At 39.6% G+C, this 144179-nt stretch overlaps 1 protein-coding gene across 2 annotated transcripts; it reads left to right on the top strand.

The window, feature by feature from the left end:
- Positions 1-27375: 27375 nt before the first annotated feature.
- Positions 27376-122618, top strand: FSHR (follicle stimulating hormone receptor). Of its 2 annotated transcripts, XM_081943390.1 has the most exons (10): positions 27376-27628; positions 69237-69308; positions 87395-87469; positions 88378-88452; positions 94730-94801; positions 96987-97064; positions 104359-104427; positions 105117-105191; positions 114565-114750; positions 119419-122618. In XM_081943390.1, exons 1-10 carry the CDS (start codon positions 27453-27455, stop codon positions 120584-120586), a joined length of 2046 nt encoding a protein of 681 aa, XP_081799516.1. In that variant the 5' UTR covers positions 27376-27452; the 3' UTR covers positions 120587-122618. The 2 variants fall into 2 exon arrangements, with proteins under 2 accessions (XP_081799516.1, XP_081799517.1); XM_081943391.1 differs by lacking the exon at positions 96987-97064.
- Positions 122619-144179: the final 21561 nt, after the last annotated feature.

The raw sequence follows: 144179 nt of genomic DNA, 5'->3' as shown, positions 1-144179 counted from the left end.
GTGTGTGTGTGTGTGTGTGTGTTTGAGAGAGGGGGAGGAAGGGAGAGAGGGAGGAAGGAGGGGAAGGAGAAGAAAAAGAAAAAGAAAGAAGGAGCAAAGGAGAAAAACAAATGCTGTCGCTTTAAATTGGAACTGAGCATGCCTGGCTGTGGAATTCTGGGAGTTGAAGTCCACAAGTCTAAAAATATTTGAAACTTAGCACTGTGTCAGTGCCTCACCAGTCATAAACCTCACCGCACGTCACTGTCCAACAGTAACCAACACCTGAGCATTCATTGCCCAAACTCGTCACTGCTATGACTGCTTACTGCTTACAGCTTGAGAAATCCTGCTAAAACCACATTGTTTCGTGTCATCATATGACTGTTTGGGCACAGCAAAGGTTGTCCATTGGAGAGGGTGTCAAACAAAACTGAAGATGACAACCATGATGGTGCAATAACTGCATTGTCTGCCTAGTCTTTGTCTGAACACACCCAGTGAGGGAGAACAACCATCTCTCTGAGTTGTTATTTCATTGCAGCACTGTTTTTCCTATAAAGAAGTTATTTCTCTAACATACACTTGTGACATAGGAGATCTCTTGTGCACTAAACAAAATATATATCTTCATATATAATTAAGTTATTAAGTCACATTACTTAATGCTAGGAAAAAAAACAGAAAATTAAACAGAAATACCACCCAAATTTCCACATAAACTTTGGGTGCAAAGTAAAATATGAGTTTTTCAGATCATGTTCAACTTAAGGGGTTGGTGTTTTTCTTTAATTTGCTTTCCTTTCATTTTCTGGGTCACACAATCCTGTAAAAAGGCTTTGCTTTTTTGCATACAATACATGCCAAAATGTTCTTTCATTGAATGTCATGCTTTCTGATTCTCTCAAAACCTTTAATATTTTAAATAATGTAATACACAACAGAAATTCAGAGGGTGGGCAAATTAGAAGCATAGAGAACAAAATAACATATTTGGTCTCCTAGATAGAGAGTGTTTTAGCCTGTTTTTTTAACATGTTTATTGCTGATTGAAATTTAAAACAATTGTGACTGTTTAGTTAGTCCAATAGTCTAGTTAGTAAAATTTGTTCCTCTTCCGTGATCTCACTTGCATTCCTGTAGTATTCAATATCTTAAGTCCCCATGTCTAGCTTGATTGGGAATGTTTCTTTGGCTTATGGTACTATATCAATAATAAACAGGACTCTTTGGAAGGAAGTAATGAATAAGATATTTCAAGCCTATTTGGCAGGTAAACTGTTTCTAGTCATGGATTTAAGGGAATGGCTCTTCTGCTTATGCAGCTGATTTATATAAAGTTATTTAACTTTTTACTGAATCTTGTTAATTATTTTCTGAAACCTAACAGATTCTCCCCAGAAGAGATGCAGGAACATCACAAAAGCCAGCAAAAACCTCAGGGCTGAAAGAAGAAAACAAATCAAGAAATATTTGTTTACAAAACTTACAAGATTATTAGCAGAAAGATAACCCTCTAAAAGTAAATTAAATCGAGGATCTGGTTTCTTAAAAAAAACTAAAAGCATGGCATGAAGAGGAAAGGGAGACTTTTCTTGATGAAATGTAAATTTTTATTTGCAGTGAGTCACAAATAAAATGCTTTTAATAAACTTTTCTCCCCTTAAGGGAAAAACGAGGGGGGAAGGATTTGAACACCATATGCTGAGCTGACAAAACAGAGGAGGAGAGAATCCCAGTTGATAAACTGCTTGCTTACAAGGACACAGAACGCATGCCAAATGAAAGATTTTTATGTGTGCGTACTACTACTACACACACACACCTCTGTTGTGGTAGACATATTTCATGAATTACGAAGGCCATTTCTTAAAAAACATCAGTTCAGATGCAATCCTCAGGGTCATTTCTTAGCTCACTGCAGCTCCTCCTGGCTACTCATTAATAGCCAAGAGGAAAACAAAATTGGAAGAATAACAAAGCATTTGCAACCACAATTTGCAAAGTGGGACAAACATCTATCACAGGGATGTCAAACTTGCAGCCCACGGGCCAGATGTGTCATGTGCTGGCCACGCCCATGCTTGCTTTAACGAAGGGGGGGGAAGTAATATGTCACATGACAAGGCCATGACAATGCGAGTTTGACACCCCTGATCTAACAGGAGTGTAGGGTAGGTGACGAAACAGGCTAATACAGATCATACCTGACTTGACCTCCATTGCTCCCCATTTTATGCACTGATTTCCTTTCAGGTCTAAGATGAAGATTATAGAATTGTAGAGTTGAAAGGGATTATAAAGGACTTCCAGTCTCACCCTCTACAAGTGGGTGCTATCTACAAGTGAGTGCTATCCCCACCGTGGGGAGGCGGAACCAGATTGCCCAAGATGGTTCCGCCCCAGGCGCCTGATGGAACCTGAGAGGTTCCAGATGGAGCTCGGGCCATTTCCTGTAGCCCTGACCCACACCCGATCGGAGGACCTAGTGGCTGCATGGAATAGTGCGGCCGCGGGGGCCTTGGACCGGGTGGTGCCTTTGCGGCTTCTCTTGCGGCAGCGAACCACCCAGGCCCCTTGGTTCACCGAGGGGCTGAGGGTGATGAAGCGCCACAAGAGACGCCTAGAGAGCAGATGGAGATCATCACGCTCTGAATCTGACCGAACTCAGGTGAGAGCCCATTTACGGACTTACCTTGTGGCATTAAGAGTGGCCAAGCGTCAGTATTGTGCCACTCTTATTGTGTCCGCAGATAACCGCCCTGCCGCCCTGTTTGGGGTGACCCGCTCCCTCCTCCAACAGAGGCCGCGGGAAGCTCCTCTGCAGGGCAGAGCAGAGGAATTTGGGGAGTATCTGCAGGACAAAATCGCTCAGATTCGAAGCGAGTTGGTCCCTACTAGTGGTCTGGAAGGGACGTCAGAGGCGGGTCGTGAGGTCCCATTCTGGGAGGAGTTTGACTCTGTTACTTCCGAAGATATGGACAGGTTGCGTAGGTGACTGCGAGCCACCACATGTTTATTGGACCCGTGTCCCTCCTGGCTTGTACTGGCATCCTGGGAGGTCACACGAGGCTGGCTCCAGGAGTTAGTCAACGGTTCCTTGAGTGAGGGGTTTCTGCCGGCCGCCCTGAAAGAGGCGGTGGTGAGGCCCCTCCTCAAGAAACCTTCCCTGGACCCAGCTCTGTTAGCCAACTACCGTCCCATCTCCAACCTTTGCTTTCTGGCGAAGGTTGTAGGGAGTGTGGTGGCACAACAGTTTCCGCGCCACTTGGAGGAAAATGATTATCTGGACCCGCACCAGTCCGGTTTCCGGCCCGGCCACAGCACGGAGACGGCATTGGTCGCGTTGGTGGATGATCTCTGGAGGGCCAGAGATGGGGGTTGTTCCTCCATCCTGGTCCTATTAGACCTCTCGGCGGCTTTCAATACCATCGACCATGGTATCCTATTGCATCGATTAGAGGGGTTGGGGGTGAAGGGCACCGTTTTGCTGTGGTTCTCCTCCTACCTCTCTGGCCGAGTGCAATTTGTATTGGCAGGGGGGCAGAGGTCGACCTCGAGGCCGCTCTCTTGTGGGGTGCCACAAGGGTCGGTCCTCTCGCCTCTCCTGTTCAATACATATATGAAGCCGCTGGCCGAGATCATTCGTGGGTTTGGAGTAGATTACCATCTGTACGCGGATGATACCCAGCTGTACATCTCTACCCCAAACCACCCCAACGATGCTATCGAAGTGATGTCCCGGTGTCTGGAAGCCGTACGGATCTGGATGGGAAGTAACAGACTCAAGCTCAACCCGTCCAAGACTGAGTGGGTGTGGCTACCGGCGCCCCGGTTCAACCAGCTTACTCCACCACTGGCCAATGGGGGCGAATGTCTAGCCCCCTTGGATCGGGTACGCAATTTGGGCGTCCTTCTGGATACCCGGCTGTCCATGGATGACCATGTGACAGCCGTGGCCAGGGGGGCGTTCCACCAGGTTCACCTGGTGCGCCAATTGCATCCCCTATTGGACCGGAGCGCCCTTCGCACAGTCACTCATGTGCTTGTGACGTCCCGGCTAGACTACTGTAACGCTCTCTACATGGGGCTCCCCTTGAGATGCACCCGAAGGCTGCAGCTGGTTCAGAATGTGGCCGCGGGGGCAGTCTCGGGAGTATCTAGCTACTCCCACGTAACACCTCTCCTGCGCGGGCTACACTGGCTGCCTGTGGCTTTTCGGGTGCGTTTCAAGGTGTTGACCATCATTTTTAAGGTGCTCCATGGCACAGGACCTAGTTATTTGCGGGATCGTATCCTGCCCCATACATCCCTCCGGCCGATTCACTCACACAGAGAGGGACTCCTCCGGGTGCCATCCACTAGGCTGTGCCAGCGGGCGACGCCTAGGGGAAGGGCCTTCTCTGTGATGGGCCCAACCCTCTGGAATGACCTTCCCCCCGACATTAGAATGACTACGGATCTCCGCTCCTTCCGTCAGAAACTTAAAACCCACCTAATCCAGCTAGCCGGCTTCCCCTAATTCCATCTTTCCCATCTCAGTTTTATTTCTAAATTTTTAGGATTGGTTTTAGGGTCTGTTTTTAATGTTTTTAATTTTTATAAATTCGTACAGGGGTTGTTTAATTTGATTTTTAGCTATGTATATGATTGTTTGTATGTTTTTAAATTTATTCCTGTACACCGCCCCGAGTCCCTCCGGGGAGACGGGGCGGTCTAGAAATTTAATAAATAATAATAATAATAATAATAATAATAATAATAATAATAATAATAATAATAATTATTATTATTATTATTATTATTATTATTATTATTATTATTATTATTATTATTATCTGCCACTTTGGAATCCCCTTTTCATGGGTATCCAGTTTCAGTTTGAATAGGTAGCCTATTAGTTTCCCCAAAATTTTATCCTTATCTCTCATTTGTCTTCAGATTTTCTACACCTGATTCCTCAGCAGTTCCACCAATGATTCATTGTCCAGGACCCAAAGTACCTGATCTGTCCTTCCCTGCATACAGTCAAGTTTGTCAGAGACAAATAGCACAAGCTTAGCCGAAAAAACTCAGCGCTGCCTAGACTTAGCCAATTAACTTGTGCACATCATAGTGGTATGCTTGCTCCTATTTGTATTTTCTCATTCATCTAGTCTGCTGAGGGAATTGGTTTCTTCTGTTTATTGTTTCTTCCCATCCATACCATATGTTCACTTCCCCTTTTCTATGTGAAGTTTTGGGGGGGAAATCCATTTAAAATGGTAACCAAAAAAGTGACTTTTAGCACTGATAGTAAAATGGAATAAACAGGCTGATCTTCATAACACTCATGGTCTTCACTACATCTGAGGCAAGATAAGATCCATAAATTGTATATAGATGTGATGGCGAACCTATGGCACGCGTGCCAGAAGTGGCACACAGAGCCATCTCTCCAGGCATGCGAGTTGTCGCCCGTTGCTCTTCCGGGTTCCAGCGCCAACTGATCTTCACACACGTGGGAGCACCAGAAACTGGAAGAGAAGCCACCCAGGAAAATGATCTTCCAGTTTCTGGTGTAGACATGCGCACTGGCCAGCTGGTCTTTGTGTGCTGATGCACATTAGAAACTGGAAGACCAGGTGGCTGGTGCACATGTGCATGCCGGAAACTAGAAGATCATCCTCCTGGCGTCCGCAGGGGCACCGGACAGCTGCTCTTCTGATTTCCAGCATGTGCATGCTCCAGTTTCGGCACTTGGTGTCGAAAAGGTTCACCAACACTGATCTCTGGGGTTTAAAAGGCACTTTCTCTGATCCATCTTCATTGTCTTGCCAAATACTTTTATTCAGTGACTGTGACCAGTTTGCTCTTCAGCCAACCTTTTTCCTTGAGAACTTTGTACTGAATTTACAGAACTAAGCATGTACTTTAATCATTAGCAAGCCGGCCTGGCCTGTTAATTTTAACTCATTTTTTAAATGTATTGTCCTATAAATTGGGTTTGTTTTTTTTGGATATGTATTTAATTTCTTTTTAACTTTCGGGATGTGTGTTTTTTAATGTTGTACACTGCCCTGAGTCCTTTGGGAGAAGGGCGGCATATAAATCCAATAAAACAAACAAAACAAACAATTAGGACTCAATAGCCATGTTTATGAATATATAGTTTTCCTGACTGTTTCTGTACAAAATGATATAGATACAATAGCAGAGTTGGAAGGGACCTTGGAGGTCTTCTAGTCCAACCCCCTGCCTAGGCAGGAAACCCTATACCATTTCAGACAATTGGCTATCCAACATCTTAAAGGCTTCCAGTGTTGGGGCATTCACAACTTCTGGAGGCAAGCTGTTCCACTGATTAATTGTTCTAACTGACAGGAAATTTCTCCTCAGTTCTAAGTTGCTTCTCTCCTTGATTAGTTTCCACCCATTGCTTCTTGTTCTACTCTCAGGTGCCTTGGAGAATAGTTTGACTCCCTCTCTTTGTGACAACCCCTGAGATATTGGAACACTGCCCTAGTCCTTCTTTCTCTTAAGCTAAACATACCCAGTTCCTGCAACCGTTCTTCATATGTTTTAGTCTCCAATCATCTTTGTTGCTCTTTTCTACACTCTTTCTAGAGTCTCCACATCTTTTCTACATCGTGGCAACCAAAACTGTATGCAGTATTCCAAGTGTGGTCTTACCAACACATTATAAAGTGGTATTAACACTTCACATGATCTTGAGTCTATCCCTCTGCTTATGTAGCCTAGAACTGTGTTGGCTTTTTTGGCAGCTGCTGCACACTGCTGGGTCATATTTAAATAGTTGGCCACTAGGACTCCAAGATCCCTTTCACAGTTACTACTATTGAGCAAGGTACCACCTATACTGTACCTGTGCATTTTGTTTTTCTTGCCTAAATGTAGAATCTTACTCTTTTCACCATTGAATTTCATTTTATTAGATAGTGCCCAATGTTCAAATTTGTCAAGATCCTTCCGTATCTTAAGCCTATCTTCTGTCATGTTGGCTATTCCTGCCAGTTTAGTGTCATCTGCAAATTTGATGAGTTCGTAACTTATTCCCTCATCCAAATCATTGATGAAGATGTTGAAGAATACTGGGACTAAAATAGAGCCTTGAGGTACTCCTCTGCATACTTCCCTCCATGTAGATGCAGTTCCATTGACAAGGACTACACGTTGAGTGCAGTTGATCAGCCAGTTACTAATCCATCTGGTGATGATGCTACCTAACCCACATTCTTCTAATTTATCTAGTAGTAGGCTATGATCTACCTTATGAAATGCCTTACTGAAGTCCAAGTAAACTATATCGACGGCATTCCTCTGGTCCACTAATTTTGTCACTTTGTCAAAGAATGCAATAAGATTAGTCTGGCATGATCTGTTTTTGACAAACCCATGTTGGATTTTGGCTATTACTTTGTTTACTTCTAGCTGTTCTCTCATTCGTTGCTTGATTATCTTTTCTGGTATTGAGGTCAGGCTGTTGGTCTGTATTTTCCTGGATCTATTTTTTTCCCTTTTTAAAAAGATCTTAAAGACAGTCTTATACTGTCTTCAAATATATTTTAAGCTATTATAGTGTCAAAGGTTTTGTTTAATAAGTCCCATCCCTACTGCTTATAGTTCAGTATCTTTATTCCAATCATGTTTTACCATTAGTCAAGGAGTAAAGAAAAATTATTCCTTTAAAAATATAATGTTATTGAATTTTTTAAATATATAATTGATGGGGACTAATTCAACCCTTTTAAGTTTGTAAGATTTTATACATAAAAAGCAATTGCGCTGTGGTTTTCTGTAAAATAAAAAGGCTTTGTAGCTAAATGTAATTTAAGTAATTAAATTTTATCAAGAAACTGACTACAATCAAGAACATGTAAACCTCACTTAATAGTTGTCCTGATTACCAACCCTTCAAATCTACAACAGCACTGAAAAACTAACTTGCAACCAGTCCTTGCACTTATGACCATTGCAGAATCCCACAATCACATGATTTCCACTTGTGTGCTTGACAACCACCTTCCAACAAAAGCAGAGTCAGTGAAGAAGCCAGCAGTAAAATCACAAGTCATGGTGATGTGATGTTTCATAGAACGACCTATGGTGATTTGCTAAACAAACAAATGGGAAGTGATCTAAGATCATGATGATCAAGTGATGTGTCACCTAGTGGCCACATCACTTTAACGATGGAGTTGCCAGTCCCAACTGTGGTTGTTAAGTGAGGACTCTCTGTATATCAAACCCTTTACTGCAACAACAAGGCAGGATAGATGGTACTATTACCAGATGCATTCGTAGCCAATAATGGACCCATATCTATGTAAAGGAAAATTTGCAATGTGGGTATCCTAGGGATCTGTCCTTGACTTCATGCTACTTAATATTTTCATAAATGACTTGACTGAGGGGATAGACTGAGGGGAGTTGTTCATCATTTATATATTTATTTTTTTATCACAACTTTATTATTTTTAGAAATAACTGAAGGAAGGAAGTCTATGGAGGTTCTCGGTCATCCAGGTCATGGTTGTGCCAAAGGTGCTTTTTTCAAGAGGCAACTAGACTTTCTGGTTTTTCTTTGAAGATGTTTTGCTTCTCATCCAAGAAGCTTCTTCAGCTCAGAGCTGAAGGAAGGAAGCACACCTAATATGCCTTCTTCCTCCTATTTTTCTAACAACAGCAACCCTGAGATGTTTTGGAGAGAGAGGGGGGAGGGAGGGAGAAGGAGAGAGAGAGAGACTGACTGACTTTCATGCCTAAAGCTGGACAGGAAGAAGAACTCTCCTGCCTTCTAGCCTGGTGCCTTAATCACTAGATCAAACTTTCTCATTAAATCTGCAGACCAGTGACGTGCGGTGAGGTTTATGGCTGGTGAGGCAGCAATTCTTTTGGACTTGTGGACGTCAACTCCCAGAATTCCACAGCCTGGAAAAGATGCCCGCCTGAGGAAAGAGCCTTTCACGTCTCTGAAAGTCTGGGGTAGGATCCCTACAGGATGGGCGCAAGTTCGGCTTCCAGAGCGGGCTCCTCCGAGCTCCCGCCTTCCCAAAGCGAGTCCCTGTTTTTGCGGAAAGCAAAAGAATGGGGAAGAAATGGGAAGCTTCGGGTGTGAAATGAGGCCACGTTCACCAGCAAAGGGCAAAACTCTCTTCCACAGCCTCATTTCATTCCCGAAGCTTCCCCGTTTCTTCTCCATTCTTTTGCTTTCCGCAAAAACAGGGACTTGCTTTGGGAAGGCGGGAGCTCGGAGGAGCCCGCTCTGGAAGCCATTCTTCAGGAATTTTTAGGCTTTTAACCCTTGCTTAATTTAAGGGTTAAAAACCTAAAAATTCCTGATGTAGGAGTGGCACGCAGTTTTCCTGCCCCATAGCAGACGGCGTTTTTAGAGGCTTTTTTAAACAGTTAAGCAGTCATCCATGGTGAGGCAGGCTCAGGCAGCAACTAGCTCAGTCTGAACTCAGCTCTCGCCTTTTTCCCTTTAAATTTTTTTTCTTTCCATGATGACAGTGGTGAGGCTGTGCCTCCCCTGCCTCCCCTGACTGCACGTCACTGCTGCAGACAACACAAATCTGGTGATGGGAATTGATCACACCTCAGGAAACAGATTTAAAGCATCACGATAAGCTTGAACATTGGTCCTTATCTGACAATATGCAGTCCAGTGGAGAGAAATGTAAGACTCTGTATTTAGATAAATTTTGGTAAAACCAGACATGCAGGCATAAAATAAGTGGCACCTAGCTTGACAGTAATACTTGCGAGTAAAATCTAGGCATCCTGGTAGACTACAGGTAAAGCATGAGCTACAGGGTAGCAGTTAACAAGAGTCAATGCAATCTTGAGCTGCATCTAGAGAGGTGTAACATAGAAATCATGGAAAATAATAGTTTCACTCCATCCTGGACAGATCACATTGTGACTACTATGCCCAGTTTTGGTTGCCACAAAAAAAGAATGCCGTGGAACTAGAAAGAAAGCAGAGAATAATGAGAAATGTGGAGAAGGGCTTGGAAGCTAGATGTAATACTTGAAGGTCCATCGCAGGAGAAAGAGGAAATCATATGAATTAACTCTCCATAGCATGCAATGGTAGGACAAGAACCAATAGATGAAAGCTTTACAGAAGAAAATAAGAGATTTTCTGATCAATGGAACAGCCTGCATCTTGAGTATGAGCCATGGTGGCATAGTGGTTAGAATGCTGTGTTGAAGGCTAACACTGCTCTCATTGCCAGGAGTTTGATTCCTTCAATTCTAACTGGCTCAAGGTTGGCTCAGTCTTCCATCCTTCTGAGGTGGGTAAAATGAGGACCCAGATTGTTGGGGGCAATAGGCTGACTCTATAAGCAGCTTAGAGAGGGCTATGAAGTGGTATATAAGCCTAAGTGCTATTGCTATCTGGCAGCTATGAATGCTTCATCACTGGAGGTTTTCAATGCAAAATTGTTCAACTGTTTCTCTGCATAATATAGTTATTCTTATACGGAGAAGGGGTAGGACTAGAAGACTTCTAAAGTCCCTTCCAACTTTATAATACTACAAACTTATTGCAGAGTAATGCAGTGAAATATCAAAGAAAAGCATAATCTAATTGCAAATGCAGCATTTCTTTTCTCTCAGATTAAATTATTCACTTAGGCCTTGGTGAATTCCATTTAACATCTTTAACCATCTTTAAAGCGCTCCATGGCATAGGACCTAGTTATCTGCAGGATCGCATCCTACCACACACGTCCCTGCGACCTATCCGCTCACACAGGGAGGGACTCCTCCTGGTGCCGTCCGCTAGGCAATGCCAGCGGGTGACACCTAGGAGTAGGTCCTTCTCTGTGATGGGCCCAACCCTCTGGAATGACCTCCCCCCCCCCGACATTCGAACTACCACCGACCTCCGTTCCTTCCGTCAAAAATTAAAGACTCACCTATTTCAATCAGCAGGCCTGGCACTCTCTTAGTTTTATCTCCCGGGGATTTATTTTAATTGGGTTTGGGTTTTAATTGGGGATGTTTTTTAGGGTTTTAGAATATATTTATTTCTTGTACAGCCTATCTCCTCCATCCAAATGTATTTAATTGTTTTATGATTGTATTTTTTATCTGCATTGACTGTACACCGCCCCGAGTCCCTTTTCGGGAGAGGGGGCGGTCTAGAAATCCAAGAAATAAATAAATAAATAAACAGTTGTTGTTAAAGCTTATCCCTTATCCAAATCAAAAGATCAGCGGCGAAGGTATGATGGCAAAAATGTGAGCATTTCCCTTCACATGAAATTATCCCCATAGGAGGTTATCTCTGATTAAATAATTGCTTAAATTCTTGCTCTGATACAATTAAAAGGAGGAGAGATGACAGTTAATTGAGGAAAATTGGATGTGAACACTTGAGATAAGCTACTTCAGAAGAGGTTCAGATTATTACCTGCCTCGGGCCCTCTCCCACCCCCACGTTTACACCAAAACCACTTGCACTGATAACAGCAGAATTTAATACAAAGCAAGAATGGTTTAGGCCAGGGGTGTCCAAACTTGGAAACTTTAAGACTTGTGGACTTCAACTCCCAGAATTCCCCAGCCAGAGCTACCAACTGTCCCCATATCTCTGATTAGGCATTTACCAGAGACTCGCTTGTCCTGTGCCCTTACCAACTGCCATAAAGCCAATAGCTAGAAACAAATGCTCTTACAGGTGGCCTTGAATACCTCTCCAGAGGTGACCTGGTACCTGTGTCCTGGCCTTTGCAGCAGCAAAGGTCAGTTTCTTATTTCTTTTACAACACCTTCCTGTTTCTGGTTTTATACTGTTCTTAATAATATATTTTCCACTTTTATATGCTGTGTGCATTTATATTTTATGGAAACGAACTGCATTGTAAGTGGTTCAACTTGTTATGAGTGATACAAAACTTCAGAAAATAAAAACAAATATAAAGGAGCATTAAGAAAATATAAACAAACATGTAAAGGAGCATTATTGAATATGAAAGTGTATGAAAGCCACTAAGACTTCAGGCATTTCCTCTTATTTTTCTCCTGCTTGTTTCCTGCCTCCCTGTTCTTTAATTCTTTTTCTATAATCACTTTAATAGAATATCCCTCCTTTTTGTTGGCCCTGTAAACGTGAGGGGAGATTAGGAATTTTGGGGAACTACTTTCCCTGACAAATTAATCTTTCCATGGACATATAAATGATAATATCAGCTGTTCAATCTCCCGCCTTTGTTTAATCACTACAGTAACACACAATTTCTCTTGAAAATTGATGTCACGCAACAGGCTTGATTGTTCATGCTAATACAGTGACTTCTAATATCAGAAAACTGATGACTTTACTGGAACTAGAAACTGGAATCAGACACAAATTGTTCAGACACTTAAATTTGTAATTGTTATCTAGTCAGTTTTCCCCTCTGTGTGTAGGTATGTAGGATTGAGTTCCAAGAATCCCCTGCCAGCATTGTCATTGAGAATTGTGGGAAACAATGTGGAGGATACCAGATTACAGAAGGCTGGTCTATTCACTTGCAACATCATCATATTATCATTTTGTCAGCAGAAATAGTCTGTCCAATCATTGTTTAATGGTCAGTTATATCTCATTGCCTGGTTTTTGTTTTTTGTTGTTGTGTATTGCACATCAGGATGAATGAAGCTCATTGACTATGATCATAGCTAGCCTGGAGCTCCACAAATCTGCGAGTTTTCTTTCCTGGGTGGAAGGTTACTGTGTTTCTGACAGGGCAGAATATATGGCATCTGGATTATGTTCAAATAAACAGCTGCACTCAGCAAAATGTGTCCTCCTCCCATCCAGCACCCTAGTTTCCTGGTTTATTTGCAGGTGGAAAATGAAGATGGGTTATTGATTTGGACATTAAATTACCCTGGGAGCTTACCAATAACAAAAATGAAAACAGCAGCCTCCCAACCTACCTTAGCGTTTATTTGTTTTCAAATCTCTGCAGTTCCTTTTATATTTGAATGGTAATCCTAAATGTATGTCTCACAAATTAACATGTAATCCAGGGTACATCTCTTCTGAAATAAACCTCCTTCTGTTCACTGGGTTTTATTCCCCGGATAAATGAGTACAAGACAAAAGCTGCGAATGGTAATCCTATACCTATGTACCTGAGCGTCAATCCTATTAAGTTCAATGGAGCTTCCTTCTGAGAAGAGATTTATGGGATTCTACTGCTCTGCTGATTTAAGTGGCTTATTGTTTTGTGTGCCTCAAGGATAACATACTGCTTCAGTATTGTAGAAGTTCCATTTATTTATTGCATCTAGCATTAACAGATCCATCTTAAAGGGATATAAATAAATCCCATGGGAGAGTAGCATAGATGTATCTAGGAAGGCACTACCAATCAGTGTAAATGGAATTATAGTCCAGAATCAAGTAAAGCAACTCTTGCCTTCTTCAATCGAATCTTCTCTATTTTCAAAAGTTCCGGGCTGCCCAGCCTTTATAAACTATGCTCTTACATTGACTATTCTTGCTTTGAAAAAGATATATACATGTCTCCTAAGAATGTGCTTCAGAATGCTGTCTTAAATGTCCCTAGGTGGGATAAGAACTGAGATACCTTTGCAAGTGATATTGCTTTTCTACTCTAGTTTCTCTTTTTTCTAATTATTATTATTCACGAACAATAATTTAAGATAAAACAAGATGCTCAAAAACAATAGATTTCCTCTCCCTTCATACCTATCACCAACTCTAAAACTCGTCAGTTGTGTTAATTGGAACTTTTAGTTAATTTGGAGAGGTGCGGCTGGAGGGGAGGGGGATTTCCCCCCCCTTGGACAAGCGGCTAGAAACGAACGTGCTCGTAGCCCCAAGGGAAGGAGGAGGGGGAGAGCCAAACCAAAGCGGTCACACTCCAACTAAATGGATCTTCAGATTTAAACCTTTAGGTCTTAAGACAATGCGATCTGGAAGCCTTGGAAACTTTGAATTTTGAAAACTTTATTTGTTGCCTCAGTACCCGAAGTTGGCAGGGCAAGATGGCATACTTCCGTTGTCTTCATGAAAGGTGAACTTGACTCCACCTCTTAGCTTCAGGCTTCCAGTCTTTGTCTCCGTGTTATTTGGATAATTCTCTTGTGGATTGCTTGTTTTTGAACTTTCTGGAGTGAAAAACGTCTGTTCCCTGCCAGGGTGATTAGAGAGTTCCCTTGTGCCTGGTCTCTCTACCCCCCCGGACTCCCTTGGCTGCTCTACCACTCTGACTGATTCTTCTCTATACTGACTGGACTCTTTATTACTAACAATGACATCTAAAAGACCACCTCCTGGAAAGTCTGGCTTTGCTGCCTCTGCCCCGACATCTGCAACCTGAAGTCCGAGCACACAATCAACATTGACAGCCTTTAAACAAGCTAAAACTACGGACTTGGAGTTTCATCAAATGTTTCAGCAAATTCTACAGGGACAAGAGGAAATAAAGACGCAACTGAAGGAGATGAAAGAAGAAATTAGAGGGAACCAGGAAAAAATCAATAAGAACTCACAGAGACTGGATCTCTTGGAGCAGGGGGCGGCTGAGATGAGGGGGGGGGGGGGTGGAGTGCGTGCAGAAGGGAAACAAAGAGCTTGACACCCAACAAATGAAAATAGAGTTTGAGAGAATGTCCTTTTATCTTAGGTTTCAGAATGTGATGGAGACAGATGATGAAAACATAAGGGACATCATGACAACTATCTTGGCTGAGTATACCCAGAAAGAAAAACAACAGATGGGGTGGGAAATAGACCTGGTTTATAGAGTGAACTCCGCATATGCTAGAACACACAATGTCCCCAGGGAGGTACATATTAAATTTCTTAGGAAAAGCACAAGAGATGAAATTCTGAATACACAAAGGGGACAAGCCCTGACATACAAAGATAAGGAGATAACCATACTGAAACAGATCCCCAAGAAAGTGAGGGAGAAAAGAAAATATTATTCGCAATTGGCGAATAAATTATACCAGAAGGGGGTGTGGTTTCGTTGGTTGCTGCCTGAAGGTATGTTAATATTCTGGGAGGAGACAAGAGTCAGAATTAATACACCCATGGAGGCGCAGGCCTTTATGGAAAAAAATAAATTACTCCTAGAAAAACCAGAAAACATCCCAGTAGATGCACAAGACATGGGAGGGGCCGGAGCACTGCCAACGGGGAGAGATGGGGCGACATCAAGAAAGCTCAGATCACACAAATAAGTAAGAAAATCCACATGACATAAATTGATTGAAATTATTAATGAATTTACCACACTGACTATATGTTATTATGTAATATTTGAATGCTATGCAAATGTACACTATGAGTCTGGAGGGGGGGTATACCTACCACAGTTTGCGGCTGCCACAATTTGTAACTTTCCCCATACCTTTTCCTTTTGTAAAACACCAAAAAACCAATAAAACTTTGTTTAAAAAAAAAACAAAAAAACCCAATAGATTTCCTGAATTTTCACCTTTGTATTCTGTAAAATATTTTCCCATTCAACAGGAATAGAAGGTCAAATAGTCCACTAGTTGTAGACTTAATAGAGAAAGGAGAAACATTTGCCATTATAAATAGAAGTGCACAACTGACTGGTAGCTATTCAATCAGTGGAGTAAGCTGGCTTTTGGATTTTTCCCCCATTATGGAAAATTGTTCATTGCATGGCTGTTGGTGAGGAGGACAAATTCAATACCTTTGAGTCATTGTTGACTCCTGGAGACTGCCATGATAGTCCCTGCAGTTTTCTTGCCAAGGTTTTTCAGAAGTGCTTTGCCATTGTCTGCTACATAGGGCTAAGAAAGACTGACTGGTCCAAGGTCTCCCAAGTGGGACTAGAACTCACAGCGTCCCAGTTTCTAGCTTGATGCCTGAACCTCTACACCAAACTGGATCTCATTATATGTATCTGATATCAGATAATAATGATGAATTATATCAGGGGCCATCTGAGTTCATATCTGTACATTCTGTATGGATAGATAGGAAGGGCCTATTAAAAGTCTGCTTCCAGCAAGAGGAAAAAAAGACATCGACCTTCTGTATGATGATTCCCACTTTTACAGAATATGAGGCTCCCTGAAGGGCTCAGGGGCTCTAGATTGACATTCGACGTGATTTTAAAAAATTGCCTTTATACAGCAATTAATGCCTAGCAATGACGTTGGGGAGACCGTAATGTTTTCAATTTTTTTATTATTATTTGCTTTTACAATTCAGAGAAACAATTTAACTCTAATAGGCTATATAAAAATCTTGCTAATAAAACAACAGAAACAATTATTTCGGTCTTCTTTCCTTCAGGACATCTAACCATAGAGATATTTAAGCTGGGAAACATGACAGGGATAATCACAGTAGATGAATACATTCTAGCCCATACATTAGGCCAAGAAGGGTAGATGAAGCCAATTCATATTGGGATTCATGAAGATTGATTTCTCAAGAGCTCTAAGACTAATTGGACTTTTCTCTCATTTTGAATTCTGTGTAAAATATTCTAGAAAAGAAATGTTGGACGTAATACCTAATCTGATTAGCAAAACTGTGATTTTTTTTTAAAGAAATAAAGATAGACCATATTTAGAGTTTCCAGTGAAACCATGTAATGTTATGGAAAACAAGAAAGTAAAAATCAATCAATACCACTTCCATTCTTTTTCTTTTTACCTCCAGTCATGTAAGCAAGACCCCATTATATCCAGACTAATTAAAAGGTCATTTGAAGAAGCCAAGCTGTAGTAAGAAATAGTTTCCTCTATAATCTGAATTATGTTTTGCATCAGGTAAATTAAACCACAAATCCAAACCAAATGTCAGTTCAAGAAGATTCCTGTGCTTGTTGGAAAATTACGATGGGTAATTTCCAGTTGAGTTTGCACCTAGTACGCTCCCAGCCAATCTCTGTATCCAGAATAGAGAAATCTACCACACTACTCAATTAAGCCAGCAAAAATGTATAGCTTGAGGTTTATCAATTAAACATCAACAAACATCAAAAATAAATAGTTGGCAAAAATGAGATAAAAGGCACCCAAAAGCAGAGGAAGTGAGAGAGATTCTATAGGCAAAAGTCTACATTATCTACATGCCTATAAATTTATAGACCAAAAGGCAAAGAACTTTCCAGAGCCACGTGAAACAATTTTCTGGATAATTAGCATGGGAAGTCCCGAAGGGAGTGGCCTTTGGTTATTCCAGCCTCAACTTTTTAATTCTGCTGCTGTTATGCAGCAGAATAGAGATGGAAAGTGAGACACGGGGTGATCTCTTCTCTATTCTGTACCATGAAAGAGACAATCGAGAGGATCGGGAGAATGTATCCAATAAACTTGCCAACACTTTTGGGGGATAACAGTAACAATAGAAACATGGACAAGAAAACAAAACTGAAACTGAAAAACAGTAAGCAAAAGCAAGTAACAGATCAAGTCCCTAGATGGCAGCAGTTCATGGCACAAAAGCTCTTTGGAAAAGCCAATTCTCCAATGTCTTTCTAATATGGACACTCCCAGAGGGGATGATCCTGATCTCAGCTGAGAGGCTGCTCCAAAGAGTAGACACTGCCAATGAAAAGAAAAGACTTTGTACCCCAGTAGTCCTCATTCTGTGAATCTGGACTACCAACAACAGCTACTAGTGGCATGTTCAAGTCATCTAGATTGATTCTGGGAATATAGCCTGGAGTTATCTAGTCCCAAACCATAAAAGACTAAATAAACCAAAAACAACACTTTGAATTGCACTCAGATACAGTATCCACTGGAAACCTAGGTGGAGTCTGCAACATAGGTGATATGAACTATTTAATAAGTGAGCCACTGAAATTTGAACAACCTGCAACTTCTTGATGGTCTTCAGAGGCATTTGTATTGCAGTAATCCAAACAGATGGTGATGACAGGATGAATTACTGTGACTGAATTATTTTGCTTCTTTTAGGACCAGAAGTGGTACACACCCATTGTTCAGCATAGGCACTCCTAGACTCAGCCTTCATTCACTCAGCTAATAGTAGCCATGGGTTTAGGACAACCCATAAGTTGTAGACCTACTGCTTCAAAGGATAGTGCTACCCTGTCTAGACACAACACTCAACAAACAGCAAGCCTGTTTTATAAAAAATGGACAGGCAAAAATAGCATATAAAAGCACCAATGAGTACTATGTTTTGTCTAATCCAGAACACTGGATTAGAGCCATTTTTTAAAAGATTAGCCTTATTTATTTCAGTGGCTCTATTTTCATTTACAGTAAGTCTGATTCCAACCCATCACTTTAAGTTTCAGATATTCAATGACTCTAGGACCACCGTTTGGGTGATCAAACTGGAAGAGGAAATAACAATGCCTCAACTCCACCCAAACTTGAGAGCATGCCTGGGCTCTGTGAATGTAAAAAAAAATGGATCTTGGATCATGTTCTTCCTGGTGCATCTCTCTCTCTCCCTGAAAAATAAGATCGATTACCTAAATAATCTCAGTTTACTCTCCTCAAAACAGTGCTGGAACTTTGTATTCTGTTTGGAGACTTGGATAGATGTTATATTTCTTTCCCATTTCCCCTTTTATGTTTTCTGTTATAATGAACCATCCAGATTGGCCGCATTTCCCAGAAGGATTCTCTGAATATTTTATGTCTTGGTTCATTTGGAGCAGTTCTTTTTCATATGCAGATCTGGCTTGTCTGAAACCATGCAAGGTCAAGTACAAAGGAGCTGTATGTTGTTTTTAGACATTACAGAGTGCATGGCATGTGAATGTAGGGAGCACAAACATACAACAAGGCATCAGAAGAAAATATGTGTTTCTTCCTGCCTACCTCCTTTGCATGATGCAATAGAAGGGACTGGATTTATTGCTTTATTCCTTCTAATCATATCCCCTCACAATGTTCTGTGAGTACTCCAGAGCAAGACACTGAGGAACAAAAGAATCCAGATGGTCTGAGGTTGCATTGAAGAAACATTGTTGTTTTGCTGCAATGTTAAATTCTCTTAACGGTTGCTCGTGTTAAAAGCAATGGCAGGATCAATATCCATTCCACAGGGTCTTTGTTTAAGGAAGGCATGTTGAAGTTATCAAAATAATAACAGACCCAGATCAGAATGCTACAGATTGCAACCCCAATACATCTACATCTAGAGAGCCTCCCAGGGACAGACGTCATAAGTGTATTTACTCATTGTGACAGCTCCCAAAAGAAACCAGCATGGCTGCATAAAGAACTATCTGACAAACTGAAAGACAAAAAAGGTAAGTATAAAAAGTGGAAGGAGGGGGACATAACTAAGGTAGAATATCAGCAAATAGCCCGAGCCTGTAAAGATGAAGTGAGGAAAGCTAAGGCTCACAATGAAGAAAGGCTTGCCACAAAAGTAAAAATTAACAAAAAGAGCTTCTTCCAACATGTTAAAAACAAGAAAAAAGTTAAGGAAACAATTGGTCCATTGCTAGGAGAAAGTGGCAAAAAGGTGACAAGCAACAGGGAGAAAGCAGAACTATTTAACTCATGTTTTGCATCTGTCTTTACACAAAAGGATAAAACAGTCCAACGTATCAAAAGCAGCACCACAAAAATCAGATTAGGAACACAAATTGAAATAGGGAAGAAAATGGTAAGTGAGCACCTGTCTACCCTAGACGAGTTCAAATCACCAGGACCGGATGGATTACACCCCAGGGTTCTGAAGGAACTAGCAGACGAGATCTCAGAACCACTGAATTATATCTTTCAGAGATCCTGGAACACCGGGGAACAACCAGAGGACTGGAAAAGAGCTGATGTGGTTCCCATCTTCAAAAAAGGGAAAAAATTAGATCCAGGAAACTACAGACCTATCAGCCTGACCTCAATACCAGGAAAGATTCTGGAAAAAATATTCAAGCAACGAATTTGCGAACACCTAGAAGCAAACAAAGTAATAGCCAAAAGCCAACATGGATTTGTCAAAAACAGATCATGCCAGACTAATCTTATTGCATTCTTTGATAATGTGACAAAATTAGTGGACCAGAAGAATGCCGTTGATATAGTTTACTTGGACTTCAGTAAGGCTTTTGATAAGGTAGACCATAACCTACTGCTAGATAAAATAGAAGAATGTGGGTTAGACAGCATCACCACCAGATGGATTCCTAACTGGCTGACCAACCACACTCAATGTGTAGTTCTCAATGGAACTGCATCTACATGGAGGGAAGTATGCAGTGGAGTACCCCAAGGCTCTGTTTTAGGCCCAGTACTCTTCAACATCTTCATCAATGATTTGGATTAGGGAATAAATGGGAATAAACTCATCAAATTTGCAGATGACACCAAGCTGGCAGGAATAGCCAACACTCCAGAAGATAGGCTTAAGATACAGAAGGATCTTGACAAACTTGAACATTGGGCACTATCTAATAAAATAAAATTCAATGGTGAAAAGAGTAAGGTTCTACATTTAGGCAACAAAAACGGAATGCACAGGTACAATATAGGTGATACCTTGCTCAGTAGTAGTAACTGTGAAAGGGATCTTGGAGTCCTAGTGGACAACCATTTAAATATGAGCCAGCAGTGTGCAGCAGCTGCCAAAAAAGCCAACACAGTCCTAGGCTGCATCAACAGAGGGATAGAATCAAGATCACGTGAAGTGTTAATACCACTTTATAATGCCTTGGTAAGGCCACACTTGGAATACTGCATTCAGTTCTGGTCGCCACGATGTAAAAAAGATGTGGAGACTCTAGAAAGAGTGCAGAGAAGAGCAACAAAGATGATTAGGGGACTGGAGACTAAAACATATGAAGAACGGTTGCAGGAACTGGCTATGTTTAGCTTAAGAGAAAGAAGGACTAGGGGAGACATGATAGCAGTGTTCCAATATCTCAGAGGTTGCCACAAAGAAGAGGGAGTCAAACTATTCTCCAAGGCACCTGAGGGTAGAAGAAGAAGCAATGGGTGGAAACTAATCAAGGAGAGAAGCAACTTAGAACTGAGGAGAAATTTCCTGACAGTTAGAACAATTAATCAGTGGAACAGCTTGCCTCCAGAAGTTGTGAATGCCCCAACACTGGAAGTCTTTAAGAAGATGTTGGATAGCCATTTGTCTGAAACGGTATAGGGTTTCCTGCCTAGGCAGGGGGTTGGACTAGAAGACCTCCAAGGTCCCTTCCAACTCTACTATTGTATTGTATTGTATTGATGTATCATAGAATGAAATGTAACAAAGCACAATGAGGATCAAACATGGGAGAACCACTATCACTTTGTAACTACACAAAGTCTAAATAAGAAAATTCAATTTGTTTAGGTTTGCTTAGTTCAGTTTTGAAAACTATAAGTGAGGTTTTAAAAAATGGCTAGAAATGGTCAATACTCACTTAAATTTGCCAGATTGTTTCTCTGTGGAATTTCCCACCATGGTTCTCCTACAGAGTCAAATGATTTCCTTCTAATCTGAGGTTTTGTGGACAATTGAACCTTGCTTATAGATAAATCACTTTGTAAAGTAGATTTACTTCTTCACAGAAAAATAGTTTCATCAGTTAAAATATCCTCCTTAGCTGATAAGCTACCCCTTAGCTAGGCTTTGTTGATCTTGGAAAGGCTAAGCATGATCAGAATTGGTTAGTACTTGTATGGAAGACCAGCACAAATCTTGAGACTATAGAATAATTTGAAAAGGTATGGAAAGAAACATCGGCAATTGCAAACTACTTCCAAATTTTTGCCAAGGAAATTGCACAGATAAATTTAACTCCAGGAAGTCTTTCTCTTTAAATCATATCTGCTAGACCAGAGTCTATACTTTTTATCTCTTTAGGGTTTGATCTCAACCTGATCCCCAAACTTCTTCCTAATTGTGTTTTGACTTCAGGTCTTTCTCTGATTTTTGCTTCTTCTTCCTGTCATGTTGCCTATTTATTTGTCTCTACCAGTATCATTACTTTGAAGTAGACTAGGTTAGGAAAGAGACCTCACTACAACTTTTTGAATTCTATTTTATTGTTGTAGGGCAGTGGTGGCTAACCTTTTCTGGAGTGAGTGTCCACCCCCCATGCATGCACACACAGCCCCTCTGCACATGCCCCACTCCCCATGCTTCCATGCATGTGTGCGCCAGAGACCCGATAACCAGTTGGTCAGCAGGAAGTGCATGTGCATGCATGGTGGAGCTGAACTAGGGCGCTGCATGCCAGATGTTGCACACGGGCCATAGGTTCACCATCACGGTTATTGGGTATAATAACAATAACAGAAAATCTCATCTTCTCATTTCTACCAAAGTGATTCAAAGTGGAGCAATCTTGAATTTCTTTGTCATGCACCCCTTCTCCGTTTAGATGTCAGCATTTTAAGATATCTCAGATATGAAACATATAGGAAACAGTATTATGAAAGCTAAACTTATTTTTGTCATACAGACTCTTGCAAGTCCGAATGCACTTACCCCTCCCCACCTCCTCATCTTCATGATATCTAGGAAGGGTCATGTCAGCAACACTTTTCAAATTATATTTATGGGTAGGAAGCAGATTTATTTTGTCTGACTGTTGTTTTGGTAGCAGTTCTTCCTCCTGTTCTTCAAGGTTATTCCTACTGTCCATTACACAGCAAACATCAGGCTAAGCTCATGTTTGCATAATGACTCTCGCATTCCTCCTTCAAGGCCATTTCAAGTAGTCTAAGCCCCCCCAGTGGCTGTTCTTGTTTGAATTTTCTTATCAAGCTAATTATAAGATGATTGGTGGCACAAGCTTGAAGCTCCACTACTAAATTTAAAAGATACCTACACAGATACCTTGGCTCTTAAACTGTCCAAGAAATAATACTAACTTAATTTTCTAGGACATCACTTTATTGCCTAAAAACACTAGGTTATCAATTACATGATGTTAGTAGTTTGCAGTCAATGCAGTCTTTCTCCCTGGATTAGTCTATGGACCAATCCAGTCCAGCATTTTCCATTATACAGTGGGCAACTGGATAACTTGGGAAATTCAAAAGCGTGCACAGGAGGATGAATATTTTCTTATCACATTTAATTCAAGACTTATCTTACTCATCTGACATTTTCTCTCACAGATGTTTAGAAAAAAAATAATGCAATGCCAATCTTAAGTTTATAAATACTGAAAACAAGAACAAAAAACCCCCAATAACATAGCCTACATCTTAATGACCATCAACTGATATTTCCATTTTTCCATTAAGCTTCCAGATCTACTCATAAGCCAAATATTTTATCTCAATGGGTAGCAGCTGATTGTGGCTCTGAGTTTTGTTGTTGTTTTATTTCCCATTTCAGCCAACAATGAAGCTTGCTACTTCAATTGCCTTCAATAACATCTTCCCATACTTGCCAAGTAATTATGCTTCTTTCACTGCCTTCTGTCAATAGAAATAGTCTTCAATAATGCCGCAACACTTTCATTGTTCTTTTTCAGCAACCAGCAACTGGGATTCCTAATTTACATAGTTTTGAGGAGAATGTAACAAATTTCAATTTGCCATTTCTTTTATGAAGCTTCAAAGTAAGATATAATTGAGGGAAACCTGCTTGGGTCTCCTTCAATCTCAGACTTTCCCTGTCTTTAATAAACAGTATATATTTAATGTTCAAAATATGATACAAACTGGAGAAAGATCAGTTATGGCAAAGAATTTTACAAGTCATACAAGTCACAAGAGGTAGGTGGGTTGAATTTGTTTCTGCAGCTAAGGTGAATAATTAGCCTGATTTTTCCCCTCCCCATAAGCAGGTAGAGATGGCATGTTTTGATCATATCACATTCAGAAAAGCCCTATTAGATCAAACCAAAAGCCTAACTACTAAAACATCATTGATTCCTCAATAAACAGCTAGACACCTCAAAGAACTACACATGAGAGAAATAATCTTCCATGTTCTTGATCCATGTCAGAAACAGGCATTCTATGATTGTAGGACAGCAAGTGTCCCTTACTAAAGATTACAAAGATTCATTCTTTCCAAGAAAGAAAATATGTAGCATTATCAAATAAAATAACAATACACTTAGAATACATGAGGTAACTGGTGTATGTTGGGGTAGCAGAAGGGGGTAGGTTGCTTATACTAACACTGGATTCTTTGAGAACAAGAAGCTATTTGAATGGTCATGAAGCTATATGAATGGTTATGTAGTATCTCAGGAAGTTCTCAGGAAGAAAATCTCTAACCTTTTTTTAATATGTTTTTATTAGGCTATAAAGTATTATAAAATACAAAAGCAAATAAGAGGACAGGGAGAGGGACGTGGAAAGGGGAAAGAAAAGTGAAGAAGGGTAGGGAAAGAAAAAAGAAGCATTGACTTCTGATTCTATCTGTTATAGTAGAATAAGGCATTAACAACAAATTACAACTTTTTGTTTTACCATAATAGTTTGAAGCAGTCATTTGTATAAGGTCTATCAATCTAACCTCTAAAACCCAGAATCAAAGTTTCATTCTTTTCCATCTCAAGCATGAAGTTTAGAAGAATTTTCTATGTGGAAACAAAAGTATTTATGTTCTTATCTTTGAAGAGAGTAGTCAATTTTGCCATTTCAGCCAACTCCATCAGCTTCTGCAACCATTCTTCTATGGTAGTGTCCTTTCATTTTTGTGCATACAATGTGCACAAAATGTGCATGCTGCTGTCATCATATATATTAACAAAGTTCCAAACTTATTCTCCAATTCCTTTTCCAATAGAACCAAGAGGAAAAGTTCTGTTCTCATATTTATCTCCATTTTCAGGATTTTCTGTATTAAGATATGGATCATAATCCAATTATTTTTGCTTTATCACATGTCCACCATAGATGGAAAAGGTCCCTTCTTTGTTTTCACACTTCCAACATACATTTGACATACTTTTATACATCTTAGATAACTTATCTGGTGTTAAATACCAATGGTGTTAAATCTCTAAACTTGAAGGAGTCCTTTGTCAAACTTTTTAACAATTAGACAGTGATAGAGGAAACAAATTTGTTAGGCTGGATGGAGTCCCACTTTGTCCTGTATTGCATTTTTATTGTGTCTTATACTGTGACCTATCAATTCAGTCTGGAGGCAGGGGGCACCTAAACTGAATGAAATAATTAAAATAAATAAGCATATATTTTAAAAGTAAATGCAACTTTCATCTACCCACCGCCACATACACAATTTGACCTCATAAACTTTTCACAGCTTTTAATTTAAACATTGGAATTAATATTTGGTTGTTTGGTTGTTTAAATTATATCCCACCCATGACTCTTAATTATGAATCAATGGCTCAAAAACCTGTTTATGATTTTTAAAAGAGTGTACCTTCCCTGTTCCATTACTCCAGCTTCTAATACATGCCTATAGCCTGTCTGTTCGTTCAATCTCCAAGTGGTTTAACTAGAAACATTGCAGAATCTAAATTGCTCCCTGTCTGAATAAAAAATGAGAATCCCAAAGGTCCAGGATGACCTTCAAACCTATGGCCCACAATTGCATTTCAACCCTGAAAAAATATTTCCTGATTTAATATCTGTTAGTCACAGTTACATCATAACCTCCCTCCCTCCCTCCCTCCCTCCCTCCCCCCCCCCCCTCTCTCTCTCTCTCTCTCTCTCTCTCTCTCTCTCTCTCTCTCTCTCTCCCTCTCTCTCTTCAGCCTCAAATTTCTTTGAATACCACTATGGATTAAATCTTAACTAAACAATCCTTCTTAGCATTTAAGCAACATGAAAGTACTTTTACCAAGAGTGTACTTTCTTTGTCTAAAAGCAACTAGACAACTTTAGGTCAGAGAGAAAGAAGGTGTTTATTATGTGCCTACAAATTGTTTGTTTATACACATTATCAAAATACTTGGCAAACTTTGAAACGAATGGCAAACCACATTGTGTCAAAGAATATTTATGGACCATTTTTCGGTAAGTATGATCTGAAAGCTTGTAATCCTCAACAGGGGACTTCCCACAAATGAAGTATGAGATGATAAACCAGTATGAGTTTGGACCGAATGAATTAAATATAAGGGCAGATGATCACAAGATGCTTCACATATTTCAGTATTAATTTATCACACTTTAAAAAAAAATAGAGTAGATTCCAAGGGGATGAGTTTGAACCTAGTCCTCTCCTTAACACACTAATTTTCTACTCAAGTGAAGGTTTATTTAATTTCCTTGCTTGGTTCAGAAAAAAAAAATCATTCAGTCACAACCGCTCCAAAGTGGAACAATCACCAACTAATTCCCTTATTTTAGCATGTTTATCAGAGGTCCAAAAAAACAAGGCCCTCTGGCTTAGATACTTACAGAGACAAAATAACAGAATTGGAAGGGACCTTGGAGGTCTTTTCATCCAATGTCCTGGCCAAGCCAGTGACCACATACCATTCTGCACAAATGGATGTCCAATCTCTTAAAAACTTCCAGGAATGGAGCATTCTCAACTTCTGAAGGCAAGCTGTTCCTTGGTTGTAAAAAAAAAATATTGAAAATAAAATATTGAAATAAATCAGCCTTCCTCAACCTTCCAGAACAATTGGATTACAACTCACAGGATTCCTGGTTGGATAGGACTAAATACGTATGTGTAAGGGAGCTTAATACATTTCCATGAAAAGTGGTTCTTCTTTATTATTTTCCTTCCTCTTTGGTTTTGCTTTGCTTTCTCTTTCACTGTGCTTCTGAGTCTATCGTCTGTGTTATCATGTCCATAAATTTTTTTTAGGCTCCTTTTTATTTTCTCTCCTGACATTCATTTTCTTTTGTAGATTCTAAAAACACGAGAAAAACAGAGCAGCTTCCATATTCCTTTACAGGACAGTAATCTAACAGCTCACAATAACCTAGTCAGGAAATATGGTGCTCCCATAAAGCAGAGGAGTTCATCCTGGGATCCTAGGGCAACATGTGGCCCCCATGATGGCTTAGATGCTCCAAGCTATGAGCATCATCAAAGGTTCCTAATGAATTTTAATTGGTAATATGACAGCAGGATTCTATATTTAACTCTGTGGGGAATAATCAAATGCACTGCAATTAATTAAGTGTGGATTTAAATTTAATCAAATTTAATTTTTAGTAAGTCCCTACCCACCTTGGAGAGTGTACTTGTGGCAATTCACTTGACTTAAAAATTGTTTCCTAGTCCTGCCTTAAAGAAAGTCAGTCTATACTGAATTACATGGAACAAGTGTAAATGAATGTCAGCAAATAAAATTACTTTGAATATTGCAGTGTGCTAAGTTCTCTCACTGATGCCAAACACCCAAATCTAGAGTGTAAAAAGTATATGACGAGCACATGAAGCAGAGACAGTCCCATCGTAACTCCACCTTTCCTTAAACTCTGATAGGCTGAAAACCCTGATGCACAGAGATGTTCTTCCTTGGGCATCACATGACTCACCACAAATCTTGAAGGCGGATCCTCAGGGAAGAGAGTGATGGTGGGAGGCAGGAGGAGCTTATTTCCCAGTAGCTCAGGGAGGCATGGGCAACGTAGAAGCAAGCATGGCTCTGTTTCTCCTCAGCCTGTGGCTTCTCTTGGGGGCTTGCTTAGGGTGCCAGCATGCCCTCTGTCAGTGCTCGGACAGAATGGCATTCATCTGTCAGGAGAGTGAGGTGACCTCTGTACCACGGGACATCCCCAGGAATTCCACTGAACTGTGAGTAAAAAAAGAGAAGCAGACAAAAAAAAAGCCAAGTCAACAACAGCTTTTGTTCTTGTCTCTCTGGGTCAGCTTCTCATTTGATAGGTCCGGTGAACATTTTCAATGTGTTTGTGTGGGGTGGAAGCTTTTGGGGATTGATGATTCTTTCAGAGCACTGCAGCCCTTGAAGTTCATTCCCATGGTATTTTGCAGCTGCAAAGATAAGCCACCTCAGACAGAAGTTTAAAACAAAGTTTCTTTTGAAAGCAGTGGATGCTTTCGAAGTAATTTATATCAAAACACCCAGTACTTCCTCTCTAAAGCTTGAATTTTAGCGCAGTTGAAACTGAACAGAGAACATCTGCTTGCTAAGAAGTTAGAAATCTGACAATGGTCACTTCTTCAGGAAGAAGGTATAGGTTTCTTGACATAAATTTGGTGGTTTGTGTTAGGATCACACAGTACTTTGCAGAGTTTTGTAAAGAGGCAGGGTGACTCTTACAAAAGTCAGTGGAGCAAATGGTCCTTGTGAAGAACAGCTAATGAGAATAAATGAGACAGTTTCTCCAGCGGAAGAGTTTCTTAAAGTTTTCATTCATTTTCTACAGACATGAAGCAATTTACAAATTGCTTCCACGCTCTCCTGGAGCACCAATGCTGTTACTACCTTAAAAATAATTGTATTTTTTCCATCTCAAAAACAGAACAGTTTCTCCATCTGCCTGCAGAGTACAAAAATGTGTCCATATCTGTGAAGGTACAAAAAGAGTTTATAGCCTTAAATCTTGTTTGATGCAGTTGAAGCCTTTAGATGTCTCAGAGTTCAGTGGAGCTTAATCCCAAGAAAGTGGGTCTAATGTGACCGTCCTAATGAACCTGATGACATAGCTGTAACTGCAGAAGAGCTGCCTTACATCAGTAAAGTTTTACAGGATTATTGGGATCTTTACAAAAAAGGGACCTTGTAAGTGAATTTGTAGTTGTTGTTGTTGTTGTTTTTCTGGGCAAAGATCAATGCAACTATGTACCAAAAGTGAGAATGTATAAAATTTAGACATGAAGATTTCTTCTCTAAATAAAGATGTAATTTTAAAAATATCATATTTTCATGCAAGTAATAGCAAAAAAGTAAATAGCCTGAGAGACAACTGAAAGTGAGATCATCTACTAGCAAATTTGTGTCTGGCTGCACCGCTTTAGTGTGCAGGTTAGAGTCACCCCTCAAAATGAAAATGTGTGTGTGTGTGTGTGTATTTCTTTCTTTTTCTTTCTTTTTCTTTCTTTTTCTTTCTTTTTCTTTCTTTCTTTCTTTCTTTCTTTCTTTCTTTCTTTCTTTCTTTCTTTCTTTCTTTCTATGTGGTGAAATAGCATTAATGGAGAAATATGATATTGAGCAGCTCAAATACACTTTCAGGACCTTTCCATGGCACATACATTGCCCAGCAACTTTTGTTTCTATTGCGATCTCATAATATTGCCTTTATCTTATCCCACTCTCCATTCTTCATAACTGACACAGCTTAGAGTCAAATATTTATTTCATTGTCAAATTTATATGGCTGCTCATCTCACACAAAAGTAACAAAGAATGAAACCACCAATTAAAATGTTCTACAAAAGCAGTTAGAAATCATAAACACAAATAAGTTCAGGTGAGGGAATGCATAATTGGGGACCCTCCATAATTAAGCACAGTCCAAAACAAGCCCATCAGGCAGCTAATTGGACAAGATCTCCTTTAAAGCAGCATTGACATTTGTGGGGACTGTGAAAAAAATAAAAGAAAGGGGGGGGAGTCTCCCTTTGGATTAGGTTGGTAATTGTTTTTCTTTGGAAAAGAGCAAGGAACACATCTCAACAGCCTCACACATCTCAACAGTCTACACCCCAAAATACAATTCACCATGGAAATGGAAGCTAACAACCAACTTCTCTTTTTGGACATCCTAATCTACAAAAAACCCAATGGCTCCCTAGGACACACCATCTACAGGAAAGAAAACACACACCAATCATTACTTAAACGCACAATCCCATCACCACCCTGCACATATCGACTCTGTAGCTAAGACCCTCATCTCCAGAACCAAACGCCTAGCCGACAAAGATCACTGAAAATTGAATTAGACACTCTCACAAACATATTAATCTCTAACGGATTCCAAAGAAAAACAATTACCAACCTAATCCAAAGGGAGACTCCCCCCAAAAACCAAGACATAGAACAGGACAACAGCATCGCCCTCCTCCCTTACATCAAAGGCACCACAGTTAAAATCAGCAAAATTCTCCACAAGCACAATATCAAGACAGCTTCAACACTGACCAAAAAATAGTCAACATCTTAAGAAACCCCAAAGACAAAATCCAGCTAGAAAACCAAGGAGTCTATGAAATATCATGCAAAATCTGCCCTGCAACATACATAGGACAAATGAACAGGAGAATAAATGCCCGCATCGCAGAACACAAGAATGCAGCAAGAAAAAAGAAAAAACTTCCTCCCTTTTCCAGCACCTTAAAGCTACAGGACATGAAATTAATTTTGAAGGAACCAGGTTAATCTCCAAAACAGAACAGTTCAACAAGAAAATAATTATGGAAGCTATCGAAATAGAGAAACACTCCACAACATGAAAAAATGTGATGATACCTCCTGCCTAGCAGACATCTGGAAACCAGCCCTAGTCAACAAACGAGCCCCACCCACCACCCATTACAACACAAAACAACAATAGACACACAGCCAGCACCAATCAGCACCAATCTACCAATCATGATACAACCACACAACCAATCATTCCACTTACTGAAACAAAGCCAGCACTCCACACACACACACCAAGATTTATAGAAAGACAGCAGCTCCGATCACACTTTAAGCTCAAAATCCAGCCTGAAGATGGCGAGTGAGACAGAAAATCTTAGTCATAGTGTAGAAATGAGCAAACCACCACCCCACATTTCTATCCTAGATAGAAATTATGCTATCAATTACATTTTAGTCTTCCTGAGTCTTTTTACCTGAGGAATAATCACAACTCTGCTTTAGATTTTGTTTGAGACTAAATTTCCACAGCAGTGTGCAGTCTGTCTCTTTGTAACATTTATTCTTCTCAGCTGTTCCTCTCAGCTGTTCTTATGCAAAAGTATTCACTCTACAATCCAAATTTGGTAGAAAAGTAGATGGATGAAAGGAAAAGATAAAAAGTGTCCATTAATCAAACGCTTAATAGGCATTGGACCAAATATTGATTCAAGTCTTATTTTGAGAGTTCAAGAACAGTGTGAAAAGTCATACCGGCAATGCCTGGAAGAGCATGTTAAGCCCTAAGGATTTAATAGAAAGATAGACCATATAAAATCAAGAGGTTCAAAAGAATTATTTAATGCAATCAAATTCAATCCCCACTCAATGCAGAAATAAAATAATCAGGCAGGGAGGTAGTAGGATTTCTTTTCCTCTTTTCTCCTGAATCACAGAAAATGTTCCCCATAACCTTTTTCTGGTTAGGCTCCTTAGCCTGTTGAGCTGAGTCAGATGGTCAGGATGGGCTACTGTAGTCCCCCTTTCTGTTTTCAATGACTGTTCCATTTATGCATAAATATCAATGAAAGCAATTCTTTCTCTGGATTTGTATGGTGTGATTAATTCTATCATGGAAAGATTTAGCTGGTCCTTTTGTACAACATACTAAACTTGGTTAGTTGCAATTGTGGTTGTGGTATTGTGGTACGTATCTGTGCTTTATAAAATGGGTTTATTTACTAAACAAGTGTATTCACCAAATAAAGCAGGTCCAATCATCATATACAGGCCTGCACAGATTTACCTTGGGAAAAATCCCACTGAAGGCAACACTTACATTAGAGTTCACATACTTACTCATCAAAGTGTTTAGGCATTCAGAGTATGATGTGGAAATGTAGCAAAAATCTCCAAACCACCACCCCCATTTTACTCTAATTATTAAATAAGACTACTTCTATTAAACATCAATATGAAGATATTGCTCAAAATATGCATTTCACAAATGCGATAAATAAAGCAGTTTGTGCAGTAACTTTCTGCAGAGAATAACAGAATAACAGAAAGGGGGAGTAGATTATTACAAAATGGTTAGATTAATTTATAGAATACTAACCCTCTCTTTTAGTGACTTGAGTTTATATATTTGCTTAAATGTGATATGGTCTGATTTTGGCTTACAGTTCTGCAATATTCAGATACATATATGCTCTGGTGTGCTTTTATAGATCTCATAACGTGGGTATTCAGATAAAGGAGTCATTTCTAATACAGAAACAAACTCATTTGAAATCATTGCCAGCTCACTGCTATCTAGCATGCTATAAAGTAAAATTTAGATGACCTAGCATTATTATTGCAAAGATATCGCTTGAGAATATCCACAAGTACAGTGTGCAGTAAATATGATAGTGTATGCATATAAGAGAGAGAATATAGTCAATATTATAGAGTAATATAATGATAGCATGCCAGATGTTGAATATTAGATATTCAGAAATGCCTTCTGAGCCAAAGAGCTCACTAGATAATCTAAACGAGGCACAATTCTTACTATAGTGAGGATAAAATGAAAAAGGAGATCAAAAGAATATGGGAATCTCTCAGGGTTTCTTTTCAAGAAAAAATGGGTGAAAAATAAGTAGTAAGAGAATATAAATAATTTATTAAATCTACCCAACAAAGTGTCCTACAAAGATCCAAGGCAATGCTTCTCAACGTTGGCAACTTTAAGATGTGTGGAATTACCCAGCCAGCAAAGTTTAGCCTTTCCTAGTCCCTAGAAATGTGTTGTACTTTTCTGACTGCTCCCCCACAACTCCAATATCATTAGCTTGTTTTTAACAAGTACATATGTTAGAACCTTGTTTTTTGGCCAACATTTACATGACAGCCTGAGCTAAGTACACTGTTTTCACACTAGAAACAACAACGATAGAGCTTATAGAAGTTTCCTGCCCTCACTAGTTTGAAATATTCCTATGAATTTCACAAGCAATCAAGGTTGCAGAAGATTGTTGGTGCTCTTTGTCTGCTAACTATAGAGTCTAGACAGGGATGATGAGAAGCCTAAGCAAAAAGTTGGAATATAGACATCCAATGCTGATTTGCTCGCTCAGTTTTACCTTTGAAAAACAATTCTTTTAAAAATTACTGTCCATCTGATGACACATCCTTTAAGTAGATTGCACACTGAAAGATCCGAATTTATCTGCCAGGAATTTTCAATCATTTCTGCTGTCTGATCTATGAAATATAAAAATAGGGATGAGGTATATTTAATGTAATTGCATTCATCAATAGACTTCTCTACCAACCAAAGGCTTGTAATGCATTGCAGACATCAATAGAAAAACCTTCAGATTAAACAAATGCATGTATTTTTGAACCTGGAGCATTCTATAAATAAATTTACTTAAGAGGTCAACTCCCTAGTCTGCTCCTTGAAATAGCAGTGTCTGGAAGTCAGTTATAAGGAGATTTATTACTGGGAAGTTGTACCAACTGTCTCTATTAAGTTTAAGTTGGGACATTTCCTTCCAAAAGACAGAACCTATGAGGAACCATAACTTTTTTGGTGAAAGGTAGAAAACTGTCTTGATTTCTGCTTCAAAAAAAAAATTTGTCCTGTTTTGATTTTTTTCCCGTCCACACTGGTGGCCATTGATAACTATGTTTGGTCTTACATCATCTGCATTGCACTATTTCTAAGATTCACCCTTTATCTTTACTTAATGGTACAGGATAATTTATGGAGAAAATTAGTTTCCTACTCATTTAGCACCTGCTTCCTATTATAGCAATAGCAGTTATACTTACATATCACTTCATAGTGTTTTTACAGCCCTCTCTAAGTGGTTTACAGAGTCAGCATATTGCCCCCAATAATCTGGGTCCTCATTTTACCGACCTCGGAAGGATGGAAGGCTGAGTCAACCTTGAGCCTGGTGAGATTCGAACTGCCAAATTGCAAGCAGCCGTCAGTCAGCAGAAGTAGCCTGCAATACTGCACTCTAACCACTGCGCCACCTCGACTCTCTCACCACCTCAGTCCCTATTATTTACTTCAAAACAGAGCAACATATCTGCTAAAATGTATTGCCTAAGCCAGGGGTGTCAAACTTGCATTGTCACGTCGTCACGTGATGTATCGTGACTTTTTTCCCCTTCGCTGAACCCGGGTGGGCATCGCCAGTGCTTGACACATCCGCTCGCAGGCCACAAGTTTGACACCCCTGGTCTAAGCCAACTGCCTCTCTGTCCACCTTCTTAATCAGGACTAGTCCATTAGCTCTAGGACAGCCATTCCAGACTACCAGGTATTTTTTTTATTATTGAATTTATAATCCACTTCTCTGTGTATTCCAACATCCAAGTGAGTTTGCAATAGTAACAAAACTGAAGTTTCTTTCTCACCTACCTAATAATCTAACTTCTAAGAGCCAAATCTTCAGAAAGATATTTTCTGTTGACTGACAGTGGACAGGCTCATAGCAGGTGAGGTAACCCTGCAGATTACCAGAGTCTAAGCCATTTCCGGCTTTAAAGGTCAACAACTTTAAACTGTGCAAGCCAGTGGTAGGATTCTTTTTTTTTTTTTACTACCGGTCCTGTGGGTGTGGCTTGGGGGCGTGGCTTGGTGGGCATGGCTTGGTGGGCATGGCAGGGGAAGGATGCTGCAAAATCCCCATTTCCTCCCAATCAGCTGGGAGTCAGGAAGCAGAGAATAGATGGGGTGGGGGCCAGTTTACTGGTTCTCTGAACTACTTCCACTACCAGTTCTCCAGAACTGGTCAGAATCTGCTGAATACCATCTCTGGTGCAAGCAGTTGTTATCACTTGGTGATTTCAGGCTTTTTCCTTAGTTAAAGATAGTGAAAATAAGGTGGAACTAACTGTTGGTAACTTTAGCCAGTACAGGTAGTCACTTTTGGCAGAATATTTTGCAAAAACAATGCAACTCAAACCTGAGCAAATTTCATCTCAGTCCCAAAATTTATTTTTTTCCCTAATTCATAGCACCTCTATTTATCTGTATTGAGTTTCAGCTTGTTCACCCTCTTCCAGCTCATTTCCAAGTAGGCAACATTCAAGTGTACTAAAAAGCTGGGTATCATCAGCATTCTGACTGTATTCAAAACCAAACTCCAAATTACTCCCACAGTGGTTTCGTGTATATGTTAAACAGCATAAGAAATAACACAGAGCTATGTGGAATGGCATGAAATCTTGAGTCATTCTGGACTGGATAGCCTCAGCATGGACTCTGAACTCCTGCAAAAAGTCTAAGACTTAATACTATGGCAAAGAAGAATAGTACACTACATAGTATTCCTATATTTCCCTTGTCACTCAAATGCAGCAGCATTCAAATTTCGCCAGTTTATGGGTGGCAATCCTGTATAGTTTTACGACCTCTCTAGGTTAAAGTTGCAGTTTAGACCCGATTTTAATTTCTGCTTTTTAACGCCACATCAGTTGCTTGTAATATTTCCATAGTTGTTGTTTTAACCATTCAGCCATGTCTGACTATTAGCTCCTTGTTAAGCACAGCTTCTTTCAGTTGTTGGATGTTCATCTTTGTATCAATTTTGATCTTATCGGTTCAGCATGTACTTTGCTTGCCCCTTCTTCTTGTTCCCCTAACCATTCCTAGCATCACTGACTTCTTCAATGAAGTTGCATGCATGACATGGCCAAAGTAAATCAGACGTAGCCTTGTGATTTTGGCTTCTAATGATGTGTCTGGTTTTATATGATTCAACATCTCTCTGTTGGCTGCTCTGGCAGTCCGTGGCATACCTAATAATTTACGCCAGCACCACAGTTCAAAAGCATCAATTCTTCTTCAATCAGCCATTCTTAGTGTCCAATTCTCATTCTCATACATCCTTATAGGGAAGACTATTCTCTAACTAACCTGCTTTTTATATTTATATCAATACCTCTGCTTTTCCAGACCTTATACGTGTTAACCATTGCAGTCGGCCTAAGGTTATTCTGCATTTGACTTCAGGAACAGAGGTATCATGGTGAACAACTTTTGATCCAAGGAAAATGAATTCTCTAACTAATTCCATTTCTTCTTTATTGATTTTAAACATTGCATGTCTATGTGCACCTGTTGTCATTATCTTTGTTTTCCTTATGTTAAAACTAAAACATTTAAATATTTAACATTTAAACATTCAAATATTTCTATTATCAAGCATTTAATCCTGAATGAAATTGCTAATCTAGTAAATATCACAGGGAGAGAAAGGACCAGCTTTTTCCAGTTCTTCTACCAGGATATTCTGTAATACAACAGGCTAGGGACTGACAATGAAGAAGTAGCCAAGTTGCAGCTTCCCATCATATTCCCACTTTGCCCTGCTATTTTAATTTTTGACCTTCAGCATTTAATATCCCTGCCCCTTGACTGCAATAAATATAATGATGTTTGTTTGTTCACTCAACTGCTTTTCCCACCATTTCCCTAATACATTTAATAATGCCAAACAAAAATCAAATAACAAAAAAAAGCAGTTCTTCCTGGGTTAGAATCTCAAAACACTCAATGTTTAGTTGTGTAGATGAACTTGTTGATTCCACTCAAGGAGCTCTCATCCCCTTTGATGATGACACCATCAGCAGGGAGTGAGGTCTTATTGAGCCTAAGAAGCAAGCTGACGAAATCTTTAGTCAGGAAAGCTCCTTATCGGGAGTTCTTCATCGCCATAATTCCACAAAGAAAACTGGAAGCAGGAAATAGCTGTTCCCTTCTGCAGAGATTCCCCCAGTGTGTGCTGGAGTGGGACTTCCCAAGGAAAGAAAGTGACCTGCTATTAGTGGTTCTTAACCTTGCTGCCTAAGGTAGCTTCTCACTACATTGGTCCTTTGGTAAATTAGTCCTTTGCTAAAGGTTGCCATGAGACCGATCTCAAAACATTTTTGTGGCTTGAAGATTATCAGAATGGTCAAAGGAAGAGAAGAGTTTAGGGGAAGAGGAGGATTTCAAGGGAAGTCCATAAAACCTGAGAAGACATTGAATGCAAGAATTTCACTGCAGTCACCCCACTCTCATTTTTCTCATCTCTCCTTATCATCTTTGTCATATGAGAGGCCAGAGAATGATTCAAAGTCTATTATTGAACATTAGAAATGAGATCTGGTTGCCAAGGCAGTTGTTATCACTGGGTAAAGCCATCAAAAAGGTTTTACTGCCAGCATATCCCTGAGGAATATAGAAGATTTACTGCTTATTCCTAGAGAAATTTGGTATGCTGTTTTTGCCAGGGAAGTAGCTTGCCAGAGAAATAATTTCAAGAGGGCATTTGTGCATAGCTTTAATAAACCTTATATAAGCTAGATGTCATTACCACTATGCAGATGATTTATTACTTATATACCATTCTCAGATAGGCTTGTACAGACAGTTAAGAGCTTTGGATAGCTGTTGCTCCTTAAATTATCTAACTGAATGCAGAAAAATCAAAGGGGTTCCTCTCCCCCCTCCCCCCCAAGGGTCTGGAAAAAAGGAAAATATAGAAATGGCGAATTGGGAAACATAAAAGTAGAGCAAGTATTATCTTGCATTAGCACTGTCCACGAGAGTTATTATCACTTGCATAAGTGGAAATCATAATACTTACACATTAAGGGGGAGATTTTTTTTTGTTTATTATGAGTCTATAATTTTACTTGTAAGGCAGGTTTAATGTGAAAGTGTATTCCAATACAGTGAATTATACTGTTCAACGTTAGCAACTCCTGAAATAGCACAATTCCATTCTACAATTGCTCTTATCACAATGAAACACAGGGCTTCTTGAGTTAGTGTCTCTCATGGGTAAGCAAACAAGGACTCTGTGTACTTCTTGAAATTCCTTGAAAGAAATACTTAAGACAAATCACAAAAAAAGTGGGAACAAACAGTTATTAAAACACAGATAAAAATGCCTCTACAAACAAAAGTCTGTTTCATTCTCAGGAATGAAGGGCTATGTTTATTTATTTACACAGTTAACATGAACATTGTTATTTAACATCTTCATTAAATAGTTAAAACCAATGATTTGGAGATTTGAAAATGTTTTGACGCTTGGCTGTTGTTTCAGTAAGTCAGCCGTGTTTTCCTTCATTATAAGCTGGACTATGCCTCTCATGTTATTTCCAGGACTCTCCCATAAAAACATTTCTTGGATTTCTCTACTGATTTTATTGATTTATTTAAAGCATTTTATGGCCACACAAATCAGACAATGTGGCAATGGATTTTAATAGGCAATAGGTTCTTTCAACTTCATTGATTCATTCTATGAATCAAGAACTTATGCACGCAAACGATAAGTGGCTCCCCCCTTTCTCTCTCTTTGTCTACTTTATGCATGTCACATGCCACTTAGCAACCTTTTTATATGATCAAAAATTGAGAGAGAGAGAGAGAGAGAGAGAGAGAGAGGGAGGGAGGGAGGGAGGGAGGGAGGGAGAGAGAGAGAGAGAGAGAGAGAGAGAGAGAGAGAGAGAGAGAGAGAGAGAGAGAGATTCTTCACCTCTGCCTCATCAACTCCCTGGACCATCTTTCTGGAATTGTTTGAGTCACCCTAGAACTTTTTTATTTTTCTATTTTCTATTCTATTTATTCTTCTCCATTTGTCAGTGCATAGGTGACATGGATGTTGCTTTTTTGGTGATTTAAATCCAGAGACTGAAGATCAGAAATAGAATGTAAAGAAAAGTTTAAATTTTATATCCCTTCAGAATGCTGTGAATCTCTACCTCTCATTCCATTTTGGGCTTAATTAGAAAAAAATCTGGAATTAGTTTCAGAATTAAAATTAATCCCATCCTGAATTTATTATGCTTCCACTGAAACATGAAAATGTTCACTTTTGAGTAGCCTGCATATGATTTTGCTGATCATTTGTAGCAGCTTTTAGAGCTTTCATTATGTATGCATGTATGCATGTACATATGTATGTATGTATAAGACGCAAGGTGAAGATTATGCAATGAGGCTTCAGAGGCACGTAGTGGCAAGGTGTAACACGCAGGGAGGAACAACAGGCACTGAAAGGCACAATAAAATAGATGACATTGTGTAACGGAACATCTGCACAGTATGTGACCTAGACCTTCCCAAGTGGGCGATCCCAGGAATGTTAGGGGGTATAAGAGGGCTAAAATACTGTGGGATTTTCAAATCTAGACAGGCTGGCAATTACTTGCCAAATGACCAGTTATTGTGGTCGTAGACAAGGACCAGAGGACAGCAGTGATGATAGACGTAGCAACATCAAGAAGGAGTATGAGAAGTTAGAGAAATACCAGAGCCAGAAGGAGAGGATGTGGAAAGTAAAGGCCAAAGTGGCCTTAGTGGTGTTAGGAGCACTTGGGACTGTGGCTCGAATAGATTCCAGAAACAACATCAGAGCTCTCTGTCCAAAAGAGTGCAGTGTTAGGAACAGCTAAGATACAGTGCATAACTCTCAAATTTGCAGGCCTTTAACAAAAGAACTGAGACTGAGAAAAACACACACCACCCATAGGGGTAAGAAGGGTTGTTGTTGTTGTTGTTGTTGTTGTTGTTGTTGTTGTTGTGTTGTTGTTGTTGTGCTGTTGTTGTTGTTGTTGTTGCAAAAAGCAATCTTCCTTCATATAAATACACTGAGTTTCTTCATATTATATGCATAATCACATCAAGATAATACAAGATAATGGTCATATACATTGGCAATGTTCCTGTATATTGACAAAGCATACCAAGACGTTCCTGGCATCTTGGTTTATAATTGATCATATCATCACTGCAATCTCATCCACTTACACAAAACCATATGCAGATCAATAAAACATAGGAGAAAGAAATCTTAATGAGGCATTCTATCTGATTTCATAAAATTGTGATCAAGAGGATCCTTTATGAAAAGGAAAATGCAAATGAGTGAAGAACTCTGCACATTTAGATATAAAAGAAAAAATAAGAGAGGATTTCTAATGCATTATGTGATTATTCTTCAAAAATAAAATCAAGTAATTTGGAACATAAAATGTGAATTATTAATTATAGGATAAGGACATTCATTGGGATAGTTTCAGCTTCCAGGAAAAAAAGGGAAAGCTATGTTATATTATTTTTTATTTCTTTAATACTAGAATCAGTGCACTGTTTAATTTCCTTCCCAGACCAAGCTCACATTAACATCAGCTAGATCAGAGGTAAGCAATGTTTGAAGAGGTGAGAGTTGCAACATAAACTTCTACCGTGTTTCCCCGAAAATAAGACAGGGTCTTATTTTATTTTGACCCAAGAAATATGGCCTTAGCCTTATTATTGGGGGGTGGGAGTGTCTTATTATTTTGGGGATGCAGGAGGCAGCAAGCATGGGACTGCATGTCCTGTCACCCCCCATCACCTCCCCTACCTGTTCTTTGCACCGGCCGAGTGGCTGGCCGGCACTGCTCTGACGTGTCCTGTCACCGCCCTGCATCGGGTTGGGCTTTCTTTGCGAGGGGGACAATCTGGGGAGTGAGAGATTTAGGAAGCCTGGGTTGGCGTGGGACAGTTTCTCCAGTGAAGTGTCTGATTCATTCCCAGGGGTGAGCGTTTTGGCTCCTCTCTGCCCCGGCTTGGAAGCTGCAGAGGAAGCCTACCATGCCCGGCGAGGGGGGGAGAGAAGAGACAACAAGAGAAGCCATGTCTCACTCCACACCTCTCACTTCTCCTCCACCCCACCTGCCACCCTTCTTGCTAAAGAGAAGGTGGGGAAGGGAAGTAGCCTGGATTCTGTTAGCATTGGGGTGGGGTGGGAGGAGTTGGGTTGCAAGACATGTGTTCTACCCAAGACTTGCAGCTCCATCATGTTTCTTGCTGTTTTGTCCAGGGAAGCACCCTGTAAAAAAAAAAATCTCATGAGTTCAACTTCCCTGGACGAAACAGTGAGGAACACGACTTCTCTCCCCCCCCCCCTCACCGGGCATGGCAGGCTTCCTCTGCAGCTTCCAAGCCAGGGCAGAGAGATGACAAAGGGTGAAACATTCACCCCTGGGGAAGAATCAGATGCTTCACTGGAGAAACAGACCCACGCCAGCCCAGGCTTCCTAAATCTCTTGCTTCCCAGATCGTCCACCTTGCAAAGAAAGCCCAACCTGATGCAAACGCCGCCTCCAGCCACTACGTTTCAAAATGATGATCTGCAGGAGGGAATTTCCTACACATTGGCAGCGGCATCTCCTCACAGGGCTTCTCCCGATGTCCCAGATGTGAAGCAATATCCCGTAAAGGAAGGCATGGAAATCCATACAACTGGGGATGTTGGAAGAAGCCTTGTGAGAAGACGCTGCTGCCAATGTGCAGGAAATCTCCCCCTCTCCACCTTCAGATAGTCTTGTGGGCTGGCCAGAGAAGTCTTCAATGAACTTCGTTCTGTCTGTGTCTGTGCAGGCAGCAGTGTCGGCAGCATCTCCTCACAGGGCTCATTCTTCCTTCTCTCTGGCTGATTCTCAAATATTTTCAAGCAAAACATTGCCAAGAGAGGGAAGTATCTCTTTTCCCTCCCTTGCCAAACTTTGTGTGTAGGTGTAACGTTTCACAAAGCTCCTTAATCCGCGGCTGCTGGGTCCCTCGCTTTGTGTTTTTTATACACATACCAACATACCCACCCTTCCTGGGAATGCTGTTTCCCACTCCCAAGATTCCATTTCCAAGGAAAGAAGAACACTGGGGCCACACTGGACATCCCCCCCTGCCCTGACTCCTGTCAGCCTCAACTTTGCTCCTGAAACCCTGCAGGCCACTTCTCTGCTTGAGCTTAGCCGAAGGGGGGGCTGAGGGCAAGGGTGAGATGAAGCTGATTGCTTCCCCTTTGCCTCCTCTCCCAAACGCAGTCTTGGGTGCAGCCACTTTTGCAGCAGGAGACTCAAGCCGGCCTTCCGAAGGGTACTGTAGCAACAGCTATCCACAATTTTTTTACCCTTATTTTGTTCCGATCCACGTGGCTCACTGGGCCAAGTGGGTCGGGGTGAAATAATGATAGGAAAATTGTGGATAACTGCTGCTACAGTACCCTTTGGAAGGCCGGTGCAAGGCGCATGGGGTGCATGACGACCTCCTGCTGCTTTTGTGGCCATAATCGATGGCAAAAGCAGCCACACTTGCTGGAGGCCATGGCCTAAGCAGCATCCACAAATCAGCTGTTTTTTGAATGGCAGCCAGATCGGCTCAACTGATCTGATTAAGGAGCCGAGAAGTGCTAAGGTGACCGGGGAAGGGAAGGGCTTCCTCCTGTACTTGCCACGGCACCCTTTCACTAGGGCTTATTTTCGGGGGAGGGTGTATATTTACACCCACCTCAAAAACCAGGCAAAAATCAGGCCTAGGCTTATTAGCAGGACATGTCGTATTTTCGGGGAAACCCAGTAATCTCAAAGGCTATAGGGCAGGGCTGTCAAACTCCTGGCCCATGGACCAGATGTGTCACGCGCTGACTATGCCCATGGCCGGTTTACCAAAGGGGGAAAAAGTCCCAATACGTCACATAACAAGACCATGATGATGTGTGTTTGACACCTCTGTTATAGAGCATCACCAGCAGTAACGTGAACTGTTGGGAGGGGAATGTTTTTGAAAAAAATTATTAGAAGAATTAAGAGTAGTTATAGAAATAGGAAGCCCAACAATATTAAATCATTTGCCTTCTCAACTATTCAGAGAACAGGAAGAAGCAACAATTCCAAAATCTGGCCATTTTCTACCAGATGTCAGTGGTATAATCTTGAGTTGCTAGGGATGCTGTTTACTTTCTATTATTTGATATCTTTGAGCTCCACCAACTGTAAATTAAATCCACAGTAGAAAAGAAAACAATATATGAGCAATTATATGTAAGAAAACTGCAGTTTGAAAGTATAATCATAGTTGGATAGAAATGAATAGCATCAAATTCCAACAAACAAAAGTCCCTCACTGAATTCATAATTTGCGAATTAAATTCTACTGCTGTGTGAAGGAATGATAGTCACTGGCTTAGAGGGCTTTAAAAAGAACTAAGAAATTAATGGAGGTCTAGAAAAGGCTATTAGTTAGCTAAATAAATGGTTCACCTCCTGAATGCAATTACATATTAATTGATGCAGGGCAAAGAGGCATTTGCTTGGTCACAATTAGGCCCAGGAATAAAGAATTAAATAAGGACAGGATTATATCCCATGGAGAGAAATTGCAAGACAGTGTATTTCAGATAATCTTTTGGGGAAACTTCTTAATGATAAGTGCTATACAGAATGGAAATAAGCCTTCTGGTGAAATGATGGTAATATTTCATTTATAAACCCTGTTTCCCTGAAAATAAGACCTAATTGGGCTTTTGAGCCCATGAGCTAAAATAATCCCCCCCCCTGAAAATAAACTCTCCCCAAAAATATTGCAATACAACAGTAGCCATGAGGTGACCACGCTCGCTGCCTCCCGCACCTCAAAAATAATAAGACCTCCACGAAAATAAGGCCAAGTGCTTATTTTGGGGGGTCAATAGAAAATAAGACCCTGTCTTATTTTCAGGGAAACACAGTATGAGTATAAACCCAACTTGTTATTTCCTTTTGGGATAAGCAATGTTGCACAAAATCAAAAGCACAAACAAATAAAAAATATAGTTAAATGCAGTTACAGCAACACCAGTCTTCATAACACTCCACATTTTTCTACTCTTTTTTAAATAACTTCTCACTTCTATCTTTTTTGAGGATCTCATTAACTTCATCTAATCTTGACTTTCTTCGGTACCCCCTTTTTCTGGAGCCATCCACCCTTCATACATTTATAACTATTAAATAATATTTGAATATTTTTGTTATGTGATCCTCATTCATAATCTCTCTGTAGGAGAAACCCAACTCAATGTGCTGACTTTTATATTGGCCATTTACTTTAATATGCAGTCCATATATATTCATTCAGCACTGAGTTATTCTTTATTTTAATGCTTTTTATTTTACCATACACACTTACTATTTCCTTCATTCAAGCTATTTTTATTTTATTCCTGAAATATCCACCTTTTGCTTCCATACAATAGAACAAAATGGGCAAAAGCTCTCTCTTATTCACAGCCATTTCTGCTTCTCTCAGCAAACATTCATTACTCCCAAAACAGTACATAACTTGCCAATACCACTCTACTGGTATTTGCATATCTTAAAATTTGTCCTTCCATTTCTCATCTTTAGTGAATATTATATGAATGTACACAAATATATCTATGTCTTCAGGTGTTTTTTTTTAACTATTTAACTTGCAACTGTTCATTTCATGTTCCTTGTCAAACACAGCTATTTTGGACTTTGGTACATTTCTTTTCAAATCTATACTTATTACATCACACATTCAATCTAACATTTCATTGCAAGTCAGTTGCATAGTCAGCCAACAATACAGAATTGACTCTATACCCTCCGGGGAGATGGGGCGGTCTAGAAATTTAATAAATTATTATTATTATTATTATTATTATTATTATTATTATTATTATTATTATTATTATACATACATACATACATACATACATATGTACGCACGCACGCACGCACACACGCGCACACACATGCTTTACTTTCATTATATATCATTATTATTGTTTTCATGGACTGTCAATTCCATATTCTGTATTATTTGGCTAATAAGTGTAAATACATAGACTTATTAGCCAAATCTGCCCCTATCCAGATAGTGCCAACTTTAATGTTTCCTGATTATATTATACAGTGACAAGAAATTCTGGACTCAGTCAATAAGCTTTAATCTCCATTATTTAACTTTTACCCTTTTAGCCCACATTGAAGTCTTTCCCCCATTTTCTATCCTTTAATCTAAATTATCTAGAACTTCTAATTTTCTGTTCTGTCCCTTTCTATATGTCTTTTGTCTACTAGCTCTTGTTGCTCTGTTAAGAGAATTTTCCCTCTGTACCACCAACAGCAAATTTAAAGATGGGTGAGGACATTTGTTTTTATTCGCTTGCTTTGGTTTTGTATATCTGAATTTGTGTTAAATTTACTAGAGTCTGTGGGGACTGCACAAACTGCACACTCATTTTAAACTCACAACAGCAGATGGGAAACGCTTCATGTACTAGTATTTCTTGTCCTCCCTTTGCTGTTTCAAAGCAAAATCAGTCTCTACAAATATATTTCCAGATTACAATCTCACAAAAGGGAGTGAACTGGAATTCTACAATGATTTGTATCAAGTGCTTTTGAAGAGTCTTCTCTGAAGAAATGTAATTAATTTCCTAAAGCCAGAAGCAAGATTTTCTTTTCCATAATGTTTCTAAGCTGCTGGAGAAGCTGGGGTGGTTTTTTTTTTATTATTCAATTGTTACTAACATTTCTGTGCCACTGTACTCCCAATGGCTAGAATAGTGCACTTAAAAAAAACCAGAGGATTAAAAGCAACAGGACAGTAATAAATAATATACATCCTACTGATGTTGACCATCATGGGAGAACATTGAACATTCCCCAAATCAGCTCACCCAGAGTCATGGGAGACTCTTTTTTTAAAGTTTTTTTTATTTTTATTTTTCAAGACAAACACAACATATCCACCTTTACATACTATAGAAAGTGTATCAGTTGGTTACAAAAAAGCTTACGTGCATCTCTTCCACAGTCAAGCATACTTCATATTTAACTCAAGTATTTTAGACTCAGATATTTATACATGTTACCATCATCATACCTCCATTTTCATTTGACTATAATTGTTTAAACGTCTTTCATCATAAAATATACCAAGATTTAATACATAACCACATACTGGCATTTCATTTACTGTTTCTAAAACCCTCCAATAAAACTGAATCTTTATATCCTATTCTAGCTAAACATCCGTAATATTCAATAACAAAATTTTCTAATCCTTCTTTCCAAATCATTATTTGCAATTTACATCCAATTTCCTTATGTTATACCCATACCTATATATACGTTATTATCATTATCCCTCCTTTATTTAACTATATCCTGTATCATAACATTTCCCCCTAATATTCAAAACTTAACTATGTCTAACATAGTTCTTTTTTTTTAATTAACCTTTATGTATAATCCCAAAGAATTTCTAATCTTCCTTTCATGGGTACCATTCAATATTCATATCCCATTATTGCTTATCATGACACTACACGTTGTATACATTATTATTATCAATTATAATAATAATAAATTTGGATTTATTAGCCGCTCCCTTTCCAGGCAGGACTATTATTTGTTTAACTATATCTATTATCACTAAATTTCACTAAGTTTAACTAGTTTTAAATTATACACTTCCATGTATCAACCTGTATCTTTCCAATAGCAAAACAGTCTCATATCTTCCGCTATTTCTGGTATCAGTCCTCTAATCATCTCTTTAATGAACTTTGTATGGACTCCTCTTAGCAACTCTTTGCTTACAAAGTCTCTCATGTAATTTCGATGCCCTTCTTCTGTTTCCTTAATCAGCTTACCTTTGATTGTCGGTGGTGTTATCAAAACTGTTGCTAATAAGATTTCTCTCTTTAAGTCCATAAATTCTTTTATTTTTTCTTCTTCTGTATCTTGCCATCTGAGGTACGTTTCCCCTCCATTTAATTCCTCTTTCAGTATTCCACTCTTTCCGTTTTCAGAGACAAACCAATCACCTCTTTTTATAGACATTCATTAGGAATAAAGTAGTCTTTATATATGGAAGCCATCTATTCTGTAAAAAGGATACCACCATTGAGCCAGCCCTGCTATGAAGTACCTATAGATGGAATTCTTTCAGAAGTGGACTCCCAACATGACCTCTCTCTCCCCACCCCCTCTCTCCCTCTCTCTCTCCCTCCCTCTCTCTCCCCCTCTCTCTTTTCTTATTGGATGGGGAGATTCACTTAAGAGTAGGCAGTCTTGGAGATAAATCTTATGGATGCTGAGCATCTTTTCTTTTCGGAAGGAGTATTTTGCCTCCCCTCCCCTTTTTTATTCTTCATTATATAGCATATATAGAAATATGGTGATTGCATGAGGGTCAGTGAATGAATTTTTGTCACTCTGCTGAGCTTTGCACCGTGGTCTCCTAGACACAAACCAAACATTCTAACTAATGCATCACATGGGTTTTCCCCTTCCTGGATCCACCACTGGCCCTGTGGAGGAAGAATTTCTTTCTCAATGCTGCTAATCAGTGGCTTAGGACAAGGTATAGATTGGATTTTGTTTTTGTGCTTTTCTCACTAAATTGCTAAGTTTGATGCTTTTCAGAGTGTCTCTGCAAAACAAGGGTACTTGAATTTGAATAAAAATATGCTTTCCGTTGATAACATTTTAAGAATAGTTTTGGATAATGAGACTGGAAGCTTATTATTTTTTTCTATTTTTATTTTAACACAAAGTATCGGTAAACAAAATTTACAGCAAAGAAATGATTTGCAAAGAGCTGGAGTTGTTGACTCATGTCTTTTGCCTGTAAAATCATATACTCTCACTTACAAATCTGGTTTCCCAACAAGAACTATATGAATGAAAGTGGTCTATTTTTCCTTCTTTGAAAAAAAAATGGAGCTTAAGGTTTTTTTAAAAAAAAAGGAAATGCTTTATGAACTTTACATGCTGTGTCTCCTTCCCTCCCTGCTTTTAAACACACACACACACACACACACACACACACACACACAAATTATATAGAATCTGAAATAAAATATATTTGCATCTGCTTTTCTTTGTGAAATATTCAGAGTATCTAAATGGAGAAAAATAAGAATGCCGAATTTAAAACAAACTTCTCCAAATAGGAAGCCTGATCTTTTTGTCCCTCTAAAACTTTGTGCAAACTCTTTGCAGGTGTAAACTCTGGCTTCATTCCTTATTTTTGCTGATAACCCAGGTGGCTGCATTCTTTCAGCCTGGAGGACATCAAGCCACCAAATCTCTCCCTCAAATGAAGGCTGAAGGAATAGCATCAGCCTGCAGCTGGAGAAAGAGGGATGGAAAGAAGTCAAGGGGAGAGAGCTCCCAAAACCTTGAACTAAGTCTGCAAAGAAACAACTATTCATTCAGAGATATAATTGATCCAATAATTTAAGAAAGAAGAGATTTGAAAGGCATGCTCTCCTCCCCTCATTTGGTTTCGCTGAACATTAAAAAAAACTGGCAGGCCTTGGGATCTGCCCTTGAATAAAGCTTGTATTTGCTATGCAGAGACAGGGCATTGCTAGTATAAACACCTTCGTTTGGGAATTCTCTACTTAACATAATTATGGTTGCACAAAGTCTTTTCTGTTGCTAGCATCAGGGCTTATCCTGGGTTTTGGTGGTGGTGCCTCTGCCCTGATTATTCTAGTGTTATCCAACATAAAAATAGGATAGAAATTTGAAAAATGTGTCCTTTTGAGAAAAAAATATTACTAACACTAAAGTAATCTAACCAGGGACAATTGGTTTGCATAATATGGAACATTACAGCTCTGTGTGACATTATATACAGCATTCATCAATCCACCTGTTTTAATATTTTTCTTTCTTTAGAAAGGTGTTGAATAATACTGCACCCCTTGAATGAAACAACCCACCCTCTGTGTAAAAGGGTGCAGTTTCCATCAAGATGGTTCAGTTCTTATCTACTATAATGATAGCCCTCTCTGTAAAATGCACATTTTCTTTAATAATGGCAGCTACTTGGTTTACATTTGTCTCCATTCAAAAAGTACCTGAAAAAGTTGGAAAGATTGGCAGTTCCATTTACTATTCTCCCCTTTTCCAGCACAAAGAATTCCCCTTTATTCCTGAAATAGAAGCCAACCCACCCCTTCCATTTCAGGTTTGTGGTGCTTGTAAAGGTAGACAAATTTGGGACTTTTAAATTATTTCTAAATCAGTACCTGTAAAAGCACATGGAAGATCAGAAACTGAAAATAATCTATTAATGTAATGCTGTCATTTTAAAAGCTACACCAGTTACTGATTGGTTGATTTGTTGACTATGATTTATGTCTATTGATTATGTGCCATCAAGTTGTTGTTGACTTTTAATGACCAGATAGATAGATTTGTTCCATGTTTTTTTGAGTGCAATTGGAAAAACAGTGCATACAAACCATGAGAAGCATTAGTTCTATTCTATTCTATGTTTGTCATGTTGCATTGTTTCCATTTCTAGTTGTCACATTTTAAAGATATTGACAAAAGTGCACACTTTTCTGAATTTTGTGGTATAGTTTGCAGCTCAAAACAAAAATGTGCACATTGACTATTTAATATGGAAGAGAATACACTAAGCAAACCTAAGCATTTCAACAGAGAGAGAGAGAAGAGAGGGGGGAGGGAGGGAGGGAGGGGGAGAGAAGAGAGAGAAGGAGAAGAAAGAAAGATCAGTGCTAATCATAATTCCTCATCTCAGGAAAAAATAATTTTCAACATTATTTCCATTGTGGCCCTCCATCCTCCACTGGCAACAGTTTAAACATTTGTAGCTAGGCTGGACTTGCTATGCATTTCAAACTCTTTACTATGATTATAACACTTTGGGGAAATTTTAAGAGCCTCTATCCGTTTAAGATTCTGTGATCTATTTTAATTTGTCCTGCTCTATTAATAAGGGTGGCATGTTTTGTAATCCAAGTCTTCATGTTGTTATGAACATTGTCCAAGTCAAGGGGCAAAAGCTTCACATACTGTTTTTAATCTTTTTTTTCAAAATCTTGCTTTGGAAGAAAACTGTCAAGATAAACTGCTGATATGCATTCCAACTAATTATCCTTTATTTGTTGCATTATATATAGTTCTCCAAATAATATGACATTTTAATATAACTTATATAATCACGTCGTATGTGGACATCTTGGTGCCCTCAAGATTTTTAGAATGTCTATTCATTTGTGTGGAATTCATATGAACTGGAACCAGAAATGTGAAGGAGCAGTTCATGTGCTAAAACATGGTCTGAAAAAAATGCTGCTTTGTCTAATTCTACCAAGGACATAAGGATGGGAGAGAATGTGGTACTCTTTGTAAAGGGAACTGACCTTCTAGATCAAAAATTGAATTAAATATATTTATCTTTTGGTCAATTCACTTTGAATTTTGTAGTGTAGTTTCCAAATAGTTTGCAATCATACACAAACATGTATAATTATGAAAACTGTGTGGAAAAGGCACATTTTAGGGGAATAAATGAAAATGAATGTATCTGCATGTTTGTTTGTTTGTTTGTTTGTTTGTTTGTGTGCATGTATACATGGGTGCATGCATGCATATGTGTACATCTTTCTGACTAGTGCAGAAATACATAGAATGAAATTGATCCATGTGTTCAGTTTAAATGAAATATACTTGGCTGCTACTGAGCAAATCAGCTCTTCTGGGCTGAAATTAAAGTCCCTTTTTATATTCTGCTTGAGAATTATTGAATTGACATTTTAAGTCAAGATACCGTATGAGATTTCTATCAAAGGAAACTGTTGCTTTTCTATTGATTGGGATACTAGTTTGCCTTAGAACATTACGGGACACACTCCAAAATCCATGGAGTGAACAAAATTTTGTGTTAGAGTAATTTCTATCTCTCAAAGGTTCAATGCTGTGTTCTTGAAATTAAGCACAGGGCAGGGAGGCAGGAGAGCAACGCTTGCTAGAAACAGAAAGATAAAGACAATCTGTTGAAATGAAGGCTGTTCTCTCCCCCTTACCTTGCCTGCTTATCTACATTTCAGCCACAACACTGATAATAACACTTGCGTACTGTAAGCAATGCAGGCCAGTAATTTCTAAGCTCTATTTGTCAAGCATTTACCAAGAGAAATTCATTGATTTAATAATAACTGGCTCCAGTGAGTCCAGTTTGTGTGTGTGTTTGTGTGTGTGTGTGTGTGTAGACTAAATGTCCCATACCAGCAGGATTTCTTATATAACCTGTCTCCAATATGCACTGGTCTAACCTATCTTAGACTAGAGTTGTTCAAACTTGGCAGCTTTATGTGTCTGGTCTCAGAATTCCCAGAATTCCCCAGCTATCATGCATTAAAAAAAATCAGGAAGTGGGCTTAGACCAGGTCTGTCAAACTCGCGCCCCATGGGCCGGATGTGTCATGTGCTGGCCATGCTCATGCCCTGTTTAGCAAAGGGGGAAAAGTCCCGATACATGATGTGACACCAACATGATGACGTGAGTTTGACACCCCAGGTTTAGATTATTCTGAAAGAAAAGCAAATTAATTGGTATTTGTTTTATTGCAATTAAATATTGCTGATAGATTTATATCAGCAAATATATATATATATACTTTTTCTTCATGGGGGAGAAACCCTGGCTTGATTTTCTCCTATCAGTTAACAAAAATAAAAGGGCCATTATTGATTACTATGTATTTGGATTTCAGGACTAATATAAATGGTCTACACCGGAGGTTCTTGACCCAATGTAATTTTCCAATGGCTTTAAGGACTATTCTGCTGAAATATGATTACATGATGTTTTGTGTGGCCTTCGAAATTTAAAGATGATTTATACAATTGACACAATCATTTCTAGAGGCTTCTTTTAGTTTATTGGAAAATATGTGGCCCTAAAGCAGTGGGAACATAGAGGTAATATCAGAGGAAGATTTGTTACAAAGTCAGCTAGTGGGAATTCTGGGAGTTGTAATTCAATACAATACAATACAATACAATACAATACAATACAATACAATACAATACAATACAATAGTAGAGTTGGAAGGGACCTTGGAGGTCTTCTAGTCCAACCCCCTGCCTAGGCAGGAAACCCTATACCGTTCCAGACAAATGGCTATCCAACATCTTCTTAAAGACTTCCAGTGTTGGGGCATTCACAACTTCTGGAGGCAAGCTGTTCCACTGATTAATTGTTCTAACTGTCAGGAAGTTCAGGAACTGTCAGGAACTGTCAGGAAATTCAACACACATAACTTGAGGAAACATAGTTGGGGATGGCAATTGTAGAGAGGAAGTTTCCCAATGAGGGCCAAAGTATTTAATTGAGTTTGGCCATTTGCTAATGTATGAGACTGATCAAGGGTTTTAACACAAGCTGATTAATCTTTAATAGCCTTCTTCTGGTGTTCTGTTTTCTTATAGCAGGATTGGTCAGTCCAGAAAAACTATAGTTCTGAGCATATATCACTATTGGTCATGATGGCTGGAGTTATTAGGAGTTGTAGAAAAGCAAGCAGGTTTCCCATTATTGCCCTAAAAGGGTGTTATAATGTGACAGAATTGTTCAGATTGTTTTTTTGGATTATGTGCCACCAAATAGTTTTCAACACCTAGTGACCACATAGATACATTTTCTCCATGGCAATTTATTTCTAACCTGTTTTCTCAGAAGTCCCAAAGGTGCACCCATCATCACTGTAACTCAGACCATCCATCTGGTGTTGATTATTTCTTTCCACCTGTCCCAACATTAGAGCTTTTTTCAGAGAGCTAGGTTTTTACATAATGTGTCCAAAGAAGAATCATTTGAGACTGGCCATGTGGGCCTTAAGTGAGAATTCTGGATGGATTTGTTCGATAATCCGTTGATTTGTGTGTGTCTGCTACAATATTTACACTAATCTTCTTTCCAACACCAAAGTTCAAAGGCATCAATACTGTTCTTATTTTGCATCTTCAATGTCCACCATTTGCTTCCATAGAGTGTCACATTGCCTGAATAATTCTTGGTTTTGTGGGTATAGATACACTACAGCATTTGACTATCTTTTCCAAGGCCTTCATTCACTGTTACTCTACCAAATGCAACACTATGTAGTATTTCCTGATTCCTTTGCTATCGATGGTTGATCCTAAAATGCAGAAACTGTCCACTATTTCAATACTTTTATTGTCAAATCTAAGGCTGGTACCTATTATCATTAGTTTGTTCTTTATATTTAATTTTAGTCCCATTTTTTTCACTGCGCTCCTTAACTTTTAGTACTAGATAGGAGTTCGGATTCTTTGAATTTTTTGGATCCCAGGGTAGTGTCATCAGCATAGCACAAATTATTGATATTTCTTCCTCCAATTTTAAAAACACATTCATCTTCTTCCAATCAGCTTTCCTTAAATATATTTAGCATATAGACTGAATAATAAGGAGAGAGGATACATACGCTTGTTGCATTACTTAATTTAGTCCAAAGCATCCTGAATTCAAGAGGACTGGTGAGTTAAAGGCCAACTGGTCATCAGTTCTGAAGGATACACAGGAAGGTAAAAGACTGATAATCTGCCTGAGAAGTAAGTGTGTCTAGCGAGGAATAGTTAACTTGAATATGAGGACATGATAGATGTAAAGCCATATGTATTCCTATTAAGTATGAGGACAGATCAGTACTAAAATTGGAAGATGGGAGAAAACTTAAACAGAAAGATTAAAAAAAGAACCTTATAAAACCAATAGTCCATCTAGTTTTCATTAAACTATAAGTTATACATTAATTTATCTGACATTTCATACAAAAATGAAATGGCCATATCTTACAAAGAATGTTGGGAAGATAACCTCCAGCTCAATGCTGGGGTTCTACTAACTGGAAAGATTAGGAACTATGATTTATCAATGATTGGAGGATCCCTGGTAAAACTATTAAAGAGTGATCAAACTGAAGAGATAATTTTTGAAGGATGTTAGATTGAAGGGAGGGTGAACAAAAGCCATTAACTTGCTGAAAATGTTTTTTTTTAGGGTAGATTTGCTCCCCCTGTTCTAATTGTGCTGTGTAGCATTTCCTGGCAATATTTTTTTGCTCCTCTATGTTAGAAAATAAGCCTCAATATTAAAAGCATATAATTAATCTCCAGTTCTAATTCTTAATATAATGAAGCTAAGCTCCCAGAAACATTTTATTTGAGGAGAAGCAGATTATTAACTTTTCCAGTAATCACCTGTCCTGAGGGGGTGTGTGCTAATATTCTACGTCTTTAATGGCAAAAAAGACAGAATTTAAGTATTTCATTGGGACAGGAAAAATCTGGTCTCAACTACAATGTACTTCCTCCCTGAATTTGAGAAAAGTGAAGATTTAGGATATCAACCACCAAAAAAGAAGGCTGCTGAGCTGGAAGTATTGATATTCTCATTAATGCTATTTTTCTTGATAGGATCAGCAAGGGACATTGAAAAGAAACTCAGTATAAAAATACCCACTGAAATAAAACCAAATCTAGCAGTAGTTTTTAGAACCTCCTTTTCTCAGCATGAAATGGATTCGTTTTTGTTATCTCATTACACAGCACTGGGATCATGGAGTGACAGCAGATGGATCTCAAGAAGATGAAAGATCACTTGCCAAAGTCAATTATCAAGAAAAAAATTCTAGCCTCAAACACCCTGAATCTCTAAAATACAGCCAAGAAGAAGATTTTATTGCTTGTTGCTTTATTAATAAAGAGGTGTATTGGATATCGGGTTTAATGTACCAATCAATGTATGGCTCTGAGTTTAGGAGCTCTGCCACAGGTGTGAGTACCTAGATGACCTTAGCATGTATTTAAAAACTAAGCAGGCTCAAATGTAGTTAATACTTGATAGATCACTAAAAAAAAAAACTACCTCTAAGCTAAATTAGACATTGAAAACAAAATCTTGCAAAAAGCAATGACAAGCATCAAGGAAACTAAATTAAACTACTCTGGAAAAAGCTGGGAATGTGTTGTCTTATCTGAGAGGATCTTGTGTGTGTGTTTGTGTTTGTGTATGTGCTGTTTGTTTATCAGATTTATATAACTGCCCCCATCTCACTAAAGCAATGCTTTGTTGTTGTTCTTGTTGCTGCTGCTGCTTTTGCGGTTGTTGTTGTCATTATCCTCAGCCTAAATAAATCCATTGCAGGATGAAGGCCTTTTCACTAGAAATTATGGACAGTAATCCACAGTGCTGGCCCAATGTAGGTTGGTAAAACTATGTGCCACAGTGGCTAGAATGCAGTACTGCAGGCTAACTCACTGCTCACTCCAGGAGTTCGATTTTGAACAGCTCAAGGTTGCCTCAGCCTTCCATCCTTCCGAGGTAGGTAAAATGAGGACCCAGATTGTTGGGGGTAATAGGCTGACTCTATAAAACACTTAGAGAGGACTGTAAAACACTGTGAAGTGGTATATAAGTCTAAGTGCTATGACTTTCCATCTTGTCTAGGTTTGAGAGAGCATGACTGTCCCAAAGTAACTCAACCAACTTCTAAGCATAAAGGAGCAGTAGAACCCAGAACCTCCAAGTAGACTGTGGCTCTGACCTGGGGGAGAAGGTGCTGTTCAGTTGTGAGATTCAAATTTTTTTTACTACCTGTTCTGTGAGTGTGGCTTGGTGGGCATGGCATGGTTTGGTGGGCGTCGCTTGGTGGGCATGGCAGGGGAAGGTTACTGCAAAATTTCCACTTCCTCCCAATCAGCTTGGACTCAGAAGGCAGAGAATGGATGGGGGCAGGGCCAGTCGGAGATGGTATTTCTGCTACCGGTTCTCCAGAACTGGTCAGAACCTGCTGAATACCACCTCTGGTGCTTTTGTATCCCTGATATTCATGTGGAGAAAGAGAAAGCATTACATTCTTGTTCTCCGGCAGTAGCAGTTTGCCTCTTCTAACTAGTATACCCTATCTGGAACCAAGCAATAGGCTTACCCTTCTCAAGGCTGGTCCCATCCTGGCTGTCACTATACAGTAGAGCAGGGCAACAAGACGTTCAGTGCTACTGTTGTTAAAGGACATTATGGTAAAGCTGGGAAAAGCTCAGTAGGTGCATTTTCAAGAGTTTCAAAGATAATTTTCCAGATTAGTCTATGCATTAGCCCTTAATTTTTTCCAGTCATCTTTCTTTTACTTGAGGGAGATTGAAAACAAATTATTTATTGCAGAAGTTAAATTGTGATTGTGGTGCATGAAAAAGTATTTTCATCTTCATTTTTAACGGCTTGCAATTGCAGCCTTGAGCACAGAGTTGCACAGATGAAATAGTTCTGCATGGTGAATGATTAAAACAAACATTGAATTCTTTGTCCCGATAACTCTTTTTAGGGTATCAGTGTTGAGACTGAGAGCATGATGTTTTCATGACTAAATCTATTTGCTGAAGGGCAAGTTTCTGAATTATTTTGTGACGTCCCAGATTTTAGCAGAAGTACCAATACAATACTATATTTTTATTTCAGTTCCTCTTTCTTTCACATTAATTAATTCTCTAACAAAGTTTCCCATTAAAGTATGAATAGAATGTATGAGGAAAGCAATTTTCTACATTAGATTGCATGTATGCTTTTGTGCAGGCAATCTGTACAGAAACTCTCTGTACTGTTCCTGTTCCCAAGAACCTTTTTTTAAATCATACTTGATAACCCAGAATAGATTTCTATACTCACTGCAAGAAGCGTTTTTCTTTTGCCATTCTTGTTTTTGAAGAAAAAGTTAAATGGGGCACTCGGGTAATATATTTTCTGTAGGCTAGGTAGATTCTTTTGGTGGAAGTCCTAACTGGTTCTATATATTTAATATAGGAATTGATTTCAAATCTTCCTACTTGTTCACCATTTATATGCCATTTGTTTCCATTGTGTGTGTAAAACTATAAAACTCTTAAACTCGTGAAGACTCTTTTCAGTAATGTCTCCCAAATACACACTGGAACATGTGTATGGGTGTGTGTGAAAATAAAAATCCCTTTCTTACCTCTATGTGAAGTATGCGTTTTCTTCAATCTCAAATCCTCTACCAGGGATGACTGGAAGTTTGAGGGTTCTGTGCACCATTTTAGCTGTTCCTAGCACTGCACTCTTACAGAGGACTCTGATGTTGTGTTTGGGAACTGTTGGAGGCATTCTCCCAACTTTGGAGTCACAGCCACATACCACAATGTCTGATTGATTGGCCAGTACCTGGCTATCCATCTGGATTTGGAAGTCCCATAGTATCTTAACCCTGTAATTCTCCATAATCTTCCCATCTGGACATAGGAGAATCTAGCCCCGTGATGGCAAACTTATGGCATGCATGCCAGACATGGTGTACTGAGCCCTCCCTGTGGGCCTGCGTGCCATCGCCCCAGGCCAGCTCCAATCACATTTCTCCACCGCATTTCACTCAAACAATTCCAACTTCTCACAAAAGAAAAAGATCTCACAAAGTTGGAATTGATTGAGTAAACTTTTTCACTTGAGTGCTTCACAATGGAGGGTGGGGTCCCATCCTCCTACTGGAACCCATTACGACGCAGAACCACAATGCGACCCATGCGGCTCTTTCACCCCTCTGCTGCAGTTCCCTATCACTTTTCGTGGCAGAGGGATGAAAGGGCTGTCACCCTGTCACAGCAATGGCGAATGGCAGAGCCTTAGTGTGGGAGCGAAGCACCCCTGCACTTGCCTTTGTGCAGCAAAAGGATTCTGCCTTCCTTGCGGTACATTTGCTGTTGCCACAGCAAAGAGGGCTGTGAAAGAACAGCGGGGGCAGATCTTGCAGGGTGGGTGCCATTCCCCAAGCATGGCCTTCATTCCCTCTCGTCAGCGAGGCCAAGAGAAAGAAGGGGGTGGTGTGTGGAAGTGCTCCTCTCCCCCGGCCGAGGGCTGAGCACAAAAGACCAGTGGGAGGGGGGAAGCTGGCTTGAGAGAAGCAGCCCTATTGGCGAATCGGATGGTGGAAAGGCCTGGCCTGGCTCTTGCAGTGGGACACTGTTTGGCACCTCCAGACATGAGCTGCCTCTTTTGAAATGCACCGCGCCTTTGAGGAAGCTGAACAGTGATGGCTGGGGGCATGGCAGGACAGCAGAGGTATCAGGGATGCCTCCTGCCTCCTCAGTAAGCCAGGCTGGAAGAGTGTGGAAAGTTGTGAGCCAAGCACTGGATAGTCAGGAGGCGCGCTCCCACATCACCCCAACACGTGTTTCCAGTGCATGCTCCTCTGTCCCGAAGTGGCATTGAGTGGGGGGGAAGGGGAAGGGGAAGGGAGCAGGGGGAAGGGTAGGGGGGCTTGTAAAATGACAATCCCATTTGGCTTTCCTTTTGGCATGGGGTGGGGGGAATACTGCATGAGGCCCTCCCAAGGTCTATTTTCTCTGGCAGAGGGTTGCAGGAGGCCATTGCATCTGAAATAGAGCTTGGGAGGCTGTTTTTGCTGGCAGAGTGTTTGGGCCATCACAGGCGCCCCCAAGACGAGTAATGTTCAGCTGGCCACGCCCACTCTGCCCATACCCGTCCCAGACCCTCAAGTTCAAACATAAGCCTGATGCGGCCCTCAATGAAATCGACACTCCTGTTCTAAACTGTATTCATGTATTGGTTCATATAGTCCTATAACCTGACAGCTACAATACCTGATAGGACTTTCCATGTTGTAAGGAGGCAGGTTATTGGCTGGTAGTTGAAAGTTGCTGTTCCCCTTGTGTGGGTCTTTCATGATTGGCACTGACCTTCTTTGTGCTATCCAGTCTGGGTGGGAGCCTGCTGCTAGCAACTGGTTCGTCTTTTCTGCTAGGAATTTGAGCACAGCATGTATATCTCAAGACACTGCATTCACGTGTTCAGATCCACCCTTAGCCCATGGAAATTCACTGGGAAATTTCTCCAGTCATTCTGTCTTTAACCAACCTACTTTCCTACATTCCAATATCTTTCTGACAATTTCCCTGACAGTTAGAACAATTAATCAGTGGAACAACATGTCTCCAGAAGGTGTAAATGCTCCAACACTGGAAGTTTTTAAGAAGAGATTGGATAACCATTTGTCTTAGGGTTTCTTACCTAAGCAGGGGGTTGGATTAGAAGACCTCCAAGGTCCCTTCCAACTCATTCTATTCTATTCCATTCTATTCCATTCCATTCCATTCCACTCCACTCCACTCTACTCTACACTATTCTATTCTATTCTATTCTACTCTACTCTACTCTGAGAACAAAGTGATGGAAAAATCTCATGGAAGCCACTGGGAGCTCCTAAAACTGCCCTCCTAGTAACAAATAAAAGTAGATTTCTCAGTGTGCACCAAGATATTTTAATAAGTATATGCATCATTTATGCATATCTATTCCCTGTTTTTTGGCAATGTGCACATGCTTTATCACTCACTCCTCTGAAATCCGTGCAACTAGCTAAAATGAAAAGTTATTTAAAGAATACTGGAAATTATTAAAAACAGAGCTATGGCTATCAGAAATGACTATTAGTTATTAAAAGATTGAAAAATATAATCAGTCTTAAAGATTTGACTTGAATTTTGATAAGTGAAAATGGTTTTAATCAAAATTCATTTCTCCTGTAGTAACCTGGATGAGAGAGAGTTCAGTATAAAAGGAAGCCTGCCTCCAGACTTCTCCAACTCTATTAGGAACAGGGGGGCAGAGGCCTTAGTGAATATAATGATAAATATTTATTATCAATTTATAAAATAGCCTTGCAGTTTAAATCATGCACTCTTTGTAATAAATAGGTGTAAATTAAGTAATAACATTTTTCAGTTTGTATAGCACTCTTGCTGTAAATTACCACAGATGTCATAAAAAGGAACCAGTAATATGAAATATTATTTCTTTCATGGGAAATGAATGCTGCATACATATTAAAAATGTGTTCGACACTCAAACATAGTTTGGGGAATCCCAGTCCTATCAAAAGGTTATAAATTTGGCAAAGGGGAAAAAGTTCAACCTAACCCTGATCAGAACCTTTCCCATACATGGATGGATATCTTTTTCTTGGATTAGACTGCTATCCAACATTTGCCACGATACCGAGCAGAACAGCTGGGAGGAAAGATGGGGAATGTGTCAGAAAGCACTAAGCAGTGGAAGGATTAACTATGCACCCCTTCTGCCTTTCTGGGCAAGTATTTCACTACACCATATCCTCGTGATAGTCAGCTCAGTGTTATTCTATTTATATAAATTAATCTTAGCTTTCTGTCCAAAGATTGTTCGTGATATTGCTGAATCTTTGATTTTAATAGACAAATTGACCTTTAATCACTACAGATTCAAAATTCAGAACTTTTTTCATTGACTTCAGAGGCAGTCTTCCCATGTTTTAATGAGTACTTGTATTTTTCAGACTATAAGATGCACATTTTTCCCCCCAAAAAGAGGATGAAAATTTGGGTGCGTCTTATACACTGAATACAGCATTTTTGGTCTCCCGAAATCCTGCACCCTTTGCAAAAACGGACCTGCATAGGCTTTGGGAGGCCTGCAAAGTGCTCCTGGGGGCTGGGTAAGGCAAAAATGAGCCAATTTTTCACTCATTTTTGCCCCCTCCAGCCCCTAGGAGCACTCTCCAAGCCTCCCAAAGCCTATGCATGCCCTGTTTTTTGCAAGAAAATGGCCCGTTTTTGCAAAAAAACAGGCCATTTTTGCCCCCCCACCCAGCCTCAGGAGCAATTTGCAGGCCTCTCAAACTCTCTGCATGCCCTGTTTTTCACAAAAAACGAGGCATTCAGGGGATTTGGGAGGCCTGCAGAGAGCAAAAACGTTTTTAAAAAATTTACCTCTTCAAAATCTTGGTGCGTCTTATACTCCGGTACGTCTTATACTCTGAAAAATACGGTATATTTTTGTGTAGTGTTGCCCCCATTTCATTTATATCATGCCAAGCTGAAGGTACTTTTATTTTGGATTGGCAGATAATGCTGGTGGGATGCAAAAGGACTGCATGACTAAGGGAATCTTAGATCTTTTAAAAAATCAATTATGTATTGGCAGGAATTGTATTTTAGCCCCTTGCTCTCAGAACACAGTTATTTCTCAGCACACTCCCTGATTGCTCTCTGTATTGGCGGAAAGCAGTAATATACTTCTTTGATCTCAGTGCAACCAATCTGCCTGAAATCACAGTTTGCTTGGAATCAGCCAAAGGTCCTGGGCTGCTAAGCACACAGAAACAGCTAAGTGACTGATTTTGCAAAACTAAGTGAGGTCAGACCTGGGAAGCAGTTGCACAGGAAACCTCCAGGGAAGATCAAGCTAAACTAAAATGAAAAAAGATCTTCCCTGAAAAAAGGAAGGGCCAACAGCATTTGTACTGCTGCCAGGGAAATTATGCAGAGATGTTAATGAAGTCTCCAGAAACGAAGATTGGATTAGGGTACTCTTTACCTAACTGGTGAAGGGATCATAATTTACCTTTCTCCTTGAGAGTCTGTTTTTGATTTTGTTCTTTTTGGTTTTGTTCTTTAGTGAGGAAATCTGTTCAAATCCCTGCAAAGAACCAAAGAAACTAGTTACCACTGAGTGACAATTTGGGGTTAAATTGTCCCACACATCAGGACTAAATCAAAATCCCATATTTTCCTGTTCATCCATACTGGGAAGAAAACTCCCGAGATGTCTGGCAAGTGTTGAACTTCGCATGCACAAGCCTGATTCTTAAAGGATCCCCCTCTTCCCCAAGGAAAAATATGAACTGATGTCTTAACTCCAGAAAGCACTGATACTAACAAATAATCTAATTTCTACCTATTCCTTTTTTATAGCAACTTGTTCTGTATAATTGTAGCTTATCAAACAGAGCTGTCAAACTCCCAGCCTGTGGGCCAGATGTGCCAGATGATGGCCATGCCCACGCCTGGTTTAGCGAAGGGGGGGAAGTCCCAATATGTCATGTGACACTGCTGTGACGACGTGAATTTGACACCCCTGCTAGAGATGAAAAAGTCTTCCAATTTCTATGTCTATTTAGCTCAGCAGGACATTGAGCACAAAATTGTTATCACACCACTCCATTTCCAAGTAGAAATGGGACTGGTGGATTTAGGACTGAAGCTCATACTTTTTAGTTAATGCCTTTAAAATTGTTTTAATTATCTGTGTTCTACATCAGCAGTATTTTGAATGGCTAACAATTGAAAAGACAGTGGAAAAAGTTAACGGCAAAGAGCTCCTTTTAAGCACTCGTATTCTTCCCAATATCCACTCTAGATGGATGTCAAACTGTTTCTCCTTATGTTTTCCATTCTTTGAGTAAAACAGTGAGAACCAAATATTCTAATGTTTTATTATCAACAAATGCTACCCAGCTGAAGGGGAATTCTTTATATGGAAGAATTTTACATTTCAAAATCATTGCATTTTGCAGCAGATCCAAATTAACTTTAGTTAAATTTGATTATTTAGAATAGATGCCTGCATTTATGATCCCATGGTGATAAGATGGGACATATTAAAATTTTAGAGTTACACGTCATTGCAAAGTTTGGGAACCCATTTTGTTGGCATTATTGGGACCTAGCTCCCCCAACTTTCTTTCGTCCATTTAGATGACACTGACACATATTCAGACATAGTGAAAAATGCCTTTATGTCTCATCTTCACTTAATTTTCAGATTTTGATATCCCTAATTCAGGGTTATCAAATACAACCCCTCCTAAACTAGAAGTACAGCTAGATAAATCTGGAGGTTCTTGTCCAGTGGCTTCTGTGTACTTGAGAAGGGAAATTAGCTTAGTAAAATCCATTCTTTGAGCTTCTCTCTCTTCCCTTTCTCCTTTAGAATTCTCCTGTCATGTCTTTTCTTTTCCTTAAGAGATGTGCATGCTTTAAAGATCCTATTCTGTTCACCACTTGTGAAGGTTCTTTACTTTCCAAGGACTGAACACACCACAGCATTGGAGATTTGTACACAATGCTTCATAGCCTTCCCCAACAACAGGCTATTGTTCTCCATCCTGCTAAGACTTGCAAAATGGTGTCCAAACAAACTCTGTAAAGTCTGTAAAGTGACGTAGAACCTTTGTCTCCTACCAAAAGTTCTTACTTGTTGGGATGAGATACTGCCTCAGTGTGGCTATTTCTTTCCTAATTGCTCCCAAGCTCTAAGCAGGAATCCCAACATAGCTTGTGGTCCTGGTAGTCCTCTTGTCAGCTTGTAATAGCTGCCAACCTCCAGACATTGCCTCTACTTCCCCTCTGCTTTTCCCCTCATACCTATATGCTCCATCTTAGCATTTGCTTTTGTAAGCTAAGGGTCTGGATGGGATGAAGCTACCTGGACTTTAGTGTCCTTCAAATGCAGCGTGTTGCTCAATTAGCCAGGCAGCTGGAAGGCTGGAGTGGATACTTATGAGTAAATTTGTGGGTGGGCAAGTGAGCGAATGAATGAATGCATGAGTCCATCTCTCAGGTTTCTGGCTTATACACTTTTACAGCCTATAAAACAAGAGCAGTGCTGGACTTTAAGAAAGTGGAGTGGAAACCATTTCTGCTGGCTGCAGCTGCTTTTCCCAAGCACAGAAAAAAGACATATTAGCACATGCTGAATATTTACTTCTTATTTTGAAGGGCTTTCTTATTTTGAAGGGCTTATATGACTAACTGTTACTGTGGGAATTAATTGTTATCTAATTTAGATAACTGCTCTGAAGTTACCTTGGCCATTTTTTGCTCAGATGGATCCACAAAATGTCCAAACAAAAGAGGCAATAGAAAAAGACTTACAGAGAGAAAAAAACAAAATGTACATGGGCTTGGTCACCTTCCACAGCTAAAATCCTTTCAAGCTCTTCTTACCAAGAGTGGAGTGTCTTGGATGTGAATGGACCTCATCTCCTGGTTCTGTTCATTGATGTCTTTGTAAACCTTCAATTCATCTCAGCTGTTGTTCATATTTATACATTTTTACCTATTTTTAACATTTAACATTTAACATTTTTAACATTTAATATTTCTAGCCACCCAGAGTCTTCTAGTCCAACCCACTGCTCAAGCACCAGTCTTTTCTCAAAAACTTCCAATGATGAAACACCCACAACTTCTGAAGGTAAAATGTTCCACTGGTTAATTGTCCTCACTGTTAGGAAGTTTCTCCTTAATTCCGCATTGCCTCTTTCCTTGATTAGTTTCCATTCATTGCTTCTTGTCCTGCCCTCTGGTGCTTTGGAAAATAAGTTGACCCCCCCTTCTTTGTGGCAGCCCCTCAAATATTGGAATATTGCTATCATGTCACCCCAAGTCCTTCTTTTCTCTGACTGGCCATACCCAATTCCTGCAATAGTTCTTCATATATTTTTGTCTCCAGATCTTTAATCATCTTAGTTGTTCTTCTTTGCACTTTTTCCAAAGTTTCAAGGTCTTTTTTATAGTATAAGGACCATCACTGGATGCAGTATTCCAGGTGTGGTCTTACTAAGGGTTTATAAAGCAGTATTCATGCTTCATACAGGGGTGAGATTCACTTGGTTCAGATCAGGGACGTGCGGTCAGGGGAGGCAGGGGAGGCAGAGCCTCACCGCTCTCATCATGAAAAGAAAAAAAAAGGGAAAAGGGAAAAGGCACACGTGGTCCGATTCCCTGCCTTCCTGAGTCAACATGAAGGGGACCGCGGAGTGTGCTCCTCTGGCTCGCGCTCCGTGGTCCCCTTCATGTTGACTCAGGAAGGCAGGGAATGGGACCACGTGTGCAGGAGGCTGAGGCAGCCTTCCTGATGACATCACCAGCCTCACCAGCCATAAACCTCACCACACGTCACTGGTTCAGATGGGTTCGGGTGAACCGGTAGTTACGGCCAGCAGCTGGGCCTACCCACCCATCTCGGCACTATCCCATCTTATACAATTGCCGTGTTTTTGACACAATGTGCATGTGAGCAAGGCATGCATGCGAGCGAAGCTATCCCCTACTATACAATTGCCATGTTTTTAATGCAGCATGCATGTGCTGCATCACATTTTCAATTCTGGGTGAACCGGTTGTTAAATGATGTGAAGCCCACCTCTCACTTCACATGATTTTGATTCCATGCTTCTGTTGATACAACCAAGGATCGTATTTGTTTTTTGGTGGCTGCTACACATTGTTGGCTCATGTTTAAGTGATTGCCCACTAGGATTCCAAGGTCCCTCTCATATTTACTATTTTTTAGTCAGATTTCACTTAATCTGTACTTGTACCTTTGTTTTTTCCTGCCTAGGTGTAAAACCTTGCTTTTCTCCACATTAAATTTCATTTTGTTGGATAGGGTCCATTGTTTAAATCTATCAAGATCTTTTTGGATCCTGAGCTTGCCTTCTGGGGTGTTGGCTATTCCTGCCAGCTTAAGTATCATCTGCAAATTTGATGAGTTCCCCTACTATTCCCTCATTTAAGTCATTTATAAAGATATTGAAGAGTAATGGGCCTAAGACAGAACCTTGTGGTACCCCACTGCTTACTTCCCTCCATGTAGATGTACCATCATTAAGGACAATTTGTTGAATACAGTTTGTCAGCTAGTTACAAATCCCTTGGTGGTAATGCTGTCTATCCCACATTTGTATAGTTTGCCAAGTAGGTTGTGGTCTACTTTGTTTAATGCCTTTGCTGAAGTCTAACTATACTATGTCCAATGCATTTTTCTGGTCTACTAATTTAGTCACTTGGTCAAACAATGAAATAAGATTGGTTTGGCATGATCTGTTTTTATCAAACCCATGTTATACTAGTTATAACTAGTTGTAAAAAATAGTTTCTATATGTTAACAGATCTGGTTTTTTTAAAAAAAAAATCTTCCAGTATCTTTTCAGGTATTGATATTAGGCTGATTGATCTGTAGTTTCCTGGATCTGTTTTTTCCCCTTTTTTGAAGATGGGAACCACATCAGCTCTTTTCCAATCTTCTGGTAGTTCCCCAGAGCTCCAGGAATTTTTAAACATATGGTACAATGGTTCTAGGATAACATCTGGCAGATCCTTCAGAACTCTGGGGAGTAATCCATTAGGTCCTGGTGATTTATATTCGAATTAGATTGTACATTGCAAAAAGAACTGGGAGATTTTGTGTCATCTTGCAGGCCTTGTTCCCCTCATCCCCTCACATACAATTGTCCCAACCTTGCAGATTTTTAGGTCAGTAAGATCTGTCTTGCTCTGCAGGCCTTAGGGTTAAGATGAGTAGAGTCCCCATTTTGAAAAGTTAGAATGTACTTTGCCCCCAATTAATTTTTTTTTTTGTTTAATAATTTTCAATGATATGTGCCATTTTTGTATTTGTTGCCTTCAGGGTTTTTTTTTTTTTCTTGTAACTTCCTTTTTTTATGTACCCAAAGTCACATTTTCTGAATTGTGCAGTCATTAAAATACTTTAAAAAGTTTAAAAAAAATACAGCACCTTGAATCGAGGTAGGGGAATGGTTTATGGGGCTCACTAAATAGCAAAATCTATTATTACAGAGCTCATTACAAGGAACTTCAAGCTTAAGAGAATAGCTTTCTCTTACTAATAAATATTCTTGGAGATATTATTTCATTTAATGTGGATTGTGAAAGCACCGGTATTTGACGTGCAGCTGTACAACCTCCCATCACCAGGACATGCTCCAGAAGAATATGCCACTGCTGCAGAGCTATGAATTTTGGCTCTGAGACTGCAGGCATGATCGGTAACATTATGCAGCAGATAGAATCAAGTCAAGAGTCACTCACCCTTTCCAGGGCTAAGTGAGAAATGGATGGAGTAGAAAAAGGGAAAAAAGATTTTAAAACAATATTGCAAAGAAAATTTGATTCACGGTTGCTATTAGAAAAGAAATGTGTGCTCTGAAGAGATAACAGTGAAGATGCATCTATCAAAGCAAGATTGCTGAGGCAAGAACTGCAGTAATTCAAGAAACAATTAGCTGTCACCCCTAAGGGGAAGCAGACTGTGAAAAGTAGTTAGCTGATGATATCATCTTTATATTATGAGTGGCTTCAGAGGAGAATTCTCACTTCTATGGACAAAAAATGATAGTGAAACCTGGAGAAGTGGTCTAATCACTGGCTATTCACAGTTGTCAGAATCAACTTGTTTTAATTTTAAACCCTGTCTGTTTCATTCAATCTGCCATAATCAATGGCTAGGTTCACTTATTATGTTAAGGCATTAGAATAACAGCCATGTTGGATCAGCGAAAGCCCATCCCCAGTTTGGCTTTTGGGTTGTAGAGTAACCATGTAGATGTCTCTCGGGTGCTTGTGTAGCAGGAAACAGAGACATATTTCTCACAAAGTTCTTTCCCTGCAATTATCTGGAGGCACACCACTCCCAACCCCAAGACAACAAACTACCAGCCCATAATAGACTTGTCCAGCATCAATTTATCCAATTCTTCTTTAAAGTCATCAAGGTGGTGTCCACATTTTGGACAGGTTAATTATGTGCTATGTGAAGAAGAGCTTGCTTGTGTCTGCACTAAATTTTCTTTCAATCAGTTTGACTGGATGACTGCTGGTCTTGATGTTTGAGAAAGGGGAGAAACTTCTTCCTATCTTTCTTCTCCATGTTGTGAATGATTTCATCCATCTCATTCATGTCCTTTCTCACACATCTTTTTTCCATGTTGAAGAATCACAAATATTGTAGCTAATTTTCAAACTCCCCTAATACTTTTGGTTTTTCTCAGCAGCACTTTTTCCACCTATTATTATTTTTTTTCCTTTTTCAAACATAGTGACCTGAAATATAGACATTTCTTCAGTTACAGACATAGTGTACTGTAGATTTGTATAAGGATATTACAGTGGTAGCATTTTCCATCCCTTTTAACTGAGATCTTTTGAATCAGTCACAATGTTCTGATTCATACATATTTGAGGCCTGTTCAAATAAACGTTATATAGGTCAGGGTCTCTTTATTTCAGGGCACCAAAATGAATTAAAGTATATTACTAATTTAGTGAAGCTAGCTGTTGCACCATTAGGTAGCAGTAAATGTTCCCCTCGCACATATGTCCTAGTCGTTCCTGACTCTTCGTTTCAAAGCTGCTCTCCGAAGACATCTCCATGGTCATGTGGCCAGCATGACTAAATGGCAAAGGTGCACGGAGCACTGTTACCTTCCCACCAAAGTGGTCCCTATTGTTCTACTTGCATTTTTACATGATTTCGAACTGCAGAAGCTGGGACAAGTAATGGGAGCTCACTTCGTTACACTGGGGGATTCGAACCACCAAACTGCCGACATTTCTGATCAACAAGCTCAGGGTCGTAGCCACTTAGCACCGTGTCCCTCTGTTTCACTATTAAACATCCTTAAAAACCATAGTGGTTGTGTTTAGATGTAACACTAAGTTAATGTAGGAACATGCCAGAGGAAGCCTTATGACACAATCTATGCTACCATTTATCCAGACTGAGAATACTTTTTGCATTAATTAATGCTTAATTAATCTCAGAACTATACATTTTTTTACTGTAATGGTTTCCCTGTTAAACTCTGGTTAATATTAAAACAACATTCTTGGCTTGAATGAAAAACTCTTGGACATTAAGTTGGGTGGCATATGAATTTAGTAAATAATAAATAGTTATTAATTGAAACAAAAGCTTTTGATTTTCCAGGGCAAAAAATTAGTAAATTTTTAACAAATTTAAAATTAACTAAAGGAAAAAGAAAATTGTAGAATCTAAGGTTTATGCAAATAAAACTAAACAGTTGTCCCATATTTTGAGATGGATAAGCTGAGTTTTAAAGCATTGCTTTGATCCATATTGGTATCAGTTTATGAATGAATTATTTTGATGAATCAGACAAAAATGTCATCGTATTCATCAGTCTATTTCAAGGAGTGAAATGAATTCCCACTGAGAATGGCTCTGGAAAGGCCATTTAATAGTGTTTCCCTACATCAAGCAATACAAATTTAATGTATTTAAAGGATTATTAATTATTATGGCTGGAATCATTAAAAATCCCATCTTCCATTTAGTTGCCTAAAACTGCTTTACAGTTGAATTAGGCTTTAGAATTTAAATTAACCTTGGATGTTTGTTACCTATTTTGGTTTTGGTTTTTTTGTTATTGTTCACTTGTTGTTTTATTTATAGAACACCCAAAATTTCTAAACTGAGCAATGTTCAAGGTCTCTAATTTGGCCTAGTAGATTTGCATGGAGACTAAACTCAAAACAAGCAACTGATATGCCTTTTTACAAATAAATGTAAGCAGCTGGCACAATGCCAATCAGATTTTTAACTTTTAGTTCTGCATGCTGCTGTTGAATTTTTGGGTACTGTAGATCCTGATTAACTCTTGCACATCCTTCAGATGATAAGTATATTCCAGCCTCTCTGCAATTTCTGCTTCTAAGCCATCACAAAAGCATCTAAAACAATACCCTGTGAATTTTGCTTGCTAATTACTGTATGCATTTTATACAAAATATTTTCTTTTGCTTATTTTTTTGTAAAGGACTCTCATAACATTGCTATATTATTAACTTGCTAAGTATTTCATTTTTATTGTGGTTTATTATTATTTTTATCCAGCCCATTCTCTCATCTTCATGGTTGAGCAGAGTCTTTTACTCATGTCTTTTCATTTCTTCTGAACTCTGCCTTCTGACAGGTACATCATACTGGAGCCATGGTCTACTAGCTATATTTCTTCTGCCTATGATTCATTTAACCCACTCTGTTTCTATTACCAAGGTAAAAAAAAGATGCATATTTTTCAGAATCTCACTATCAGATTTAGGAGAAAGCCCAAACTGAATAAGTTTTATAGCATCTCAATAACTTAGTATATTTTGGCATGTAATCCTAGTTGCTTTTTAGTCAAAATTAAATATTATGCAGTACTTAATAAAATATGCATCTTCTTGTGCTTTTGGGATATTTTATTATGCAGTACTTAATAAATAAAATATGCATCTTCTTGTGCTTTCAGGATATTTTTCCTCACCAAAATAAGAATCATCCCCAAAGGAGCTTTCTCAGGATTTGGAGAAGTGGAAAAAATGTATGTATTTTCAAATATACTCAGTATGTCTAGTTTATATATTTTCATGCCTTGGTCCCTTCTATGCCTTCTCTTCCCTGACTCACAGTGTTTTAATTGAACCAGCCTAGAGCAACTTCAGCCTTCTAGATATGCTCAACATCAGTTCCTATCATTCCCAGGCAATGTACAGAGCAGACAGTTATAAGAGTGACAATCCAATTATAAAAGCCATCAAATTGGTACAGATTGAATTAAACTGGAATGTTGATGTGGATTTAGTGAATGATCTGCAAAGAGCAAAACAGGAGTAGCCTTCCACAGCAGTGTTATCTAACACCTCGATAGAGAGATGATAGAGATGTGAGACAGAGATAGAGACAGAGACAGAGACAGAGATAGAGATAGAGATTGCATTGGCATCCATCAGTTTCAAAAGACTATGGTATCGTGCTCTGAAAAGAGGTAAAGCTGGAGTGTCCTCTCCAGAGCACGAGGCCTGGGTAGATTAATATGGCGTATAGACTGTTCTATAGCAAGCAGCAGATCCCCCATCTCCACTTGCTGAAATAGTCCAATGGAACAGCAGAGCCGATATGATTGGTTCCAGATGCATTGCAAGAGTTACCAAAATGTGGTTGTACACAGTCACAAACTGCTTCCTGGACTCCAGCTCTGGATTTTGCCTCAAGGTTGACTCCTGAAGCCTTTTCCAGTAGTGGATATATCCACAAGGCAGTGGAGATTTGTAATCAGAGTTTCTCTTCTCCTAGAACATGGTTCTGCTGCTTTATCTGTCGTTGGGGTGTAAAGCCTTGTTCCGCCTTCAAAACCATTGACCGTCTTCTCCTATAACCCTGGAAAGGGGCCCTTACAAGGTGCTACCAGCTGGGCTAACTGAACCAAGGTTTTTTAAGGAGGTGTTACTCCTCCATCACTCACCCTTTGTCCTGGCTTGTGACAGGCAGAACCCGGCTTCCCAAACTTTGGGCCCAGGATGGCGGGTTTAGATAGAGGTAGAGATAGATGGAGATGATAGAGATACACATACACACACATATGGGGGTTTATTATAACTCAGTTGAACACCAAAACCAATGACAGAATAGACATTTGCAATGTTAGTTCAAGACTAAGCAGCAGCATCCGTCAGGAGTCAGAATTCTATGTAAGGCTTGGGGGTAGCATCACTAGCCATCTTGCAGATTGGGACATCCCCATGGAGATACCCTTGCTCTTATTAGTTTGTTCAGAAAGAGCTTCTGAATTGAGCTTTGAATCTCTGCCCCAAAGTCCTGCACTGATAGCATCAGGAACAACAGCAATTGTTAAACTTCCTTCCCCTTTATAAAATATAAGTCATCAGTACCAAAAGTGCTTTTTCAAAAGGAAACTGGAGTTTCTTGCTTTTCTTTGAAGACATTTCCGTTCTCATTCAAGAAGCTTCTTCAGCTCTGACTGAATGGTGTGCCACTTGAATAGCCCTCTCTCAACAGAAGGGGAGGGATATAACATCATCTATTTCCAGTCTACAACAAAGTCCTTTCAGGAGTTCCAAAAAGGTTTCACACCCATTTGCACTACTCAGGTGACCCTGAGGATACAGCTAAACCTTCAAGTGGCCTCAAGGACTCTCTAAAAGAATACAAATGACTAGCTGTCTGCAAAGAATATAAATCTTTCCATTCCCCATCATCCAGTCAGAGTTGAAGAAACTTCTTGGATGAGAAGCAAGATGCCTTCAAAGAAAAATAAGAAAGTCTAATTGAAAGGGGAAAGGGGGGGGGAATAGATCCAGGAAACTACAGGCCTATCAGCCTGACCTCAATACCAGGAAAGATTCTGGAAAAGATAATCAAGCAATGAATTAGAGAACACCTAGAAATAAACAAAGTAATAGCCAAAAGCCAACATGGGTTTGTCAAAAACAGATCATGCCAGACTAATCTTATTGCATTCTTTGACAAAGTGACAAAATTAGTGGACCAGAGCAATGCCGTCGATACAGTTTACTTGGACTTCAGTAAGGCATTTGATAAGGTAGACCATAACCTACTACTAGATAAAGTAGAAGAATGTGGGTTAGACATCATCACCATCAGATGGATTTGTAACTGGCTGACCAACTGCACTCAACATGTAGTCCTCAATGGAACTGCATCTACATAGAGGGAAGTATGCAGTGGAGTACCCCAAGGCTCTGTTTTAGGCCCAGCACATCTTCATCAATGTTTTGGATGAGGGAATAAATGGGGAAGTCATCAAATTTGCAGATGACACCAAGCTGGCAGGAATAGCCAACACTCCAGAAGATAGGCTTAAGATACAGAAGGATCTTGACAAATGTGAACATTGGGCACTATTTAATAAAATAAATTCAATGGTGAAAAGAGTAAGGCTCTACATTTAGGCAAGAAAAACAAAATGCACAGGTACAGTATAGGTGGTACCTTGCTCAAGAGTAGTAACTGTGAGAGGGATCTTGGAGTCCTAGTGGACAACCATTTAAATATGATCCAGCAGTGTGCAGCAGCTGCCAAAAAAGCCAACACAGTTCTAGGCTACATAAACAGAGGGATAGAACCAAGATCATGTGTAGTGTTAATACGACTTTATAATGCCTTGGTAAGGCCACACTTGGAATACTGCATTCAGTTTTGGTCACCACGATGTAGAAAAGATGTGGAGACTCTGGAAAGAGTGCAGAGAAGAGCAACAAAGATGATTAGGGGACTGGAGACTAAAACATATGAAGAACGGTTGCAGGAACTGGGTATGTCTAGTTTAATAGAAAGAAGGACTAGGGGAGACATGATAGCAGTATTCCAATATCTCAGGGGTTGCCACAAAGAAGAGGGAGTCAAACTATTCTCCAAGGCACCTGAGGGTAGAACAAGAAGCAATGGGTGGAAACTAATCAAGGAGAGAAGTAACTTAGAACTGAGGAGAAACTTCCTGGCAGTTAGAACAATTAATCAGTGGAACAGTTTGTCTTCAGAAGTTGTGAATGCCCCAACACTGGAAGTCTTTAAGAAGATGTTGGATAGCCATTTGTCTGAAATGGTATAGGGTTTCCTGCCTAGGCAGGGAGTTGGACTAGAAGACCTCCAATGTCCCTTCCAACTCTACTATTGTATTGTAATTGCCGCTTGAAAAAGCACCTTTGGGACAACCATGATCTGAATGACTGAAAATCTCCATAGACATCCGTAGAGGAACTTTCTCAAGAAGGAAAGTGGGGTGGGCTTGGTTCCTTCACCGAAAACAAAATAATTATATACTTGAAGTCTTTATGTCTGTTTTTTGATTTTACCAATATGTTAAAGCAAAGCCAAACAAGGCAAATTACTTATCAGCCAATTCCTATTTATTCATAAATCATAATTAAGGATACCATGGTTTATCTCATCACAGCTTAGTGTACATATCCAGCTAAACAGAATAAATATACCACATGATAACACAAGAAATCTTCAACCAATAACCCCATTTAATGCAAAGAGAACTTCTTACAATTCAAAACATTCCTTTGGCCATCAATTGAAAGTTGCTTCTCAGTAGACAACATTAAATCCCGATTCCTGGAGCAACAGAACACATGGACAATATGTAAATTGCAATGTGAAGGTCATATCCATCAAGCAATTTGATAAGAGCCCATATTTATTATTTAATTCTGTAGCAGAGAAAGAAATACCCAGACTCTCTCATGATCCCAACTCCGCAAAGCTCAATCATCCATTTCAGAGAATACACTTAGTCAAGGACTTAATGCTTCTCCTTAATGCTCTTCTTTCCCAAATGCATTTTCACTGCCAGCAGAGACTTTGGAGGGATTGGCCTGAATCTAGTGTGAACTCATTTTCCTTGTGAAAGCTCGTCTTGCTGGCAAAATTTAGTACATTGAAATTTTCATTCCCATTTCCTACAGATAGGGCCTGAGAGAGCGAGCCTATTTGAAGCCTTCCTTTCCTCTGAAAGGATGGATGAATTTTTAATTCATGAAATCTCTGTGGGAAATATATATTTATTGTGAGATTTATTTATTTATTTAAGCAGATCGGCAGGTTGCTAGCATGCCATATATGTATTGAAGTATCTAATTTGTATACTGCAGACAAAATGAATTTTATCACATAGAAGCATTACATTATTAATAGTTGTTTCCATCAAACAGCATACTATTCATTTTAATATTAGTGCACATGTGCAACCATGATGTTATAGAGGGGGAGGAGGAAACTCACACAAGGAGTTTCTTGTTCTATGTGCAGATATATCACTTGATTATGTAGTTTGTGTCCAGCAATTATCATGACTACTGCCGATAAACGTTTTAAGGCTTATATGTTTGATTTGTCAGCTATTTCATATTTCATTGCTGCTTCTCATCTGCAGATGCTGCTAATGCTGATTCGTCTCATTTGCATATTCATTACATACCCCTGTTTTTAGAGCAGTTTCCCCACAGAGTTGCCATAGCACATTGGTGTATTTTCAAAAGAAAGTCACTCTTTAGCATTTAGAGTTTTGTCTTTCGATTAACAGTAATGTGTTCCTTGTATCACCTCCCCAATCAACACTCTTTCACATATTATACAAGGTGGGCAGCTCGTTTCCAAGTAATGAAAGATGATGTAAACATTTTACAGATAGATTCTTCAGTTGTCGCTACTCTCTAAGGAGTCTTGGTAATTTGCATAAACTGCCCACTCCAAGTAAGCACACATAGAGCCTGCCTCCTTTTCTGCCTTAGTTCCCCCTCAAGGCTCAGAAAAGTCACCAAGTGGGAGAACTGCAATCTCCCAAGAAATCATAATTTAGCCTACTGCAACACGCTCTTCACAGGGTTGCCTCTGAAGAACATTTGGAAATTTATTTGGTGCAGAACATGGCTGTGCCAGGTATATGGGGCATATGATACCACTTTTGTGTGACCTGCATTGGTTACCATAGGCTTCTGGGTGGAATTCATGGGGCTGGTTGTCCCCTTTAAAGCCCAGTTTACTTGAAGGATACCTTTTTCCAAATGTTTCTACCCATCTATCCATTCAACATGATTTAGCAGATCAGCCAAAGAATGTCAGTTGGCAGAGACTACAAAATTGGGTTTTTTTCTGCAGAGGCCCCTGGCGTATGGAACACTATCTCTTTGGAGATTACAATGGCCCCAACCCAATCATTTTTTCATAAGGCTCTATAAACATGGCTAGGTTTAGAAGCCTGGGATACTGAATGTGTCAAGGGCCCCATTTTCTGACTTTATTGGTGACTGTTCAGGTAACTCAGCTGCTATGACTATTTATTTTGGATGCTTTTATTGTTTTTTACTGTTTTAAAAAGTTTTAGCGTTTTAATTGTAATACACAGTATGTTTTAAACTGTAAGCCACCCAAAGTCATTGATTGAAATAAGCATCTATAGAAATTCAATACATAAACCAACACACACACACCTTGATTTTCCAAACTACAAAATACCACTTTATTGACTGTTTAAACTCAAAACATTTCAATAACACATGCACCCATAGCATAGAAATGTTGTTGTTGTTGTTAATTGTGAAGTCATGTCCGACCTATCACGATCCCATGGATAATGTTCTTCCAGGCCTTCCTGTCCTCTACCATCCTCTAGAGTCCATTTAAGCTCATGCCTACTGCTTCAGTGACTCCATCCAGTCACCTCATTCTCTGTCGTCCCATTCTTCTTTTGCCCTCAACCTTTCCCAGCATTAGGCTCTTCTTCAGTGAGTCCTTCCTTCTCATTGGGTGGACAAACATATTTGAGTTTCATCTTCAGGATCTAGCCTTCTAAAAAGCTGTCAGAGTTTATCTCCTCTAGGACTGACCAGTTTGATCACCTTGCAGTCCAAGGGACTTGCAGGAGTCTTTGCCAGCACCATACTTCAAAGGCCTCAATTCTTTGATGCTCAGCCTTTCTTATGGTCCAACTTTCACAGCCATACATTGCAACTGGGAAAACCATAGCCTTGATTATACACAGTTTTGTTGGCAGGGTGAAATATAGAAATGCACAACTCCAAAGAAATCTTTGGAAGGCTTCTTTATCTCACTGAACCTGAAGTTTTCCTTTATTGAAGGAGAACATCCCATCCCTCATCTTCCACACTATCTCCTTGAAGGTTCAGAAAAATTCTACCCTGTCTGAGAATAATGATGAACTTGGTCCATCCCATGCAACATTTGCCCTAGCAAGAATACTACTCCTCCAGTCAGCTTCTCAAATGAACCTGGATGAGACTGGACATCATCCAAGTCTAGCTTGCAAGTAAGGCAGAAAAGCCCATAGCCATTTCTTGCTCTTCATAACATTAAAAAAGAACAAGTTATGAAATAAATATAAGGTACTTGGTTGTCCTTTCATGATATCCAACATCAGTTGTCTAAAAGAGCTGCATCTCTGATACAAGTGCCAATCCACCTTTATTAAACTACTTAGCCCCTTGTTGGTCAAAGTATGAAAGAATGCACCTCCATACCCACCCATGATCCTGTATGGCTTTGCTTTTAGCCTTCTGAGCTGAAAAGCAGAGAGTATCATAATACTGCAGAAACAGTCCAGATGTTTCTATTTTCCAGAACCATTCATAGGCAGTGAATCTAAAAATACAGACATAGCGTTTGCAGCATAGGATTCTCTTAAATCTTACACATAATTGGAGAAAATGGGGAAATCACTTCAAGGACTCTGGCAATTAGGAGTTTTAGTTTTTTAATTTTATTTTAATATAAATATATTCACATTTAACAAAAAGTATCAATCCACAGCACTAGACTATCTGATTATTCCTTACAAATCCAAAATCAAATCTGGAGCTTACAGCTTGCAAATATATATACTGTGTGTGTGTGTGTGTGTGTGTGTGTGTGTGTGTGTGTGTGTGTAAATATCTTAATTACTCTATGAATAATAACAAAAATGAAACGGACCATAACTTAGAATAAGACAGGCTAGGGAAGCAAAGTCTTCATTTCATTCCAAAAGTGAAAGAGTGGGCATGTTATGCCAGAGCTACAAAACCCCTAAGCAAGTCAGCAGCTGGCTCCATGACATTAGGTGTTTGTCCAGAAGGAGAAAAAGACCCATGAAGTTGCTTTGGTGTGTGTGAGCAGGGGTGGGTATTGGCTGGGAATCAGGAATGGCCAAATTTTCTAATTCCAACCTAGGATGTCAGTCTAAAGCAAACCTTGTTTGGTGAAAAATACAATTCTTTTCAGATTCTTTGGTAAGTTTCACTGCATGGAACACTAGGTAGCTGGCTTTTGGGTTTGCACTTGCAAACCTTTTCAGAACTGGTAAAACAGGTCCTAGCCCCATGCACTTCCATCAGTTGCTATTAAGTATTGCTCTGAACCCATTAACCTACACCTCTAAGTTACCAGATGCCTCAAAAAGTGAGTTCACAGAAGATGTGATAAATGTAAGTTAGAAGAAAGGTCCTGTTCTCCACAGATTTATACAATCGAGGGACTTTAGAATAAGGGAAAGACAGGCAATAGAAAACAACCTCAATGATAACATCCAGAACCCGCCAGGAAAAAATTGAAAGACGTTATCAGGTATTCTGGGAAAAGGATAGAAAAGCAGAAGCCTCCAAATTTGACAAATGTGGAGGCAGACTTTCTGACATTATTTCAGCTATTTGTGTGGTTTTAAAAAGATCTTTCAGGTATCTTAATTAAATTACAATTCATAAAATGCTTCCTTTTGACTAGCATCTATATGAGTTAAATATCAAAATGCACAGCGAAGTGCATGTAGATTAGGTGGTCTGTACTCTCCAGGGTACACTCTTAGAGAGCAACAATGTAGCTGTTATGCATAATCTCTACTAATGTAAATTAAGAGTATTTAACTCCCTCTTTGTCCTAAGGCCAATGTGCACACTGCTGAATTTTCATAATCATATGCATTTCTTCTCAAGCATTGGAGAACAGTCTTTAATATACTTTTCTTATTCTTAAAAAATTGGCATGTGAAAAAAATATATGTTTGAATGGCAGAAACTAGATAAAATACGCCACAAATAGTTTGGATATTCAACCAATAGTTTGTGGGTTATATTTCATCATTGAAGTACTTTTAGTTGAGCCTAAAGGACTTTTACGGCATGTGTTTATTCTGTTGCCTACTGAGGATCCAGGAGCAAAACTGCACATACCTCTTCCCAGCGTAGATTATTGCTTAGAAGAAGGATGTGCAATCCTCTCAACCCAGGGGCCACAACTAAATAGCTGACTATGAAACATAAAATCAGTTATTTGCTGCTGGATATCTGCAACCTCCAAACACAACCTGATCATAATACAGACACTCCGCAGCAAATAGCTGATCTTCAGCAATGTGATTTGGGCCTTAAAATAAAGCAGCAATTATCAAATCTATTTTCCATTTCAATCATCCACCTAAAACAGCCCAAAAGGCAAAAATATGTGTTGAGTTACTCACTCTAACAACTCCCTTCCATGGCTTGTTTTGCTCTATCCACCTAACTAGGAGAGCACCTGACAGATAGCTATTTAACCATCAAGGCCTATCAGTGTGAGTGACCTTGACCACTATGCTATGTTTTCAGTTTCTTGAAGAAGTAACAAAAAGGAGTTGATCGTTTATGTTATTCCTGCCAATAACCTACTACTACTGGCTATCAAAAAGCAGGTATTTTCCTAGATATATTTTAAAATGTCTGGAATCAATGGTCCAAGAGCAATATTCCATAAAACCATGAGACTTTATGAGACAACCAGGGTGTTAAATATTTATAAACTCGGCCTATATACCTAGGCCAACCATTATATATACATACCTGGTTATATATGAACCATTATATGGGGAAAATGGTGCGCAGAGGAAAAGTGATATTTTCTTCTCAGCTGGGTACCAAATTGTAGCTATTGACTTATCTGCAGAACTCAGTGGGCCTATTTGCAGCCTGCACAATGCTTTCTCAAAAATTGCTGAAGTCTTGCAACAAGGCCACTACAAAGAGTTGGCTCAAAATGATGGCATTGATTTCAGCAACCCTAATTGTAGTTTAAAATTCAGAGAAAGAATGATGAAGTTCTGCACTTTTTAAGAGCATGCAACATATTTTTCCCATTTATGGAGCAATTACATCCTGTTGTACATTATTATGTTTTGCTTTTATTTCTCTACAGTAAAGGATGTGTATGCTTTTGCATTTTAATTTGCATTTTAATTTATAGCAACCTCCTGTGCCAAAACCTTAAAACATAGATGAGTTTAGAACTTTGCTTCTTAATTGGTGATCTGCAGCTATTCTGCCATTTCTGCATAATCAGAAAATACAAAAAGAAATATTTAAATGCACTGATTTTAAAGTTGTGGGGTAATGTGCAACAGAAGCTCTGAATATTAAAAAAAAATCATATTCATGCCTAAGAAGAAAAACAAAATGAGGTCTGTTCCTTAAATCTGCTATTCTTTGTCACTGCTTTTTAAGAAAACCCATAGTATTTTATTTAAAGCTGACCTTATTTAATCAGACTGGTTGTGAGAAGCTGAAGGCTAATTAGAAGACAAGTTGCTACAGTAATTTCTGGGTCATGAACCAAAAGAAAGAATATTTGGTAGTTCTACCAGAATTCTTTATAGAGAGTAGCTGAGGCTTTCAAAATTAAAAGATAATTCATCCAAATCAGTTGTGGAACACAAGTGAGTATATGATCTATCACAAGGAATGTTTTACTGCTGTTTATTTTCTTTTCACAATTTCTAAATTATATGCCACTTTAAAATCATGCCACTTTTATTAAGAAATAATAGTGTCCATGTGTACACGTAAAAATAGATAACATAGATCAGAGGTGTCCAAACTTGGGAACTTTAAGACTTGTGGCCTTCAACTCCCAGAATTCCCCATGCTTGCTGGGGAATTCTGGGAGTTGAAGTCAACAAGTCTCAAAGTTCCCAAGTTTGGACACCCCGACATAGACAGATGGATGAACAGGCACAGTGGTCAACAATTTTCTATTGGATTGAGGCAGCAATGGAGTAGCTGCACATTTCTGTTTAAGACGTAAGAACCTGAACCAGAACTAAAATTTTGGCAGAAAAAAATTGCAATACATTAGAATTAAACAGAGCAAACATACCTTTTTTGCTAAGATTTATGTCAGGCTTATAGGCTGGAAGAAGAAGGATGAAATGGAATCAAAGAATCCATCTACAATGGTAGTTTGCAAGATGCGATTGGATATTACTATGCCTACAGATATCTTAGCTGGTACTTACAAAAACCTCCATCTACAGTTTATCTTTATTTTTATATTCCTTTTTAAAGATTCTTTAATTATTTTAAAAATGAGAGCCCATCAACCCATGACATACTAGCCTTCCACATCTTTAAGAGTACCAGTGTTGTTTGTCTATAAACAATCTTATGAAATAAGCAATGTAAGTGGCTGCCAATTAGTATATCCCACAGCCAGGAAAAAATGCACAGGTAAGCTAGGATGGTACAGAGCAACCTGACAGGTTACAGGGCATGACAGAACAATCATGAAATGTTTTCGGGTAAACGAGTGCAATGTGACCAAGTCACATCCATCATAGTGGATATTTTTATGAGAGCATCCACAACAAAATTGAAAAATTCAAATATGCTCATCAGCAGGAAAAAAAATATTGACTGTTCCTGGTCAACAATCAAGCACTAGTGTGTGTGTGTACCTTAAAAACAATATAAGTGGTAACCATATAAAATTTGTGCTATTTATGTAGCACCTCATTAGGTAGCACCTAATACATTATTAAAAAATGAAATGAAGTATAGAAAAATAGGACAAATAAAGATTAAAATGTTTTTAAATTTTGTTTTTCCTATTTTTAACAGTAGATACTCATAAGTATTTACTTTCATTTGAATATAGTAGAAATACAGTAGCAATTCATACATCTCACTATAAAGGGAAAGAAAGAACTCTCTCCGGATATTAACAATGGAGCCATTTCTAAAATCTGATTTTGATCTTCATAATTAACTTGGACCAGAAAGGACAGCATAATGCAACTTTAAGAATAACATCTGGGGTCAAGCACAAAATTTGCAGATCCTTCCCAAAGAGCTTTGCAAAATGTAACAGAGGGGAACACAGAATATGGCAAGGTAGAAAAAATACATAAAAAAGAGATCAAGTTGTAACAATTACATTCCTTGGAAGTATGCTATATATGCTTGTTTTGGTGAAGACAGCTCTCAGTTGGTTAATTCTACTGGAAATTTCCATTCAAGATAGAATAAGATAGCAAGAAAATACAGGAATTAAGGAACTGCAGTATTGTAGCAATTTGGAGATGAACTACTTCATCTAAAAACGGAAGGTTTAGAGAAATAACCAGGGGAAAAAACTAGTCAAAGTAGTAGAAGGTAAAAGTAAAGGTTCCCTTCACACATATGTGCTAGAAGTTCCCGACCTTAGGGGGCAGTTCTCATCACCATTTCAACTCGAAGAGCCAGCGCTGTCCGAAGATGTCTCTATAGTCCTGTAGCTGGCATGACTAAACACCGAAGGCACACAGAACCCTGTCACCTTCCCACCAAAGGTGGTTCCTGTTTTTCCACTTGCATTTTTACATGCTTTTGAACTGCTAGGTTGGCAGAAGCTGGAACAAGTAATGGGAGCTCACTATGTTATGCAGTGCTAGGGATTCGAACCATCTAACTGCCGACTTTCTGATCAACAAGCTCAGCGTCTTAGCCACTAAGCCACTGCATCCCTTACAGTAGAAAGCTAGCAAGATCTAAATAGAGACCAAATATTCTGATTATTAATTTAGGTCTTCTTGAGACTCAAACCTAGCTGACTAATTATCTGCCAGAACATGAAAGGAGGAAGAGGAAGTGAAGGCGGTGATAGCAGAAAAGTTTAAAATTTAAGCAGCGTAAGCCTGACTATTGTTTTTCTTCTGCTCACTTCTGAATTGTTAGACCTGCCAAAATAATAACTTTCTCCTTTGCTCCTTTCTGCATGCTGTATAAATTAGAAGATAAATATTACAATTATTTTAAACCTAGTGCATTATCAAATAAAAAACAACCCCTTTAAGAGGGAGCTAGTATTCAAGGAGGTAGAAGCTGCATCTAGTTGTTCAGCTTGGCTGAATTGCAAGAGACAGCTCATAAACCTAAAAGACACATTTTTATAGAAGATGGGTTGGTTTGTTTTATTCACAATTTGATTTTTTTTTAAAGTGAAATATAGCGTCACAGTAAAGCACCTGCTGTTCCTAGCTTCATCATAATGTGTAATGTAGTGGAATTAGCAATAGAAATGCAGTTAATCGCATTTCTCGTTATGAGTGGATAATTTATATAAGGGTGGATATAAATTTCGGTGTTTGCATTTTCTAAGTTGTTTATAAGGTTAATTAAATATGTTCTTTCTCTACTGTCTCCCTCCTGGGGGAGAAAAATAATACTTAGCAGCCCAATTTATTCTAAGAATCTTGTCAAATGCCCTAAGTGGATGCAAAGAAGGTGTGAAGAAAGGAAGATATTAACATTTATAGTACATATCTCAGCTTCAGCCTCCAAAAGTTCACCTGAAAACCTGAACCCCCTATTTACATATTGTATTTCTGAACCTGTCCAGTCTGCCTTTAATATACACTGATTGTCAATCAGATCGGGAGAAAATTGGCTTTTTCTGTGAAGATTTCATGTTTAATGGAACTCCTTTCTCATGGGAGATATATCTGGAATCATCAATCAACCTTTTAAGCAGACCTTAAAAAGTCATCCGTTTTGAATTGTTTTTCACAAAGTGGCTAGGAGGATTTCGTAAAAATCTCTTCCTTCATAAAGCTTATGGTTTGAAATTCCATTAATTGTTAAATATACTATTTATGAGTGTATTTCTAGTCAATAAAACCTTCAAATGGCTAAATCCTGTGTGATATTACAAATTTCCCAGTCTCCACTTTTAAGTGCTAGGCCCCGTGGTGGAATTCAGCCAGTTTTCACCTATTCGGAGGAACCAGTTGTTAACTTTCTAAGCAGTTCGGAGAACCAGTTGTTGGAAGAAATCTCCTTTTGTTTTTTCCCACTTTACAGGGCTAATCCTGTAAGGCAGTGTTTCCCAATCTTGGCGACTTTAAGTCCTGTGGACTTCAACTCCCAGAATTCCCCAGCCAGCTATGCTGGCTGGGGAATTCTGGGAGTTGAAGTCCACAGGACTTAAAGTCGCCAAGGTTGGGAAACACTGCTGTAAGGAAGGCAGGAAGGAAACATTCTGGTGTTGTTTCTAGCCTAATCTTTATTGCCCTGCTTACAGAAACTGCCTCTCTGGTCAGGGATGGGTTGTTGCCAGCATTACTACCAGTTTGGCACACAAAAAATTTTTTGCCTGCTGAAATCCGTGCATGTGCGCATTTGCACCTAAAAAGGTCTGTGTATGTGCACAACATTAGAAAAGGAAAAATAAATAAATTTCTGCCTATGAATATTGTTTTACGCATGTGCAGAACCAAAAATCAAGATGGCACCACCGCCAATAGAACCGGTTTGGAGGGCATGACAGACTGAGTTACTATCTACTCGGCCGAACCTGTCCAAACTGGTAGGAACACACCTCTGTCTCCAGTTAACACTTATTACATTGTAATCGCTAAGCTGAAGCATCCATTGACTTGAGTGATGTTGAGTTGGCCATGCCCACCCAGTCACATGACCACCAGCCACGCCTACCCGGCTGGTCATTAAAGCAGAGAACCGGTTGTTAAATCATATGAATCCCACCATTGGCTAGACCCATTAAGGCAGGTCTTTCCTATTTCTTTCATTGACTGTTAAACAATTGTGGGCTCCTGCTTCTTTTGTCTGATTGTTTTCTAAGCGATATTGCTTCCCTCTTTCCTCAAGGTGATCCATGCATTCCATTACATCATGTTAGACATGCTACATTGAGAATATGGATTAGGTACAAATCCAGATTGTGCTCAAAAACACCTTTGTGGCTCTCTGCACAAGAAGCATTTTAAAGGCAAGAATAATAGGCAAATACAAATGGTTAACTTATTGTGAGATACTAGAATTTTGTCACAATGAATACAAAATAAAATCAAGACAAGAACTGGTAACAAAGGAACAGGGTTGTCAGTGGTTTCCTTATTTACAGTTATTAAACAGATTTAAAGGAGTCAAAAGGGTGTATGATTCTGGTGATCGTAAGACTGAGTTTGGAATGGATTTATTGATTTATTTATTTAGCGCATTTATACATTGTCGCTTCACTATTGAAGTGAATCTTGGCTTACAGATTTAAAAAACCTATAAAATCTAAACAAAAAAACAAAAAAAATTCTAAAGACTACATTAAAAAGACAGAGCCTAAGTCATCAATTATCCCAGGTTGCATATTGCCCTTAGATCCCCATACTAGCTGACACACCGAGGTTTTAACACTCATGCAGAAGGCCAAAAAGTGAAAGTGAAAGTGAAAAAACAAAAAAAACACAAAAAGGTGATGGGGGGGGGGGACAGCCTTACCTTAGGAGGTAGGATGTTCCATAGGGTAGCAGCAGCAGAAAAGAAGGATCCCTTGCTGGACACTGCAGGTCAAACTTCTCTAACTGACAAGATCCATAATATGCCTTTTCTCCATGACCAGATGAGATGGTTCCTCAGGTAACAATGTCATGGGCCCATGCCATGAATTGAACATCATTATGTACAAATTATGAGCATGTAATTCTTAAAATGCATAATTTTTACTGAAATTTGAAATAGAGGAAGAACCAGTTTTAAGAATGTATGATAAGTTGGACTAAATTTGGGGGCTATAATATATAGATGAAAAAATGAGAAAATAAATGGTTGAAAGGACTGAAATTTACACTGTTTTAACCTTTTTTTTTTTATAATAAAATTTTATTGGGTTTTCAACATTTATAGGGAAAAGGGTAAATGGACAGGTCTACAAATTTTGGCAGTTGCAAAATGTGAAAGGCGCCCCTCCCTCCATACCCATAGTATACATTTATATATAATGCATTGGTATATAATTGATTACAATCAGCATATTAGTTCTATTACTAAATTCAATCAGATTAAACATTACAGTATAAAATCCGAGTATAATTCCATTATCACTTTCGGTCAATTTATAATAATATGATTTTCTTGTTTATTTTTGTGATCTGAGTCTTCTTGCTATTGCCCCATCTCCCTCCACTGGCAGAGCTCTGGCCCCTCCCGTGTCCTGCGTGTCCGTTGTAGTGTCTGGTGTTTTCTCTAGGAGTGTTTTATTTTTTTCCATAAAGGCCTGCGCCTCTATGGGTGAATTGATTCTGATTCTTGTCTCCTCCCAGAATATCAGCATACCTTCAGGCATCAACCATCTAAACCACACCCCTTTCTGGTATAATTTATTCGCTAATTGCGAATAATTCTTCCTTTTTTCTCTAATCTTCTTAGGGATCTGCTTCAGAATGGTTATCTCCATATCATGATATGTCAATGCTTGCCCCCTTTGTACACCCAGAATTTCATCTCTTGTGCTTTTTCTAAGAAATTTAATATGAACCTCCCTGGGTACATTGTGTGTTCTAGCATAAGCTGAGTTCACTCTATAAACCAGGTCTATATCCCACCCCATCTGTTGTTTTTCTTTGTGTGTGTAGTCAGCCAGGATGTTTGTCATGATGTCCCTTATGTTTTCCCCATCTTCTTCTATAACATTTTGAAATCTAAGATAATAGGACATTCTCTCAAATTCTAATTTCATCTGTTGGATGTCAAGATCTTTGTTCCCTTTCTGCACAGCTTCTACCACCCCCTTCACCTCCTCCACCCCCCCTTCCACAAGATTCAGTCTTTGTGAGTTCTTATATATTTGGGCTTGATTTTCTTTAATTTCATCTTTCATTTCCCTTAGCTGTTTCTTGATTTCCTCCTGGCCCTGTAAAATTTGTTGAAGCATTTGTTGAAAGTCCATCTCAGTAGTCTTGGGTTGCATCAGTTCTGTTATCTTTGACTGTGTGGCTGGACTGGATGTTGCAGATGTTGGAGCAGACGTGGCAAAGCCAGGTTTTCCAGGAGGCGGTCTTTTGGATGCCATCCTTTATAACGTTAGAAGTTCAGTCCATATATAAGATAAACAGTTAGAAAAGAAGGGTAGCCAGGTGAGTTGGGAGCAGAAGAACCAGGCAGAAGAGAATCTCTCTAATAAGTCTGGCAATAGATAAAAAGTTTCCCCTAGAAAGTTCAAAAAATACCAATCCACAAGAGTTTCCTCTGGGAGACACGGAGACAAAGACCGGAAGCCTGAATTTTAAAGGTGGAGTCAGGTTTCACAGTTCATAAAGACAACGGAAGTGTGCCATCTTGCCCTGCCAGTTTTGGGCACAGAGGCATAACAAAGTTTTTTTAAAAAAGTTCCAAAAGTCCTCAAATCACAGTAATATATAAAATTAAATTGAAGAGAAAATCATCTCAACCTGGGTGAGGCTTCATTCATTGGTTCTCCCCCCTCCTCCTCCCCCGGGGGCTGAGAGCAAAATTGTTCCTCGCCGCTTGTCCAAGGGGGGGGGAAACCCCCTCCCTCCAGCCGCGCCTCCAACTTGCTCCGAAAGTTGTTTTAAAGAAAGCTGAATAATCCTTCGTGCAGAATAGGGAGTGAAGAGAGAAGCAACCTCACCGCACCACAGCTGCGTCCTTCTATTGTTGCATTCTCCAGTCGGCTTTAGCGAGGCGTGAGGCGCAGAAACGCGAAGCGCCCTCCGATCTTGCTCCCCGGTGCCTTGGGCGCGCGAGAGACCTCCCGCCGGCCACCGCCGCTGCAGGAGTCCTCCGCGATGCCGCCCCTCCGGCAGGACCCCTCTGCGGGGTGTCCTGTGCCCCCCAAGGAGTGGGGAAGCCCACCGGGGAGCCGGAGCGGGCAAAGAGCTGCCCGCCGCCGCCGCCGCCGGAACCGGAACTCCTCACTGTTTTAATCTTAAAAAGAACTTTTTTTTTACAAAAAAAAGGATATATTACTCATATATATCTATACCGTATAGACTAGACTCACCCCAAACAGCAAGATGGGTGGTAAAAAATTTAATAATAAATAAAATGCCACCAGAGAAACTGTCTGGGATATATAAAGTCATTTCAAGTACATATTGGAAATGTTTAAAATGTTGATGATTGATCTGGAGCCTGTTCAATGGAAGTACAAAAAAATCTGGGTTTTACTTTATGTAGATACATACATACATACATTACATAACATACATACATACATACATACATACATACATACATACATACATACATATCCATCATGTTATATCTTTTCAAGGTAAGTACATTATGCAGAGCATGAAAAGGAGCAAAAAATAGTAATCCAAATAAATTAACGGCATAAAATTCAAGGGAAAAAAACTCATATGTGATGAAAAGTAGAAAGTTGTAGATTAGTTTTATGTTTAATTAGGTCTTTATTATTTAATCTTATTTCTATTAGCTTATATATATAAAACTTTTGTGAAGATGTCAGCCTTGAAAATCATGATTACATTTTTTGGAAGATATATATATATATATGATATGATAAACATAGCCAACCTGTGTTACCCAACCAACCATGATTAAATAAACATGTTTATTGCTGTGATATTGCACATTCTTGAAAGTTGTTACTTATGATATTAATGGCAATATGAACAAGCAAAATTACATGGACAGCAGAATGACTTACATTACTTTTGTGTCCAAGCAATCATGTCAATACAAGTGATGAAGATATAAACAAACTCCTGAAAATTGAGAAGAAAGTTTTTAAGCACATCTGTTTCTTGCTGATGATTGATCACAAGTACAGTACTATATCTGAAAGGAAAACTAGGTTAACATTAACCTTTAAATTGAGAATATTATGTCTCCTTTTTGGAGAACGGTTTGGTGCTAAAAGAAAATCTCTTAGAGATATGATTTTAAAAGCAATAGTGTGGTTTAATGGACTCCAGTTTACAGCTTTTAAATTCTTGAAGCTTATCAAATCTATGAATTATTTGTTTTCATACATACAGTATTTGCCCTATTAACATTTTCAGTCATTTTATTTCCATTTCCTTGACAGAGAGATCTCTCAAAATGATGCACTGGAAACTATAGAATCAGATGTTTTCTCTGACCTACCCAAGCTTTATGAAATGTAAGTAATAAATGGAATTAAAAATAGAAAATCTCATAAATTGTAATCAACTAATTGATGAATATTTAACAAAAGAAAAGGGGGCAAAAGTCTATTTCTATCTCACCATCGGTAACTATCATGACCTCTTTTCCTTGCAGCATAAAAAAATGTACTATCGTTTTTATTTTAAAAAATAGAAATTAGCCCTTGGCTGCCATTTCTTTACTTCTAGACTGAGTAAAATCACTATAAGGCATAATCCACCATACATTCTCATGGAGAGTATTATGAAGATGTGGTACCATATCATGAAAAGGTTACCCCTTTTTTCCTGCTTGCCTAATATTGAAAAGGGTGGCACTTAAGAGAAGCTTCAAATAATAATCTAAGACAATAAACAGTTTCAAAAAGGAAATATTAAAGCACTGACTTATTCAATGAGTTGTAAGGAATGATGATTTGGAGTAAAGAAAGGAATTGCCAGATGGATCATAATCCTTGGTAAGTTTTCAAGATAAACTCTGGCCAAAATCAAATTCAAAAAATCAATTTATGATTAACTTATGTTAAAAGTTAGTCCTTTGTTAAGAACAGATCAATAGAAATATACTGCGATAACAGTTGATTTACAATAAGCTTGTACTTGGGCTACAATTATCATATGTTGGTGTACACACTGATTACATTGTCATCAGAAAAGTATTTTCTGTAGGGTAATGGTCCTCGGGAGATGGTGGTGACTTCCCTAGTGTGCCTTTCTGTAAACAAATTACTTGATGTCAAGGTTATAGTGAAATTTTATATTTAACAAGCTACATACAACTTGGTAGGTAAATATTGCTTACTCATTCTGTTCACTCTCAAAGAGCAAGACTTGAGTCTTTACAATACACATTCGTATGGACATTTTTCTATTTTCCCTACAGAAGGATTGAAAAAGCAAACAACCTCGTATATATTGATAGACATGCATTCCAGAAACTTCCCAGTCTCAGATATTTGTAAGTCTATGATTTATGTAACTGTTTCCAATCAAGTTATTTTTACATACAGTATTCTTTTTATTTTGATTTCTCTACACAATAACCATCCATGTAAATTTCTTTCATGTAATTAACACAACTGCTTCTGTTGTGAAAACTGTTCATATTCCAGTTCAAAAATGAAAGCTTTAATGATGATAATATTATTTTATTTCAGGTTCTGCAGCTCATGCATTTACTGTTATATTTTTAGTGCTTGTCGAATGTTAAGAGTGGGGATAAAATGGAATCGTTCCTTGATCAGTGTGGCAGCTTCTTCCTTCTCCCATTTCCATATATGAAACATATTCTGAGCTTCTAAAGCCTTTGGGGGAAAAGTAAAGTGTATAATTCTAAGAACTGCAAGTCACTATCAGAAATATATTTCTAACTTGGTTGTGTTTAAGGAGCAAAGAGCAATTCTGCTCTTCCCTTTGCTGCATAATGATCCACATAATGGTTCAGAAGAGCATCCTGGTTCTGAGAGGGTTTGTTTTTCATGTACTCCATTGACTTAATTGAAGCCATAGTGCTCTTCTGCCTAGGATAGATATTTGCAGTAAAGGGATAGTCAACAGGAAAAAGTCTACTAGCCCCTCCCTTTACTATTTTCTTACCACTCTGTGGTTACAGTCAGATGTTGGAATATGAATTAGCACTTTCCATGTGCATCAAAGAATCATTCATGCAGCACTGCCTACAATAGATGCTCTCTTTTTCCCAAGTAGCTCATATATTCTTTGAATATATGTGTATTATATTAAACTTAGAAACAGGCAAATATGATAGAAAACAAAGGCTTCACATCCTCATGGTTGAAGAAACAAGCTTAAGGATATAATGGCCTTTTTGTTGTTATTGTTTCACTTTTCACAACCAAAGGCCTTTTTTTTTTAACCGCTACCTTAATTTATGATGGAGATACAAGAAGTCAGGCTCAGTTTGATTTGGGGAAGTGTGACCCATTCGATACTATGCTGCCATTTCTTATTTGAATGCCTAAAAACTGTGGTCTACACCTGAGGCGAATTCTACAATTTGTATTGTTGTTGTTGTTTTAATTATTTTTGGCACTGCAATGTATTTACAAATGCTATGCCAGACCAGTTCCTTCCCAGTTTTATTTCACACTGATCAGTTGATGAGATATAATGGAAAGGCAAAAGAATCTCAGCATTTCATCACAGCATTACACACTCCACTGAGAAAACTTGAGTGGCTTTTTAAAAACTTAATGAATAAAGAAAAGGGATGGAGCGGCAGATACCAGTATACATTTAATTTTCCATTTCTTTCAGTCACATTATTTATTATGCACTATGCCATATCTTCAGACTTTTATATTAGGAGGAAAGGTGCCAAAAAGGGGGATTTTTTGCTTATTGTTTCTTGCAGACTCATACAATAGCCTTCTCTTATAGGTTGCAATACGTCCTTGACTTATGACCACAGTTGGGATTGGAATTTCAGTTGCTCAGTGATATGGTCATTAAGCCAGATCTGATTTTAAGCAAATCTCACGGTCATTAAGTGACTCACGCTGTCATAAGCAAATCTAGCTTCCCTTACCAGCTTTGCTTTTCGGAATCTCGTAATCATATGACCACAAGGCACTGCAACTGTCAAAAATGTAAGTCGACTGCATAGTGAACACATGACTGTGGGTGTAGTGAATCTTAATTTCGAAGTCAGCTCATAAGTCATTTTTGCCCATACCATTGTAAACTCTGAATCCTTATTAACAAAATGGTCGTGATAATAACATCTTACCTTCTTGGTACTGATAACTCATAACCGGCTTAATATTCAGGTAGTCCTCAACTTACCACAGTTCATTTAGTGAACGTTCAAAGTTATAACAGCACTAAAAAAAGGTGAGTTACCGTATTTTTCGGAGTATAAGACGCACCTTTTTCCCTCAAAAAAGAAGCTGAAAATCTGGGTGCATCTTACACACTGAATACAGCATTTTTGGCCTCCTGAAATCCTGCACTCTTTGGAAAAATTGCCGTGCATAGCCTTTAGGAGGCTTCCAGAGTGCTCCTGGGGGCTGGGGAGGGCAAAACTGAGCAAAAAACAGGCCATTTTTTGCCCCATCCAGCCCCCTGGAGCACTCCATAAGCCTCCTAAAGGCTATGCATACCCTTTTTTTTTTTGACAAAAAAATGGGCCCGTTTTCGTGAAAAATGGGCCTTTTTTGCTCGTTTCCCCCCCTCCCCCAGCCCCCAGGAGCACTCTACAAGCCTCCTAGTGGCTATGCATGCCCCATTTTTGACCAAAAGATAGGCCCGTTTTAATGAAAAATGGGCCTATCTTTTTGGGAGGCCTGCAGAGTGCAAAAACTTTTTTTTTAATTTGCCTCTTCAAAATTTTGGTGTGTCTTATACTCTGAAAAATACACTCTGAAAAATACGGTATATTTATTAGAGTTGATTGGTTTGAAACTAAAGCAGCATATAAGCCTGAACAAGCAAGCAAACAAATATATAAATACAATCAGCCTATGTCAAATTATGTTTTTCACACTTATGACCTTTGCAACATCTGCAGGGTCATGTGAAATTCAAACGCTTGGCAACTGGCTCCTATTTAGGACAGTTGGAGTGTCCCCAGGGTCAAGCGATCAACTTTTGTGACCTTCTGACAAGCAAATTCAATGGGAAAGCCAGATTCACTTAGCAGTCGTGTTACTAAATTAATAACTGCATTGACTCACTTAACAACTGTAGTGAGAAAGGTTGTAAAATGGGGCAAAAATTCACTTAGCAATTGACTCACTTAAGCAAGACAATGTTGGGTTGAATTGTGGTTGTAAGTCAAGAACTATCTGTACTGAGTCATACACAATTAGGAAATTATGTTTAGCTTGCCAGATGGCATGATTTCTGGGCATAATATTACTGACATCTCTCATTTAGAAAAAAAAAAGTCCTGCATTTTTATATACAGGTCTGAACTACAGGGGTAACTTCTGAGTAAGCATAGACAGAATTTAGCTTCATGTCACCTTTTATTTCTATTAACATAGGTTTCAATTGGAAAAAAAATTGCAATTACTTGGTGTCCTTCTCCCACATGTTAATTTTTAAACTCTCTAATTAACTTTAAAATCTTAATCAGGCATCCATATAGATTAATAAAGCAGTTCAAACTAAAATGCTGGTCAATAACTGTTTTATGCATTCGTTGTTGAGTTATAAAAGAGACTGAACGTGATTAGGGCCCAATTATGTTTGTTAAATTAAGTTTATTTCATTCATTCTTTCTGCATCTCTCACCCTTTTTTTTAAAAAAAAAGTGTGCCCTTGACTTGCTGCCAAAGATTTTTCATACAGAGCATAAAATTGTTAATTGCTTCTTTCCAGCAGGCCCAATGGACAATCTGTTTCCAAAATGGTAACTTGTTGCCTTTTTTCAATGCTGTAGATATAAACCTCATTAAAAGGAAAGGGTAAGGGAAACCATTATCTGTATGATAGTGTTTTGGATTCTTAAATTGCACCATTGGGTGCTTTTATTTCCACAGTTGCTTTACATTTATAATCTGGATTCTAGAATGCTGTGTCATTTCAAAGTATAGGAAAGAAATCCATCATAAATTCCTTTGTCAGGTTCAATGGCAGAAGACACCAACATGGAACCTTCCAGAACAGATGAAAATACAATGCGTTGAGTTGGCTTGCTTAGGTCTCAATGTGTCTTTCACTAGAATGGACATTTAAGAAAGCTGCATGAAGAAAAGCATATCTTGGATAGCTTTAAAACGTGTGTGTAGAAAAAGTATAATGGAGTAAAGTGGGGTACAAAAGTATGTTTATTATGAAAAGATTAGGAAAATTTATACAACAATTCAAGAGATTATTTTAAAATATTTGCAGGACATATTTTTACAGAGCCGTACTTGAAAATGTCCCATTGGAAAATAGACTGTTTAGAAACAAATAGGAAAATGTCACATTGGAAACAAATAGATTTGTTTGTCTGTTTTGCTTGCTTGCTTGCTTGTTCAGGCTTATATGCTGCTTTAATCACAAAACAACCAACTCTAATGACCATAATCCCATTCGTACATTTTTACTCTTGACAGATTTGATGGTTCATGTCCTAACCTACATATACCTGTAGTTCAAATTTGAAAGGGAATGGGACTTCCTGGCACTGAAATCCATGTTGAATTTGCTATATAAGTGTACGTCCTTAGGGGCTGAAAAGGTGGCAAGGTCCTAGCAAGAAGCACTGGCAAGAGTTCAAGCTTGACAATTCATACTGCAGTAAAAGCGTTCTCTTTCACTCCACTTCAGAATTTAAAAATATACCCTTGTTGCAACATGGCCATATTTCACGGTGTTGTACAAACCTACCGTTACCTCTCTAAAACATGTAAGCGAGAGAACCATATTCCTGAAGAAAATCTATGTGATTGCCAAGAATTTTATTTTGAATTGTTTACTTTACAAATAAATATAATCTAGTCACTTTCCTAAAACACTACAGGGAGTCCTCGATTTATGACCACAATTGAGCCAAAAATTGATGTTGCTAAGTGAGAAATGTGTTAAGTGAGTTTTGCCCCCTTTTACAATTTTTCTTGACTCACTTGTTAAGTGAATCGCTGCAGTTGTTAAATGAGTAACATCGTTGTGCAGTGAATCTGGCGTCCTCGTTGACTTTGCTCGTCATAAGGCGATAAAAGGGAATCACGTGAACCAGGGACACTGCAACCGTCATAAATATGAACCAGCTGCCATGCATCCGAATTTTGATCATGTGACCATGGGGATGCGCAATGGTCATAAGTGTGAAAAATGGTCATTCGTCACTTTTTTCAGTGCCATTGTAACTTTGAACAGTCAGTAAATGAACTGTTGTAAGTTGAGGACTATCTGTAGTCTTTCAGTCCACAGACCAGTGGTGGGTTGCAGGTGGTACGCCCTGGTACAGGCGTACCGGAGCCTGCCCGGAGCACCAGGTACTGTTCCAGTACGGTGCTCCAGAGGGCCCACCAGAGCTCCTGAGCTCCTTACCTGTCCTTTAAAGCCTTTGGCGCTTCCATTCATGCCCTTGGTGCATACGGCGCCAGTGCAATGCTCCGCCGAGCAGCTGGAGGGTCGCGGAGACTTGCGGAAGCTTTGCAGGCAAGTATGACGCATGCATGCACACCACGCTTGTCCATGTGCATGACGCCGGGCCCGTTCCGGTTGGAACGGGATCCGGAATTCACCACTGCCACAGATCTAATAACTGCATATGAAATAGGAAGAGCTGAAAACCCTAAAAGACACACAAGCAATTTCACCATTGGATAGATACTCTCAGGAAGTCTCTGGCCACATTCTGGCCTACTGACTAAGTATGACGCATGCATGCACACCACGCGCATCCATGTGCATGATGCCGGGCCCGTTCCAGTTGGAACGGGATCCGGAACTCACCACTGCCACAGATCTAATAACTGCATATGAAATAGGAAGAGCTGAAAACCCTAAAAGACACACAAGCAATTTCACCATTGGATAGATACTCTCAGGAAGTCTCTGGCCACATTCTGGCCTACTGACTAAGTCAAGAACAGATTTGCCACCCCTCCTTCTGAGATGCAAAGAGCAGGATGTCATCAGTATTCACGGGCTCCTGGCTGTGGTGCTTAAAAGCCTTTCTTTGGCTGCTGTTTGGCTCTCAAGCAAATGCTGTGAAGATATGAAATAAGTCAGATAATAAACCGGTATTAGACTATGAATGGCAAGAATGATGGAAAGAGTGCAGAACATTATGATACTGATTTGAAGGTTGGCTTTGGAATGGAGCCAGTTGTTCCTTATGTTGGATATACTGCCACATACTCATTAGCCCCTCTGTGACACAAGTTCTTTGTTGCTTCTTTTCATATTTCAGAATCCCTTCAGAATTGTCATAAGTGAGGAAAAAACAAAACATGCTTTTCCCATTTTAGTGCTGCTGAGCTGAGAAGCAGCATATCTGTATAAAGTGGTTTACTCGAATCAGAAATAATGTCAGTGACAAAATCACAAGATCATCCTGGGACAGACTTCTCCAATCTAGTACTCTCTGGTTCTGTGGGATTATAAATTCCATTGTTTTAAACTATTTTTCCTCTCCTCCAAATATATTGAATTAACAGTGAATATTCTGGCTTGCAGTTACACAACTGGAGGGCATCCATGGTGAGAAGGCATTTCTCACGAGCCTTTTCTTCTTCCCTTAGCTAATTATGACTATATATTTTCTCTTCTTTTAGGTTAATATCAAACACTGCCATCAGATTTTTGCCTGTGGTTAACCAAGTACATGCTCTGCACAAAGTTGTGTTGTAAGTTTTTTCTGGATATTTTTCCAGTTTTACTTTTAGGAACATATATTGTGTGTGTGTGTGTGTGTGTGAGAGAGAGAGAGAGAGAGAGAGAGAGAGAGAGAGAGAGAGAGAGAGAGAGAGAGAGAGAGAGAGAGAGAGAGAGAGAGAGACAGAGACAGAGACAGAGACAGAGACAGAGACAGAGACAGAGAGACAAGCAAAGAAAAATAGATGTTTAAGGAGATTCTTAGTCATCCAGGCCATAGTTGTCCCAAAGGTGCTTTTTCAAGAGGCAACTGGGCTTTCTGGTTTTTCTTTGAAGATGTTTCACTGGAAACATCACTGGAAGTTTTCAATAAGAGACTGGACTGCTATCTGTCAGAAACGGTGTAGGGCAGCGATGGCGAACCTTTTTTGGCTTGCGTGCCATAAGTGGGGGGGAGCACAGGGGGGTCGTGTGCAGGCATGCTGCACCCATAATGCAATGCATGATCCCCCCAGTGCGCATGCGCACACTACAGGCGCAACCATTTTTGCATGCTTTCTTCACTCTCCCCAGGCTCCAGACGCTTTATAGGAGCCTGGGGAGGGCGAAACAGCCCTCCCCCCCGGAGGCCCTCCAGAGGCTTCAGCGACTTTCAGGAGGCTTCCCTGAAGCCTCCGAAGCAGTCAAAACAACCCTCCGAGCAAACCAGAAGTCACTTCCAGTTTGCTCGGAGGGTCGTTTTAAGCGCTCCGAAGGCTTCGGGGACCTTCAAGAGGCTTCCCTGAAGCCTTCGGAGCGCTCAAAACAACCCTCCCAACAAACCAGAAGTCACTTCCGGTTTTCTCGGAGGGTCGTTTTAAGCGCTCCGAAGGCTTCAGGGACCTTCAAGAGGCTTCCCTGAAGCCTCCGGAGCAATCAAAACGACCCTCCAAGCAAACCAGAAGTCCATTCCTGAACTTCCGATTTGCCTATAGGGCCAGGTTTTTGTGCTCAGGAGGCTTCTGGGAAGCTCATGAAGCCTCCAGAGGGCCTCCAGGGAGGTGGGGGTGGCTCTTTTCACCCTCCCCAGGCTCCTCTAAAGCCTCTGGAGCCTGGGGAGGGCGAAAAATGGCTTTTAAAAAGGGTGAATTCAGCTGGCCAGTGCGCGCATGCGTGCTGGCCAGCTGACAGGGCAGCGCCTCACGTACCCTGACAAATGGCTCCGCGTGCCACCTGTGGCATGCGTGCCATAGGTTCGCCATCACTAGTGTAGGGTCTCCCGCTTTGGGGGTGGGGTTGGACTAGATGACCTACAAGGTAAGAAATTGTGGGGAATGGAAAGATTTATAATTTCTGGGAGGCCTGTTTTTCCCCCTCCCTGAGCCTCCGCACAGGTCCTGCACTTACTTTGCATCCAAAATTGGCCATGTGGAGACTCCTGAGAGGGGAGGGGTGGGAGGGGAGGAGTGGGAATGGTGGGAGGGGCCAACGAGGGGTGGGATTTGGAGGTTCTCCGAACCAGCCATAACATTAGCTATAAGTTCTCCCGAACCCAGGAAAACCTGTAGCAGCCCACCTCTGCCTACATGCCCTTCCCCAGATCTGCTTCTGACAGTTCCTAGCCTCTTCAGAACAAGCACTGGGACAAGATAAAAAGCTACAGAGGGAAGGAGCAATTCATTCTCCTTATATCTATTGTAACAGTAAACACACACCACTGGAATTCATTCGTAAAATACTTCTGAAGACAACAAAGCCATTTTGTGCATGGAAACCACATAACACTGGCATTTACACAAGAATAGGTTTCCAGAAGAAAATAGGATTTACCTTCAAACTCTCTCTTTAAAATCAGACTTTGACCTTTCCTTGTTAATTTCAAATTCTGTTATGCTGATAGTGATTTGCAGCAGAGAGAGCATTATGTGAGGTGATTGTTGGTTGGAGGTTCAGCCACCATAAAAAAGACCTTTGGTACATACCAGAACTTGGTCCTCGATAAAATATTATTAGTTGTTATGTAAAGTACTTATTATATATGTGCGTGCTTATATGATTGCAATTAGGCTCTCACTTCATTTTTACTTTGGTATCTACTACTATAAAATCTTACCTTTCCCCTCCCCCCCCAAAAAAAAAACTTCCAAAGTTTAAAGAATAAGAAAAAGTGAGGTGCTTCTTGTATTTCAACAACACTGTGTGAAAATCCACTTCCCTTGTCTTCTCTTTTAATCTCAGAGATATTCAAGACAACATAAATATTCGCAAAATTGAAAGAAATTCTTTTCTGGGCCTAAGTTCTGATCGTGTTGATATGTAAGTTAGCATCTGATTTTATACAGATACATGTTATTTATTTTTTGCCTATTTGCATGTCTGTCAATCTTTCATTATCTCAGAAGTTTTAAAATTGAGATGTATGAACCGTTATTCAAATGTATTATACTAAAATAGTGCTGTCTTGAAAGAAAAAGGAAACAAGAAAATGCAAATTTTCTTGACAAATAAGGACAGGTTGGCACCTGAGCAATAAAAATCACCTTGGTTTCTATTGTTGCTGATTTATCCAGCTCAATCTCTTTTCTCACAGCATTTCCAGTTTCTGCTTACAGCATGTCTTATATAATGCTCCCTTTTCCATGTCGTCATTTTCTCAAGTTTATACTGCTTAACCTACATGTTTTTTTAAAAAAAAAATGCAGATGCTATAGTGGGCTTTGGATTTACTACAGCTTTCCAACTGATTAAATTTCATGGATGTGAAAACAGGCTTCAGTGCTGACAGAATTGAATTGCTTTACTCCTTTTTGCATTCAGCCCCCCCCCTTTCTCAATATGAAGCACATTTTAAAAATTAATGATGCTTCCATTCCTTCCCCCTTTCACATGGCAAGACACTCTACATCATTCAAGTGCCACTCAAAGTCAGCAGGATGGCTTCTTATTTCCTGTCAGCTCCCAACATTCCCTTCCTTCATTAAATGATGGGGAGAGCAGCTGATTATTTGATACACTCGTGCATAATGTTAATATATCATTACTGGTACTTCACAGGACATTGTCATGCTGCCTTCTTGGAACCTTTTGCATTGTGCAGGAGCAATTGAGTCTTTTAGTAAATCAGCATGCAGCCTTGACACTTCTGTCTATTGAGCATAACTGGGGTGGGGGGAGAGAGAGATGATGGATGGATGGATGGATGGATGGATGGATGGATGGGTGGGTGGGTGGGTGGGTGGGTGGGTGGGTGGGTGGATGGATGGATGGATAGATAGATAGATAGATAGATAGATAGATAGATAGATAGATAGATAGATAGATAGATAGATAGATATAGATATGGCAAAGCAAATGCCTGCTTTCTCTCATTATAATCATGAGAACTGCCAACATTTGCTTGTGCCACTTCCAGAAGCTTCATTCAGAGATGCTTTCTGACCAAAGACAAGTTAAGTAGAATTCAATCTGGGCGGTTTGGGCACTCTTTTCCAACATGTTACATGTTGCTATCTCTGTTTTATATCCACTTGCATAAAACAGTGGGTGGGGGGAGGATTCCTTATGTCTGTTCTCTAAGCTGCTAAAATAATGGATTCTTTTGAGTTGGTCAGGATGACCTTCTGCAAGATCCTATCCAATTCTGTAATACTGAACTCTAAGATTCTGGTAAGGTATTGCTGTGAGCAGTGGCTCTTAAATCCAGGCAAAAGGCAGCTGATTGCAGGCAAAATTCAAGTGTGTGGTCTAATAAGGTGCACATGATGAGCAGTGATAAATCTTCCATTTTCCTTACTGAAAAGAAGGAAGATTAAGAAAGGCCCATGTGTGTAGTAAGAAGTTAATTTGCATTGCAACTGGTTCTAAAAGCAAGCCTTAACAATTTACCTGGCTCACTGCAAGAAACCCTATCACACTGTAGATTTCTGGAAATCTTGTAAGAGGCATGACTCAAGTGTTAATGCTGGAACTCAGCTTCCATCTTAATTGGTTCCTTCATGTATTTATTCATTTTATATACTGTCTTTCTTTGAACACTCAGTAGATTTAACAATATAGAAACACAAAATGGAAATAATGTAATCATAAGGCAATTAAAACAGCAAGTGCTAAAATCATTTACATTTGATGGGCTGTGCTAAAGAGATATATATTTTATTGCCCTTTAAAAGGGGGAAAATGTGCTTCAAATGCAATTCCTGAATTCCATCACAAGCAGCATCCCAGGCAAAGGTCTTCTCCCACATGCTCACAATATCTTCCTGGGCACTATCCAGCTCTCCTGCCCTACCTAAATATTTTTAAAGTTATTTTAATTAAACAAAATTAAAGTCATTCCATAACAGTCTTAGAAAATAAAAATAATGGATGGCTGCAGCTGAGCGTAAGCAAGACCTCCTTCTCAGGAAACAACATAAAAAAATCTAAGTGAAACATAAAGCAATAAAGAGATCCTTGGAACTAGAGGGAATAGTTCATCTTATTTTAGAACCTCTTCTTTGAAGATCCCAGACAGCCATCAATATGATCTTAAAATTTCATACTTGCCTACCAACATTAGAAAGGCAGTATAGTGCAATCTAAAGCCATGTTCATATTTTTAGCTATCATACTGCAGACTAAATGAGCATCTTCTGTATTCTTTCATTCATATTATTTTATAAAGATGTTACACAAGAAGGCCCAGAAGAAAAACCTGCAGCAGGTCCTCTTTCCCTGATCTCTAACCTAATGAAGAGTTGCCAATGAGCATTATTCTAGCCTTCCAAGAGCCTCCTGTCAGGAAGTAATTATCTGTTGGATAACTTCTCAATCTGAATTTTCCCTCAAAAACAGGAGTTTGTTGTTTGGAGGTCCACCTCATAATTAGGTCTTCTCTCCAGTGCCACAAGAGCTTATGTCAGGGCACCTGACAGTGAAGCCCTTTCTCTCTGGCTTGTCACCTCCAAAGGCATTATGGAAGGTTTTTTGGTAAGCTGTGATAGGTTCTGACATGTATTGAAGATGTGACACCAAAGGGTGCGTGCCTTTCACTGTCAAAAGGGTAATCTCCCCTACCAAGAACATAATTGATTTCCACATCAACCTTCACACACCCTCTCGGACCTTAGATAAGTGTATCGCTTGAATGGGCAGGTTTCGCTCTGGATTAGAGACCAAGTGTGAAGGATTTCTGACAGTTTAATTAAATGACTCATTGTTAACCCATCACTCAGGCCTGCCACTTTGGGTTAAGAGTGAATGAGCCTTAGCAAGTCACAATAAGAGCAGAAAAGAAAGCAAATTATGCGGGAGGAATGATAAATATAGCTGACTGTAGATTGTTTGGGTCTAAGCAAGGACCAAAGAGAGAGGGAAAGGTATATTAACTTCATTATATCCCGAGGAACAAATTCTCAGCATGCTTTCAGATTCCCTGGGCAGACTCCTCGGGTTTTACTATCATTCAATCATTTTGCTAGCACATTCCATATTCAAAGAAATAGTATATCCTAGCATATTAAATGCTTGCATAGAGGAGTGGTTACAGAAGGAGGACTGAGATTGTAGAATGGTACGTTCAGACAACCAAGAGCTAGCTTGAATAGCAAGGACTGAGTAGAGGGCTCACTAAACTAGTTTAGTTTTAATTATCCCTTATTGGGGATGATGTAATTGAAATATAAAGATAATATATCCCTAGTCCAATATGTTTACAATCTAAAATTTGCCCCAGGAAAGGGAGACAAAAGCAGGGGTAAACAGGTGAATAATGCATGCCCATTCATTTATGCCTATTCATACTGTATCTGTAATACATACTATAGTGCTATCTTCATATTCTACTATAAGGAAGTGTGAGTAGGTATAAATTATTTAAACATACATTCTGCCTCTATTTATCCCTGCTTCCATTTCTTTCTCCCATCTCTGACAATGTGAGGACAACTCTGGCAAGCAACTAACCTTTTTGTATTATGTAATACACTGTTAGTGGATGGTGATGACTGTCCCAAACAAAACACAGACATTTGATACTTGGAAAAATGGTAAGATTTGACTAATCAAATTTTACTGTAGGATAAATCTGAAAGTTTTAAGTTAGTATTCTTACTGGTAAATTGCAAGTTAATTAATAAATTAATTGTTAGATCGGGTAAAGGAAAGTCACACTCAGGCTTAGGCAGCAACAGTTCTTTATTAACAGAAGTCAACTAAGTACAATCCAGCGAAGGTTCAGTCTGACAGCAGCCCTTTTATAGGGAGCTGTCAGACCTTTCAACCAATCAGGATGAATCTCTGTTCCCGCTAGAACAGAGGACAATGTAAACCATTGTAACTGATTCTGGTATCTAACACCCCTCCCCTCTTAGATGGGATCAACCGACTTGTGATGTAGTCACGCTGGTAGGTGTGCTTTCTGGTGGCTCACCCAGACCTGCGCAGTTCAGTTGGTGGGTGTTCTTCAGTAAGGTTGGACTGACTTGTTGACTCTGTGGCTTCACCTGGTGGAAGCTCCTGGAACTTTTCCCAGGCCACGGCTGGAGCTTCTAGAGCTGGTTTGCGCAGAGCTCGCTGAGGGCCTGCAACACTAACAGTTAAGTGCCTTGGAACCTTCGGGCTTGAGTTGTCTGTGGAAGGAGTGGCTTCGTGCTCCTTTTGGGTAGGGCTTTGGCTAACTCGTGCAGGAGTTACCTCTGGTTGCCTAAGATTGGAGTTGGAGAGGCAGCCGCGGAGTTGATGAATGTGCCGTCTCTAATTCTGACTCTCCTCCAGCTCTACTAGGTAAGAGCGAGGTCCGGTGATGCGTATTACTGTGTCAGGAATCCACAGAGTTCCCCCAGCGTAGTTATGGGCGTAAACTGAATCCCCTACGCTAAAGTTCCTTATTTTGCTTATCAAATCTGGGGGCGATGCAGCAGAGTAGTTTGGGAGTAGCCGGTCTAAGTGGGACCTTAGCCGGCAACCCATTAGAAGCTCGGAAGGGCTTCTCCCAGGGCTTCCAGATTGTAGTGGGGTGATCGCTTCTGCATACCTTGGTGATGTGCCCTTTTCAATCGCAGTGTTGGCAGATTGCGTCGCGGAAATAGCAATGTGTTCTGAGATGGTCTCCTCCGCAGGCGGGAAACACGGTTGCAAGGCGGGAAACACGGTTTGAATTTTCATGCTGGCTTGGTGCTTTCACTGCGCATGCGGTAGCTATCATCTTCGCTTTCCCAGCCTTCAGGCTCTATAGCCTCGCAATGCACGCCTGCACTCTTCCAAGCACTTTTAGAACTGTTTTGGCACTGCAGGATTTCCGTCGATTTAACAGCAGACTCAGTGGCCCTGGCTTCATCTAGGGCAATTTGGAGTGTCAGATCAGATTTCACTAGTAGTCTCCTCTGCAGGCTAATGTCTCGAACACCGCATATGATGCGGTCAAGTATCAGTTCATCAAGATCTCTAAACTCACAGTATGCTGCGGCCTTTCTGAGCTCTGCAACCTATTCATTGATGGATTCAGCCTCTTTCTGGTTACGAATGTTGAATTTGTGCCTTCGGACGTGTTTAGATGGTCTGGGAGCGTAGTGTGTCCTCAGCGTCTGTTATAGCACCGACCAACCAACCGATTGGAGTGGCGTTGGCTCAGACAAGTCCTTTGCTGTCTCGAACTCCTCTCATCCACAGTAGTTCAGGAACATGTTCTTTTTCTGGCCTTCAGGAAGGCCCATGAGGTCGTTGGCTTCGAGTAAGCAGTCGAACCTCAGCATGTAGGATTCCCAGTGCTCGGTGACTGAGTTGTAGGGAGCCGGTGGGGAGTGCATTGACATCTTGTATCCCTGAGTGCGTTTGAATTTGCTACTCAAAGATGGCTGCTCCATGCCGCACTGAGCTCCGGGCTGGATTTACTTGCTGGATTGTTGTGCTCTTTTTGTTTGCCTAGTTGCCTTCTGATCAAACCTTCGTTGCCAGTGTTAGATCAGGTAAAGGAAAGGCACACTCAGGCTTAGGCAGCAACAGCTCTTTATTAACAGAAGTCAACTATGTACAATCCAGTGAAGGTTCAGTCTGACAGCAGCCCTTTTATAGAGAGCTGTCAGACCCTTCGACCAATCAGGCTGAATCTCTGTTCCCACCAGAAAAGAGGACCTTGGTGTAAACCATTGTAACTGATTCTGGTATCTAACATTAATAAAATAATTTACTTGAGAAAACCAAACACATCCAACAATACAAATAGAAAAAATTAACTTAAAACATAATTTGAAGTAGGAATAAATAGCAAACAGTTAAGAATCTCTCTCATAATTTGCAACAGATAGAGGAAGCAATCCTACATCCTTCTAACCAGAGCATAGAGATATCCCACAAAAAGTTTTAAAAGATACTTCCTCAAGATCTGCTTTTATTTAAGTTCTAACCTGCCACATAGGCAGCCTAAAGTCAGATTTAGCTGTTTCACTTTAAACTAGCATTGGCATCTTCTTTTGTCATGATTTTTTAAATTTTTCATTGATACCCACCTTTATTATTTTTTACAAAGAATGCAGGGCAGCAAACAATCTAATACTCCTTTCTCCTATTTTCTTCACAACAACAACACTGTGAGGTGGATTGGGTTGAAAACGAGCGATTGGCTGAAGAGCACCCAGGTGGTTTTCATGGCTGGATTGGAACCCACCATCACTTGGCATTGGCCTCCATGACCATTTTCCTTGAGCTGTTGGATAAAATTAGATACCTAATTTCTGCAATAATATCTGCTGTAGTAACCAATTAGTGCTTCAGAAAGTTCCAACTAGACACTTGGTGGACTTCTTGGATTCATGGGTTGAGTGCTTGATTTTAAGAGAGGGAGATTTGTTTTTTTTTAATGTGAGTTTAATGCTCTTTTGAAAGAGCAATAACTTTTGTTTAAAAATAAGGTCGAGAGCAGGGATGTTAAACTCAAGGTTCGCAGCCCAGATCCAGCCTGCGGGGTACTGAAATCTGACCTGCGGGGCTGGCCTGGAAATAGCAAATAGTTTTGACCAGCAGGGTACTGCAAGGGGACTCCCAGGCCGAAAATGGGGTGTGGTGAGGGCACATCCACCACCATCGCACCTCATTTTGGCCAGCAGGGTGCTGCAGGAGACATCCGTCCTGTCTCCCACCCACCCACTGGCCCACGTAAAACTACAATGCTGATTCGACCCTCAAAGAAATCCAATTTGACACCCCTGGTCTAGAGTATAGCCATTTAAATTAGAAGAACGCTAGACCTCTTTTCATGAATAGTCTGATTGAAGGACACAAAGAAGCACAAATTTGCCTCTTACCTGACACTCAGAATATTTTAAGACAGCTACATTCTCTGTCCCAGGCACCCATCTGCACTCTTAAGTGCTTTAGCACACATTAAAGAGAGTGGTTGATCCTTGGTTTTTTTTCCACCCCCAGGTAGTATTCAGTGGGAAAGTTCTGGAATTCCCCCAATCTTTTTCTTGAACTTGTTCCTCATTAAGAATAGGGGGGAAAGGAGAGGGACTGGAAGAATGAATCAAGTTGATGGAAGTGTGTTTTAGAAAAATGTAGTTATTTAACCAACTGTTTGAACAACAGTTTGTAGTTAAAGTCTTTTAGAGATTAAAAAACATCTTTTTTCTTGCAGAAGATTGAATAAAAATGGAATATGTGAAATTGAAAACCATGCCTTCAATGGGACTATCTTGTCTGAGCTGTGCGTATATTTCTATTGTATTGTATTGTATTGCATTGTAACGTTACGATACATTACGTTACTTTATATGGATTTTAAAAAATATTTCCTATGAAATAGTTACTACAGCAAAAACTTTCATTTCACTTTCTCACTATTTAAAAGTATAATATGTTCTCTAAACTATGGTTGCATTAGCAGTGTGTGGGGAAATATTTTTGCCCTATGTCAGTGGCATAAGTGGGAGGAAGAATGAATTTTACCAAAGCTTTGTACTTTATATATCCTCTCTGCCCAATATCTGGAATGGAATCTATATACTTGCTTAAAGAATACCCAGGGAACATGACCAAGAGAAATCTAAATTAAATGAAATCATTTAAGCAATGCAATTAATTGAGTGAAGGGATGAAATTAAATCAGACTTTTTCCAAACTTGTAAACCAGCAAGCCACACAGCATCACAGCAATATTTATTTTCTGAAGGAAGCCTGTGAACCTGCATAAAGCTCTTTTTTTTTTCTTGGGGAAAAATGTGGTTGGATGGCCTTTTGTTTTTTAGAAGTTTTTCATCATAAAGCAGCCTTGTCAAATGTCACAGGGAGTCTGTGAGCAATTAGAGAGGTCTCTAAAGATACATGAATATGTAGATACCTTCTTAAAGTACCTAGCTTTAAACAATTGTTGTTTATTTTTTATTTCTCTAACAGAAATCTGAGTGATAATTATAACCTAGAAAAGTTACCTAATGAAGTTTTCCAAGGAGCCCATGGACCGGGTTATTTGTAAGTAATAATTCTCATTATATCCTTACCATTGCTGATGCTTGTATAATCTCAGATAAGTAGATGTAAGATATCATCACAGCTCACATTTAAAAAAAATGCATGTGACTTTATGAAATTTAAGAAGCATTTAAATTTCATCACTGCATGAATCTCTTTGCTCTGCACTCTATATTTACTTTTGATTCTTCGCTCCCCTAAAGAGCACAAAATAATTAACACATAATTCCCAATTTATGATTCATTTAAGGAGCTTTGGGCATATAAAGAACTAAGGAATGTATTTCCTCATGAACTTGCAATGGATTCCAATTTAGATAATCTAAAAGGGAGTGAGAAAAAATCATAGTCAACAGAGTTATAGATAGTAGTGGTTAGAAGGTAATCTTAGAGGTTTAACAGATTTAACAGATTAACAGAGTTGGAAGGGACCTTATAGGACATCTAGTCCAACCCACTACACAAACAGGAGACCCTACACCATTTCTGACAAATGGCAGTCCAATCTCTTCTTGGAAGCCTCATATGATGAAGCTCCCACAACTTCCGAAGGTTCCTTTGGTTGATTGTCAGAAAGTTCCTCCTTGTTTCTAGGTTGAATCTCTCCTTGGTCAGTTTCCATCCATTATTCCTTGTCTGGCATTCAGATGCTTTGGAAAATAGCTTGACTCGGTCATCTAATCCAAACTCCTACTCATTTCAAGAATCCAGTGGAATCTCCATTGCAGATAGCCATTCAGTCTCCTTTCAAAAGTATTCACCAAGACAGAGTCTCATTCTTCTAAGCAGACTGTTTCATTACTTAATTCATCCTAATATTCCACCTGAATCATCTTTTAGTTTTCAACTATTGATTCTGTCTTGATCTGACAGGCTTATAGGTATTTGTAGTATGTTGCTACATCTGTCTTTATATTCACTTTTATAAACAAGCCTATCTGCTTTAAGATTTAGCCTGGGAGGTAGATGCTCCAGCTTCTTCATATCTCTTTGAAGCTGCAGTGTCCAGAATGAGACCCGGTACTCCAGCATAACAATACAAAGTATAATGGATAAACTAAATGAAAACTCCATATTCAGAGGCATAAACATGGAAGTGTTTCAGCATTTTATGTATGTTATTTCACACCATATTGTAATATGTTATGGATAGATACATCGATGATGTCATCTTGTTATGCTATTCTTCATCAGACAGTCAGCCAGATTTTCAGACTGAATTTGGCATTTTTGTCCACTTATCAAGTCCTTTCCAAGGACATGGAATAGGCAGATGTGGATATTTGATGGTCTTTAATGTATGACAGCAGTATGAAAGCTGTCCCAAGTAAAGCTGACTTTTGCAGTTAACTGATGGTGATTTTGTCAATGCCAATGGTATTCAAGTAGTGCTCCAGTTGTTTTGGGATTCATTGCACCCAAAGTGCCTATATTAGTATTATCAAATGTATTTGCTGCCCATCTAGCATTTCAAGGCAACTCTGATATGACAAGGATTCATACCACCTTTATCATTCTGGAATTATTATTTCTGATTAAAATTATTATTAGTAATAAGGTAAACGTAAAGGTTCCCCTCACACATATGTGCTAGTCATTTCCGACTCTAGGGGGTGGTGCTTATCTCTGTTTCAAAGCCGAAGAGCCAGTGCTGTCCAAAGACGTCTCCTGTGGCCGGCATGACTAAACACCAAAGGCGCACGGAACGCTGTCACCTTCCCACTAAAGGTGGTTCCCATTTTTCTACTTGCATTTTTACATGCTTTCAAACTGCTAGGTTGGCAGAAGCTGGGACAAGTAATGGGAGCTCACTCCGTTACGCAGAGCTAAGGATTCAAACCGCCAAACTGCCAACCTTTCTAACAACAAGCTCACGTCTTAGCCACTGAGCCACCATGTCCCTATATTATTACTTATCTAGGGGAACAGTAAGAGATTCATCCAGCTGGCCAAGCATAAATACACATGTTTAATATACTGTACAGCCAATCCATATGAAAACCACATAATTTGTTTTAACATTTCTCTAATTACACCATCAGTATCTGCAAATTTTTCAATGTTTCCATATTCTCATGTATATTCAGTTTTCATCATTGAGTGGGTATTAAATTGAATAGCATTTTCTTCAAATTCATTCTTCAACCTATGAATTTTAATTCTCAAGCAAATCTCTAAAATATACCTTCTATCATTCCTTCACTTCAATTTCACCCCAAATCATTTCATCGTTTTTATTTTTAATTCCCTTCACTCTCCTGCAAACACCTTTTTAGTCATCACCACCTATTTCTAAAATAATGTTATTTCAATCAAAATTACTCTACATTTTCTGTCTCTTTTAATATTAATTGTGCCTTGTTTTTACTCTTTATAAGCAATATACAGTATTTTTCTCTCATCTTTATTTTTTTGCAGCACTAATTCTTTTATATGCATTTTATCCGTGTGTACATTTCATCATTCTCCAAAAATCCTTCTTACTTCTTACTTACTTTATATACAGCATTTTAATTGCTATTTGAATGAGAATTCAGAATTCAAGACTTAAGAGAGACAACCATGCTATTTAATAAAAGGTTATTCATTATGCTGGAAAAAAGAACAAGAGCAAAAACATTGATTTATCTGGCAATTCTGTTTTTACTAAGCAAAAATGTTGCTTCAAGCCAATCGTTCTTGTAATTGAAAATATATTTAGTGTAAGGTGACAGATGTCTAGAAGAACACTGTTCCATGAAGTTGGCCAGGATCAAAAAAGGCAATTCATCATCTATGATACAATGGTAATAAAACAGAAAAATAACTCAATGTTTGAATTTAAACAATTGGATGAAACTGAATTGCAGTGAAATCAATTTGATAATCTGTTAGTACATATTTGTATTCGGGTCCTGCTTACAAAGGTATTGCATTGACATTGTCCTAAAGGAAATATATAACCTACCCCTTCCCACACCCACCCACACATACAGACACACATCTCATCTCATCTCATCTCATCTGACAACTCATCCCCAGAGAAACATTTATTGTTTAAATGGAGCTCTAGTAACTGTATATCCAAATGTGAAATGCGTACATAAAGTAGAATTGGCATCCTGTACAGAAAAGAAAATAACATGTAAGGATTTTCCAAAGAGGTAAAGGAGGACACAGTTGGAAATTTGAAGATCGCATGAGGCTAATAGTGTTATGACAAACAGATGAGCTTTTACCATGAAACAGTAAAAAAAAAACCTAACAAAAATAAAAATATTCTCCAATTAATTAGAGGTGTAAATAGCACAGCGATGGCGAACCTTTTTTGGCTCGTGTGCCACAAGTGGGGGGAGCGCAGGGGGGTCGTGTGCAGGCATGCTGCACCCATAATGCAATGTGCGACCCCCCAGTGCGAATGCGCGCACAACGCGCGACCCCCCCCCATTTTTACATGCTTTTTTCGGCCTCCCCAGGCTCCAGAGGCTTTATAGGAGCCTGGGGAGGGCGAAAAGAGCCTCCCCTGCCCCCCCGGAGGCCCTCCGGAGGCTTCAGGGACCGTCCGGAGGCTTCCCTGAAGCCTTTGGAGTGCTCAAAAGGATCCTCCGAGCAAACCGGAAGTGACTTCCGGGTTGCTCGGAGGGTCGTTTTAAGCGCTCCGAAGGCGTCAGGGAAGCCTCTGGACGGTCCCTGAAGACTTCGGAACGCTTAGAACGACCCTTCTAGCAAACCAGAAGTCACTTCTGGTTTGCTCGGAGGGTCATTTTAAGCGTTCCGAAGGCTTCAGGGAAGCCTCCGGACGGTCCCTGAAGCCTCCGGGGGGGCAGGGGAGGCTCTTTTCGCCCTCCCCAGGCTCCTATAAAGCCTCTGGAGCCTGGGGAGGGCGAAAAATGGCTTTTAAAAAGGTGAACTCAGCTGGCGAGCGCACGCATGCGCACTGGCCAGCTGACAGGGCAGCGCCTTGCGTGCTCTGACAAATGGCTCCACGTGCCACCTGTGGCACGCGTGCCATAGGTTCGCTATCACTGAAATAGCATATTTAAACAAGAGGTTGAGGAATCACCTATTTGAATTATTTTCCATATAACAACAAAATGGAAACTTGAATAGATGTGGAATTTCAAATAAATTTTGTATGGTTAATAGCGGTTTGTCAAAAAAGGGTCTAATTTTCCAAAGAAAAAGTGATGCAATGCCTACCTTTGGAGTTACTTCATGGTGAACAGAGAAATTGTTTGGTTTCATGCTGCACACAGATAGAGCCTTAAACACTGGAAACTCTGCAGCTGGGTCTTATCAATTCTGATAAGCCAAGATGTTGTCTCATGCAACTTGTTCTTGCTTTCTAGCTTCCCTCTTCCCTCTAGGCATGATATTGAGAAACTAGTGCAGGATCTAAGTTTGCAAAGGGAGAGTCTGAAGCCAGGGGATATAATTCTGCTCAGCACTAGGGCTAGGACCTGCTCCCTCAACAGGAAGTTTGTTTGGTGTTGTGTCCTGTTTCGCTGTTCTCTCATCAATGGCTTACATGCCAGGGGCATGATAAAGGATCCAATGATGAGAATCACAGCAGACCACAAGGCTTCCAATCTGTCAAGATTTGTATCCATTCCAGCATATTCCCCACATTATTATGATATGTTTTCTGGGGTATTTTATTTTCACAAAGCATCTTATTAGACAATTGGAAACCTACAGAGAAAATAAAAATGATAAAACTAGTATTACTACCAGTGTTAAAAAGCCAATGGTAAATTTAACTCAGTGACGTGCAGTCAGGTGAGGCAAGTGAGGCACAGCCTCACCACTCTCATCATGGAAAAAAAAGGAAAAGGAAAAAGCTGAGCTAGTTGCTGCCTCACCATGGATGACTCTGCTTAACCTCACTGGTGCTCTCCCTCCCCAAGTGTAGTGACTTCCTCCCCAGGCCCCCATTCATTTCTCTCTCACACACACACAGCTGGATAAAACTATATAAAAATCTAGCCCAGCTTCACTGATTACAAGTTTGAAAAGGCAACGTGGCTCCACCTGCAATCAAACTACACTTGGGGAGGGAGAGCACAAGTGAGCACTGAGGAGATCACAGGAGGAGGCAGGAAGCCAGGCAAAGAGCCATGCTCTAATACACACACTTCCCCCCAGCCTCTTTCTTTTGGAAGGCTCGGCTTGGCTCCCCTCCGGCTTCTCTGCCTCTCCTTTCACCCCAGCCTGCCAGCAGGAGGTGGTGGGTGGGCTTTATTGTGTTCCAGGCATTTCCCACCCAGACAGCAGGCTGCATTTGCAATGGTGGAGGTGTTTGGGAAAGGCAGCAGGGGAATGGGAAGGGGGGATGGCAGAGGAGCTGCTTTCAAGCCACTGGAAAAGATATCCAATCCAACTTTGGGGGGGGGGGTTTGTTTGAGAGTGAGTGAGAGAGGGAAGGGGTAGGAGAGATAGTCCAATCCAACTTCTGTGTGTGTGTGTGTGTGTGTGTGTGTGTTTGAGAGAGGGGGAGGAAGGGAGAGAGGGAGGAAGGAGGGGAAGGAGAAGAAAAAGAAAAAGAAAGAAGGAGCAAAGGAGAAAAACAAATGCTGTCGCTTTAAATTGGAACTGAGCATGCCTGGCTGTGGAATTCTGGGAGTTGAAGTCCACAAGTCTAAAAATATTTGAAACCCAGCACTGTGTCAGTGCCTCACCAGTCATAAACCTCACCGCACGTCACTGATTTAACTACTATCTTAAAATCTACTTCCAGAGTTGGTTACTTAAACCTACAAACAGAATTAGCCCTCTCAACAAACCAGTTAGACATGGGATCAAAACTCCTCCTTCAAAGATTTAAGATAGATAAAATAATTTTTGGTTGTAAACAGTCTTAGACTGAGTATAAATTAGAACTATGTAAAATGATGAACATGTAATTGTTAAAATATAAATTTTTGCATTTAAATTTTCAGGAAATTTTTTTATTGAAATTGGAAACAAAAGAATTGAAAAACTATATCAAAGTGGGATAAAAATGTTGGTCACACTATACGCGGTACAGTAGGAGAACATATGGTTAAAAGGATTGAAATCTACATTGTATTAAAATGTAAAGCAATTTTTTTAATAAAATGATGTATTCTTGTCACCAGAAAAATTGTCTAGCATAAATGTATTTCAAGTTTATGTTAGAAACATGAACAACATGAAGGGACATTTTATCATACTTGGTGGACACTTTAAAAGCCAAAAAGTTTTGTATTCAGTAATTCAGAAGATTTTAAAGATTAATATACAATTGAGACCAAAGGTTTTTTCTTTTGGAACTTATCAATAAACAATTGGGGTGGGAGAGTCATGGAACTTTATTTTTATATATGAAGATTATTAAACGAATGAAACAAAAAAACACAAGATTTATGGATTTAATGATTAGAAAAGAAATTATTAAAAAGTGAGAGGACATTGTTAGAGATAAATTTATACTTATAACTGCTGTAAAGAAAATCAGAAGCTATTTCTTTATATTTTCTTTCTTTTCTTTTCTTCAGCACTTTTGGCTTTTTTCTTCTCCTTGCTGTCTTCTTCTGTCTTAATATTAGTTTCTATTAGTTTTTACCTTTTTTAAATTTTAATAAAATTATGTGGAAAAAACCCTCTTCCTTCGAACCAATTAGCTGAGCTCTTGACCTTTCAATATGAGCAACTTCTATCTAGTTGCCTTCCAATTTGGATATGCTTGTGCACTCAGAACCATAAACACATATAATAATAATGCCAGGATGAAAGCTTCTTTTCCAGCAACAGGTATTGCTAATGACAAACTATATTTTTCTTAATATTATTATTATTATTATTATTATTAGGTAATTAGCACCAACTTTGCCCAAATTCTTCAAAACAACTATTTTGTGAGCCAGAAATGGCCTTCTTGATTCTCGGCAGGACTCCGTAGTCATTTTTTTTTCTTAGTGGTCATATTGATCTTGTCCTAATTGTCAATTTTCTGCAATGAACACAGACTATTCCCTTTAATCCCCTTTTCAGCCACAGCTTCTCCCTTCAATCAGTTTTTCTCACTTCATCAGTTTTCTGTTATCATCCAAACCTCCCTCTTTTGGATTTCTTTTCTCTTTTAGGCCACTGATGTAAAATGAAAAGAGTTCTGCCCCAGCTGCTAATCCTGCAGGATATTTGCCTCCCCTATTGATTTAAATCTCTCTATTTCCATTTTACAGCTGTACTGATTCATTCTGAAATATGCACACAGAACTTCTTCATCAATCCCAGATTGCCATTTCTGCAAAAACTTCCTTTCTTTTTCTAGCCTAGTCCTCAAAGAGGTTGCTTGCTCTTGGTACCCTTATTTATTTACAAGCTTCTCTTCTGTAACTAAACGTTAACTATTTTCTACTTCTGCAGCTAATTTCTACTTCAAATGCTAATCTGTGATAATAAATGAAGGTCATGAACATTCAAATTTCTCAAGAAAATGTGTCAGCTCAAGCAGAACCTTGGCAAACCCTGTGAATTCTGAGAAGGCAGGAGATGTTTTCTTTTAAGCAGCAGCAGAAGAAGAAATAAGCCATGATCTAAAATCAAAAGAGGCAAACTGTTAAAGTATCAGTAAGAAAAAAATAGCCAATAAGTAAATGGGTTTTAGACACTATTGAGCACAGGTGGTACCGTGCTCAATAGTAGTAACTGTGAGAGGGATCTTGGAGTTCTAGTGGACAATCATTTAAATATGAGCCAGCAGTGTGCAGCAGCTGCCAAAAAAGCCAACACAGTTCTAGGCTGCATCAACAGAGGGATAGAATCAAGGTCACGTGAAGTGTTAATACCACTTTATAATGCCTTGGTAAGGCCACACTTGGAATACTGCATTCAGTTCTGGTCGCCACGATGTAAAAAAGATGTGGAGACTCTAGAAAGAGTGCAGAGAAGAGCAACAAAGATGATTAGGGGACTGGAGACTAAAACATATGAAGAACGGTTGCAGGAACTGGGTATGTTTAGCTTAAGAGAAAGAAGGACTAGGGGAGACATGATAGCAGTGTTCCAATATCTCAGGGGTTGCCACAAAGAAGAGGGAGTCAAGCTATTCTCCAAGGCACCTGAGGACAGAACAAGAAGCAATGGGTGGAAACTAATCAAGGAGAGAAGCAACTTAGAACTGAGGAGAAACTTCCTGACAGTTAGAACAATTAATCAGTGGAACAGCTTGCCTCCAGAAATTGTGAATGCCCCAACACTGGAAGTCTTTAAGAAGATGTTGGATAGCCATTTGTCTGGAACAGTATAGGGTTTCCTGCCTAGGCAGGGGGTTGGACTAGAAGACCTCCAAGGTCCCTTCCAACTCTACTATTGTATTGTATTGTATTGTACACACTCCATCCTGAGGGTCAGAGGGGAACGGGGACTGCCAATGACAGTAAGATTATAATTAGAGCAGGCTAAGGAAATTTCAGTGCCTGTTCCTTTAACAATTGTGTGACAATTTTAATTTTGTAATTAGCCAAAGTGAAAAAGCTGCTCATGATGAAGTCCCATCTTCATAAAAAATAATAAAAGTATGAATCTTGTCTTTTGGGTATTTTAGCCCAAAGTTTACACATTTAAGGAGAAAGTAGATTCAGCTCAAGTCCAGTATGTCTATTGCAGGTAAGACCCAGCCATTTCACAGGAAAGTGCTCCCAAATTTTTGCCCAGGATTGTATAACCTGGACTTTTTCATTTCTTTATCAAAGAAATGCTAACAAAGCTGATGTTGAAGTGTTCTGATCCCACTCCAAGCCTCTGAATAAACCAGAACACAGGCTTGGCTGTTTGCCACTATTTAATTACTAAGATAACAAATCCTTTGGCTGAGGGCCCAGACAACTCACGTTCAATAGATTAACTCTGCAGCAACCCAGATTAGTCAAATGAAGCCATACAGATAGTCCAAACAAACAGACACGGCTAGAATACACAGATAGATTTTCTTAACTACTAATTTGAACGGTTGTTTCCTGCAAATGTCCCCTCCCAATGCCTCACCTATAATCTCTCTTGGGAGGGGCCAATCCACAACCACCTGTGCTTAATCATCTTCTGTGAGTCTGCCTACGGAGTTGCTGCTTCCGTTTCTCAGCCCTTCTCAATCTAGCATCAGGGACAAACTGCCTTTGATCCTCCCCACTGCTCCATGCCTCAGGGGTCTCCTGGTGGCCAACCAACCTCTCTGGTCCCTGCTCTGAGTCTGAACCCTGCACAGGGTCCTCCACATCGTCCAGGGCAGACTCATATGGTTCCTCACTATCCGAGTCCATCAGCAGTTCAACTGGATCCTGCTGGGCCACAACATTGATGTATTTCCAACATTCCAGAGAAATCATTAATGGAACTGTGTAGCATCTGAAATTCTCATTATCTTTTCTTACAGGGATATTTCTGAGACAAAGATCAGCCAACTGCCAAACATTGGTCTAGAGCACATTACCAAGTTGGTAGCGAAATCTACTTACAACTTAAAAAAGCTCCCTCCCTTGGACAAGTTCCATGCTTTGATTGAAGCAAACCTCACATATCCAAGCCACTGCTGTGCATTTGAAAATCAGACTAAACAAAAGTGAGTAGCACATTTGTTTTCCATGTCAAGGGTTTTGATGCATTTGTGACTGCCACAGTCTGCTTTGATTTTCATGACTAGCCTGAGTAACATGCAATTTGTTTAACATGCCAGACAGGAGAGGGGGGATCATTCAGCCCTTAGGTTTCTCAGCCCAGCAAAAAAACATAAATGTTATCAGCAGTGGGATTCAAATAATTTAACAACTGGTTCTCTGCCCTAATGACTGGCTGGGTGGGCGTGGCCATGGTGGGCACGGCCAGGGGCTGTGACAGGCAGCACTCAGCCTCCTGCACCCCCCTGGGAGCAAAAACAGGGGGAACTTACCTGGGAGCCAAAATGGATCTTGTGGGGACTCCTGGAAGAGGTTGGGTAGGAAGGGGTGAGGCCAGCCAACAATTTAACAACTGGTTCACCCAAACTGCCTGAATCAGCTGAATCCCACCACTGAATGTTATAGACCTTCCTTCTCTCAACAAGTTGGATACTGATTGTAGTGGCCAAGTTTCTTCCTGATTAACCAGTCACCAGAGATGGACATGTGGCCCTCCAAAATATGGTTACATTCTATTTTGAATAATCCTAACTAGAGGACAATAACATCTGGAAGACAATAGACTATTTAGTTATACATTAGATCTTGCAAATAAGAGGAAGATAGGGATTAAAAGAAACTGTTCCTTTCTGGCTTTTGGGAGTGTAACAGGGACTTCAAATGGTGGCTATATCAACAAGGGTTTTTTGTAAGAATTAATGAGGATTGGGCAAAACATTTTATTTTTGAAACTTATATAGCACCCATCTAATGAAAAAATGATTTTGCATGGTGTACAAGACTATAAAACAGCTAACATACAAAATGATTAGTATTTTTTAAAGCAACTCTGAGGTTCATTGGGCTAAAATAACACTTCTTCCTTAGAATAAGTGTTTCCTTTCAAATGTATAGAAAGGACTGAATGGCAAAAGCCAAATATATCTCATGGTATTTAAAACTGAGAAATTTTACTGACTCTAACATTGAATATTTTGTATAAAGCTCTAAATAATTCTTAAGCTTATTAAAAATGTAATAAAAAGCCCGCTAGATTTGAACAAAATTGGTTTCTTGGTCCTATTTGTGCCTAATAGCTAGTAGCTCCTCCACATATTCCCATCAGAAGCTCAAAAACATAATTGGACTATTTTGACTGTCACCAAGAAAGATCAAGGAATTTTCAATTTTTGACAGTAGCTTAAAGACAAACAGGAAGCATTTCACACGAAGAGATGAATATACTTTAAAAGCTAACATTCTCTGTTTGTATGCCCTCCTGAATTCAGCAACTTTGTAAAGAATTCCCTTTCTACCCAAAGTATCATCAGCTCTTAGCCCTCTTCTCAAAAGAATGGATCCTGTGAAAAAATATTTCTGCAACTCCCTCATTTAGAAACACAAGAAGGATAAAGCAGGCCTTGGCATTTGGACGGCCTTGGGGCAGGAGAAAAATGAAAACAGTGAAATAGATATCACCACTGTGTTCATTTTAATAACTCCAGTTTTCAGATATAATCATTAGCACAACCCCCCATGGAGTTTTACTGGTGCTAATCGTCAGTTCTACTAATCATCTTAAATCAGACTTCCTTCATGTTGATTTGCCATCCCTGTAAGACTTAGGCCTTCAAGCATCAAGAGACCTCCTCATTTATTTCTGTCTTTTCAAGTATTCTTTGAGATGTGCACAGTGGCTGGTTTAATTAACCCTTAAGCTCTTTCAGTTGCTTTGCTGATTATGTTTCTAACTCTTCCACAAATGTATGTTTCACATCAGAAGTGGGATGCTCTCAGTCTTTGATATTTTAGCTTTCTTTGAAATAACACCTACCTTCAGCATTTGATATTTGTTAACCAGGACTCCATACATGGATGTCTTGAAGACTGCAGCAGGGCTATATAATCTTTTCAAGCCAGCATTCATATCTGAATACTATGATATGATAAAAGTCCACCCCAAAAGTAGGTAGGGACAGATAAATAATTATATTGATTTGATTTTAATTTAAATGAATAGTTTATATGATCATTACCTGTATATTTAATAATTTTCACCATAGAATAGAATTATAGGGGTGGAAGGCAGCTTAAAGGTCTTCTTCTTCAATCCTCTGCCCAAGGCAGGAATCCTTGTACCACCTTGGGCAAATGGTTACCCATTTGTTCTTGAAAACCTCCAGCAATGGAGAACCCCTGACTCTGTGAGGCAAGCTGTTCCATTGATTAATTGTTCTCACTGTTAGAAAATTCCTCCTTGTTTCCAAATTGGATCTGCTTCTGACGAGCTTCCAGCCCTGCTTCTTGTAAAATATTTTACAAGATTCATATTTTAATTTAATTTTAAACAATTTTACCATGGTTTTAAAAATTACCATTTGCTGAAAATTTTTGAAATGCCTTTGTGGGAACTTATAAAAGTGTTTCTGAAAACATATGCAACACAAACTACTGTTCCTCCCATTGTTGGCATATATAGATTACGTTAGAAGCAAAAGTTTATTTTTCCTGAGCAAAAAATAATTATTGCTTTCTCCTACATGTTCATAATCTTTGAGGTACTAAAACTCTTCTGATTTACTACCCCATCCACAACAGCTAGTGAGATGTCACTACATATATGGCTATTTTATTAGGCTAAATTAGCCTGAAGAATCATGTGAAGGTTACAGAGGTACTATAGATAAATAAGAGAGCAAGTAATATATTTAAAGACTGTTTGGAAGGTAACCAAGGGCATGTTCACACCTGTGTTTTGCCTTAGTTAAGGATTGGCTCTAGATTTCACAGACATAACCACAGTTTATTTTGGGGAACTGAGTTCATTTATAGGAGAATTCTGCCATAGTTTGCTTGAGACAGTGGCAATGTTGGTATTGTCTTCTGGATTGCTACCAACCTTGTAGAAGGTTTGTTTTCCCATTGGCAGACCGAAAGCCTCAGCCTCCCTTGCATTCCTATCATGAAGTTAGTTATTACTGTTTCCACACCACCACCATAGCAGCTCTGTGTTCCGTCACTGAAGCTTAATTCTTCCAGTACATATTCTTAAGAATTTGTTTCCTCTCTCCCCGCATTCCAGCCACATGCAATCGTGATGGACTTAAAATATCACTGCAAAATTCTCCAAACGTTACATCATTTTTACAATTTGTAAGGGCTTTTAGGCAAAACTGAGTAATTGGTTGCAAGGCAGTTATTTGGGGGATACTTTTGCTTTTCATTTTTTAACGTTAAACTTCCTTTGCATTATAACTGGGCTGAAAGATTCTGGACAGCCACTATGTGTATAGTAGCAAACAACATTCTCTGCCACTCTCTACTGTGATCTAGGAGCCATCTAGATTTGTAGATATATTACTCCTAATCATAACACCACTCAATTTTGTATTGTGTGTGTGTGTAATCACAAAGTGACGCAAACTTCTTTTTTTTTTAAAAAAAGTGCAGGTTGAAAACACAAACAGATTTTGTATGGGAGGGGAGGGGAGGCTTACCATATGACAGGGGTGTCCAAACTTGGGAACTTTAAGACTTGTGGACTTCAACTCCCAGAATTCCCCAGCCAGGCTGGCTGGGGAATTCTGGGAGTTGAAGTCCACAAGTCTTAAAGTTCCCAAGTTTGGACACCCCTGCCATATGACGACTTATAGCTCAAGCAAGTAGCTGCTGGTATATGTTCTTTTTCTGCTTGGCATGTAAATAAGTTTATAATCCAATCTGTACTGCATACCTTCCTGACTTCTTTCCTATCATACAAACTATAACATATCATAACATAACTTAAAAAAAATAAAGGTGGGGATTTTTGTTTTATTTCACTGACTAGCACTATAGAACATCTGAATTCAATCCAAGTTTCCCACTCACCCACTCTACCCTCAAGGGAAAAAAAGAGCAGAAGTCAAGTTTATTCATGTGGACGTTGATGATAATGCCCCTATACCTTTCTGGTCATACATGGCCCCAGTAAAATCCACAGCAGAAAAGTGGCATGAAATAAAGGGGGGGGGAGGGAGTATCCACTGCCACTGCTGCCCCTCCACGTCCTTCCTTTGCTGCCACTCCTGAATTAGCCTCAATCACCAGCATCATCTGGTGAGCATCTGATGAGAGTCCTCTCCCTCCTCCCTTCAGCTGGCAAAGGGATGCTTTGCAGTGACAGAGAAGGTGGGTGTGAATTTTGTGTCCCTCTAGTCATGTGACTTTTATTTTTTATTTTTCCCACACATTTTAAATACCTGCAGCCTGAGTAGGCTAGGTATTTCACTCTCACCATTGACAGCCTCTTCTCTTGGCCTCGTGGAGGGGAGGACACTTAATGATACTCCTGGAGACTGAAAATTCCATCTCTGATTTTCTTACCTCTGTTAGCCATCGCTCTTTGTTTTAAATGTTGGCTACTGCTAAAGGAATTACCTGCTTAAACTTCCCCACAACTTAAAGAAAAACATCTGCCTGGTGTCCTCCAAACTTGGTAGCCATTTATGATGTCTTCTGAAGCAATTTATTTTTAAAAAATTAAAATTTGTTGACATTGTTAGTATTTTCCCAGAATTCCCATATTAGTATTTCTGTTAATATTGGCACCGTATATCCCAGGTTCTGACTATACTATTTTTATCTTTTTTCAGTTCTGTGATGCACCCTATATGCAATAAATCTGCAATTTCAGAAGAGTCTGATGAGTTCAGTTTTGAGCTGGATGAAAATGATTACTATCACGCTCTATGTAGAGAAGAGTTTAAAGTGGCTTGCTTCCCAGAGCCTGATGCCTTCAACCCATGTGAAGACATAATGGGCCACCTAATTCTCCGAGTTCTGATATGGTTCATCAATATCTTGGCCATCATGGGGAACCTTGTTGTGTTCATCATTTTAGTTAGTAGCCAATACAAGCTCACTGTCCCTCGATTCCTTATGTGCAACCTTGCTTTTGCTGATCTTTGCACAGGTATTTATTTACTACTGATTGCTATCAAAGACATGCAGAGTAGAACTCAGTATTATAACTATGCTATTGACTGGCAAACTGGGGCTGGTTGCAATACAGCCGGTTTTTTCACTGTCTTTGCAAGTGAACTCTCTGTTTACACTTTAACCGTCATCACCTTAGAGCGATGGCATACCATCACCTATGCCATGGAACTAGACCGCAAAGTCCGCTTCCGGCATGCAGTGATAATTATGTTGGTAGGATGGGTCTTTGCCTTCACAGTGGCTCTCCTTCCCATATTTGAAGTCAGCAGCTACATGAAAGTTAGCATCTGCCTACCTATGGATATTGAAACTCTGCTTGCCCAGACCTACATCATGTTTTTGCTGATATTAAATATTCTTGCCTTCGTTATCATCTGCTCCTGCTACATCAGCATCTACTTCACGGTGAGGAATCCCAATGTTTTCTCATCCAACAGTGACACCAAGATTGCCAAACGCATGGCCATACTCATCTTCACAGATTTCCTTTGCATGGCACCAATCTCCTTTTTTGCCATTTCAGCATCACTCAAAGTCCCTCTGATCACTGTGTCCAATTCAAAGATCCTCCTTGTTTTGTTCTACCCCATTAATTCATGTGCCAATCCATTTCTTTATGCCATCTTCACCAAGACATTTCGCAGGGATTTCTTCATCCTACTAAGTAAGTTTGGCTGCTGTGAAATGTACGCTCAGATTTATAGAACGGAAACCTCCTCTTCTGTTCATACCTCCCATATGAAAAATGGGCATTGTACACCAGCTTCTAAAACCAGCGATGGAACAATTTATTCATTAGTGCCTCTGAATCATGTGAACTGAAGCAGAATGTCTGTAAATTTATGTCAAAGGTTATCAAATGGTGATCCTTGTTTCCTCGGCAAGATGAAGGCAATTACAAGAGATGACAAATGTTTTCCATAATCTCAAATTGCTATTTAGCTATTTAGTTCTCAGGCACACCACACCGATATAAAATTCAACTGATGGGGTTAAATGCAGTTACCAACGTGTGATAATATTGCTGAAATATCTTGATTTAGCCAACTTGATAAAGCAATGTCAGCTGCAAACTTAGCTATATTTAAAATAGATTTATTCAAATCAATGAGAATTATATTGCTCATCAGTAACTTTAAAAAGTTCTCTACTTACTATGACTAGCTCTGGATCTAAGCTATTTGTGAATGTACTCTCCAAACTAAACTGGTGTTTTTTTTCATGATAGAGATCAAAGTAGTAATATATTTTTGCTTACTGCAGGCTTCTTTAATGAGCAGATAAAACAAATTTATACCAAGTTGACACTAGTGTAATCCAGATCAGAACTATCTGCTCTAACTGACATTTCCAAAATATTGGGCAAGTTCATTTCCCAGCAATTTTCCTACCTGAAATCTCATTAAAGAATCTAAAAGACCAGAAATGAAACCTTTATGTACAAAATGCATGTTGTGTCACTTTTTTAGTAAGATCTTCCTACATTCACCTTAGCAATAAATGCCAAATGATCTGAGACTTAATAAAATTAGGTGATCAAATACTGTACATTGTTGGAACCATAGATCCTTGCTTCCCTTTTTTTTTACCATTCTTCAGATCAAAGAAATATGAAAACCATATAATCTATATAATGCAAAGGTCAGAAATCTCCCATCAAAAAGCAGAAATCTCAATCCAGATCTTTGTGAATTGTCCAAAATATATCCCCTTTATAGACCACTCTACGTTACTGATACTGGTCTGTTCCTTGATTACAAAGCTGATGGAAGAAACTAAATTATAAATTATGAAAGGGATTCCTGGCTACAGATGGTTTGTTTCATGTTATTGGGTATAAATAAAAGATTTGTCAAATCCTTGTTTGCCTGCAAGAATAGCAAAGGAACACTACCTAGCTAAGATAGTACATGTTTCCCCACATGACAAACTAAGGTAGGGAAGAGGAGCGATTACAGTTAGAAAAATGATATAATAACTTATCTTCCCCCTCCCTTCACCATTAAATGATGGGTTCAGTAAACATGATAATACCGTATGTACGTATTGCTAGGCCTGGATGAAATGTTGAATAATTTATTATTGCTTAACCAAATTATTATAGTTTATAATTTTGCCTTAATGTGATCTTAGTTCTCATAATAAATGTAGATAATAGTTGGTGGCTGGAGAAGGCTCCTGCATATTCCTGGGACAGCAAAGATGATTGGCAAGCAAGTGCTTGAATACTTAATACCAAACATGTCACTAGAAGGCAAAATCACAAAACTGCATCTTATTTACCTTGGCCATGACATCCGGTAGAATTCATTGGAGAAAAAGTATTTATGTTTGGGAGTGTTAGCAGTAAAAGGAAACTAGGACATCAAAGAACAAGGTGGCTGGACAACATCAAAGCTGACATTAACCAGAGCAAAGAAAAAATCAAAGAACTAGTGCAAGATCAGAAGATGTGGACACCTGGCCCACAGAATTGCCAAGAGTCAGATTCGACTGAATGGATAACATCGTCATCGTCAAGAAAGCAGAACCTCCTAACTCCTATTTTGGATATATCTTTTCAGAATGGGAATGGATTATACTTAAGCCATTGGGGAAAAATGGATGATCAGGGGGAGATGTGATAGCATGGATTTTTTTTCTTGCCCCAGACTTCAGGACCAGAACCAGTGAATTAAAGCTACAAGGAAAGAGTAGGAAAAGACTTTTACATGAAGTGATGACCTGTCCTCCTCTGGAGGTGCTCAGACAGAAATCGAAAGGCTATCTGGCAGAGATGCCATAATGGATACTACAATGGATTGGACTAGATTGTTATTTCCCAACTTCAGCAACTTTAAAATGTTCAACAGAATTGTGGGCTCTAGTAGTTTTTCATTGTGGACAGAGCATGGATTCCACATTTTTAAATAGACTGTTTTTGATATCTCTTGCTCACAAGAGTAAGTCAGAAAACATTTTTTTGCAATAATAATAAAAATTCCAAAAATGTTGTTGAGCCTCAATTTTTGTATCATTTTTGAATGCTAAAGAACAGGAATTAAATTTATAATGTAGGAAGATCTTGCTCAACACCCTCACCCATTTGAACAAAACACACAGAAAACATATTAATCCAACAACATTTTGCAAATAACACAAAAAAACATTCAGTAAGATCGGGATAAAATATAGCATAACAAGGAAATTCACTTTCAGTAAAGATTTAGGGGTTATGATAGATAATAGATTGAGTAGTACAGTACAGATTGCTTTTAAATTCTTTCTCCCAAATTATTTTTGCATTTGAAGTTCCAAATTCTCTTGTCTTGCTTCCAGCTTGACCCAACTAATACTGTAATTGTTGTTTTTTAGACAGTTTAAATAATTAGGTCTCAACTAAACTTTTTCAAACAATTTAAGAGAACAGAAAAACTGTTTCTTTTTCTTGATAGACTTGAACATTGGGTGCTATCTAACAAAATGAAATTCAATGTTGAAAAAAGTAAGATTCTACATTTAGGCAAGAAAAACAAAATGCACAGGTACAGTATAGGTGGTACCTTCCTCAATAGTAGTAACTGTGAGAGGGATCTTGGAGTCCTAGTGGACAACCATTTAAATATGAGCCAGCAGTGTGCAGCAGTTGCCAAAAAAGCCAACACTGTTCTAGGCTGCATAAACAGAGGGATAGAATCAAGATCACGTGAAGTGTTAATACTACTTTTTAATGCCTTGGTAAGGCCACACTTGGAATACTGCATTCAGTTTTGGTCGCCACGATGTAAAAAAGATGTGGAGACTCTAGAAAGAGTGCAGAGAAGAGCAACAATGATGATTAGGGGTCTCTAGGATAAAACATTTGAAGAACGGTTGCAGAGACTGGGTATGTCTACTTTAATGAAAAGAAGGACTCGGGGAGACATGATAGCAGTGTTTCAATATCTCAGGAGTTGCCACAAAGAAGAGGGAGTCAAACTATTCTCCAAAGCTCCTGGGGGTAGAGCAAGAAGCAATGGGTGGAAACAATTCAAGGAGAGAAGCAACTTAGAACTGAGGAGAAAATTCCTGACAGTTAGAACAATTAATCAGTGGAACAACCTGTCTCCAGAAGTTGTAAATGCTCCAAAACTGGAAGTTTTTAAGAAGATGTTGGATAACCATTTGTCTGAAGTGGTGTAGGGTTTCCTGCCTAGGCAGTGGGTTGGACTAGAAGACCTTCAAGGTCCCTTCCAACTCTGCTATAATATTATATTTTATTCTTTCTCTTCATTTGATAGATGTAAAAATTTAGGAAATATTCATTATACACTGAACTGCCTCATCCAGTTTTTTTCTCTACAATAGTCCTATGAAGTAGGTTGATCTGGGTGTAAGTAACTAATCCAAGTCATCCAGTAGGGAATGTGGAAGAAAGAGGGAATGCAGGGGGGGGGATCAGGAGTGTCAAACTCACATCTTCACATGATGTATCAAGACTTTTTTCCCCTTTGCAAACCAGGACTGGGTGTGGCCAGTGCGTGACACCTCCAGCCCGCAGGCCATGAGTTTGACACCACTGCTATAAATCATTGCTCGAGTTGTGCCTTTGCCCTAAGAATCTGTTGGGAAAATTCTCCTTTCCCTGGAGAAATTGTGATGGAAGAGTCTGCAGTTTTCTTACTAGATGAGAGTTTGGTTTCATTTGGTTTTATGACTGCTGTAAGGGTAATTTAACTCTCTACCACCACTAATATATTTAGTGGGGGAAAAATAGTTGTGAAGCTTCCACCATATTACTCTGTATCACCCTAACAAATGAGAGGGTGGAACAGACCTAGAAGTTGTGGAGTGTGCGTGCTGGGAAGCACACTTGAAGCTTTAGTAACCATTAAACTTGGCTTGCCTCAAGTAAATTTCTGAAAGGCAAGGTATTGTTATAATCACTGTATTTCGGGTGAGCTATGCCAAGGCAATGCAAATTCTAAAGGTCTGCTTACAGTAATTTTGTATTTTTATTCTGAAAGTTGACCAACGACTTCTTATTCTCCAGTCTCACTTTAAGTTCTCAACCATTTGAATATCTGTGCCGTTGTCCTTTAAAACCTCTCCCCCCCAAAAAAAAGTACATTCAAAATACTCCAAACCTTTGACCCACCAATAAGGGAGGAGCTCTTGTCTAGAAAGAATGCAAGCAAGCACACTTTTTGCACTCCCTATGACATTGCAATGCCCCATTCACCTCAAAAATAGGTTTCCCACTTTTCTGTATTTGTTAGTTGAAGCCAATGGAGACGTCTTTGTGTCAACAGGAGATGTTTCACCAAGTGAGAACATTCCTCCCACTTTCCAAGTTCAAGATATTTTTACTTCCTAATATTTTTCCCTTCAGCCGACCTGCAACTTTAGAGAGACAAACTTGATCTCTACCTTCTCATTTAGCTGGAATGTTGGCTCAGTCATAGGAAATTCTAACCCAAAACTTTCATTCAGAGAAATAAAATGTACCCACATATCTTCTCTGAAGCTGCTGATAGCAGTGACAAATTATCTTCCCAGCACTATCAGGAGCCTTATTGATGCCTTTCAATTATACCATGTTCATACATTCCCAATTTGTTACTGCCCAAACTAATAACAGAGAAATAATAAATAACCTCACGAGACAAGAATGGGAGGAAGTGTTATCCTTATCTGCAGCTACAGTTATCTGACCCACAGTCTACAACCAGGGTCGAAATGACCTTTAGGTAGAACTGGCCCACAGCAAGCCAAAAAGAGCAACTAAAAAACAGTAGGTGAACACTCAGAAGAACATTACAGAAGTATGCAACAGAGAGAATAAAGTTAGTAAACCTTTTTGTTCTCACGAAATAAGAAATGAGAATTTAAAAATTTCAGAGTTACCTTTTGCAAATAATAATTGTCTGGGGAGAAAATAAAAAGTCAATCTTTCTCACTAGCCCATTTGGATGCAGCATATTGTATTACCTATGTGAGTTTTAGTGTTACAGATGTGAACATTTTCTAATATCAGGCTTGCATATTCTTTTTAAAAAATAGTTTGTGACCTATGAACAGTTTGAGAGTCCCTAGTACAGAGCATCAGCCTGCCATTATTCCAGAGAGCAGCATTTGAAGTTGGGGGTGTATAAGAGGTATGTTTGAATACTTTCTCCTGTTTAAAAACAATTAAGTAAAATTCCCTGACACACAAAACCAGAATAGAATAGAATAACAGAGTTGGAAGGGACCTTGGAGGTCTTCTAGTCCAACCCCCTGCTTAGGCAGGAAACCCTACACCATTTCAGATAAATGGTTATCCAACAAATTCTTAAAAACTTCCAGTATTGGAGCATTCACAACCTCTGGAGGCAACTTGTTCCACTGATTAATTGTTCTAACTGTTAGGAAATTTCTCCTCAGTTCTGAGTTGCTTCTCTCCTTGATTAGTTTCCACCCATTGCTTCTTGTTCTACCCTCAGGTGCCTTGGAAAATAGTTTGACTCCCTCTTTTTTTTTGTGGCAGCCTCTAAGATATTGGAACACTGCTATCATGTCTCCCCTAGTCCTTCTTTCTATTAAACTAAACATACCCAGTTCCTGCAACCGTTCTTCATATGTTTTAGTCTCCAGTCCCCTAATCATCTTTGTTGCTCTTCTCTGCACTCTTTCTAGAGTCTCCACATCTTTTCTACATCGTGGCAGCCAAAACTGCATGCGGTATTCCAAGTGTGGCCTTACTAAGGCATTAAAAATGATATTAACACTTCACATGATCTTGATTCTATCGCTCTGTTTATGAAACCTAGAACTGTGTTGGCTTTTTTGGCAGATGTTGCACACTGCTGGCTCATATTTAAATGGTTGTCCACTAGGATTCCAAGATCCCTCTCACAGTTGCTACTATTGAACAAGGTACCACATATACTGTACCTGTGCGTTTTGTTCTAAAAGTAGAATCTTACTTTTTTCAACATTGAATTTCCTTTTGTTAGATAGCGCCCAATGTTCAAGTTTGTCAAGATCCTTCTATATCTTAAGCCTATCTTCTGGAGTGTTGGGTATTCCTGCCAGCTTGGTGTTCCTGCCAACTAGTATTATTCCTCCAGCATTTTTAGACATACAAATGTGGGTGCAATCTGTGTGCAGGGATTTCCTTCTCTAGAGAGTAAGCATGTACGGTGCATTCCTCTACTTGGAGCATTTCCCCACACACATTTGCATTGTTCCCAAGTAGGAGGAGCAACATGGTAACAACTGAACCCCTCTTTTCATCTATTCCCATCGTATTTTAAGATTTTTAGTTCTTTGTGCACTCCAACTATTCCCAAAAGCATTTCTGTGGTTCATTAGGAATTGTTTTGGGTTTTGCTGCCCTGGCTTTTCTTTGTTTAGAGTTTCTCGGCTCACAGTTGATTTGGGGAGGTGGGTGTATTCTGGGGCACACATGGATTAAGTGTGGACATTGGAATACTGCTACAAGCCTCAGTGATAATTAACAAAATAACAGAATGAGAGGGTTGGAAGCACCTTGGTGATTTCTAGTCCACCTTCTGTTCAAGCAGGAATCCCTACACCATTTCAGACAAATTGTTGTCCAATCTCTTCTTAAAAACCTCCAGTGTTGAAAACCCACAACTTCCACTGGTTATCCTGGTAAGAATAGGCAATAGGAAAGGCCAGTGGAATTGTCCAAGTGAAAATGGATCCAAAGCTAGGAAACATTGTAGGACAGATCAGTGTTTTTAGATAAAGAGCCTGAGAGCAGTGACATTAAGTTTTCAACAATAAGTATTTTCTCTGTTCTCAGATCAGCCATGTGATCCATCATGACTGTTGGGTAGTTGAGCCAGTGTATTTCCAATTGAACTGCAGTGTACAAGAATCACACTGGATTCATTTTTTATAATAGAAGCACTGGAACACCACACTTCCCATTATCTAAACTTTTGGTTTACATCCTCAGGCTCCTGACTTTCCTTCTTCCTGTAAAGGCTAAGCTCCCATACTTTTCTGTTGTGATATCAACTACAAATTAGCAAATAACTGAGAACTTTTTTCTCCTAGAGCATGATCACCTCCTCATAAACAGCTTCAGATGGGTCCACATCACTGATTGAAAAGGGAGCTCTCAATAATGCTCATCATGAGGCCTCTTAATCAGGACCACTCCTTACCTTCAAGAAGGACAGTTTTTAACAGCAGTCATGTTTCCACTTGATAAAACTGTAATAACAAGGAATAATTCAGTTTACTGAATGTGGAAGAAAAAGGTATAAGTCCACTGTTTCTCAACTTAAGCAACTTTAAGATGTGTGGATTTCATCTCCCAGCATGCTGACTGGAGAATGCTGGGAATGGAATTGATGTTTATGCATCTTAAAGTTGTTGAGGTATAGACTCAGAAAGAGGCTAAGTAAAAAAGGAAAGTTGGGTTAACAGATTTTTAAGGTTTGGTGTGATTTATTTTCCAGTGAAATTCCTGCCTTTCAATTTGTATAAACACTCAGAACAGTTTAATAATTTGTGCTTGTCATATACTTCTATTGAAACTCCACCAAGCTGCAGCAAAAAAAGCAGAAAGAAATCTGAGCCACCCCATTTTCCTCCAAAGCAACTTTTGGCTTCTCTTTTTGGCCTGTTTTCCTTCTTGCTGGTTCTTTTAACAGTCTCATAAGGGGTGTTTTTAAGGGGTATCTAATATTTTATTGTTTATACGGTTTTTTAGCTTCTATCTGTACACCGCCCCGAGTCCCTTGGGGAGAGGGGGCGGTCTATAAATTCAATAAATGAAATGAAATGAAATAAGGTTAAGCCGAGGTTGCTTGTTTTTTACATTCTCCAAGCTCTTCCTTTTATTTGTGCCTTTTACATTTAGAAATGCTGGGGTTGCTTTGCTCAGAACCAGTGGAGCAAAAATCAAGACACGGGACCTAGTTACTTGCGGGATCGCATCCTCCCACATACATCCCTGCGGCCAATTTGCTCACACAGGGAGGGACTTCTCCTGGTGCCGTCCACTAGGCAATGCCAACGGGCGACACCAAGGAGTAGGGCCTTCTCTGTGATGGGCCCAACCCTCTGGAATGACCTCCCCCCCGACATTAGAACCACTTCTGACCTCCGCTCCTTCCGGCAAAAATTGAAGACTCACCTGTTCCGATTAGCAGGCCTGGCATAATTACAACTGTCCCTCCTGGCAAATGTATTATTATCTGGTTATCTTAGGGGTTTTTTAATTCGTTGTGTCTGTTTTAGGGATTTAAAATTTGTATTTATATAGCTTTGTACAGTTCTTTTAATTGCATTTTAACCTCCTCCAAACTGTACATATTTAACTTTTTTACTGTATTTTCTGATATTTCTATGGACTGTACACCGCCCCGGGTCCCTTTTGGGAGAGGGGGCGGTCTAGAAGCACCAAATATAAATAAATAAATAAGATAACCTCTAGATGGCAGCCAGAATTAGAGGTTTCAGCGTCACTCTAATGGTGATTAGCTAAAGTTTTGCAACCCAGATGTGATGACTGTATCAGTTACCAACCAAGTATTACAGTAAAATGGGTTATCTGCAGTGGTGGGATGCAACCAGTTTAACAACCAGTTTGGTGAGTGCGCGCTTTGCACGCATGCGCACCAAATGTGCACTTCACGCTCATGTGCAGCGTTCAAAAACTGCTCATTTTAGGCTTAAAAACTTACCTTCTATGTCAGCGCCAGTGAGTAAAAGAGCTGACGTATGGCAATATGCTGAGGTGTGCAAATCAGCTGAGCTAAAAAACAGCGAAATATAGGACAGAAAAGGGCAAGGGTAGGGGGACGGGGACAACTGCTCACAGGAACCAATTCGAACCAGCTGAATCTCACCTCTGGTTATCTGAAAGAGAAAACCAGACTTAGCTAGGTTTTTTTTAATGTAGATAAGGAGTCCAGTATCTTGGGCTTTGCTCATGTCTATACATAATTGGTTTGCATTTCAGACAGTCCAGTAGAAGTGTTGTCTGCTTCTGACAATCCCCCTTGGCATTTGTTATTTACAAAAGATTCAATAGAGTGGTCACCCCGAAGCAAGATCAAAGACATAAGCCTGCACTGAACAAGAGAGAGAACACCCATTTCTGGTATGTGAGATATGTTGCCAGGCACTTCCTTTCCACCTTTGACTCCCCTGCTGAGCAGACATCTGTGTTATATGTTTTCTCAGATGAAAACCTCTTTTCCTTGAATACTACATATGCAGTTTTCTCAGCAATGTTGTTCCCTGACAATTCAGAGGGAATGAAACCATGCTGCCAGTTAGTTTTCTCCCACACATAGCTGCAGAATCAGTTGAGTTGCATTTAGCAATGTAGGAGTAAAAACCGCATATAGGACAAAGGTGCTTTTCCAACAGGCAGCTGGACTTTCTGGTTTTTCTTTGAAGACATTTCGTTTCTCATCCAAGAAGCAGCTTCTTCAGAGATGAAGAAGCTTCTTGAATGAGAAGTGAAATGTCTTCAAAGAAAAACAAAGTCCAGTTGCCTCTTGAAAAAGCACCTTTGGGACAATCATGACCTGGATGACTGAGAATCTCCATAGATATTTGCATATAGGACAGTTTGAACAATAGCCATGTACATGGAGATACTGGATAAGAGGAAATCATGTTATTCATGGATGGATTGTTTCCTGTGAAAGAGAATAAAATTACACAGATTCTCACTTGTTTACTGGCAAGTACATAAAACGTCCATTCTATTTTCTTGGCACCCATTATCAAAGTGATTTATTATTGCCTTCTTCCAGGAATAACAGAACAGAATAACATAATAACACAGTTGGAAGGGACCTTGGAGGTCTTCTAGTCCAACCCCCTGCTCAAGCAGGAAACCTTATACCTCGGGATGGCGAACCTATGGCACGCGTGCCACAGGTGGCATCCGGATCCATTTGTCAGGGCAGGCGAGGCATTGCCCTGTCAGCTGGCCAGCGCACATGCCCGCGCTGGCCAGCTGAGTTCAGCCTTTTTCAAAGCCATTTTTCGACCTCCCCAGGCTCCAGAGGCTTTATAGGAGCCTGGGCAGGGCAAAAAGAGCATCCCCCACCCCGCCCCAGAGGCCCTCCAGAGGCTTCAGAAGCTTCCCTGAAGCCTCCCGAGCACAAAAAAATGGCCCTATGGGCAAACCGGAAGTTTGGGAACCGACTTCCAGTTTGCTCGTATTGTCTGTTTAAGCCCTCTGGAGGCTTCAGGGACCTTCAGGAGGCTTCCCTGAAAGCTCTAGAGGACTAAAAATAACCCTATGAGCAAACCGGAAGTGACTTACTTCCGGTTTGCTCATAGGGTCATTTTTTGCCCTCCATAGGGGGAACAGGGAACACTGTTTTCACCCTCCTCAGGCTCCTATAAAGCCACTGGAGCCTGGAGAGGGTGAAAAAAGCATGCCAAAATGGGGGGGAGCTCCTGTCATGTGCGCATGCGCACTGGGGGGTGTCACGCATTGCATTATGGGTGTGGCATGCCTATACACAATCCCCCTGCGCTTCCCCCACTAATGATACATGAGCCAAAAAAGGTTCACCATCACTGCCTTATACCATTTCAAACAAGTGGTTATCGAATGTCTTCTTAAAAACCTCCAGTGTTGGACCATTCACAATTTCTGGAGGCAAGTTATTCTAACTGTCAGGAAATTTCTTCTCATTTCTAAGTTGCTTCTCTCTTTGAGTAGTTTCCATCCATTGCTTCTTGTCCTGCCTTCAGGTGCTTTGGAGAATAGGTTGACTTCCTCTTTTTTGTGGCAACCCCTGAGATATTGGAACACTGCTATCATGCCACTCTTAGTCCTTCTTTTCATTAAACTAGACATACCCAATTCTAGCAACCATATGTTTTAACCTCCAGCCCCCTAATCATCTTTGTTGCTCTTCTCTGCACTATTCCTGGAGCAGGGCTGCCAAACTCGCAGCCCACAGGCCTGATGCATCACATGCTGGCCATGCCCACACCCGGTTAGGAAAGGGGGGAAAGTCGTAATATGTTATGTGACACTGCCATGACGACATGAGTTTAACACCTCTATTGTAGAGTCTCAACATCTTTTTTACATCAGATATTTCTTCAACTTCTCAATGTAGTTTATGGCCCTTGTTGGCTGCCATCCAAATACTGACTAGGTCTGATTCAGGTCAACCAAGGTTGTTAAGACTCATTTACGTAATGTTTCTTATGATCTGCATTTTCCAAACATCGGTATGAGATGGTATATCTTCCGCTTTCTTACATTACCTAGGGAAAACTGAGGCAGAAAATAAACCAATGCTGAAAGGACATAATATCAACCATAACTTTTCAATATGGAATATAATAAAGATGAAAACTATAGAGTGCAATGAAGGAATAAAAATAAAAGTAACAATAAAAACAGATATATTACCAGTATAACAGCATCTCATGGAGACCCCACTCAGATGTAACTATACTGGTTTGTTTGTGCAAGCAGTTATGGTACACATAAATAATTGCCTGAAACCATAAGGATAGAGGAAAGTAAAGAGTTTTAGAAATAGAAAGTCACTACCTACAGTATAAGATCCTGCTTTGTCCTTGAGACCAAACAACCTTGACAAACAGGTATGGAAATATAGCCTCCAGTTGAATTAATCCTTTAGATGTTATGGGTGGTTATTACAATATTAAGGATAAATTGGATTAGCACAATGATATCCACAGGAATAAGACTTTCATCAAAATGACAGATCAATATTCTGTCACAATGACACATGTACCCTCCCTTTAATGCATACACACATCACAAAATGTGTAAAAAGGGGGAAGAGTTTCACAACACCTATTTAAATCCAGCCCATTTTAATCTTTTTTTCCTATTTTTTTCTTGTCTCAACAAATTTGGTCCTGTTCTATCCTGTTGTCTTACCAAGAAAGTTGCCTTACTGATGGACAGATAGGTTGTAAGTCCTGGGCCATTTTACATAACTTCTTTCAAAATGTCATGGAGATGAAAAGAATAAAAGGGAACAAAAAAGAGAATGTGTTGCACTCACATTCACTCCCACCCTGCTCTTCTGAGAACTGTGTAGATTTCATCAGACTACCGGTACTAATATTTTCATCACAGAGGAATGGATTTAGTTCTTGGTGTCACCTCGTGGAGCCAAAATGGGATAATATAGTGGCAGCCTTATATTTAAATTCACAGGTATAAATCACATTCAAATCTGGTAGTGATGAGGAATGCCCTTTCCAAATTTTCCGTTGTTTCTCCTACATTTAGCTCTAATGGCTTTTGTAACAATAACAGCATCCAAGTGCATTTCAATGGCACTTTAAAGTCAATAATTCTTAAAACAACTCCACAAGGTTAAGTCAATATTATTATCTTTCATATTTTAGATTGGGAGATTGAGGGTGGGAGAAAGTAGTTTGCCTAAGGCCAACTAATGAATATATGGCAGAAATGTGATTCAAACCAGGGATTTTCTGATTTGTAGCTCAGTCATAATGCTTCACCTACACCCAGTGAAGAATAAAAATAGTGTTCACTCTAGCAAGACAACCAAGGAAAAAAAGTCCATGTCTGTGGGTGTGGGGGTGTGTGAGTGTGGGTGGGGGTGTATGCATGTGTATATCGTACAGCAAATGCAGAAAACATACAGATCAACAGGAGAAAAACGCCCTCTTATTCTTACAGTGAATAATGATAGAAGAATATCTCTTTTGGCTTTTTCTAATGAGAAATTTTAGAGCAGCAATCTTTATAAATTACTACCTAGGAGTGAAGGGCACCATACTGTAGAACCCAGAATGATGCTGGGTAACTGGATTTTCTACCAAAGAGATGAACTGTGATGATAAAACGTGCAGGTGGCCCAGGATAACTGAGCAATTATCTGTGAATGCTGACAGACAGAAAAGTCAATTTGGAGAAAAGTGCTAATATTTCAAACCCCTTCCCAAAATGCCCTGCGCTAAATAACCATTTACAAGTACAATACAATACAATACAATAGTAGAGTTGGAAGGGACCTTGGAGGTCTTCTAGTCCAACCCCCTGCCTAGGCAGGAAACCCTATACCAGTGATGGCGAACCTTTTTTTGCTCCCGTGCCATAAGTGGGGGGAGCGCAGGGGGGTCGAGTGCGGGCGTGTCGCACCCATAATGCAATGCGTGACCCCCCCCAGTGCGCATGCGTGCACAACGTGCGACCCCCCCCATTTTTACATGGTTTTTTTGCCCTTCCCAGGCTCCAGGGGCTTTATAGGAGCCTGGGGAGGGCGAAAAGAGCCTCCCCGACCCCCCCCCCCCCCCGAAGGCCCTCCGGAGGCTGACAAGCTAGGACACAAATACACACAGGCACGAAGTCTATAATATGCATAATTCAGAATCCCTGGACGTTTACATTTCCACGACAGTAGTTCTTGAACCACCCAGCTGAGCAGACACGCATACATAAAACGAGCGTGAAAGTCGCTGGGCAAAACCTGGTGAGATTCTCTCAGTTTGGGATCTCCGCTCTCATCTCTTTCCCCTCCCCACGCCGCTCTGTCGTCTGCGTTTCCCTCTCGTTTTACATCCCTTCCCAACGCCACTCGCGTTTCAACGCGCACCCCAATTCCACGCGCGGGCGCGAATGTGAACCAGCGCACACGCACACACCGAGTCAAACACAGGCTGAGCGGGCAAACCTGCGGCCACCAGCCGGGCTGTCGGTCCCTTTAAGAGTGGTGCCTCTGACATCACGGCCAGCTGCAGTGAGCCGGGCTGGGTGCTGCTAAATTGGGGATGATTGTGAATTCTCCTCGCGCCCCTTGTCAGTTCCCAGCCAAGCGGATCCCGTGATCCAGCGGGATCCAGTAGAGGGGGCACCTTGTGCTTTCCATCCTGGGTGTGTGGGTCTCTGTGTGTGTATGTATGTAGGTCCGTGAGCAGGCGCGCGCGTGTGTGTGTGTGTGCGCCTACGTGTGCGCGAAAAAGCGGGGGAACCGAGTCACAGACAACCCAGCTGCCTCTCGGCAGCCGACTGCAGCACCAGTGTCCGATCGAAGCCCCCAGGACAAGCTTGGTAGCGGCGGCAGCTGCCATCCTGTCCCTCCCCATTGCGGCTCAGCTTCATCTCTCACCGCCACGGCAACTGGCTGAGCCAAGCGGAGCATCCCCCTTGCCCCCTCCGCCAGTGGGATCCTTTGAAGAAACAGGGCGCTCTGGGATTCGTAGCGGCCTGGGCATTTTGTCTTTTTGTCTTTCTTTGCGGCGCTTTTTCTTTCTTGTTTTCTTCTCTCTCTCTCTCTCTCTCCCTCTGAGCGCTTAAAACCACGCTCCGAGCAAACCGGAAGTGACTTCCGGGTTGCTCGGAGCGTGGTTTTAAGCACTCCGAAGGCGTCAGGGAAGCCTCGGACGATCCCTGAAGCCTTCGGAACGCTTAAAATGACCCGCCGAGCAGCCCGGAAGTGACTTCCGGGTTGCTTGGAGCGTGGTTTTAAGCATTCCGAAGGCTTCAGGGACAGTCCATGAAGCCTCCGGGGGGGGCGGGGGAGGCTGGGGAGGCTCTTTTCGCCCTCCCCAGGCTCCTATAAAGCCTCTGGAGCCTGGGGAAGGCAAAAAATAGCTTTTAAAAATGGTGAACTCAGCTGGCCGGCGTGCGCATGCGCGCTGGCCAGCTGACAGGGCAGCGCCTCGCGTGCCCTGACAAATGGTTCGCCATCACGGCCCTATACCATTTCAGACAAATAGCTATCCAACATCTTCTTAAAGACTTCCAGTGTTGGGGCATTCACAACTTCTGGAGGCAAGCTGTTCCACTGATTAATTGTTCTAACTGTCAGGAAGTTTCTCCTCAGTTCTAAGTTGTTTCTCTCCTTGATTAGTTTGCACCCATTGCTTCTTGTTCTACCCTCAGGTGTCCCTCTTCTTTGTGGCAATCCTTGAGATATTGGAACACTGCTATCATGTCTCCCCTAGTCCTTCTTTCTATTAAACTAGACATACCCAGTTCCTGCAACCATTCTTCATATGTTCTAGTCTCCACTCCCCTAATCATCTTTGTTGTTCTTCTCTGCACTCTTTTTAGAGTCTCCACATCTTTTCTACATTGTGGTGACCAAAACTGAATGCAGTGTTCCAAGTGTGGCCTTACCAAGACATTATAAAATTAGTGGACCAGAGGAATGCCATCGATATAGTTTACTTGGACTTCAGTAAGGCAGTTGGTAAGGTAGACCATACCTACTACTAGATAAAGTAGAAGAATGTGGGTTAGACAGCATCACCACCAGATGGGTTGGTAACTGGCTGACCAACCACACTCAACATGTAGTCCTCAATGGAACTGCATCTACATGGGGGGAGGTATGCATTATAAAGTGGTATTAACACTTCACATGGTCTTGATTCTATCCCTCTATTGATGCAGCCTAGAACTATGTTGGCTTTTTTGGCAGCTGCTGCACACTGCTGGCTCATATTTAAATGGTTGTCCACTAGGACTCCAAGATCCCTTTCACAGTTACTACTGTTGAGCAAGGTACCACATATACTGTACCTGTGCATTTCGTTTTTCTTGCCTAAATGTAGAACCTTACTCTTTTCACCATAGAATTTCATTTTATTAGATAGTGCCCAATGTTCACGTTTGTCAAGATCCTTCTGTATCTTAAGCCTGTCTTCTGGAGTGTTGGCTATTCCTGCCAGTTTGGTGTCATCTGCAAATTTGATGAGTTCCCCATTTATTCCCTCATCCAAATCATTGATGAAGATGTTGAAGAGTACTTGGCCAAAAACAGAGCCTTGGGGTACTCCACTGCATACCTCCCCCATGTAGATGCAGTTCCATTGAGGACTACATGTTGAGTGTGGTTGGCCAACCAGTTATGAATCCATCTGGTAGTGATGCTGTCCAAGCCACATTCTTCTATTTTATCTAGTAGTAGGTTATGGTCTACCTTATCAAATGTCTTACTGAAGTCCAAGTAAACTATATCGACGGCATTCCTCTGGTCCACTAGTTTTGTCACTTTGTCAAAGAATGCAATATGATTAGTCGAGCATGATCTGTTTTTGACAAACCCATGTTAGCTTTTGGCTGTGTTTGCTTCTAGGTGTTCGCTAATTCATTTCTTGATTATCTTTTCCAGAATCTTTCCTGGTATTGAGGTCAGGCTGATAGGTCTATAGTTTCCAGGATCAGTTTTTTTTCCCTTTTAAGTGGTCATTGTTGTTTTGTTTAGCTACATTTTCATGCCATCTCTTTCTGTGATTATAGATGACATTACTGGTACTTAAAGTTGTTTAATGACTACAATTGGGATTGACAATTCTGTTGCTAAATAATTTGGTCGTTAAGTAAGAGATTACATGATCACAGTGGATTTATGACCTCACTCTGTCCACAGTTATTAAGTGAATCAACATAGGTTGCAAGCAACTTATCACGTGATCATGACTTGTGATTTTACCACCAGCTTCCCCATGGATACTATGTGACAGAAACCAGCTTTGAAGCATGCAAGTTGTGGTCATGTAATGTCTCACTGTGGTTATCACATGACTGCAGAATGCTGCAACTATCATATGTCAAGTTTTCTAACAATGCCGTAAATGATTCATAATATATATAATCGAGCCAATGTTTTAATACAAAAACCAGTGATTTATTGATGGCTTCATAAGGAAAGATTTGTTCGCAGCCAAATCTTTGCTCTGTTTATCTGCTTCTGAACTTTACCCCTGTTCCTTTCCTCCTCTCAGTCTGTGTCATAAATCACATTACCCAAAAGATACACCCATCTCAACCCAGCTACTGTAATCTGATATCCGACTCTGCTGACAGTATGTGTGGAATGCACTCCCATTCATTCTGTCCCCACGACAATGTTGACATCATAAACATCTGCCCATTTCAAAGTATCCAAATCTTGACTAGGGATCCTGTGGCAGTCATAACTGCCAGAACTGGTCATAAATTACTTTTTCAGCATGGTTGTAATTTCAAACAGTTATTAACCAGGCATTCATTAAGTGACAACTACCTGTATCCCAACATTTGTTGCCTATCAGCTACTCAACTGTCAAGCCGGTGAAGAAATATCAGTTTGGATTAGAGCTAATTAGGAAAATTAATAGTTATTAACTGTCCAGAGTCGCAACATTGAGATGTGCAGCCATGAAAATTGAAATAAATAAGAACAAAAGAGAAGAATTAAATTTTCCGTTCCTCAAGCTCATATTTCTGAGGCAGTCTGTTCTGTCCCCATCCATCCCTGACCCATTGTGCTTACTATTATATTTTGTTAAATATAATAGTAGGCTCTGAATCAGTTTCATTTATAAAAGAAGTTATAGGTTCTGCATTTATATAGAATAATCATATCGTGATCCAATTCTTAGTAAACCTAAATGGAAATCTAGGATACAATCCTGTATTCACTTAACTGCAAATTATCTCCATTGAACTGAATGGGATTTTGAATAAACAGGTCTAATCATGCCAATAATAAACAATATTTTTAAATAAAAGAATAGATTCTAGTCCTAGATGAACATTATTTCTTGTGCAAAGCAAGAATTAGAGAGAGTAGAATTTCTCAAGGGCATTTGGACTCCCAGTTCCCCATGTATGCAAAACAATATTATACAATGTGTATTTACTCATGGTATGTTACAATGAGTTCAGTATCATTTCATTAAATTGGTAGTAGTATTTTTAAGATTGTTCCTCAACAAGTTGAGGGAGGACTTTCTCTTTGAAATCAGCTCTGTCACTAATTATTCATTTTGCTAGTGATTCCCAAGTTACTTTAAAGCCAACTTATAACTTCCACTCTTGTTCTTACTATATGTTCATCTCCAACTACATGTAGGTCTCAAAACACTTTCACTTTGGTTTAGTCTCTATACTTATTATTGCTGAGAGTACTTTCATCCAATCATTACTCAGTCCAATTTTGAGCTTATCCCAAAAAGTAACAAATATGTTTCTAGCATTTCTTCTTCACATATATACAATCTATATATTTCTCCACACGTATTTGCATAGATTTGTCTAGTGGTTTTCCAAACATTCATCACTATAGAATATTATGGAGGAGATTACAGAGGAAGTTTGCTTTTTGAAACTATTGACAAATGCACTGAGAAACATTAAAAGCCTTCTGTTTGCTATGGTTTGAGATCTATAATGTTGGGCATTCACCTGAGGTGGGTATTAACTCAACAGTTCCTCAGTGTTGCACAGCAGCAAATCCTATGAACGTAACTAGGAAGAAAAATTGCTTTTGATGGTCTTCTCCCAAACTGGCCAGAATGAAATGATAGCTATGAGTTGGAATGTAGAGGAATGCAGGCGCTTCCTCCAATTGGAAAACAATCCCAGAGACACAAAATGAATTTGTTGGAATGTGAGTTTTATCTGTTTCTGCAACAAACAACTCCAAAAAATCCAAGCACATTTTCTGAAGGCGGTGAGGAGCCACACGTTTTAAAATATAAATTTGTATCAGTGCACTTATTTGCAAACAACAATGGACAATGGTGTACGCAACCCAAGAGATGAAGAAAAATCAGCACGTTCCTCGGAAAACAAATCCAGATCAGATTCCCATTCTAGTCACATAGCCAGCTTTGTAACTAGTTATTTCAAAAACAAAGCACCAACATTGGAAGTCTTTTCAGAAAAGCTTCAGGGCAGGAATTGGTCAGGATAAGAAGAGCTTTCTTTACAAATGATCCAAAGTTCTTTATGCCCTCCAACCCAACCTGAACCTGTGAGGATTCTAAATATACTCCTTCTTTGCTCAGAAAATGAAATTATTTCCCCAAAACCTGGGAAAGCCAGGAAGAGTAATAAGTATTCCCCTTTCTTTTTTCCTGCTGGCCTCTTGTCTGAGTGGTCTACCAGTAAATGCCCCTGGACTGCTTGGGGACCCTGCTTACCTAATGTGCAAGTGCTACTGAAAGTTTGCAGGACTTATTTGGAGGAGAAAGACAGGGGAACAAGCTGCTTGTTCTTTCATAGCATTTCTAAGCCTTCCTGACACATAAAAAATCATGGAAGCTGCAAATAATTAGAATTCAAAACAGATCAAATATGATAGCCTAGTTATCAAAAAGCTGAGCCCCTGTTGAATTATTATTATTTCATCTGCATGAGAAAGGATCAGGGAAATACAGTTTCAGATTGATTGCAGGCAAATGAGCTGCCTGCTTCAGAAATGCCAGAAAGGAGATGCTGACAAATTTTATTGTGGCAGCCACTGCCACAAAAACCCTCCACTGCTGTACTTTTCCCTAAAAGAAAGACATTTAAAATCTGGTTCTACCTTTGCCCGGGAGTTACATCACTGTTAAAAAAAACTGAATAGTTTCTCTTCATAAGGCACAACATATTACTGCAGTGACCCCAAAATTTGGACCAGTCCAATAAGGTAAGCAGTGAGGCTGGAATGAAGACGTACTGTCTGCTCACAATCACAACAACAAAACAGCCATTGTTTGCTCCTAAGAAGGAGGCGGGTGAGTACAAATCCTCTTACTGCAATCTCAGGAAAAGAAATCCTGCAAGAGGATGCGCTAAAGGAAAGGGTGCATTAGTTATTCATTAGCAGACCAAAGGATGCTGTTTTTCTTGGGACACACAGTTCTGTCTTGGTTTTGATCATTAAAGCAGCTGCAGGAGCCTTATGCTGCCTCTGAGGGGTTATGTAAAGATTCGTTTTCTTAGTTGCTTCAAATATGGATTTAAAAGTATTAAATGCCATTCTGTTTCTTATTATTTGCAATTATCTCCAAAGAGGGAAAACTGTGGGGTTAACTGGAAAGTTTCTGGGGAGAGAAGATTGTTTTGTGATTCTCAAAATTTGAAAGAATTACATCATGCACCACACAGACACACAGAGACTCAGAAAGAATGAGTGGCAATATACATTTGTATGTGTCTCCAGGCTGCAGCTCCTAGTTAAAAAGAAAATGAAAACTGAAAGCTTCTATTTAACAATAGCATCATTTTGGACAAAGGATTGTCCGAAAGCATATAAGAAGTAAAAAAAATAAAATGCAAAGAACACAGCCATATACTATATTCTTGGCACTTCCAAAAGATTGTAAGTTCCATGGCAACATTATTGAGTCCAGTTTCCTTTAAATAAAACAGCATGGAAAATGTCTAGACTCTTGTTTTATTTATAAATATGCAAGTATTAGAGCAAAATAACATATCTTCAACAAGCAGTGAAAAACTAAGGATAAGGGGGAACTTAATTCACATGCATTTCAACAAGAATGTTTCATACACACATTTTTCCTTTTTTTAAAACCTTTTTAAAAGAAAGCTTGGCACATTCCAATATCAACTTACATGTCAAAGGTATAGCTATGACAAAGATAAATTGCCTAGTCTTACTTAGTAGAAGATTGTATATCTGGAGACGCTTTTAAAAAAGTCCTCTCTTTCATCCCTGATGGTGGTGCAATGGGGGGCATTTTCTAAAACATATGAAGAAAAGTTTCACGAATTGGGTTTGTCTAGTCTAGTGAAAAGAAGGAACAGGGGTGACATGATAGCAGTGTTCCAATAATTGAGAGGCTGCCACAAAAAAGAGATCAACCTATTTTCCAAAGGACCTGAAAGCCGAACAAGAAGCAACAGATGGAAACTAAACAAGGAGAGAACTAACCCAGAACGAGGGAGAAATTTCCTAACAGTGAGAACAATTAACCAGTGGAGTGACTTTCCTTCAGAAGTTGTGAGTGCCTCATCACTGGAGGCTTTTAAGAAGAGATTGGACAGCCATTTGTCTGGAATAATATAGGGTCTCCTGCCTGTGCAGGGGGTTGGATCCACAACCTTCCAACTCTGTTATTATGTTACTTCCATGTACCCATACCACAAATATGCTCCAGTTACACCATGGAAACATCTGCAATGTTGTTTCATTCTATCAACAGCCAAGGAGAATCCAGGTTTCTGGTTTCTCTTGCTGTATGGGTATTAAGTAAGAAGGTAGTACCTCCTTACTTAAATTGATAAGCATTCTATAATGCTTCAGCCTCATTGCATTAAAAGAAAAATCAGGTGACCAATGATCAGAGAGGTACCTGGTAGCCATTTCAAGCTGATGGAAGCATGCTTCCCTTTCCTTCAGTTCCGAGTTTAGTTCGTATGTCACCATTCTATTATTGTCTTCTTATAAAGTTTCACATGTACATGAAATACAAAAAAAGCTACATATATAAAACTGAAATGATAAGATCAGCCTCTCCTTCCTGGTATTATCTCCTAAACAAATATGGAGAAATATGGAAACTGACTTTTCTTGCTTATATAAAAAGAGGAGAGAAAGAAATCCTAAATAAAGATTGCTCGTGATGAAGCTTCATTTTTAGTCAATTTGGGTTATGACAAAATAGGCTGTAGGGGGAAGAACATGGGATTGAACCCTGCAATCAGATCTATTACATTCCTGCTGCAGTACACGTTCTACTCCAGAAAACCTGGTTGATGGATACATACATATGGCATGTTACCACTACTCCCATCATGCACAAGTCATTAGCCAAGATCTGAAGCTTACCAAAGGATGAAATAGATACAAATAGATACAAATAAAAAAGCTTACCAAAGGATGAAATAGATACAAATGGATTTCCAGAATTTGGAAGCTAAAATCAGTTAATCAAATTAATAACCGGCTCTAGGGTGTTGGCATGTCATGTGAACTTAGCTACTGCCCCAATTGTTAAATAGATGATATACAGGTAGTTCTCGACATATTTATTTATTGATCATTCAAAGTTACAACAGCACAGAAAAAGTGACTTATGACTAGTTTTCACACTTACAACCGTTGTAGCATCCCCGTGGTCACGTGATCAAAATTCAGATGCTTTGCAACTGACTTATATTTATGGCAGTTACAGTGTCCCAGGGTCATGGGACTCCCTTTTGCAACTTCTGACAAGCTAAGTCATTGGAGAAGCCAGATTCACTTAACAACTATGTGAGTAACTTAACAACTGCAGTGATTCACTTAACAATTGTGGGAAGAAAATTCATAAAATGGGGCAAACTCACTTAACAAATATTTTATTTAGTAACAGAAATGTTGGGCTCAATTGTGGTCGTAAATTGAGGTTTTCCTGTAGTTTATTCAGACAGTTGATTTAAGGCAGGGGTGGGAAACCTTGGCCTTTTTATGACTTGTGGACTTCAATTCTTAGAATTTCTGAGACAGCAAACGAAAAGAGCTTTGGAGGCTAAACGAGGTTGGGATAAACTGGACCATGAATTCAAAAAAATGCGCAAAGTCAGGTGTATAATTTTGGTATACTTCACTCTGGATTTGTTTTTCTTTCTGTTACTTGCTGTTTATTTATCTCCCAAAGCACATGCAAACATTCTGGAGATGAGCAGTGAAGAAATACTCATTACTGAATAATAGGCAGCTTTAGGAGACATTCTGATTTTAAAAACAATGAAAATGATAAAAATTTAACAGCTCTACTGAAAGTGAATAATTTTAAACTATCAAAGAGGACTTTCATAATATTCATTATTTAAAGAGCATGCTCTTTATTAGTAACACATTTATATAGGGGAAACGCATAGCTGTGGGTGTACCATGTGAATAGCATGCAGAGAAATTCCTAAGATGGCTTGTTGTGTTAACACGGCACAATAAAGTCCTTGTCATTGTCATGGGCTGATGCATCTTCAGAATGTCTTTCTACTTTCCACCTGTCATAATGGAGAAATGACAGGAGCAGGACAAATCTTGAAATGGAAATGTTATTTCTCAAATTCAATTCTTTCCTGAAGTGGGAAAATAGGACAACTGGCAGCCTGTTTTTATCCATCCTCCACTGCTACCTTTCTATCAGATATTACAAGCACAAAAAGCTTCTACGACTAGGTTGATTTGTTAGATGGGGAGGAAAAATCCATAGTGGCATAACATGTTTATTACAATCAATCAGAACACATAACAGCATTTTTTGAAAGAAAAGAAAAAGGACATTAAGCAAACTGACTCATTCGGATTTCAGGCATCATCTAATATTGTATCAGGACTTCCATTCATACAAAAGGACTTTCCCTCCCACTCCTTCCTGTACATTTCTCTGCAAACTGCAAATCTGTTCTTGAATCCCTGAAACAGACTTTATGAGGACAAGGGAGAGGAATGAGGAAGGAAAAAATGCCTCTACCCGTGTCATCCATTGAATTTACCCCAAGGATCCAGCAAACACAGAATTATATAGCTGCTGTTGTTGATACTAAATGTATGTCTTCTCTTTTTGCACCCCAAGAACATACATGAGCACATTAACAGGGTACAAATTTAACAGTCCTTCCATTATTTATTTTCATTATCTGGTTAGTGCAAGAGCTATTGTTGCTGAATAGGCAGGTTCCATTTAGTAATGATTTTTAATAATTTTAATGGGCTTATCCTCTATGGATCTG

The sequence above is a fragment of the Natrix helvetica genome, assembly GCF_964273705.1.
Source record: "Natrix helvetica genome assembly, chromosome: 2".
In the NCBI taxonomy this organism is placed as follows: Eukaryota; Metazoa; Chordata; class Lepidosauria; order Squamata; family Natricidae; genus Natrix; species Natrix helvetica.
The sequence above is the reverse complement of the archived record's forward strand: the minus strand, read 5'-3'. Positions and strand labels throughout refer to the sequence as shown.

Bases quoted from the DNA above. Each gene is read 5' to 3' on its own strand.
- FSHR (XM_081943390.1), top strand. From the start codon at position 27,453: ATGGGCAACGTAGAAGCAAGCATGGCTCTGTTTCTCCTCAGCCTGTGG. The intron at 27,629-69,236 runs GTGAGTAAAAAA...TTGTGCTTTCAG, and splicing joins CCCAGGAATTCCACTGAACT to GATATTTTTCCTCACCAAAA. The intron at 88,453-94,729 runs GTAAGTCTATGA...CTCTTCTTTTAG, and splicing joins CTTCCCAGTCTCAGATATTT to GTTAATATCAAACACTGCCA.